At 28.7% G+C, this 144,179-nt stretch overlaps 10 protein-coding genes across 24 annotated transcripts in view; all 10 read left to right on the top strand.

Annotated features, from left to right (window-relative positions):
• Positions 1 to 5,937: 5,937 nt before the first annotated feature.
• Positions 5,938 to 7,534, top strand: LOC145759877 (uncharacterized). Its single transcript, XM_082573732.1, has 4 exons — positions 5,938 to 6,023; positions 6,085 to 6,308; positions 6,541 to 6,657; positions 7,053 to 7,534. The coding sequence occupies exons 1-4, from the start codon at positions 5,965 to 5,967 to the stop codon at positions 7,061 to 7,063; spliced, it is 411 nt and encodes a 136-aa protein (XP_082429858.1). The 5' UTR covers positions 5,938 to 5,964; the 3' UTR covers positions 7,064 to 7,534.
• A 1,309-nt stretch (positions 7,535 to 8,843) lies between these two features.
• Positions 8,844 to 18,442, top strand: LOC145759323 (uncharacterized). 4 transcript variants are annotated; one of them, XR_014286521.1, is made up of 21 exons: positions 8,844 to 8,970; positions 9,486 to 9,605; positions 9,761 to 9,832; positions 10,631 to 10,804; positions 10,989 to 11,147; positions 11,390 to 11,494; positions 11,847 to 12,629; positions 12,791 to 12,949; positions 13,072 to 13,188; positions 13,287 to 13,338; positions 13,479 to 13,624; positions 13,829 to 13,954; positions 14,578 to 14,675; positions 14,752 to 14,940; positions 15,025 to 15,254; positions 15,595 to 15,683; positions 15,818 to 15,878; positions 15,957 to 16,022; positions 16,156 to 17,849; positions 17,925 to 17,991; positions 18,082 to 18,117. XR_014286521.1 is itself a non-coding variant. In XM_082573128.1 (19 exons), exons 1-19 carry the CDS (start codon positions 8,965 to 8,967, stop codon positions 16,275 to 16,277), a joined length of 2,874 nt encoding a protein of 957 aa, XP_082429254.1. In that variant the 5' UTR covers positions 8,844 to 8,964; the 3' UTR covers positions 16,278 to 18,442. The 4 variants fall into 4 exon arrangements, 1 of the variants encoding a protein (XP_082429254.1); XR_014286520.1 differs by having other exon boundaries at positions 17,925 to 18,442; XR_014286519.1 differs by adding an exon at positions 18,279 to 18,442 and having other exon boundaries at positions 16,156 to 18,154.
• A 12,551-nt stretch (positions 18,443 to 30,993) lies between these two features.
• Positions 30,994 to 48,116, top strand: LOC145759102 (uncharacterized). 6 transcript variants are annotated; one of them, XM_082572846.1, is made up of 31 exons: positions 30,994 to 31,115; positions 31,867 to 32,036; positions 32,147 to 32,278; positions 32,747 to 32,803; positions 33,123 to 33,227; positions 33,858 to 33,977; positions 34,203 to 34,301; positions 34,567 to 34,623; positions 35,709 to 35,744; positions 36,351 to 36,392; positions 36,935 to 36,961; positions 37,550 to 37,591; positions 38,991 to 39,110; positions 39,322 to 39,420; positions 39,678 to 39,734; positions 41,832 to 41,888; positions 42,687 to 42,746; positions 43,082 to 43,252; positions 43,462 to 43,620; positions 43,829 to 43,933; positions 44,316 to 45,125; positions 45,279 to 45,437; positions 45,560 to 45,676; positions 45,772 to 45,823; positions 45,967 to 46,112; positions 46,303 to 46,428; positions 46,524 to 46,621; positions 46,689 to 46,877; positions 46,946 to 47,172; positions 47,290 to 47,376; positions 47,534 to 48,116. In XM_082572846.1, the coding sequence occupies exons 3-31, from the start codon at positions 32,273 to 32,275 to the stop codon at positions 47,659 to 47,661; spliced, it is 3,558 nt and encodes a 1,185-aa protein (XP_082428972.1). In that variant the 5' UTR covers positions 30,994 to 31,115; positions 31,867 to 32,036; positions 32,147 to 32,272; the 3' UTR covers positions 47,662 to 48,116. The 6 variants fall into 6 exon arrangements, with proteins under 6 accessions (XP_082428972.1, XP_082428973.1, XP_082428975.1 ...); XM_082572847.1 differs by lacking the exon at positions 31,867 to 32,036; XM_082572849.1 differs by lacking the exon at positions 35,709 to 35,744.
• A 3,767-nt stretch (positions 48,117 to 51,883) lies between these two features.
• LOC145759909 (uncharacterized) lies at positions 51,884 to 53,012 on the top strand. The gene has a single exon (XM_082573763.1). The coding sequence runs from the start codon at positions 51,913 to 51,915 to the stop codon at positions 52,786 to 52,788; it is 876 nt and encodes a 291-aa protein (XP_082429889.1). The 5' UTR covers positions 51,884 to 51,912; the 3' UTR covers positions 52,789 to 53,012.
• A 110-nt stretch (positions 53,013 to 53,122) lies between these two features.
• Positions 53,123 to 59,094, top strand: LOC145759719 (uncharacterized). The gene is made up of 12 exons (XM_082573567.1): positions 53,123 to 53,256; positions 53,373 to 53,616; positions 54,034 to 54,085; positions 55,325 to 55,470; positions 55,675 to 55,800; positions 56,078 to 56,175; positions 56,238 to 56,420; positions 56,502 to 56,728; positions 56,978 to 57,066; positions 58,023 to 58,083; positions 58,250 to 58,315; positions 58,431 to 59,094. The coding sequence occupies exons 7-12, from the start codon at positions 56,356 to 56,358 to the stop codon at positions 58,544 to 58,546; spliced, it is 624 nt and encodes a 207-aa protein (XP_082429693.1). The 5' UTR covers positions 53,123 to 53,256; positions 53,373 to 53,616; positions 54,034 to 54,085; positions 55,325 to 55,470; positions 55,675 to 55,800; positions 56,078 to 56,175; positions 56,238 to 56,355; the 3' UTR covers positions 58,547 to 59,094.
• A 1,428-nt stretch (positions 59,095 to 60,522) lies between these two features.
• LOC145759352 (uncharacterized) lies at positions 60,523 to 78,666 on the top strand. Of its 3 annotated transcripts, none has more exons than XM_082573161.1 (24): positions 60,523 to 60,615; positions 61,256 to 61,312; positions 68,163 to 68,282; positions 68,495 to 68,575; positions 69,225 to 69,344; positions 70,363 to 70,533; positions 70,743 to 70,901; positions 71,178 to 71,282; positions 71,660 to 72,442; positions 72,596 to 72,754; positions 72,960 to 73,064; positions 73,455 to 74,240; positions 74,394 to 74,552; positions 74,675 to 74,791; positions 74,887 to 74,938; positions 75,077 to 75,222; positions 75,402 to 75,527; positions 76,151 to 76,248; positions 76,331 to 76,513; positions 76,598 to 76,827; positions 77,202 to 77,290; positions 77,431 to 77,491; positions 77,570 to 77,635; positions 77,767 to 78,666. In XM_082573161.1, the coding sequence occupies exons 1-24, from the start codon at positions 60,610 to 60,612 to the stop codon at positions 77,844 to 77,846; spliced, it is 4,059 nt and encodes a 1,352-aa protein (XP_082429287.1). In that variant the 5' UTR covers positions 60,523 to 60,609; the 3' UTR covers positions 77,847 to 78,666. The 3 variants fall into 3 exon arrangements, with proteins under 3 accessions (XP_082429287.1, XP_082429286.1, XP_082429288.1); XM_082573160.1 differs by having other exon boundaries at positions 76,325 to 76,513; XM_082573162.1 differs by lacking the exons at positions 76,598 to 76,827; positions 77,202 to 77,290; positions 77,431 to 77,491; positions 77,570 to 77,635; positions 77,767 to 78,666 and having other exon boundaries at positions 76,151 to 76,231; positions 76,325 to 76,460.
• Positions 78,667 to 79,399: 733 nt separating this feature from the next.
• LOC145759162 (uncharacterized) lies at positions 79,400 to 91,800 on the top strand. Of its 4 annotated transcripts, none has more exons than XM_082572924.1 (26): positions 79,400 to 79,507; positions 80,309 to 80,478; positions 80,589 to 80,719; positions 81,192 to 81,248; positions 81,568 to 81,672; positions 82,296 to 82,415; positions 82,624 to 82,704; positions 83,354 to 83,473; positions 84,162 to 84,215; positions 84,930 to 84,989; positions 85,331 to 85,504; positions 85,715 to 85,873; positions 86,083 to 86,187; positions 86,566 to 87,351; positions 87,505 to 87,663; positions 87,786 to 87,902; positions 88,000 to 88,051; positions 88,192 to 88,337; positions 88,534 to 88,659; positions 89,282 to 89,379; positions 89,456 to 89,644; positions 89,729 to 89,958; positions 90,052 to 90,137; positions 90,274 to 90,334; positions 90,413 to 90,478; positions 90,607 to 91,800. In XM_082572924.1, the coding sequence occupies exons 3-26, from the start codon at positions 80,714 to 80,716 to the stop codon at positions 90,684 to 90,686; spliced, it is 3,237 nt and encodes a 1,078-aa protein (XP_082429050.1). In that variant the 5' UTR covers positions 79,400 to 79,507; positions 80,309 to 80,478; positions 80,589 to 80,713; the 3' UTR covers positions 90,687 to 91,800. The 4 variants fall into 4 exon arrangements, 3 of the variants coding, with proteins under 3 accessions (XP_082429050.1, XP_082429048.1, XP_082429049.1); XM_082572922.1 differs by having other exon boundaries at positions 90,049 to 90,137; XM_082572923.1 differs by lacking the exon at positions 80,309 to 80,478 and having other exon boundaries at positions 79,401 to 79,507; positions 90,049 to 90,137.
• A 9,871-nt stretch (positions 91,801 to 101,671) lies between these two features.
• LOC145759092 (uncharacterized) lies at positions 101,672 to 106,224 on the top strand. Its single transcript, XM_082572834.1, has 10 exons — positions 101,672 to 101,783; positions 102,280 to 102,399; positions 102,762 to 102,872; positions 103,239 to 103,271; positions 103,633 to 103,743; positions 104,355 to 104,475; positions 104,692 to 104,790; positions 105,283 to 105,402; positions 105,842 to 105,898; positions 106,188 to 106,224. The coding sequence occupies exons 1-6, from the start codon at positions 101,778 to 101,780 to the stop codon at positions 104,445 to 104,447; spliced, it is 474 nt and encodes a 157-aa protein (XP_082428960.1). The 5' UTR covers positions 101,672 to 101,777; the 3' UTR covers positions 104,448 to 104,475; positions 104,692 to 104,790; positions 105,283 to 105,402; positions 105,842 to 105,898; positions 106,188 to 106,224.
• An 8,998-nt stretch (positions 106,225 to 115,222) lies between these two features.
• LOC145759091 (uncharacterized) lies at positions 115,223 to 124,316 on the top strand. 2 transcript variants are annotated; one of them, XM_082572833.1, is made up of 20 exons: positions 115,223 to 115,347; positions 115,870 to 115,989; positions 116,678 to 116,731; positions 117,446 to 117,505; positions 117,847 to 118,020; positions 118,231 to 118,389; positions 118,599 to 118,703; positions 119,082 to 119,867; positions 120,021 to 120,179; positions 120,302 to 120,418; positions 120,516 to 120,567; positions 120,708 to 120,853; positions 121,050 to 121,175; positions 121,798 to 121,895; positions 121,972 to 122,160; positions 122,245 to 122,474; positions 122,568 to 122,653; positions 122,790 to 122,850; positions 122,929 to 122,994; positions 123,123 to 124,316. In XM_082572833.1, the coding sequence occupies exons 1-20, from the start codon at positions 115,342 to 115,344 to the stop codon at positions 123,200 to 123,202; spliced, it is 2,874 nt and encodes a 957-aa protein (XP_082428959.1). In that variant the 5' UTR covers positions 115,223 to 115,341; the 3' UTR covers positions 123,203 to 124,316. The 2 variants fall into 2 exon arrangements, with proteins under 2 accessions (XP_082428959.1, XP_082428958.1); XM_082572832.1 differs by having other exon boundaries at positions 122,565 to 122,653.
• A 9,974-nt stretch (positions 124,317 to 134,290) lies between these two features.
• Positions 134,291 to 144,179, top strand: part of LOC145760375 (uncharacterized) — a 19,072-nt gene continuing 9,183 nt past the window's right edge. The window contains exons 1-14 of the mRNA XM_082574244.1: positions 134,291 to 134,296; positions 134,793 to 134,912; positions 135,275 to 135,385; positions 135,752 to 135,784; positions 136,062 to 136,066; positions 136,943 to 136,988; positions 137,205 to 137,303; positions 137,797 to 137,916; positions 138,356 to 138,412; positions 138,702 to 138,737; positions 139,549 to 139,575; positions 141,136 to 141,222; positions 141,858 to 141,917; positions 142,561 to 142,731. Coding sequence (XP_082430370.1) covers positions 134,291 to 134,296; positions 134,793 to 134,912; positions 135,275 to 135,385; positions 135,752 to 135,784; positions 136,062 to 136,066; positions 136,943 to 136,988; positions 137,205 to 137,303; positions 137,797 to 137,916; positions 138,356 to 138,412; positions 138,702 to 138,737; positions 139,549 to 139,575; positions 141,136 to 141,222; positions 141,858 to 141,917; positions 142,561 to 142,731 — 978 coding nt within the window. The remainder of the gene's footprint in view (positions 134,297 to 134,792; positions 134,913 to 135,274; positions 135,386 to 135,751; positions 135,785 to 136,061; positions 136,067 to 136,942; positions 136,989 to 137,204; positions 137,304 to 137,796; positions 137,917 to 138,355; positions 138,413 to 138,701; positions 138,738 to 139,548; positions 139,576 to 141,135; positions 141,223 to 141,857; positions 141,918 to 142,560; positions 142,732 to 144,179) is intronic.

Genomic DNA, 144,179 nt, shown 5'->3' with positions numbered 1-144,179 from the left:
TACATAAACTTTTCCATTATTTTTAAAACTGATAAACTAGTTTTTAAATTTTGCTGATTAGAAATGTACAAGGGTTGCCAATATAGAATAAAATTTGGCAAAATAATATTATGCAAAAATATTTCTAACATTATCTTTATTTACCGTGTTGATATTTTTGTTATTCATTAAACAGATTTCTTTACATTTTTTTCATGATTTGGGTGAAATTTCAAGTGAAAGTGAAGATGAGGTAAGCAGTTAATGAATTTTGTTTATTTAAATAACATTAAAATGAAATGCTTTTAAGTATTGTATAAATTAAAACAAATTCTTGTTATTATTTAAATGAAAAATTAAAATATATATAATTTCTTTACTGTAGTTTCATGTTGAAATTCATGGTTATATTGAATTACATAGGTTTCTTTGTTTTAGAAATTATTAGATGTTTTGTCTTTAGTAGTTAAATTGTGTTTCTAAGTCTGAAGCTGATTTTCTTTGTTTTACAAGGCAACTTTTAAACTAGGTGTTTGGTACACAAACTACCTTAATAAAATTGTAATACTTTAAATATTGAAAAACACAACTTTAAATAACAACACCAATTAAAAAAATGTAAACAATTAAAACTTCGTATAGAGCAGGGGTCAGCAACCTATTTCGCATTGCGAAACGATTTAAAACTGAATATTTTTTGCGAAACAGCCTTTAAAAAATTCAAATCTTCATCACAAATAAAAATGTATCAAATTTAAAGCAATTCATTTCTATATCAAATCGATGATTGGCATTTTTGAATGTTTCTAATACAAAATAAGCTTACAAATCAAAAAATAATCACCTTTCTGTTGTAAAGCATTTTAACTCGAAAAAAAATGTGGCCGATAACGTACAGCTCACAAACTGGCACTTGGCCTGTGCCTGGTGGTTGTGACCACTAGTATAATGTGGTGGCCAGACATTTGAACCCCTTTTATCTGAACACCTTACATTTAAACTCCTTCATTTAAACTCCTTACATGTGAACCCCTTCATTTGAATCCTTTACATTTGAACCCCTTACATTTAAACCCCTTACATTTGAACCCCTTCATTTGAACACCTTACATTTGAACCCCTTACATTTGAACCCCTTACATTTAAACCCCTTCATTTAAACCCCTTACATGTGAACCCCTTCATTTAAACCCTTTACATTTGAACACCTTAGATTCGAACCCCTTACATTTGAATCCCTTTTAACTGAACCCCTTACATGTGAACCCCTTACATGTGAACCCCTTCATTTAAACCCTTTACATTTAAACCCTTTACATTTGAACCCCTTCATTTGAACACCTTACATTTAAACCCTTTACATTTGAACCCCTTCATTTGAACCCCTTCATTTGAACACCTTACATTTGAACCCCTTACATTTGAACCCCTTACATTTAAACCCCTTACATTTAAACCCCTTCATTTAAACCCCTTACATGTGAACCCCTTCATTTAAACCTTTTACATTTGAACACCTTAGATTCGAACCCCTTACATTTGAATCCCTTTTAACTGAACCCCTTACATGTGAACCCCTTACATGTGAACCCCTTCATTTAAACCCTTTACATTTAAACCCTTTACATTTGAACCCCTTCATTTGAACACCTTACATTTAAACCCTTTACATTTGAACCCCTTCATTTGAACACCTTACATTTGAACCCCTTACATTTGAACCCCTTTTATCTGAACACCTTACATTTAAACCCCTTCATTTAAACCCCTTACATGTGAACCCCTTCATTTAAACCCTTTACATTTGAACACCTTAGATTCGAACCCCTTACATTTGAACCCCTTTTAACTGAACCCCTTACATGTGAACCCCTTCATTTAAACCCTTTACATTTGAATTCCTTACATTTGAACCCCATACATTTGAGCCCCTTCATTTGGTTCAAATGTAAGGGGTTCAAGTGTAAGGGGTAAGGGGTTTAGATAAAAGGTTTAGATAAAGGGGTTCAAATGTAAGGGGTTCAAATTTAAGAGGTTCAAATGTAAGGGGTTCAAATAAAAGTGGTTCAACTGTAAGGGGTTCAGATGAAGGGGTTCAAATGAAGGGGTTCAGATGTTAGGGGTTCAGTTAAAAGGGGTTTAAATGAAGGGGTTCAAATATTCAGGGGGGTTCAAATGAAGGGGTTCAGTTGTAAGGTATTCAAATGTAAGAGGTTCAAATGTCATGGAAACACATAATGTATATACTAATTTTTTTTAGATTTGCATTTAATTATTGCAACAACATGTAGTTCAAATGAAATAAAAATACTATTAACAACCCCCCCCTTAAAATTAGAATTATATTATTTGTTTATATATTTCCTAAATTTATACAAATGTCTTTGTTTATAAATCTATATTTAAGCTAGCTAACTAATAAAAAAATTTTTTTTAAGAATACTATAATGAAAGCTTTTATACAAATCATATATAATTTATAATACAAATCATATATAATATAGAAATTTTTATACAAATCATATATAATATAGAAATCAAGCATAAAGGTAAACTAATATTTTTTTGTTCTTGTAAAATTTTTATTTTAAATTTTAGTTAATATATTTAAAAATAAATTAGTTTTAAACAATTCTTTATTTTATAGATTTGGTTTATTTTAGTAAGTACTTGTAATAGAACAATTTTACAAATTTACTATATATTAGGTTGTTGGTATTATGAACCTACGGTGCAACAAACTCTCACTTGATGACATCACAAAGCTGTGTGATTGTTTGCACAAAATTAAAATGTTATGGCTTGTTGGTTGTGATATTGATTCTAAAGGGCAAGAATTACTGAGGGTTGCAAGATATAAGAATGCAGAGGTTTGTTGTAAACAAATTTAGGCAAACTAATTCAATTTTACAAAAAACCTTATTTATTTTGTTTAGTATTAGCTTTAAATAACTATTTTTGTGCTAAATTTCATTTAATTAATTAAACGTATGCTGATAAAACAACTTATTTTGGAATGACATGTAACTTACACATATAAGATCAATGTTATTAAAATGCTAATTTTTTTAGAAAACTATAATAACAGGTGTTCATGGTTTACCTGAATATTATTTAAACCTACAAGAACCATCTGATCAACTAACTACAGATATAGTCAAGCTAACATCTACTCAGGTAATATAAAATTTTGCTGAACTTCTATGTAGAGAGAGAGCATGGAACAATAATCTACCATACCAGTTTATTTACAACTTTTATTTTTATACCACTTTACATTTATTATATTAAATATTTGAAATGTAATAGGGTTTAAACCTAAGATTTAGCAAAAAGAACAAAAAGCTAAGTAACTTACATTATTAGTAATAAAAAATACAGTGTGTAACATCATGATATTAATATTAACAATAACAACACAGCAGATAATAAATTACTCGAAGGTGCCTTACTTACTTATTAAAATTCAATTTAACTTTCTTGTCAAAATTTAAGTAGAAATTCAATTTTATGTCTTAAAACTGCAGAAATAAAATCTGATTATTTTATTCAGGCAAATAAAGCTGATGATCCTTCTGTAACCACAACAATGACATGTAAAATGTTGACATTTATCCAAGACTGCTTTAAATCTGGGCAGACCAGCAGTGAAGAGTTGACCAAGTTGACTAAACTAGCCTACAACGGAATAATGGAAAAAGAAATTGTATTTGAAAACTTTGGACCTGAAAAAGTTGATCACTGGAGAAGATTCGAAGAATTTGAAAATGCTAAAACTAGACAAAACCTATTTAAAGGGGTACAACACATGAAATATTCAAATTTAGATTGGCAAGACTTTCTCTGTGCAGTTTACATGATTCAACCTCTTTCTCTGGATGAGTTTGAATCCACATTTACCTGGTTAATAAAAACAAAAACTTTCAAGTTTAATTTATGCAAATTTCTTTATGGTTTGTGTAATGAACAAAACTCAAAGAAAGTAAAGAAGATGTTGGATCTAGAAACTGATTTAACACAAAAGAGAAATATTTTGTTCAACTACCTTAGTTATTACTTAGAACATCGGTATTTTCCAAATCTTCTTTTTTTGTATAAATTAACAAAAGAATATGGAAGAGAACTTGCAGATTGGGTTATTAAACATTTACCTTTAGAAGTGTATATCAGTGATGATATTTATCCCAATGATGTTACAAGTCTCGTCGAAATCCTTCAACTTTCAATTACACCATTGGAGTTAGATGTACTTCATCCAACTTTTGAGGATGGCAGTTTAACAATGTTTTCTCACCAAGTTCTTCCGATAATAAAAGAAAAATCAAGCATAAAGGTAAACAAATACTTTTTTGTTCTTGTACAATTTTTGTTTTAAATTAGTTAAGATATTTAAAAATTAGTTTTAAACAATTCTTTATTTTATAGATTTAGTTGATTCTAGTAAGTACTTGTAATAAAACAATTTTACAAATTTACTAAATATTAGGTTAGATTCGTGGACCTAAGGCGCAACAAACTCTCACTTGATGACATCACAAAGCTCTGTGATTGTTTGCACAAGATTGAAAGATTGTATCTTAATGGTTGTGATATTGATTCTGAAGGAAAAGAATTGTTGAGAGTTACAAGATATAAGAATGCAAAGGTTTGGAAATATGTTTTGTATACTGTAGCTTAATTTTATGATTTTTAGGTTTTTGTTACAATTTGGCATTTCTAAATATTGTTATGAGAAATGTGATATGTTTTGTATAATATTTAATGCAGCTAAAATTACCAACAACTAAAATATTTGGAGTTTCTGGTTTGCCAGAAGAATACTCCATTGCACAAGATCAATCTGATCAATCATTAACCGGACCAGTAACACTAAAAACTAACCAGGTAAATAAGAAACTAGGTGCTTTTTATGTGTGAAATTATTGACTAAAACATTGAATAATTCAAATATGATTCAAATGTGTTTTTTTTTATTGTTTAAAGGCTGAAGATTTAACTGCATCAGGAATTGAAGTTATATATGGGGATATATCTGGTTAGTTTGCCATAATACTTTATTTAATTTTTATCTTTAGTTTTATTGATTTAATCAGTTTTGTTAATTTGGGTTTTTATTGATTGTTTACAGTTTTTTTTTTTTAAAAACTAGGATAAAAATATATCATATTGCTATTAAGACACTGTAACCAAGGTGATCGGTGTAAAAGGAGGCAGAGTTGAAGTATCGGGATGTTACATTGATATTCCTGAAGGTGCACTTACTAGGGATGTTCAAATTACTGTCCATGTTGTTCGTTGTCATGATATTACTTTTCCCACCAAGGTATTTGCTTTTACAAAGTTGTTTAACATATACTTAACATACAAAAAAGCATTTGCTTTTGTTATTAGTTAACTAATTAGATTGTTTAAACCAATAATATTTTTTTTAGGAAAATCCAACATATTTGTTGACTCCACAATTGGAATGCTTGCCACATGGATTGAAGTTTAATGTTCCAGTTACAATATTTCTTTCCACCCCATTTTACTCAACTACTGGAACCTGTGTTGTTACGGTAATTCTTAATTTGATTTTATCATTTTTATATAGAATGTTATTTCTGATTTTAAACAAATTAAAGTTGATTAAACTGTTATTTTAAGCCTCAAGTAAGTAAAGACAAAGTAGTTTGGGAAGATCTTGATGAACTTATTTTGGGAAAATCTCACACAGTTCAGTTTCAAGTTGATCATTTATCTTGGTAAATAGTTTAACTAATTATTAAAGCACCACTTTAATAAGTAATGTTTAAGGTTTAGGTTATAACAGTTTGGTTACTATTGTATAGTTACTATGTTATAAAATCTTTAAGGTTTCAAGTTATAACATCTTGGCTGTTTGGAGTGTCCCAGTATCTTAGTAATCCTGAAAAGAAACAGATTTTTCACTGCTTTAACGAAAAGGAAAAGGCCTTTTTAACTTTAAATATTATTGACTTTGACATGCAGATTTTACTCAAACAAAATGAAACTCAAGCCTTTATGGCAATTGTGTCTTTAAGGTTAGAAAAAATAAGATTTTTTCTTCCTGTATTGTAAGAAAATTATTTTTAATATTTTTAGACTGAATGACAGAGTGGAGGTCAAGATTGAACATCAGGAGTTTGAAACAGTTTCTAAGATCTATGCTGGTAAAGCCTTTATATCCGATGTGATTGAAATAAAACCAAAACCAGAGTTTGAGAACAAAACTCCTCCATGGGAAATATTTCATTTTTCCGTTACAAATCTTTCAACTCAAATTTATCAAGAAGGAAGATTTGAATATCCTAGATACACAGGACCAAGTATGTATCTTGTATAAAATAACAACCCACCAGTTTTCTTAACAATCAATTATCTATAAGATTGTTGATGTAATATAAGTTAACCATTGATTTTCTATTATCACCATATTGATATAAGAGAGTTTCAACACTATACCCTTTAATATATAGTAATAAACATATTGATAAGGTTATGTAGGAAAATACAAAAAAGTTTCATTTAAATTGTTGGTTTATAAAGTATTTTCTACAGTAAACCTTGTTGTTGGAGGAACTATGGTTCAAAATCAAGGAACACCTGAGACACAGAATCAAGAAATACAGGAGGTCCAAAATCCAGGTCCTAATATACAACTTGGAGATGCATTTGGTAAGCATATTTATACCGGAAATTGACTTTGTATGGTTCTTAGGTGGTATTATTTTTGTATCCTATATCTTTATCCTCGATGTGGAAAGGTCGAATGCGCGACCTAAACATAGAGTAACATTAGTTACTCCGACCCAGTCTTGAGTTACTTTAGCAGATTGGGATTTTATAAAATATAATTGCCCGGTAATTATGCTGCTGATTTAGTGTTGGCTTAACAGGAGTTTGTACCGTTTATAGCACCTTACTCAAGAGCACTACAGCATGAGGTCAGTGGTAATTAAACCCACGACTTCATGGTGGTGTAGCAAGTGTTCTTACTACTACACCACTCTACCGGTTGTTTTTATATGTTTATAATTTGTGGATAACTCCTTAAACTTTTATTTTAAAAGATCCTAACTAACCATCTTCAAGCAATTAAACCTGAACTAACTGGATCCTGGGTTGATATGAGTCCTTAAATGTTTGTTATATTTTTTAACTTGTACATACTGCTTGAAAGTTTATGTAAATTGAAGGTATGTTATATTGTGAAGTGTAATGACTTGTTTTTGGTTGCGACTCTTTCAGTTTTGTCTACTTAATTTAAATAAGTCAACTGTCCCTGTAAAAACTTTAATTTGTAATTGGAATCAAAATGCATATTCTGTATGTAAAAATAGTTTAATATTTCATATTTTAATGGGTATTTTTTATTAGCTCTCACTGTGAAATGGACTCACTTTTAATTAAAAATGACATTATTATACCTTTTTAACTTAACACCCTTATTCTTGCCTTATTTTTTATATATTATCTTTTATACCAAAAGATTATGCAATTTTACAGTTATGTCAAATTCATATTTAAATTTTGCCTTTTTTATTTAACTTTTGTAAGCAACTATGCTCCAGGTAAATTTAACACCTTTCTTCATATTTTTATATTTTACCCATAGCACTTAAAACATGTTTTCGTTCACCTTAATTTTGCTGTAAGAAAAATTTTGTGACTTGCTTTTTTTAGTTAATTCTTTAAGATTGTAGCCTATGCCTTGTTTTTTTAGTAAATTTTTTAAGATTGTATGCCTTGCTTTTTTTAGTTGGTTATTTTGTAGGTGTTTATGATTTGTGTTTTTATCGATAGATTTTTAGCTTTGTTTTCTAGTTTGTTTTTATTTCCTAGGATTTTAGGCCTTGCCTTTTGGTTATTTTATGAGATTTTTGGACCTTGTCTTTTCGAGTCCTTTTTCGTATAATCAAACTTATGTCCCTATTTATTGAATTTTTTTATGGCAAAACTGTGCTTATTGATATAGTTGCATACATTTTTGTAAACATTTTATATTAACGGTTTTTTCTATTTGCACTGATAGATTTTTGTTAGTTTTTAGAACTTAAAATTTTGCGTGTTTTAATAGATTTTGAAGTTTAATTTTGTTTTGAAAACTATAATTAGAAAAAAATGAATTGATTTGTGATAGGGTAGAACAACACACATTAGTAATATGCTCTATTTTGTCTTATTAACGAAATATAGAAGGTTATTTATAGGCTTTAGTCAGGCGTCGCTATTATTAAACTATTGCAATACCTGTATTTGGCCAAAACAACTGGTAGCAACAAACTAATGCGATACTTCGTACCGAAATTAATTGTAAATGTTATAGTAAGTTAACCGTCAGCATAGTGCAATGAAAACACTTTGCTTTAGTACAGCCTCTACAGGTGCCTTAGCGCTTCCACGTTGTAGCATCTAAGTCAATATAAATGATGTGAATTCTTGAGTCAAAACTCGTTGGCAAATTATTTATCGAACATTAGGTTAAGATGATAAAAATTGGTAAAGATTTTTTTTATTTGTTACGTTAATTATGTTAAGTTAACTAAAGTCTAAGTTCGATATTTTTAATCCTATTAAAAAAAAGAGGTTATAAATTCTGTCACAAATCGGTTACTGGAAACACGCCAAAACAAGTAGGTGTAAAACGTCATAACAGGAACTTAGTGATGTCAGAATTGAAAGTTAGATATTAATTAAACGTTGTGACGTTATATAGAAAGAATAATAGTTTTTGTTCGCTTAAATAAGTGTATTATTATGTAATAATCATAGTAGTTAGACAAACGCAACGCCTACGATTGATCTGATGATTGTTTTTTAATTAAATTAATTTTAACAATATTTGACTTTTTATTTTTATAAGTTGATCTAGGTAACAGGAGTTTGGTTGTTAGAAGATTTAACTCAAAATATCTCTGTTTTTTATCGAGAAAAACTTTAAAGTATATCAGTCGATGAACGAATAGCTTCTTAAATTAAATCATGGATGTAAGTTTTTGCTTAATAAAAATTTTATATTAATTGAATTTAAAATAGTGACACCAATACGAACAATACTAAAATAGGGGATGGGGACAAAATGTAAACATTAACAAAAATTCGCGGAATGCGGGACGGAACGAAATTATTTTTTTCGGATAAATTCGGTATTTACCTAAAAAGCTAAGGGATGATGTGGGATTTATTATGAAGGTTAAGCAATCATGCAAAATCGACTATAAGGTTAAGCAATCATGCAAAATCGACTATAAGACGCAAGGAAAGATTAGGAAAAAAAATTCCACCCATTTCTGCATTAAGCGATTTTTTGTTAACTTTTACAAATGGTCTCAATCTTTACCGCACCTCTAACTTTCCACATTCCATATTTTACTACTACCCTGTAATACAAGCTCGCATGAGTTACTGTGTAAATATACATCATGCAATAACAACAGCTTATTTTAAATAATTTTAATTAACAAAGTGTGTTAAAATGTTAATCAAATTTTATGATTTTGCAGGATTTGGACGAAAATGTTTCAGTTACTTTAAAGGAGAAGATTTTGGATGAAGCTGGAACAACTGAACCGATAAAGCAAAAAGGGAAGTTTAGTCAAGAAACATTTGAACCTGGAGCTTCTGTGAGTTTTATATTAATTGCAAACACACTTTTGTATGAAAAATTACTCGTTTCATACATTTAATACACTTAATGTACAAAAAAAAATAAATTAAGTTAAAATTTATTTTAAAAATGTTATATTCTGTTTTTTTTTATGGTGTATATGACGTAAAGACAATAAAAAAGTTGGATAAAACTAAAACAACTGAACCCGCAAAGTGGGAGGAAGAATTTGATAAATCTTCCGTAAGTTTAAATAAAACTTTTAAGACAAAGTAGGACTAAAAAACTAAAAAAACATTTCTTTGCAATCTTCTAAAAAAAAAGATGTAAATAATTAAAATTTTTTGTCTGTCATTATTTATTACTTTCAAACAGACTGTTTTATCCGTTTTTAATAAAGTTTAAACCGTTTAGTGCAGGGGTCGGCAACCCTTTTCGCATTGCGAAACGATTTAAAGCGTAAACTTTTTCGCAGAAAAGCTTTTAAAAAATTCAAATGTTCACCAATAAAAATGTATCAAGTTTAAAGCAGTTAATTCCTATATCAAATCGATGATTAACATTTTTTAATGTTTTAAAGACAAAATAAGGTTACAAATCGCAAACTAAGCACCTTTCTGTTGCAAAGCATTTTAACTCGAAAAAAGTATGTGGCCCGATAACAGACAGCTCACAAACTGGCAATGGGCCTGGGCCTGGTGGTTGTGACCACTAGTATAATGTATATACTAATTTCTTCTCGACTTGCATTTAATTTGTGCAACAACATGTGGTTCAAAATTATTTGTTTAATTTTAATTAATAACAACACTCTTTAGAATTATAATATTCGATATATATTTCTTAAATTTATACAAATGACTTTGTTTATAAATCTATATTTAAGCCAGCTTGAACTAATAAAAAAAAATTTAAAGGTTTTGAACAAATCATATAATTTATATTTATTATTTAGCTATACCATTAAATAAAAGTTAAATTTGTTAAAAGTATTAAACTAATTATTATAAAATATATTACTCACATGTTATACTTTTATAGATTCTAATTAATAGAGCTGTTTATCCAAAAGATGTTGTTGAACTTGTTGACAAATTACAACGTTCAACCAAACCAGTTGAGTTAGATGTTTATTGTCCAACTTTTAAGGATGGCAGTTTAACAATGTTTACTCACCAAGTTCTTCCAATTATAAACGAAAAATCAAACATAAAGGTAAACAATATTTTTTTCTTGTTTGTAGCATTGAAAGTAAATAGTAAAATTCTGTTATGTTATTTAAATGTGTTTTAGGAAAATTATTACGGCAAATAGAGTTTTTTATTTTAAACATTTGTTAAATAACTAATAAATATTGTTTGTAATAGTTTTAATAAAACTATTTAATATCAAATATTAGGTTGAGCACATGAGACTGCGGTACAACGAAATCTCACTTGATGACATCACAAAGCTGTGTGATTGTTTGCACAAAATTACCTACTTAGATCTTGATGGTTGTGATATTGATTCAAAAGAACGAGAATTACTGAGAGTTGCGAGATTTAAGAATGCAAAGGTTTGTAAACATGTTAACAAGCCTAATGCAAAATAATTTAATTTTGCAAATCTTTTTTTTTAAGTTTATTTTCAGCTTTTGAAATAACTTTTTTTTTAAGTTTACTTTCAGCTTTTAAAATTACTATTTATGCTCAAATTTTAATTAATTAATTAAACAAATGCTGATAAAACAACTTATTTTAGAATTACATGTAACTTATACATATAAGATCAATGTTATTAAAATGTTAGTTTTTTTAGAAAACTGAGATTGAAGGTGTTTATGGTTTACCTAAACGTTATTTAAACCTACAAAAACCATCTGATCAACTAACTACAGATATAGCCAAGCTAACATCTACTCAGGTAATATAAAATTTTGCTAAACTTCTATGTAGAGAGAGAGCATGGAACAATAATCTACCATACCAGTTTATTTACAACTTTTATTTTTATACCACTTTACATTTATTATTTAAACCCAACATTTTAACAAAAACAACAAAAAGCTAAGTAACTTACATTATTAGTAATAAAAAATACAGTGTGCAACATAATGTCATGATATTAATATTAACAATAACAACACAGCAGATAATAAATTATCCAAAGGTGCCTTACTTTTTAAAATTCAATTTAACTTTTTTTTCAAAATTTGGGTCGAAATTCAATTTTATGTTTTAAAACTGTGGAAATGAAATTTGATTATTTTATTCAGGCAAATAAAACTGATGATTGTTTTTTAACAACTACAATGACAAGTAAAATGTTGACTTTTACCCAAGACTGCTTTAAATCTGGGCAGACTAGCAGTGAAGAGTTGAACAAGTTGACTAAACTAGCCTACAACGGAATAATGGAACAAGAAATTGTATTTGAAAACTATGGACTTGAAACAGTTGATCACAGGAGAAGATTCAAAAGATTTGAAAATGCTAAAACTAGACAAAACCTATTTAAAGGGGTAGAACACATGAAATATTCAAATTTAGATTGGCAATACTTTCTCTGTGCAGTTTACATGATTCAGCGTCTTTCTTTGATTGAATTTGAATCCACATTTACCTGGTTAATGGAGCGTTTAAAAACAAAAACTTTCAAGTTTAATGTGTGCAAATTTCTTTATGGTTTGTGTAATGAACAAAACTCGAAGAAAGTAAAGAAGATGTTGGATTTAGAAACTGATTTAGCACCAAAGAGAAATATTTTGTTGAACTACCTTAGTTATGACTTACGTGGGTTTTCACTAAATCTTCTTTCTTTATATAAATTAACAAAAGAATATGGAAGAGAACTTCAAGATTGGGTTATTGAACATTCACCTTCAAAAGTGCATATCAGTGATGATCTTTATCCCAATGGTGTTACAAGTCTTGTTGAAATCCTTCAACTTTCAATTAAACCAGTGGAGTTAGATTTACGTCCTAGATTTAAGAATGACAGTTTAACAATGTTTACTCACCAAGTTCTTCCGATAATAAAAGAAAAATCAAACATAAAGGTAAACAAATACTTTTTTGTTCTTATAAAATTTTTATTTTAAATTAGTTAAGATATTTAAGAAAAATTAGTTTTAAACAATTCTTTATTTTATAGATTTGGTTTATTTTAGTAAGTACTTGTAATGAAACAATTTTACAATTTTACGAAATTTACTGTTAGGTTAGTTTTATGAACCTAAGTAACAACAAACTCTCACTTGATGACATCACAAATCTATGTGATTGTTTGCACAAAATTAAAGAATTATGTCTTGGTGGTTGTGGAGTTGATTCTAAAGGACGAGAATTACTAAGAGTAGCAAGAAATAAGAATGCAAAGGTTTGTAAATATGTTTTGTATACTGTAGCTTAATTTTATGATTTTTAGGTTTTTGATACAATTTGGCATTTCTAAATAATGTTATGAGAAATGTGATATGTGTTGTATAATATTTAATGCAGCTAAATTTACCAACAACTGAAATACTTGGAGTTTCTGGTTTGCTAAAAGAATACTCCATTGCACAAGATCAATCTGATCAATCATTTACCGAACCAGTAACACTAAAAACTAACCAGGTAATTAAGAAACTAGGTGCTTTTTATGTGTAAAATTATTGACTAAATTATTGAAAAATTCAAATATGATTTAAATTTTTTTTTTTTTTTGTTTAAAGGCTAAAGATTTAACTGCATCAGGAATTGAAGTTATATATGAGGATAAATCTGGTAAGTTTGCCATAATACTTTATTTAATTTTTTATCTTTAGATTTATTGATTTAATCAGTTTTGTTAATTTGGGTTTTATTGATTGTTTACACTTTTTTTTTAATAAACTAAGATTAAAATATATCATATTGTTATAAAGACACTACAAGTCAAATAGTTGGTGTAAAAGGAGGCAGAGTTGAAGTATCAGGATGTTACATTGATATTCCTAAATGTGCACTTGATGAGGATGTTCAAATTACTGACCATGTGGAATGTTGTAATGATATTACTCTCCCAACCAAGGTTTTTGCTTTTACGAATTTGTTAAACATTTTTGCATGCTAAAATTTTTATTTACTTTTATTAGTGGTTAAGTAAATAATTTGTTCAAAATAACAGTATTTTTACAGATTTATTTGTACCTATGTTTGTTTTAAACAAAAAACAAAATAGTAAATTGGTTATCAATTATCAATAACTAATGTACAGTACTAATTTTTTATTAAGAAAAACCCAACATATTTGTTGACTCCTCAATTTGAATGCTTGCCACATGGATTAAAGTTCAAGGTTCCAGTTACAATATCTCTTTCCACCCCATTTTACTCAACAACTGGAACCTGTGTAGTCACGGTAATTTTGTTTTTGTAAATTTTGTTTAGGATGGACATAGAAATTACCATATATAGTAAAATTTTGTTAAAATCAATTTGCTTTAAGTAAAAAACTAGCAGGATAACTTTTGGGAATTTTAACAATAAGATTCTGTTTGTCAATTAGGGTTTGTAACTATTCAAGTTTTTGTCTGTTAACTTTTAAAATAAGAGATTAATAAAAGTGGCTTAAGAAAGAATAAAAAAGCTTTATTCAACTAGCAAATTATTATTTTCGATCACATGTAATGTAAGGTGGTGTAGTGGTTAGAACACTTGCAACACTACATGAGGTCCTGGGTTTGATTCTCACTGCTCTTGTGCTGTAGTGCCATTGAGTTAGCCACTATACACGGTATAAACTCCTGATGAGCCAAACTGCAAAAGGCAATTGAGACTGGGTTGAGGTGATGTGTTTATATTGTAAGTTGACCTTTTCACATCAAGGATAAAGATATAAAAAAAAATACTAATTTGTAATTTTCATCTGTTATTGGGTATAAAAACATGTGTTAGTTTAACCTCAATAATTTAAAAAATAACATTGGGTGTAGTCTATTTTGCAATCAAGTTTTTTTTAATATGTTTTTGTTATTATTTAAGCCTCAAGTAAGTCAGGATGGAACAGTTTGGGAAGATATTGCTGAAGTTATTTTGGGAGATTCTCGAACAATTCAGTTTCAAGTTGATCATTTATCTTTGTAAATAATAAATATATTTTGTTTAAAAAAACCTGTCTGTAAAAACATTTTCATTTAAATGCTTTTCTTGTTTAAGGTTTAGGGTCGTAATAGATTGGATATTTGGAAAGAACAAAAATATAGCCAAGAATGAAAATCCCAAAAAAGATAAAATATTTGATTGTTACCATGAACAAAAATCAAATTTAAAATTGTTTGTTATGGACAACAAAGATAACATTAAACCAAATGGAAGTTCAGTTTTTATTGTGATTGTTCCAATAAGGTCAATTGTTCATGGTTTTTATGACTTCACCATACTATTTAGGCTTAAAACATTATTATTTAAATTCTGACTTAATATTTTTAGGCAAATTGACGAGGTGATGTTCACAATTTCCCACAAGGATTTTGAAACTTTTTCAAAGACCTATGAGAGCACAGTTAATCAATCTGATGTAATCAAGATAACTTCCAAACCTGGATTTGAAAATGAAAACCTGTCAGATATAATATTCACTTATTCAGTCACAAATCTTTCATCTAATAAAGTTGTTGATGGTGGATTTCAATTTCCCGAAATTATCCAACAACCAGCAGGTTTGTGTCATTAAATCTAAACTTTTTTTAAGGTAAATGTTAGGAAATTGAATTTAATATATAGGGTGAGTTAGAAATTGTTTGTTTACAGTATTACTTAACAACAATCAGTAAAAAAACAGCAAATCTTTTCTTTGTATTCTGTAATATATGTATTAAATTAGTAAACATAAGCCTTAAATAATATATAAGCAAATATTTGTAATTTTAGTTTAATTTTTAATATATTTAATATTGTTGTTTGTAATTTAAGTTTAACAATATCTTACGGAAAACTTATTTATATTTATATTTTTTCATAAAGTTTATTAAAAGACTAATTTATTAATTTCTCGTGTAGAAACAAAAGGCAAATCACAAAATACTGAGCCCAAAAAAGATCAACAAATTCAGGGTTCTAGTAAGCAGACCAGTGATGTGGAAGATGCAGTAAGCTAAAAAAATTTTTTTTATTAAAATAGTCCTTTATTATATCTTTTAATAAAAAATTGTTTAAAGGTGCACAATATGCTTGCTAATTGTATACAATTTTTACTGTTTTAATTGAATATTTTTGTTTTTAGGGTGAATGTCTTCCATCTACTTCCACCGGACCTTTTCCAACCTCTACTAATCCTCCACAAGGTCAGTTTTGTGTTTAAACCAACTTTTTATTTTTAAAGATTTTACAATGCATGACTACCTTCTAAATTGTTTGTCTAGGAAGTTTAGGACCAAAACTTCAGTTATACATTGGAGACAACTCTACAGTTACCGTAACATCTACTGGTACAATCTTAAAATTTTATGTAATTATGGGTATATGAGAAAGCTAACTTAATTTAATTAAATTGTGGGTGTATTGATAGATTATAGTAAAATAATATGTTGCCCATTAAATCTAAATGTTATTTTATTGTAGATGTCAAGATGGAAGAATGCAAGTTGGACGGTTGTGATATGATGGCCAAAGAAATTAAAAAAGTCAATATTCAAGAGGGTTCCAAAATACAAGCTGGCGATGTTAAAAAAATATTAGACTAAAAAATTTTATTTTAAACTAAGATTTAATTTTAATTTTTCGGATTAATTATAAACTTTTTATACTTTAATAGTAATTGTGGCTCTTGCTAGTTACTAACAACTAAAAAAGAGGTAAGTAAGTTAACTGTCTTTTCTTTCTAGTACTAAATTGAAGAGTTCAAATTTTTCTTCAGCTTTATTTTGTTAATAATTCTTCAGCTTTATTTTGTTATTTTTATTTTTTTGCTGTTGTTGTTTAAACTTTATGTTTTTTTTTATGACTTGTTTAAATGGGCATTTTTATTAAACTTCACTGTAAAATGAAATCACTTTGTATTTAAAATTATATTTATTTTCCAACTTTAAAATACTATCCTCCCTTATTTTTATTAAGTATCTTAATTACCAGCACATTATGCAATTTAAAATTTATGTCAAATTCATATTAAAAAAACACCTATTTTTATTTAACTTTTGTAACCAACATTGCCTTTCTCAGTTATATTTAACACTTTTCTTCATATTTTTATATTTTACCCATAGCACTTATAACATGTTTTCGTTCCCCTTAATCTTGCTATAAGAGAAATTTTGTGACTTGCTTTTTTTAGTTAATTCTTTAAGATTGTATGCATTGCTTTTTTTAGTTGGTTATTTTGTAAGTGTTTATGATTCGTGTTTTGGGGTCTTTTATCACATTTTCCGCTTTGTGTTTTGGGTGTTTTTTATTTCCTAGGATTTTAGGCCTTGCTTCTTGAGTCTTATCTTCAAGATTGTAGCCTATGCCTTGTTTTTTTTAGTTGTTTATTTTGTAAGTGTTTATGATTTGTGTTTTGGGTTTTTTTTGATAGATTTTTAGCTTTGTTTTCTAGTTTATTTTTATTTCCTAGGATTTTAGGCCTTGCCTTTTTGGTAATTTTATGAGATTTTTGGACCTAGTCTTTTCGAGTTCTTTTTTGTGTAATCAAACTTATGCCCCTATTTATTGAATTTTTTTACGGCAAAGTTGTGCTTATTGAAATAGTTGCATACATTTTTGTGAGCATTTTATATTAACGGTTTTTTTCTATTTGCACTGATAGTTTTTTGTTAGTTTTTAGAACTTAAAATTTTGCATGTTTTAATAGATTTTGAAGTTTAATTTCGTTGTGAAAACTATAATTAGAATAAAATGAGTTTAATTGTTATAGGTTAGAACAACACCCATTAGTAATATGCGCTCTTTTGCCTTATTAACGAAATATAGAAGGTTATTTATAGGCTTTAGTCAGGCGTCGCTATTATTAAACTAATGCAATATCTGTATTTGGCCAAAACAACTGGTAGTGTTAAATATGCGTTTTATATTTGTTACATTTGGCAACCCTGAGGTTTTATAATCAGCCGTGCGTTTCACTTGATTGAAAGGTTTTTTAATACTTACCGTAATTTCATGGCTATTATTTTTATCGTTATGAATCTAGACTGATAGGCTATTTAAAAGTGATTTAAAGTGTTATATGTAATTACTACCTTTCCTACTGTGAAACTATTTGGAGTAGTGAACTGATACGTACGTTTTTTGATCCATAATTCGGGCTTGTGAATTTTCGGGTAATTACATTTTGCATTATTATTAAGTTATTTTGTGTTTATGTTTGTACTAAATGTCTCTTTTACCTTTATCAGGAACTTATTGGGTAGTTTTATCATCTGTGCCGTATATTTTCATGAGCCAATATCTGCCATTTATTAGGTATTTATGCTTTTTATTGTTAATGTGCTTAATAGGGCTTTGCTATTACAGCCTTTTTCTTTACCTTACCTTTTCAATTGCTAATTACAGATTGCTTGAATTAACCACGATTACACAAGTTGACCTTTGTATCCATTGTATAAGTGGCTTGCTAAACGTGTCGGTAAGATGTGTTTTGACTTCGATATTCTCTGTATTATGTTTTTATTATGTGGTAACAATTAGTTATATTGTGATCGCTTATTTTTCTATAGCATTATTGACTATAGCTGATTTATTTTTTGTAGAAACTGTCAATGAACGAATGTGTTTGTGTGTGAACGAAATAAAATTGTTCATTCATGTGTGCGACTAAAAGCGGGGTCAACTTTAATAAAGCAAGAATAGTTCAATCAGTACAAATAGTCTTATGCTAAATACCCTCAGTGCATGGCCACTTAGCACTAGAAGAGAGGGCATTTAACATCGTTTCGACACGAGCATTTAAAATTTTTTGTTTATCTGCTCGTTCTGAGTAATCAATTAAAATCATGACTGAACAAGAACAGTTTGACAGTGCTGCCGCCATGGGCAGGCTTAAGGGACTATATACTCGGGCTGAGAGTATTATGCTAAAACCTGAAGGAAAAAGAGATCTAGAGTTGCTGTTACCTGAAATTGACAAAGCATACCAGGATTTTCGTGAGCTGTGTGTTGATTTAGATGAATCTGCTGTAGTGCCAGGCAGCGAGTTGCGAGTTGTAGATTGGGCAACTGCAAAATCTGAGTTTGATACACGAGTGAGTGAGTGGCTCGAGCAGTGTCAAACCCAATTGAGAGAGCTTACCAGTGCAACCCCTGGTCCTTCTGGATTGGTACACCACTCGCAAAGTGGGGGGAGTCACGTTTCATCTAGTTCATCATCAAAGGCAAGAGCTGCTGAGCTTCGTTTAACAAAATTAAAGTTGAAGGCTGAAAATGAACGGAGAGAAGAGCGTGCTCGAAGGGAAAAATATGAAAGAGAAGTTAAGCTTAAGGAAGAAGAAGAACTTGCTCAGGAAAAAGCTCAGAAAGCACGAGAAGAAGCTCAGAAAGCACGAGAAGAGGCTCAGAAAGCACGAGAAGAGGCTGATAAAACTGTTAGAAAATCTCGTGTAAAGGCTCAAAGAGAAGCTTACGAGGCAGAGCAAAGGGACATTGAAGAGCGTAACGAACAGAAAAGGCAGCTTCAGTTACAGGAAGCGGAAAATGAATATTTAGACGAGTTGTCGAATGCTTCTGGTAGCATAAGATGTGATGTTGTTTCAAAGAAGAATGTGGTAGATGTGCCTGCTTCTGTAAAAGAAATGACCTACCAAATGAAGGTCGAGCCAAGTTTATCTTTTTTGCAGTAGGTTTATTAATATTACTTGTAATAAATAACGCTTAATTAACAAAAAATTTTAAATAAATGAAATTTTACTAGCAAAATATTGTAATTATTAATTTTAGCATTCATTTTGTTAAATTTTTTTTTTATATTTTGCTGATAAGCAATGTATAAAGGGTGCCAATATAGAATGAAATTTTGCAAAACAATATTAAGTGAAAAAATTATTATATTGTTTCTGACATTAACTATATTTACAGTGTTGATATTTTTGTTATTTATTAAACAGATATTTCCACATTTATCTTATGAGTATTCTGAAATTTCAAGTAAAAGTGAAGATGATGTAAGTAATTAATATTTTTTATTTATTTAAATTACATTAAAAATGAAATGAGTTTAAGTTTTTTTTATAAATTAAAACAAATTCTTGTTATTTATTGAAGTAAAATTAAATTATTTATGATTTCCTTAGTGTAGTTTTATGTTGAATTCTATGGTTGTATCAAATTACATAGGTTTCTTTGTTTAGAAATTATCAGATGTTTTGTTAGTTAAGTTGTGTTTCTAAGTCTGAAGCTGATTTTCTTCGTTTTACAAGGCAACTTTAGAACTAGGTGTTTGGTACACAAACTACCTTAATAAAATTGTAATACTTTAAATATTGAAAAACACAACTTTAATTAACAACACCAATTAAAAAAATGTAAACAATTAAAACTTCGTATAGAGCAGGGGTCAGCAACCTATTTCGCATTGCGAAACGATTTAAAACTGAATATTTTTTGCGAAACAGCCTTTAAAAAATTCAAATCTTCATCACAAATAAAAATGTATCAAATTTAAAGCAATTTATTTCTATATCAAATCGATGATTAACATTTTTTAATGTTTTAAAGACAAAATAAGCTTACAAATCAAAAAATAATCATCTTTCTGTTGTAAAGCATTTTAACTCGAAAAAAAAATGTGGCCGATAACGTACACCTGACAAACCTGCGCCTGGTGGTTGCGACCACTAGTATAATGTGGTGGCCAGACATTTGAACCCCTTTTATCTGAACACCTTAAATTTAAACCCCTTCATTTAAACCCCTTACATTTAAACTCCTTCATTTAAACCTCTTACATGTGAACCCCTTCATTTAAACCCCTTACATGTGAACCCCTTCATTTGAACCCTTAACATTTAAACCCCTTACATTTAAACCCCTCCATTTAAACCTGTTACATGTGAACCCCTTCATTTGAACCCTTAACATTTAAACCCCTTACATTTAAACCCTTCCATTTAAACCTCTTACATGTGAACCCCTTCATTTGAACCCTTAACATTTAAACCCCTTACATTTAAACCCCTCCATTTAAACCTCTTACATGTGAACCCCTTCATTTAAACCTCTTACATGTGAACCCCTTCATTTAAACCCCTTACATCTGAACCCCTTCATTTAAACCCCTTACATTTGAACCCCTTCTTTTGAACACCTTACATTTGAACCCCTTACATTTGAACCTTTTATCTGAACACCTTACATTTGAACCCCTTTTATCTGAACACCTTACATTTGAACCCCTTACATTTGAACACCTTACATGTGAACCCCTTCATCTGAACCCCTTACATTTTAACCCCTTACATGTGAACCCCTTACATTTGTGTTGTAAGGGGTTCAAATGTAAGGGGTTCAAAACCATTGTTTGTACAACTATAAAATTATATTTAAATTAAGTAGACAAAAGCCGCAAGAGTCGCAACCAAAAACAAGTCATTACACTTCACATTATAACATACCTTCAATTTACATAAACTTTTCCATTATTTTTAAAACTGATAAACTAGTTTTTAAATTTTGCTGATTAGAAATGTACAAGGGTTGCCAATATAGAATAAAATTTGGCAAAATAATATTATGCAAAAAAATTTCTAACATTATCTTTATTTACCGTGTTGATATTTTTGTTATTCATTAAACAGATTTCTTTACATTTTTTTCATGATTTGGGTGAAATTTCAAGTAAAAGTGAAGATGAGGTAAGCAGTTAATGAATTTTGTTTATTTAAATAACATTAAAATGAAATGCTTTTAAGTATTGTATAAATTAAAACAAATTCTTGTTATTATTTAAATGAAAAATTAAAATATATATAATTTCTTTACTGTAGTTTCATGTTGAAATTCATGGTTATATTGAATTACATAGGTTTCTTTGTTTTAGAAATTATTAGATGTTTTGTCTTTAGTAGTTAAATTGTGTTTCTAAGTCTGAAGCTGATTTTCTTTGTTTTACAAGGCAACTTTTAAACTAGGTGTTTCGTACACAAATTGCTTTAATAAAATTGTAATACTTTAAATATTGAAAAACACAACTTTAATTAACAACACCAATTAAAAAAATGTAAACAATTAAAACTTCGTATAGAGCAGGGGTCAGCAACCTATTTCGCATTGCGAAACGATTTAAAACTGAATATTTTTTGCGAAACAGCCTTTAAAAAATTCAAATCTTCATCACAAATAAAAATGTATCAAATTTAAAGCAATTCATTTCTATATCAAATCGATGATTGGCATTTTTGAATGTTTCTAATACGAAATAAGCTTACAAATCAAAAAATAATCACCTTTCTGTTGTAAAGCATTTTAACTCGAAAAAAAATGTGGCCGATAACGTACAGCTCACAAACTGGCACTTGGCCTGTGCCTGGTGGTTGTGACCACTAGTATAATGTGGTGGCCAGACATTTGAACCCCTTTTATCTGAACACCTTACATTTAAACCCCTTCATTTAAACCCCTTACATGTGAACCCCTTCATTTGAATCCTTTACATTTGAACCCCTTACATTTAAACCCCTTACATTTGAACCCCTTCATTTGAACACCTTACATTTGAACCCCTTACATTTGAACCCCTTACATTTAAACCCCTTACATTTAAACCCCTTCATTTAAACCCCTTACATGTGAACCCCTTCATTTAAACCCTTTACATTTGAACACCTTAGATTCGAACCCCTTACATTTGAACCCCTTTTAACTGAACCCCTTACATGTGAACCCCTTATATGTGAACCCCTTCATTTAAACCCTTTACATTTAAACCCTTTACATTTGAACCCCTTCATTTGAACACCTTACATTTAAACCCTTTACATTTGAACCCCTTCATTTGAACACCTTACATTTGAACCCCTTACATTTGAACCCCTTTTATCTGAACACCTTACATTTAAACCCCTTACATGTGAACCCCTTCATTTAAACCCTTTACATTTGAACACCTTAGATTCGAACCCCTTACATTTGAACCCCTTTTAACTGAACCCCTTACATGTGAACCCCTTCATTTAAACCCTTTACATTTGAATTCCTTACATTTGAACCCCATACATTTGAGCCCCTTCATTTGGTTCAAATGTAAGGGGTTCAAGTGTAAGGGGTAAGGGGTTTAGATAAAAGGTTTAGATAAAGGGGTTCAAATGTAAGGGGTTCAAATTTAAGAGGTTCAAATGTAAGGGGTTCAAATAAAAGTGGTTCAACTGTAAGGGGTTCAGATGAAGGGGTTCAAATGAAGGGGTTCAGATGTTAGGGGTTCAGTTAAAAGGGGTTTAAATGAAGGGGTTCAAATATTCAGGGTTCAAATGAAGGGGTTCAGTTGTAAGGTGTTCAAATGTAAGAGGTTCAAATGTCATGGAAACACATAATGTATATACTAATTTTTTTTAGATTTGCATTTAATTATTGCAACAACATGTAGTTCAAATTAAAAAAAAATACTATTAACAACCCCCCCCCCTAAAATTATAATTATATTATTTGTTTATATATTTCCTAAATTTATACAAATGTCTTTGTTTATAAATCTATATTTAAGCTAACTAACGATTAAAAAAAATTTTTTAGGAATACTATAATGAAAGCTTTTATACAAATCATATATAATTTATATTTAATATTTAGTTCTATCTTGCTTATACCCATTCTCCTATACAAATAACATCAAGTGAAATGGGACTAAATGTAAGTACTACACTTTTTTACCTGTTTTTATAATTAATTTAATTAAAATTACATTTTTTGTTTTTTTAAGAGGCGTTATTTCATAAATCGAGTTTTTTTGTCATAGTAAATTCAAAATTTTAATCAAACTTAAAAAATTAATCCAATTTGGAATAACTTTTGTGTTAGATTTTATATTCATAACAATAAATTATTAAACTTCCAATAACAACAAACCACCCTTCTACTTGTTTTAATAATTAAATTCAAGTTGGTTTATTAAATAAAAATTAAATTTGTTAAAAGTATTAAACTAATTATTGTAAAGTATATTACTAACATGTTGTACTTTTATAGATTGAAATTAAAAAAAATGTTTATCCGAAAGATGTCGATGAACTTGTTGACAAATTACAAAGTTCAACCAAACCAGTGAAGTTAGATGTTTATTATCCAACTTTTAAGGATGGCAGTTTAACAATGTTTACTCACCAAGTTCTTCCAATAATAAAAGAAAAATCAAACATAAAGGTAAACAATAATTTTTTATTGCTTGTAGCATTGGAAGTTCAATTAAACTCTGTTATTTAAATGTGTTTTAGGAAAATTATTAATGTAAATAGAGTTTTGTATTTTAAGTATTTGTTTAAATATAAATAAATTCGTTAAAATATTTAAAAATGAAAAAACTGATATTTATTGTAATTCTCTGTTTTAAATAAATTATTAAATATTAGGTTCATTCCATTAGCCTTTTACTCAACAAACTCTCACTTGATGACATCACAAAGCTGTGTGATTGTTTGCACAAAATTAAAATGTTATGGCTTTATGGTTGTGATGTTGATTCTGAAGGACGAGAGTTACTGAGAGTTGCAAGAAATAAGAATGCAGAGGTTTGTACATATGTAAACAAACTTAATGCAAAATAATTTAATTTTACAAAAACCTAATTTATTTTGAATTTACTATTAGCTTTAAATAACTATTTTTGTGCTAAATTTCATTTAATTTATTAAACGTATGCTGATAAAACTTATTTTGGAATGACATGTAACTTATAACATAAAAGATTAATGTTATTAAAATGCTAATTTTTTTTAGAAAACTACGATTAGAGGTGTTTATGGTTTACCTGAAGATTATTTAAACCTACAAGAACCATCTGATCAACTAACTACAGATATAGTCAAGCTAACATCTACTCAGGTAATATAAAATTTTGCTGAACTTCTATGTAGAGAGAGAGTATGGAACAATAATTTATCATACCAGTTTATTTACAACTTTTATGTTTATACCACTTTACATTTATTATATTAAATATTTGAAATGTAATAGGGTTTAAACCCAAGATTTTAACAAAAAGAACAAAAAGCTAATTAACTTACATTATTAGTAATAAAAAATACAGTGTGCAACATCATGATATCAATATTAACAATAACAATACATCAGATAATAAATTATCCAAAGGTGCCTTACTTACTTATTAAAATTCAATTTAACTTTCTTGTCAAAATTTGAGTAGAAATTCAATTTTATGTTTTAAAACTGCAGAAATAAAATCTGATTATTTTATTCAGGCAAATAAAGCTGATGATCCTTCTGTAACCACAACAATGACATGTAAAATGTTGACATTTATCCAAGACTGCTTTAAATCTGGGCAGACTAGCAGTGAAGAGTTGACCAAGTTGACTAAACTAGCCTACAACGGAATAATGGAAAAAGAAATTGTATTTGAAAACTTTGGACCTGAAAAAGTTGATCACTGGAGAAGATTCAATAGATTTGAAAACGCTAAAACTAAACAAAACCTATTTAAAGGGGTACAACACATGAAATATTCAAATTTAGATTGGCAAGACTTTCTCTGTGCAGTTTACATGATTCAACCTCTTTCTCTGGATGAGTTTGAATCCACATTTACCTGGTTAATGGAAAATTTAAGAACAAAAACTTTTAAGTTTAATGTGTGCAAATTTCTTTATGGTTTGTGTAATGAACCAAACTCAAAGAAAGTAAAGAAGATGTTGGGTTTAGAAACTGATTTAGCACCAAAGAGAAATATTTTGTTTAACTACCTTAGTTATTATTTAGAGCAAGAGTATCCACTAAATCTTGTTTCTTTATATGAATCAACAAAGGAATATGGAAGAGAACTTGCAGATTGGGTTAGCGACCATTTACATTCAAACGTGGGTATCAGTGATGATATTTATCCCAATGATGTTACAAGTCTCTTTGAAATCCTTCAACTTTCAATTACACCATTGAAGTTAGATGTACTTCATCCAACTTTTAAGGATGGCAGTTTAGCAATGTTTACTCACCAAGTTCTTCCGATAATAAAAGAAAAATCAAGCATAAAGGTAAACAAATACTTTTTTGTTCTTGTACAATTTTTGTTTTAAATTAGTTAAGATATTTAAAAATTAGTTTTAAACAATTCTTTATTTTATAGATTTAGTTGATTCTAGTAAGTACTTGTAATAAAACAATTTTACAAATTTACTAAATATTAGGTTAGTTTTATGGACCTAAGTTTCAACAAACTCTCACTTGATGACATTACAAAGCTGTGTGATTGTTTGCACAAAATTGTTTACATGTATCTTTATGGTTGTGATGTTGATTTTGAAGGACGAGAATTACTGAGAGTTGCAAGATATAAGAATGCAAAGGTTTGTAAATAGGTTTTGTATTTTATAGCTTAATTTTATGATTTTTAGGTTTTTGATACAATTTGGCATTTTTAAATAATGTTATGAGAAATGTAATATGTGTTGTATAATATTTTATGCAGCTAAATTTACCGACTACTAAAATACGAGGAGTTTTTGGTTTGCCAGAAGAATATTCCATTGCACAAGATCAATCTGATCAATCATTAACCAAACCAGTAACACTAAAAACTAACCAGGTAATTAAAAAACTAGGTTCTTTTTATGTGTGAAATTATTGTATAAAACATTAAATAATTCAAATATGATTCAAATGTTTTTTTTTTATTGTTTAAAGGCTAAAGATTTAACTGCATCAGGAATTGAAGTTATATATGAGGACATATCTAGTAAGTTTGTCATAATACTTTATTTAATTTTTATCTTTAGTTTTATTGATTTAATCAGTTTTCTAATTTGGGTTTTTATTGATTGTTTACAGTTTTTTTTTTGATAAACTAGGATAAAAATATATCATATTGTTATAAAGACACTACAAGTCAAATAGTTGGTGTAAAAGGAGGCAGAGTTGAAGTATCAGGATGTTACATTGATATTCCTAAAGATGCACTTGATGAGGATGTTCAAATTACTGACCATGTTGAATGTTGTAATGATATTACTCTCCCAACCAAGGTTTTTGCTTTTACGAATTTGTTAAACATTTTTGCATGCTAAAACTTTTATTTACTTTTATTAGTGGTTAAGTAAATAATTTGTTCAAAATAACAGTATTTTTATGTATTTATTTGTACCTATGTTTGTTTTAAACAAAACTGTAAATTGGTTATCAACTATCAATAACTAATGTACAGTACTAATTTTTATTAAGAAAAACCCAACATATTTGTTGACTCATCAATTTGAATGCTTGCCACATGGATTAAAGTTCAAGGTTCCAGTTACAATATCTCTTTCCACCCCATTTTACTCAACAACTGGAACCTGTGTAGTCATGGTAATTTTGTTTTTGTAAATTTTGTTTAGGATGGACATAGAAATTACCATATATAGTAAAATTTTGTTAAAAAAACTAGCAGGATAACTTTTGGGAATTTTAACAATAAGATTCTGTTTTTCATTTAGGGTTTGTATCTATTCAAGTTTTTGTCTGTTAACTTTTAAAATAAGAGAGTAATAAAAGTGGATTAAGAAAGAATAAAAAAGCTTTATTCAACTAGCAAATTTATTATTTTCGATCACATGTAAGGTGGTGTAGTGGTTAGAACACTTGCAACACTACATGAGGTCCTGGGTTTGATTCTCACTGCTCTTGTGCTGTAGTGCCATTGAGTTAGCCACTATACACGGTATAAACTCCTGATGAGCCAAACTGCAAAAGGCAATTGAGACTGGGTTGAGGTGATGTGTTTAGATTGTAAGTTGACCTTTTCACATCAAGGATAAAGATATAAAAAAAAATACAAATTTGTAATTTTCATCTGTTATTGGGTATAAAAACATGTGTTAGTTTAACCTCAATAATTTAAAAAATAACATTGGGTGTAGTCTATTTTGCAATCAAGTTTTTTTTAATATGTTTTTGTTATTATTTAAGCCTCAAGTAAGTCAGGATGGAACAGTTTGGGAAGATATCGCTGAAGTTATTTTGGGAGATTCTCGAACAATTCAGTTTCAAGTTGATCATTTATCTTTGTAAATAATAAATATGTTTTATTTAAAAAAAATAATCTGTCAAATTATTTTTATTTAAATGCTTTTTATGTTAAAGGTTTAGGGTTGTAAAGGATTGGATATTTGGAAAGAACAAAAATAAAGCCAAGAATGAAAATCCCAAAAAAGATAAAATATTTGATTGTTACCATGAACAAAAATCAAATTTAAAATTGTTTGTTATGGACAACAAAGATAACATTAAATCAAATGGAAGTTCAGTTTTCATTGTGATTGTTCCTATAAGGTTAATTGTTCATGGTTTTTATGACTTCACCATACTATTTAGGCTTAAAACATTATTATTTAAATTCTGACTTAATATTTTTAGGCAAATGGAAAGAGTGTTGTTCACAATTTCCCACAAGGATTTTGAAATTTCTTCAAAAATTTATAAGAGCACAGTTAATCTAACTGATGTAATCCGCATAATTTCCAAACCTGGATTTGAAAATAGAAGCCCATCAGAAGAATTATTTACTTATTCGGTTAAAAATCTTACAACTAAAGAAGTTGATGATGGACAATTTTTATTTCCTGAAATTCCCCGACAACCAGCAGGTTTGTGTCCTTATATCAAAACTTTAAATGAAGTAAATGTTAGGAAAATAAGTTTATTAGTATCATATATAAGTACACAATTTTGTTTAGAAGAACAAGTTAAAACACAAAATACTGAGCCTAAAAAAGATCAACAAATTCAGGGTTCTAGTAAGCAGACCAGTGATGTGGAAGATGCAGTAAGCTAAAAAAAATATTTTTATTAAAATATTCCTTTATTATATCTTTTAATAAAAAATTGACTGTTTAAAGGTGCACAAAATGCTTGCTAATTGTATTATACAATTTTTACTGTTTTAATTGAATATTTTTGTTTTTAGAGTGAATGTCTTCCATCTACTTCCACCGGACCTTTTCCAACCTCTACTAATCCTCCACAAGGTCAGTTTTGTGTTTAAACCAACTTTTTATTTTTAAAGATTTTACAATGCATGACTACCTTCTAAATTGTTTGTTCAGGAAGTTTACAACCAAAAATTCAGGTTAATATTGGAGGCCACTCTACAGTTAACTTAACATCTATTTTTATAGTATAACTTAACAACAAAGCAAATTGTATTTTGGTTTGATTTAACCTTTTTGTAAATATTTAGAGAGTCATCAAAGTGCAGTACAACAGCAAATATACAACTTTTATGGAGACCATGCAAAGGTTAGCTCAGAAATAGCTGGAACATCAGGTAAACCAACATTTTTATTTGATATGTATTTAAAATGGGTTTTTAACAACCTCAACATAGAAAAAACATTAGTTTTTTCTGTCTTGAGTTGACTTTAGTAGTAGGGAATATTATTGATTATAATTGCCCAATAATTAAGCTGCTGATTAAGTATTGACTCCTGGGAGTTTATACCGTTTATAGCACCTTGCTTAAAAGCGCTACATGATAAGAGCAGTGGAAGCACATCAAGAACCTCGTGTAGTAAAGCCAAGTGTTTTGACAGACTGTGCAGTAGTAGTTTATTACTTACTATGTTACTATTTTATTAAGGCCACAGAATTGTTGGAAACAAGATTGTAGATTCAAATATGTTAGCTGACAAGGTTCAACAACTTAACATAAACCCGGGTTCCAATGTACCAGCAAGTGATGTTAAAGAAATGTTAAACTAAAGCGAAAACTAAAAAATCAAAATTTTTATTTTAAGGTGCCTTTTTAATTATTTTTTCTTAATTTTCTTAATGGTAATTGACTCGCATTTGATTAAAAATGATATTATTATACTTCATTCAACTTAAACACCCTTATTTTTGCCTTACAATTGTCCCTATTTTTATCTATTATCTTTTATACCAAAACATTATGCAATTTTACAGTTATGTGAAATTTTTATTAAATTTTACCTTTTTTTAATTAACTTTTGTAAGCAACTATGCTCCAGGTAAATTTAACACTTTTCTTTATATTTTTATATTTTACTCATAGCCCTTATAACATGTTTTCGTTGCCTTTAATCTTGCTATAAGAGAAATTTTGTGACTTTCCTTTTTAAGTTCTTTCTTTAAGATTGTATGCATTGCTTTTTTTAGTTGTTTTTTGTGATAGATTTTCGCTTTGTGTTTTGGGTGTTTTTATTGCCTATGCCTAGTTTTTTTTAGTTGTTTATTTTGTAAGTGTTTATGATTTGTGTTTTAGGTGTTTTTTATTTCCTAGGATTTTAGGCCTTGCCTTTTTGGTTATTTTATGAGATTTTTGGGCTTTGTTTTTTCGAGTTCTCTTTTCGTATAATCAAACTTATGCCCCTATTTATTGAATTTTTTTTACGGCAAAGTTGTGCTTATTAAAATAGTTGCATACATTTTTGTAAACATTTTATATTAACAGTTTTTTTCTATTTGCACTGATAGATTTTTGGTAGTTTTTAGAACTTAAAATTTTGCGTGTTTTAAAAGATTTTGAAGTTTAATTTTGTTTTGAAAACTATAATTAGAAAAGAATGAATTTAATTGTTATAGGGTAGAACAACACCCATTATTAATATGCTCTATTTTGCCTTATTAATCGAATATGGAAGGTTATTAAAGGGTTTAACCAGCCGTCGCTATCATTAAACTTAAATAACATTTAGATTCCACCAAACAACTGGTAGCAACCCATTAATGCGATACTTCGTACCTAAATTAATTGTAAATGTTATAGTAAGTTAACCGTCGGCATAGTGCAATGATCGAAACACTTTGCTTTACTACAGCCTCTACAGGTGCCTATGCGCTTCCACGTTGTAGCATCTAAGTCAATATAAATGATGTGAATTCTAAGTCAAAGCTCATTGGCAAATTATTTATCGAACATTAGGTTAAGATGATAAAAATTGTTAAATATTTTTTTTATTTGTTACGTTAATTATATTAAGTTAATTAAAATCTAAGTTCGATATTTTTATTTCTATGAAAAACAGAGGTTATGAATTCTGTCACAAATCGGTTACTGGAAACACGCCAAAACAAATAGTTGTAAAACGTCATAAACAGGAACTTAGTGATGTCAGAATTGAAAGTTAGATATTAATTAAACGTTGTGACGTTATATAGAAAGAATAATAGTTTTTGTTCGCTTAAATAAGTGTAATATTATGTAATAATCATCGAATAATTGTAGTAGTTAGACAAACACAACGCCTACGATTGATCTGATGATTGTTTTTTAATTAAGTTAGTTTTAACAATATTTGACTTTTTATCTTTATAAGTTGATCTAGGAAACAGGAGTTTGGTTGTTAGAAGATTTAATTCAAAATATCTCTGTTTTTTATCGAGAAAAACTTTAAAGTATATCAGTCGATGAACGAATAGCTTCTTAAATCATGGATGTAAGTTTTTGCTACATAGAAATTTAATATTAATTGAATTTAAAATAGTGACATCGATTCGAACGATACTAAAATAGGGGATACGGGACCAAATGTAAACATTAACAAAAATTCGCGGAATGAGGAACGGAGCGAAATTATTTTGTATGGGATAAATTCTGTATTTACCTAAAGAGCTAAGGGATGATGTGGGATTGACTATAAAGGTCGATGGATGATGCAAAATCGATTATAAGACGCAAGGAAAGATTAGGGAAAAAAACTCCACCCATTTCTGCATTAAGCGATTTTTTTTCTATTTTATTACTACCCCGTATACAAGGGGGTTTACACTTAGCTAGGTTTAGCGCAAATGCTGTAGCAATGTTGATATAAAAATTTTTTGGGGATTACATGCAGAAAGTCAACATTATCTGGGCAGCATTCTTGCAGTTGAGCGAGTTTTTGAGTTTAGATTTGCGTAACTGCTAAACTTAGATTGTTGTTATGGTAACGAGTGAAGCGGAAAAATTTGAATAGTTAGTTATAAGTTTGTATATCATAAAAACACGATTTTCGTTTTTTTTTTAAACAAAATTACCGTCACGCAGTTATACACACATACAAAACTGCAAAATAAGTGTCATATAGTTGGTCCGTATGTATTGTTACTAAAAATAGGCAGATTGTATAACGGGGTGAAATTTTTATAAATTTTAAAAGTCAATCCTGCTTTATTTTCTCTGCATTAACCATTTTCCATATCTCTTAGCAATGTACAAGCATGGTGGAGTGGTCAGAACACTTCCTACACTACACAAGGTTTTAAGTTTGATCCTCTCTGTCTCTATGCTGTAGCGTTCTTAAGTAAGGTGCTATTAACGGTGTGAACCTTGCAGTTTAGTTATCTGACAACTCGAAGTCGACCTTCACACCATTGAGGTATATATAAAAAAAAGAATTATAGTGAGGCGTTATGTAAATGCTAACAACAATTGCAAAAAGAAACAGAATTTTTAAACATTGTCTGCATTAATATTTTCACTTTACAGTCGATCCCGCATCCCTTTTGGCATTGAAAGTTAATACTGTGTTTCTCCACATCAAGCAGCGAAGTATCCAAATTGTGTCCCACATTCAACAATTTTTTATCAAAGTTTACAACAGCTTAGTCAACTATGGATGTAAGTGCATATATGTTATATTTAATATACTTTTTTAATTTAAATTAAAAGTTGATAAAATTTTAAAGGTTTTTTATGCCATTATCATAGTGGTGGCCAATATTAAATAAATTGGGTCTAATAATATAACGCAAAAAAACTATTGCATAGGCTATTCTTTTTTGTAATTGAACACTTCTTATACTACATAAGGTCCTGTGTTCGATCCCCACTGCTCTCATGCTGAAGTGCCCTTGAGTAAGGCGTTGTAAACGGTATGAACTCCTGCTAAGCAAGCACTTAATCAGCAGTATAACTATCGGGCAATTATAATCTATATTATTCCAAACTGCCAAAGTCAACTCGAGACTGGGTCAGGGTAACTGTTGTTACTTTATGTTTAAATCGCGCATTTAACCTTTCCACATCGAGGATGAGATAAATACAAAAAATAAAATAAACTTATAGTTTTGTTATTTTATTAAACAGATTTCTTCACATTCTCTTTCTGATTTGTCCAAAAATCCAAGTGAAAGTGAAGATGAGGTAAGGACACAAACTGAAATATTTTAATTGCTTAAAATAATTTTTTTGTTTTTTAAGTGTTGTCATAATTATAACAATATTTGACACCATTAGGAAAAAATTAGTTTTAAAAAGTTGAAAATATTATTAAACTTCTTGTTTTTAATGAAATGTTTTTAAAATTACCAGTTTTCATAATTATTTTTTAATGTGGCATATATGTTTATATATTTTTTAATATTTGATTTTTTTATATTTAAGGTGCTGTAACAAGTGCAATAGTTTGTTTTTGTTGTATATTAGACTCTGTTAATAATTAAATTTTTTATTATGTTTAAAGAACATCGTGAAACCACCAAAAAAAAAAGTTTTTTTTCGACGAATTCAGCAATTTTTTAAACCGAAAGCGGAATCTTCTTCCATGCAAACAACAATTCAATCAAATGTAAGGTCTTAAGAACTACACTCTTAGTAACTATCATGTTTATCTAATTAAAGATCATGTTGATTAAAATTGATAATTGTGGATAAAACTTAAACTAAATCTTTAACATAAAAAAAGAAAAACTTAAAAAGTTAATCCAAATTGGAATAACTTTTCTGTTAGATTTTATATTTATAACAATAAATTATTAAACTCCCAATAACAACAAACCACTCTTCTACTTGTTTTAATAACCTTATTGTTGGGTTGTAATTTAAACTACTCTCAATAATGTAACACTATTTATTTTTAAATTAAATAATCTTTAAAAGTTTTTGCAAAATGTTATCTAAACCTATTTTTCTTTGACATGTTATTTTTCTTTGACATAAGTCAAAATTAAGTATAAGACGCAAGGGATAAATAAAATCATCATTTCTACATTCAGCGATTTTTTGTTAACAATTACATATGGCTTCGATATTTTCCGCACCTCCAACTTCCCACATCTCTTATTTTAGTACTACCCCATAATACAAGCTCGCATGAGTTACTGTGTAAATGTACATCATGCAATAACAACAGCTTATTTCAAATAATTTTAATTAACAAAGTGTGTTAAAATGTTAGTCAAATTTTATGATTTTGCAGGACTTGGACGAAAATGATCCAGGTACTTTAAAGGGTAAGAAATTGGATGAAGCTGGAACAACTGAACCGATAAAGCAAAGAAAGGAATTTAGTCAAAAAACATTTGAACCTGGAGCTTCTGTGAGTTTTATGTTAATTGCAAACTAATTTTACTAAAAATAAGATGGTGGGTGTAATAGTTTTAAAACTCTGCTTTTTTTGTGGCACTATAAACATTACAAACTTTTGTATAAAAATGACTTGTTTAATACTCTTAATACACTTAATGTACAAACAAAATAATATAAATCAAGTTAAAATTTATTTTCAAAGTGTTATAGGCTATTCTGTTTTCTTATGATATAGGATTCAACGACAATAAAAAAGTTGGACGAAACTAAAACAACTCAACCCACAAAGTGGAAAAAAGAATTTGTAGAAAAAACCCTTGATCCCAAATCTTCAGTAGGTTTATTAATATTACCTGTAATAAATAACGCTTAATTAACAAAAAATTTAAAATAAATGAATTTTCACTAGCAAAATATTGTAATTATGAATTTTAGCATTTATTTTGTTAAATTTTATTTATATTTTGCTGATAAACAATGTACAAGGGTTGCCAATATAGAATGAAATTGGCAAAACAATATTAAGCAAAAAAATTATTTTATTGTTTCTAACATTAACTTTATTTACCATGTTGATATTTTTGTTATTTATTAAACAGTTTTCTTCACATTTTTCTTCTAATTTGGGTGAAATTTCAAGTGAAAGTGAAGATAAGGTAAGCAGTTAATGAATTTTGTTTATTTAAATTATATTGAAAATGAAATGATTTTAAGTATTGTACAAATTAAAACAAATTCTTGTTATTATTTAAAGTAAAATTAAATTATATATAACTTCCTTAGTGTAGTTTTATGTTGAATTTTATGGTAATATCAAATTACATAGGTTTCTTTGTTTAGAAATTGTCAGGTGTTTTGTCCTTATTAGTTAAGTTGTGTTTCTGAGTCTGAAGTTATTTTCTTTGTTTTACAAGGCAACTTTTGAAATTGCTTTAATAGAATTGTAATACTTTTAATATTAAAAAACACAACTTCTAATTAAATTAAATAAATTCACAGTAAAATGTTACCTAAACTTTTTCCTAGTAGCTTTTTAGTGTTAAAATAAAAGTACAATATCATGTATAATTTACGGTTAACATTTTAATTTATTTAAGAAATGTTTTATCTCTTTTAATATTAAAATAAAGCAGTTCTTTTTTATATTTGCGACATACTTGCTTTTGATTACACTAACAATTTTAATTATGTAAACAATACATTGCAGCAAATTATCTAAAGACATAGCTCATTTTTTCTGTTATAAGTTGTTGATATGTATTTCATGGAAATGTTTTTTGAAATATTTTGTTAGAGTTGTTGTACAGTATGAAGAATGATTAGTATAGTGGTATATAGTGTTTATACTTTGCTTATTTAGTAATTTGGTACAATAAGGCTTAATCTAATAAGCATTTTTAATAGGCAATTTGAGGACAATGTAAAACTACTTTTTATTTGCTATAAAATTAAAAAATAATCAAATCTCTATAAAAAAGTTTATAAATTGGATTTTATGTAATCTAACCCTATTAACTAGCATATGGGTTGGCTTGTAATGCTTTTTTTACAAAAGTAATTGTGCAAGAACATTTGATAATTGAATGCATTATAATTTATAATAACATTTATTTTGCTAATTATCAAAAACTGACTCACTAGTCCACTTAAGTGCTAATGTAAATCAAGTGGAACACCCTATCATATTATACAAGAAATATTTATTATTTTTTTTATTACCCAAGTACAACATTCTTTTCAGTTTCCTAAAACTCCAAAAATACAGCTGGAACAAATGGTAAGAACACCAAAAGATATTTAATTTAATTTATTAATAAGATTTTCTGTTATTGGTGTAAATTGTTAATCTTTTATATGTATTTTATGGAAATATTTTTTGAAATATTTTGTTAGAGTTGTTGTATGGTATGATTAGTATAGTGATATATAGTGTTTATGCTTTTTTGGTAATTAGGTACAATAAGTCTTAATCTAAAAGGCATTTTTAATAGGCAATTTAAAGCCCAAAAAGTGTACAAAATATAATGTAAAACTACATTTTATTTACCTTGAAATTAAAAAAATTAAATCTTTTATAAAAAGATTTATAAATTTTGATTTTGTTTGATCTAACCCTATTAATAGCATATGGGTTGGCTTGTGATGCATCATTTTATATAAAAGTAAATAAATGTAGGACAGTTGATAAAACGATTGCATTAAAACTATATTATTCATTATAACCTTCTTTTGCTAATTATCATAAACTGACTCATAAGCACGCTTAACTCCCATTGTAAAAAGGTAGCCAATTATTAAGTGTAAAACCCAATTAAAATACTATACAAGAAAATTATTCTTTTGATAATGTTACGTATTAATAATTTTCTTTTTTATTACATAGGTACAAGATTCTTTTCAATTACCTGAAATTCCAAATATAATAGTAAGAACACCAAAATATATTTCATTTATTTTAATAATAAGATTTTTCTGTTATTAGTCTAAGTTGTTAACCTTTTTTATGTATTTTATGGAAATCCTTTTTGAAATATTTTGTTAGAGTTGTTGTACAGTATAAAGAATGATTAGTATAGTGGTGTATAGTGTTTATGCTTATTTAGTAATTAGGTACAATAAGGCTTAATCCAATAAGCATTTTTAATATGCAATTTGCGGACAATGTAAAACTACTTTTTATTTGCTATAAAATTAAAAAATAATCAAATCTTTTATAAAAAGGTTTATAAATTGTGATTTTATGTAATCTAACCCTATTAAAAGCATATGGGTTGGCTTGTAATGCATCTTTTACAAAAGTAAATGTGCAAGAACATTTGATAAATGATTGCATTGTAATTCATAATAACCTTTATTTTTCTAATTATCAAAAACTGACTTACTAGTTTACCTAAGTGCTAATGTAAATTAAGTGGAACACCCTATTATATTATACAAGAAATAATTATTTATTTTTTTATTACATAGGTACCAATTATACTGATGGAAAAAGTGGTAAGAACACTAATTAAAATATTTAATTTATTTTATTAATAAAATTTTCTGTTATTGGTGTAAGTTGTCATTCTTTTATATGTATTTCATGGAAATGTTTTTTAAAATATTTTGTTAGAGTTGTTGTATGGTATGATTAGTATACTGATATATAGTGTTTCTGCTTTGCTTATTTAGTAATTAGGTACAATAAGAATTTATGTAATAAGCATTTTTAAAATGCAATTTAAAGGCCTAAAAGTGTACAAAATACAATGTAAAACTACATTATATTTAATTTAAAATTAAAAAAATCAAATCTTTTATAAAAAGATTTATAAATTTTGATTATGTTTGATCTAACCCTATTAACTAGCATATGGGTTGGCTTGTAATGTATTATCTTTTATGTAAGTAAATGTGCAAGAACATTTCATAAAATGACTGCACTATAATTCATAATAACCTTTTATTTTGCTAATTATCAAAAACTGACTCACTAGTCCACTTAAGTGCCAATGTAAATCAAGTGAATACCGTATAATATTTTACAAGAAAATTTATTTTTCCTAATGTTACTTATTAATAATTTTCTTTTTTATTACATAGGTACAAGATTCTTTTCAATTACCTGAAATGCTAAGTATAATGGTAAGAACACCAAAAGATATTTCATTTATTTTAATAATAAGATTTTTTGTTATTGGTGTAAGTTGTTGATGTCCTTATTAGTTAAGTTGTGTTTCTAAGTCTGGGGCTAATTTTCTTCGTTTTACAAGGCAACTTTTAAACTAGGTGTAATATTATGTTTAATTTACGGTTAACATTTTATTTTATTTAAGAAATGTTTTATCTCTTTTAATATTGAAATAAAGCAGTTTTTTTATATTTGCGACATACTTGCTTTTGTTTACACTAACAATTCTAATTATGTAAACAATACATTGCAGCAAATTATCTAAAGACATAGCTCATTTTTTCTGTTATTAGTCTAAGTTGTTGATATGTATTTCATGGAAATGTTTTTTGAAATATTTTGTTAGAGTTGTTGTACAGTATGAAGAATGATTAGTATAGTGGTATATAGTGTTTATGCTTATTTAATAATTAGGTACAATAAGGCTTAATCTAGTAAGCATTTTTAATAGGCAATTTGCGGACAAAATGCAATGTAAAACTTTATTTTATTTGCTATAAAATTAAAAAAAAAAATTTTATAGAAGTTTTATAATATTTAACTTTATGCAAGGCGCCTTGTGTTTGCAAAATGTTTATTACCAAAAGTGTTTGCATAATGTTTATTACTAAATTTAATTAAATTTTTTTAAACAAAAAAGGGTTTAGTGATTCAATAATAATACTGTGGTGCAATGAAACTTGTTGGTAATATATTTTGGTTAAGTTTTATTCAATTTTTAAAATTTTAGCAAAAGTAAACAAAAAAAAATTAAATGTTTATGGAAATTAAAAATATTTAACAACTGATGATGAGTTTAGTCATTTTGTTTGTTGAAGTTAAGTTATAATTTTAATGTTTTGTTGGGGGTAAATAACTTTTATTTTTTGCAAAAATGGAATTTGTCAGAAAAATTGTTAATCTATGGTAATGGTATAACAATTTTAATAGTTTGTAAAACATTTTTTAGGTTTTAAAAAGGCTTTATTGTAAAAATATAATTTGTTTATATTTTTAATTAGACTTCGCGACTTGCCCATCTATCTTCTTTACATAGATCACAAATGCACTTGCAACAATGCAAAATTGACTATAAAAAAATAAAAAAGGGCAAATAATAGCAAGGGAAGATTAAGAAATGGTATAAAAATTCTCCAATTTCTGCATTAAGCGATTTTTTGTTAACGTTTACAAATGGCCTTAATCTTTACCGCACCTCCAACTTCCCACATTTCTTATTTTAGTACTACCTCGTAATACAAGCTTGCATGAGTTATTGTGTAAATATACATCATGCAATAACAACAGCTTATTTTAAATAATTTTATTTAACAAAGTGTATTAAAATGTTAATTAAATTTTATGATTTTGCAGGACTTGGACAAAAATGTTTTAGTTACTTTCATAAGAAAAATTTTCAATAAAGCTGGAACAACTGAACCGATAAAGCAAAAAGGGAAGTTTAGTCAAAAAACAACTGAACCTGAAGCTTCTGTGAGTTTTATATTAATTGCAAAATAAATTTATTAAACAATGACGGCATGTGTAATAGTTTTAAAACTGGGCTCTTTTATGGCACTATAAACATTACAAACTTTTGTATGAAAAATTACTTGTCCATTTACACTTTATATACATATAAAATAATATAAATTAAGTTAAAATTTATTTTAAAAGTGTTATATTCTGTTTTCTTATGATATAGGATTCAAAGACAATAAAAAAATTGGACGAAACTAAAACAACTGAACCCAGAAAGTGGAAAAAAGAATTTGTCGAAAAAAACCCTGACCCCAAATCTTCAGTAGGTTTATTAATATTACTTGTAATAAATAACGTTTAATTAACAAAAAATTTAAAATAAATGAATTTTCACTAGCAAAATATTGTAATTATTAATTTTAGCATTCATTTTGTTAAATTTTATTTATATTTTGCTGATAAACAATGTATAAAGGTTGCCAATATAGAATAAAATTTGGCAAAACAAAAAAAATTATTTTATTGTTTCTGACATTAACTATATTTACTGTGTTGATATTTTTGTTATATATTAAACAGATATTTTCACATTTATCTTATGAGTATTCTGAAATTTCAAGTGAAAGTGAAGATGATGTAAGTAATTAAAATTTTTTATTTATTTAAATTACATTAAAAATGAAATGAGTTTTAGTTTTTTTTATAAATTAAAAAAAATTCTTGTTATTTATTGAAGTAAAATTAAATTATTTATAATTTCTTTAGTGTAGTTTTATGTTGAATTCTATGGTTGTATCAAATTACATAGGTTTCTTTGTTTAGAAATTATCAGGTGTTTTGTCCTTACTAGTTAAGTTGTGTTTCTGAGTCTGAAGTTAATTTTCTTTGTTTTACAAGGCAACTTTAAAACTAGGTGTTTGGTACACAAATTGCTTTAATAAAATTGTAATACTTTTATTATTGAAAAACACAACTTTAATTAACAACACCAATTAAAAAAATGTAAACAATTAAAACTTTGTATAGAGCAGGGGTCAGCAACCTATTTCGCATTGCGAAACGATTTAAAACTAAATATTTTTTGCGAAACAGCCTTTAAAAAATTCAAATCTTTATCACAAATAAAAATGTATCAAATTTTAAGCAATTCATTTCTATATCAAATCGATGATTGGCATTTTTGAATGTTTCTAATACAAAATAAGCTTACAAATCAAAAAATAATCATCTTTCTGTTGTAAAGCATTTTAACTCGAAAAAAAATGTGGCCGATAACGTACAGCTCACAAACCTGCGCCTGGTGGTTGCGACCATTAGTATAATGTGGTGGCCAGACATTTGAACCCCTTTTATCTGAACACCTTACATTTAAACCTCTTCATTTAAACCCCTTACATGTGAACCCCTTCATTTGAACCCTTTACATTTAAACCCCTTACATTTAAACCCCTTACATTTATACCCCTTCATTTGAACACCTTACATTTGAACTCCTTACATTTGAATCCTTTACATTTGAACCCCTTACATGTGAACCCCTTCATTTGAATCCCTTACATTTGAACCCCTTACATTTGAACCTCTTATTTGAACACCTTACATTTGAACCCCTTTTATCTGAACACCTTACATTTGAACCCCTTCATTTGAACCTCTTACATGTGAATTCCTTCATTTGAACCCTTTACATTTGAACCCCTTACATTTGAACCCCCTACATTTGAATCCCTTCATTTGAACACCTTACATTTGAACCCCTTCATTTGAACCCCTTACATTTTAACCCCTTACATGTGAACCCCTTCATTTGAACCCCTTACATTTGTGTTGTAAGGGGTTTAAAACCATTGTTTGCACAACTATAAAATTATATTTAAATTAAGTAGACAAAAGCCGCAAGAGTCGCAACCAAAAACAAGTCATTACACTTCACAATATAACATACCTTTAATTTACATAAACTTTTCCATTATTTTTAAAACTGATAAACTAGTTTTTAAATTTTGCTGATTAGAAATGTACAAGGGTTTCCAATATAGAATGAAATTTGGCAAAATAATATTATGCAAAAAAATTTCTAACATTATCTTTATTTACCGTGTTGATATTTTTGTTATTCATTAAACAGATTTCTTCACATTTTTTTCATGATTTGGGTGAACATTTGAACCCCTTACATTTGAACCTCTTATTTGAACACCTTACATTTGAACCCCTTTTATCTGAACACCTTACATTTGAACCCCTTCATTTGAACCTCTTACATGTGAATTCCTTCATTTGAACCCTTTACATTTGAACCCCTTACATTTGAACCCCCTACATTTGAATCCCTTCATTTGAACACCTTACATTTGAACCCCTTCATTTGAACCCCTTACATTTTAACCCCTTACATGTGAACCCCTTCATTTGAACCCCTTACATTTGTGTTGTAAGGGGTTTAAAACCATTGTTTGCACAACTATAAAATTATATTTAAATTAAGTAGACAAAAGCCGCAAGAGTCGCAACCAAAAACAAGTCATTACACTTCACAATATAACATACCTTCAATTTACATAAACTTTTCCATTATTTTTAAAACTGATAAACTAGTTTTTAAATTTTGCTGATTAGAAATGTACAAGGGTTTCCAATATAGAATGAAATTTGGCAAAATAATATTATGCAAAAAAATTTCTAACATTATCTTTATTTACCGTGTTGATATTTTTGTTATTCATTAAACAGATTTCTTCACATTTTTTTCATGATTTGGGTGAAATTTCAAGTAAAAGTGAAGATGAGGTAAGCAGTTAATGAATTTTTTTTATTTAAATTACATTAAAAATGAAATGGTTTTAATTATTGTACAAATTAAAACAAATTCTTGTTATTATTTAAAGTAAAATTAAATTATCTGAAGTTAATTTTCTTTGTTTTACAAGGCAACTTTTAAACTTTGTACACAAACTACCTGAATAGAATTGTAATACTTTTAATATTGAAAAACACAACTTTAATTAACAACACCAATTAAAAAAATGTAAACAATTAAAACTTCGTATAGAGCAGGGGTCAGCAACCTATTTCGCATTACGAAACAATTTAAAACTGAATATTTTTTTGCAAAACAGCCTTTAAAAAATCCAAATATTCACCAATAAAAATGTATAAAGTTTAAAGCAATTAATTTCTATATCAAATCGATGATTAACAGTTTTGAATGTTTTAAAGACAAAATAAGCTTACAAATTAAAAAATAATCACCTTTCTGTTGTAAAGCATTTTAACTCGAAAAAGTATATGGCCCGGTAACAAACAGTTGACAAACTGGCACTGGGCCTGGGCCTGGTGGTTGTGACCACTAGTATAATGTATATACTAATTTTTTTTAGACTTGCATTTAATTATTGCAACAACATGTGGTTCAAATTTACCCCCTTAGAATTATATTATTTGTTTATATATTTCCTAAATTTATACAAATGTCTTTGTTTATAAATCTATATTTAAGCTAGTTAACTAATAAAAAATTTTTTTTTAAGAATTTACTATAATAAAAGCTTTTATACAAATCATATATAATTTATATTTAATATTTAGTTCTATCTTGGTGATACTCATTCTCCTATACAAATAACATCAAGTGAAAGGGGACTTAATGTAAGTACTACACTTTTTTACCTGTTTTTATAATTAATTTAATTAAAATTACATTTTTTGTTTTTTTAAGAGGCGTTATTTCATAAATCGAGTTTTTTTGTCATGGTAAATTAAAAATTTAAATCAAACTTAAAAAGTTAATCCGAATTGGAATAACTTTTCTGTTAGATTTTATATTAATAACAATAAATTATTAAACTTCCAATAACAACAAACCACCCTTCTACTTGTTTTAATAATTAAATTCAAGTAGGTTATTAAATAAAAACTAAACTTGTTAAAAGTATTAAACTAATTATTACAAAATATATTACTCACATGTTATACTTTTATAGATTGAAATTAAAGGAGATGTTTATCCAAAAGATGTCGATAAACTTGTTGACAAATTACAAAGTTCAACCGAACCAGTTGAGTTAGATTTACGTCCAAGGTTTATGGGTGGCAGTTTAACAATGTTTACTCACCAAGTTCTTCCAATAATAAAAGAAAAATCAAACATAAAGGTGACCACTTAATTCTTTGTTACTTTTAGCATTGGAAGTAAATAGTAAAATTATGTTATTTAAATGTGTTTTAGGAAATTTATTAATGTAAATAGAGTTTTGTATTTTAAGTATTTGTTTAAATATAAATAAATTCGTTAAAATGTTTAAAAATGAAAAAACTGATATTTATTGTAACTCTCTGTTTTCAATAAATTATTAAATATTAGGTTCATTCCATTAACCTTTGGTTCAACAAATTTTCACGTGATGACATCACAAAGCTGTGTGATTGTTTGCACAAAATTAAAAGTTTGGATCTTACAGGTTGTGATGTTGATTCTGAAGGGCGAGAGTTACTAAGAGTTGCAAGAAATAAGAATGCAGAGGTTTGTTAAATATGTAAACAAACTTAATGCAAAATAATTTAATTTTACAAAAACCTTATTTATTTTGAGTTTACTATTAGCTTTAAATAACTATTTTTATGCTAAATTTCATTTAATTTATTAAACGTATGCTGATAAAACTTATTTTGGAATGACATGTAACTTATAACATATAAGATCAATGTCATTAAAATGCTTATTTTTTTAGAAAACTAGGATTAAAGGTGTTCATGGTTTACCTGAAGAGTATTTAAACTTACAAGAACCATCTGATCAACTAACTACAGATATAGTCAAACTAACATCTACTCAGGTAATATAAAATTTTGCTGAACATCTATGTAAAGAAGGAGCATGGAACAATAATATACCATACCAGTTTATTTACAACTTTTATTTTTATACCACTTTACATTTATTATATTAAATATTTGAAATGTAATAGAGTTTAAACCCAAAATTTTAACAAAAAGAACAAAAAGCTAAGTAACTTACATTATTAGTTATAAAAAATACAGTGTGCAACATAATGTCATGATATTAATATTAACAATAACAACACAGCAGATAATAAATTACTTGAAGGTGCCTTACTTACTTATTAAAATTCAATTTAACTTTCTTGTCAATATTTGAGTCGAAATTTAATTTTATGTTTTAAAACTGCGGAAATGAAATCTGATTATTTTATTCAGGCAAACAAAACTGGTGATCCTTCTGTAACCGCAACAATGACAAGTAAAATGTTGACATTTACCCAAGACTGTATTAAATCTGGGCAGACTAGCCGTAAAGAGTTGACCAAGTTGACTAAACTAGCCTACAACGGAATAATGGAACAAGAAATTGTATTTAAAAACTTTGGACCTGAAAAAGTTGATCACTGGAGAAGATTCGAAGAATTTGAAGATGCTAAAACTAGACAAAACCTATTTAAAGGGGTAGAACACATGAAATATTCAAATTTAGATTGGCAAGACTTTTTCTGTGCAGTTTACATGATTCAGCGTCTTTCTTTGGATGAATTTGAATCCACATTTACCTGGTTAATGGACCCTTTTAACTTCGTAATTTTTCCGGTAAAAACAAAAACTTTCAAGTTTAATGTGTGCAAATTTCTTTATGGTTTGTGTAATGAACAAAACTCAAAGAAGGTAAAGAAGATGTTGGGTTTAGAAACTGATATAGCACCAAAGAGAAATATTTTGTTTAACTACCTTAATTATTATTTAGAGCAAGAGTATTCACTAAATCTTGTTACTTTATATGAATTAACAAAAGAATATGGAAGAGAACTTCAACATTGGGTTATTGAACATTTACCCTTAAAAGATCGTGTCGGTGGTGATCTTTATCCCAATGATGTTACAAGTCTTGTTGAAATCCTTCAACTTTCAATTAAACCATTGGAGTTAATTGTTTATTATCTAACTTTTAGGGATGACAGTTTAGCAATGTTTACTCACCAAGTTCTTCCGATAATAAAAGAAAAATCAAGCATAAAGGTAAACAAATACTTTTTTGATCTTGTAAAATTTTTATTTTAAATTAGTTAAGATATTTAAAAATTAGTTTTAAACAATCCTTTATTTTATAGATTTAGTTGATTCTAGTAAGTACTTGTAATGAAACAATTTTACAAATTTACTAAATATTAGGTTAGTTTTATGAACCTAAATTACAACAAACTCTCACTTGATGACATCACAAAGCTGTGTGATTGTTTGCACAAAATTAAAATATTATATCTTTATGATTGTAAAGTTGATTCTGAAGGAAAAGAATTGTTGAGAGTTGCAAGAAATAAGAATGCAAAGGTTTGTTAATATGTTTTGTATACTGTAGCTTAATTTTATGATTTTTAGGTTTTTGATACAATTTGGCATTTTTAAATAATGTTATGAGAAATGTGATATGTGTTGTATAATATTTAATGCAGCTAAATTTACCAACAACTAAAATATTTGGAGTTTCTGGTTTGCCAGAAAAATATTCCATCGCACAAGATCAATCTGATCAATCATTAACCAAACCAGTAACACTAAAAACTAACCAGGTAATTAAAAAACAAGGTACTTTTTATTTGTAAAATTATTGACTAAATCATTGAAAAATTCAAATATGATTTAAATGTTTTTTTATTGTTTAAAGGCTGAAGATTTAACTGCATCAGGAATTGAAGTTATATATGAGGATAAATCTGGTAAGTTTACCATAACACTTTATTTAATTTTTATCTTTAGTTTTATTGATTTAATCAGTTTTGTTAATTTGGATTTTTAATGATTGTTTACAGTTTTCTTTTTTTGATAAACTAGGATTAAAATATATCATATTGTTTTTAAGACACTGTAAGCAAGGTGATAGGTAAAAAAGGAGGCAGAGTTGAAGTATCAGGATGTTACATTAATATTCCTGAAGATGCACTCAATAAGGATGTTCAAATTACTGTCCATGTTGATTGTTGTAATAACGTTGTTTTCCCCACCAAGGTGTTTGCTTTTACAAAGTTGTTTTACATAAATTGTTTATTACAAATATTTTTTTTACATTAATTTTTCATTACTAGAATATTCAAAATAATTTTTTTGCAATAAAACATTTATTTTAAAGAAAACATTTTAATTATTGCCAAATTTTATATCCCATGTTTTTTATTAAGTATATTATTGTTTTGTTTAGAAAAATCCAACATATTTGTTGACTCCACTATTTGAATGCTTGCCACATGGATTAAAGTTTAAGGTTCCAGTTACAATATCTCTTTCCACTCCTTTTTACTCAACAACTGGTACCTGTGTTGTCACGGTATTATTTTAATTTCTGTTTGTGATTATACTTTAGGTAATATGGACATGTGTGGCTGACTGGTATTATGTTAACGGTAATTCTTTTTTTTTTAGCCTCAAGTAAGTGAAGATAGAATAGTTTGGAAAGATCTTGCCGAAGTTATTTTGGGAGATTCTTGGACAATTCAATTTCAAGTTGATCATTTATCTTGGTAAAAATGTTCATCTATCTGTTTTAGTCTCACTTTATTTTATTGTTACAATGTTATTGTGTTTAAGGTTTCAAGTGATAACAGCCTGGCTGTTTGGAGTGTCTCAATATCCTGAAAATCCCCCAAAAAAACAGATTTTCCATTGCTACCCTGATAAGGAAACACCAAATTTGGTGTTATATGTTTTTGACATCGACCTGCAGAACATGCATATGCGAAATGAAACTCCAACTTTCTTTACTGCAATTTCCTTAAGGTAATTCATAACTTTAATTTAAAATGTACTTAACATGTTTTATGGAAGTAATGTATATTGTTTTTAAGACATGAGGACATCGTAGAGGTTAAAATATTTCACCAAAATTTTGAATCTGTAACGAAAACTTACAAGGGTAAAAATTGCCAATCTGATGTAATTGCAACAAATGCCAAACCAGGATTTGAAAATCAAAGTCCTTCAGGAAAAATATTTACTTATTCAGTCACAAATCTTTCAAGTGAAGAATCTATAACGGGCAATTTTATATTTCCCAGTTTTCAAAAACAGCCAAGTTTGTTTAGATTAACACTTTGCTATTAGTCTAATATTTAATGTTAAAGTTATACTTAAATGTCATGGGCTTTACATGCCAACATTGTTTAAAAATTTTAATGTTGTAAATATTTAGAGAGTCAGCAGAGTACAGTACAACAGCAAACAAATCACTTTTATGGAGACCATGCAAATGTTAGCTCAGAAATAGGTGGAACCTCAGGTTATTCAATATTTATTATACACAAATTGTGTTTATTTTGACTTTGGGTCAATTTTTTTGCATATTTTCATCTTTGTTTTGTTGTTTTAAATTTTGGTTAAACAATTGTGTAGAATGTGATGCAGTTTATCACTTACTATGTTACTATTTTATTAAGGCCACAAAATTATGGGAAACAAGATTGAAGGTTCAAACATGTTAGCTGACAAGGTTCAACAAGTCAACATAAACCCGGGTTCCAATGTACCAGGAAGTGATGTTAAAGAAATGTTAAGCGAAAACTAATTATTAATAATTTTATTTTTAAACAGTTTTTTTAATTTTTTACCCGCTTGTTATTAAATTAGTTCTTCATATTTTAACCAACAATTTCACTGTTTTTTTTTAATTTTTATATATTTTTTATATATTTATTTTATTTAATTATGCAATGTTAAAGTAACTGTTATTATGAATTGCTAGTAATTTTTAAAGAGTAGTATGCAGTAAATTAATGATTTTAGCAGTAATTGTCTAAATGTAATGCTTAAAATACTGTTGGCTAACGCAAGGTTTATATAATATCACTTGACCATGTTTTTAAACATCTAGTTTGTTATTAAATTAATGTTTTAAAGTACTTGCAATTTTATTGTTAATTTTTTTTAATTTTGATTTTTTCATTGTAGTAGTTAAACAAATAGTTAAACAAAAAAATATGTAAATAGATATATATGTACATATGCTGTAAACAGTAGAATGCCACGAAAACACGAAACTTTGCAAGTACATATTGAAACAAAAAGCGATACAAAATTGTAATTCTTTAAATTTTATTTGCATTATATACCCTAAAAATCTTTTCAAACGTATTTCACAAAAAAAACAAAGTTTAAAGTCTAGACGACAAAGCAAGCGTCGATGCAACTCTTAATTAAGGCGTCGTTTTAATTAGTGCACATTCCTTGCGTCAGAAATTTGGTAAAACACGTGGAAGGATTTTAGAAATATTTTTAGTTTGGCTACTTTTATATGAAGTAAAGTCGTTTAGTATGGGTTTATTTTGGCAGAAAATAAAACTTAGTTTATTAATTAATAAATATAATTCCTTATCACGTTTGATTTAAAGTTAAAATTAATCTTATATGAGTAGTTTATTGCAGCGAAAAAAAAATTAGTCGTGGCAGTTTTAGTTTTATTTAAAAATGCTTATGCGTCATTTGAAACTCGTCATCGCTGCGTAGTCGATTGTGATTGGTTCTCAACATTATCGGGTGATTGAATTATAAAGGTTAAAGTTGGAGGGAAGAAATTTTAGTTAAATGACATTCAGTTTGACTTTGTAAATGTAAAAGTCGGCTGTTTTTTTATATTAAAAATTCAGCTGCCACGTGGTTGTAGTAATTAAAAAACGATGTTTATTTTTTTACAGAAGTAACTTATTGTTAATTTTTATTTAATTAACTTGAAGATTGGTGCTTCGACAAAGTGGATTTCAACAAATCGGGTTAAGTAGATTGATTTTTGTATTGTTGTATATTAAATTTGATAAAAACTTGTATAAAGTTTATATGGTGTTGTTGATCTGAATAAGCAACGTGTTAGGGGTAGGATCGCGCCCGTGTCGACACTCGTTATTTTAATATCTGCTAGGCTAATTGCGTTTAACAGTCCGCATATTCAGTGTACAACACCATTTTAAAAGTGTTTAATTTAATATAAAGTTCCTAATTAGACATGGTTAACTTCCCCTAGCTTTCTTTTTAGGGTTTCAGATGAAGATCTTGCAAAACACGAGGGTCTGGTAGATGACGTCCGAAAAGTCGACGGGGTTGCAAAATGGACTACGTCACGATATGGATGACGTCACGAAGAATGGAGGAAAGAAACCTGACGTCATTTGAAGAAACAACATGTCCAGCGAGCAACATATAAAAAGGGAAGATACCGCTTTAATTGTTTTTTTATGTATCTTTAATTATAATGGTAATTTTTATTTAAATCTAATTAAGAATTGTCTGGTTAAATAGCGAGTAATTATTTTGTTGAAAAGCGACTCACGATTTGCAAATTTTTCAGTTTCTTCGTCATGAGAAATAGAAGAATGAAAGATGACGTCACAAGAAATGTAAGGAAGGTAACGTCATAGATAATTTTTAAGATTGTTTATTAATATACTTAATAAATGTAAATCTAACAATACGATTTTAAGATGTAACTAAAAGTCTTGTTGTTACAGGAGCAGGGAGGGGCGATTCTACGGTGATTTGATGAGAAATTGAAGAATTGGATGTGGCCTTAAGGTAGTTGTTAATTTAGGTACTGATGAGCTGTGAGGAAAAGACCAAGAAAGGTGATTCCTTTAACATACAGGTGAGATACTTGTTTTTTAAGAAATATATATTATTTAAAAAAATAATGATACATTTATTTATACCTTTTGCTTGTACACTTTAATTTTTTGTATTTTTTCTTTTTTACTTAGGCCTACAATATAGCCCTTAAGGCAATGGCCCCACTTGCTAAGTTTAAGATATTGTTGATTTGGGATATTATACTCAAATGACCTAATACTAGGATCAGCCTAGTCAGATTAAACAAGTCGTCAGTTTTACGTTAACTTAAAATTCGCTGCGCGTGTTGCAACACATCGCTTCGTTCGCTTTAGTTGTTACGTCAGTTTGCGTCTTTTAGTTATTACGTCAGTTTGCGTCTTTTAGTTTTTACGTCAGTTTGCCTTTTTTAGTTAATACGTCAGATTGCGTTTTTTAGTTTTTACGTCAGTTTGCGTCGCTTAGTTTTTACGTCAGTTTGCGTCTTTTAGTTTTTACGTCAGTTTGCGTTTTTTAGTTATTACGTCAGTTTGCGTTTTTTAGTTTTTACGTCAGTTTGCGTCGCTTAGTTTTTACGTCAGTTTGCGTCTTTTAGTTTTTACGTCAGTTTGCGTTTTTTAGTTATTACGTCATTTTGCGTCGATTAGTTGTTACGTCATTTTGCATCTTTTAGTTACTACGTCAGATTAAGTTACTAATAGTTGCGTCACTTTTAGGGAATTTCCCTATATTGTTACTAGCTGCCAGGAGTTGTTACATACCATATTTGTGCAGCCGCTAGTGGGCGCACTGGGATACAGAAGCAGGGTAGCATGGGCTTCCCAATTGGTTTGTTAGCTAATAGTTAGTTGGGTATCAATATTTAATTGACCACAATATAAGTAACCCATGATTAATTACTAAGCTACTAGATATTAATTGTGTATTTTTATTAACGGATTAGTTTATATTTTGTTTGGTTTGTTAGTTAAACATTATTTTTTAGATATTTGTTAAAATGCGTTTGTTAAAATTAATTCTGTTAGCTTTGTTATTTGAATATTTAGTTTTTGTAATAATTATAGAGGTTTATTTTGGTGTAAACTAATAATAATTAGTTAGTTAAATATAGTTGGTTTGTTCAAATATATTACTCCTTAAAACTTGATAATTTATTTCCCTAACATAATTACTCTAATTAAAATAAAAATTTGGTGTACATGCAATTGGTATAAATAAATTTTAATTAATTTTTTATTTTAATTTATATATAATTGCTTAGCTAAAGAAAATGTTTAATTCTTTCTTTTTTTGAGATTCTTCTGATTCTTTATGTGAAGCAATCAACGATGTTGCTATCCGATGACGTCGCATCTTTGTGACGTAATTGCGTAATGACATCACTGTCCAATGACTTTTATGTTTCAATATGGCAAAACCAATATTGTTGCCCACGTAAATGTTGTTGTTTTATTCTCAACAACAAAAACACACTTGGTAGCCAACTTTAAACTACCATCATAACTTTATCTTAAATGTTATTCCGCCGTGCGTGGCGCGTTTTTTTCTATTTTGGTGTTTAAAATATGCACAGCCTTATAAAGGTGCCGCACAATCTTTTCTATTTTCACCATTCGACTCTTTTAATAGTTGTGTGTGAATATTCGTTATTGTATGTTTATCGTTATTTTTCATTTTTTATGTTGTACTTATTGCAAAACTAGTAATAAATATTTTTATTAATTTACATATTTGTTCAATAGTATGTAGCCTCCTACTGATCAGTAGGTTGTTTATTATATTTGTCCATTGTATGTGACAAACGTTATTTTAAAAGGCTAAGTTGGGACTGGTTATATTAAATGTAATTTTTAAATTTTGGGAATATCAACTGTTTTATTTAAACATCTTAAACATTTTTTTATGTTTTACATAGAAATGTTAAATGTACGTTTAATAAAAAGTGTTTACTAAAGTATTTACTCAAAAAGGGTTTTTCTCATTTTGTTATAAAGCTTTTACGTAACAATTATGTAGTAAAGTGTTGCATTGTTTAGTGACATGAGCCGTGACAACTACGTCATAATTGATAATTACTGTAGATCTAGTAAGATTATATAAAAAAACTTTGTAGAATTATTTTTGGCAAGCAGGGGTGTTTGTTAAGTTTATTTGAAATATTTATTTCTGATTATTTCTAGGTTGTCTACTTAAATTTTAGTTGTTTTAACAGCTTAAATGTAAAATGAAAGTTGCTGCTAATTATTTGTCACAATGTGAAAGAAATTACTTGTGTAACCTAGCAACTAAAGAGAATATTGCAGCTTCATTATGTGGAATGATCACATTTCCAGCTGTGATTGGATTATTTCAACATTTGGTATGGAAAAACTTAAATTTATCGGCGCATGCACCATTTGCTGGTTTACGTGGCATGTTAACGGTGGCATGTAGTGCCATGGCATCTAGTTCTGCCACGGTTACTGCTCATGATATTTTTATTGGACTTTACCCAAGAACCTCGCTAACTCAAAATGAGCTTGTATCAGGAACAATTTTATCGCTTGTTCAGTTTATCATATTAGCTGGAACTTTCAAAATCACTCTTCCAAGCCACATTCTACATCCTGGGGCCTTCTCTGGCCAGGGAATTCCCCTTCATACCCCAGTGAGCAAGGTGAGTAACTCACAGAAGCTGAAGATACAAGCTATGGGCCACAAAGCTGGGTGCCACACTTGCGGCAAATCCTTTACTCCTTTTCACATTTTAAAGCAGAAAATTGTGATCAAATTTTTTCCATCTAAAAGTAAACCGATGCCGTTCTATTTTGCCGATCATTCCCCACCTCAAGCTCTTGTCTCGTTCTACTCAAAAAAAGACAAAGCTTTAAAGGGGAAAATCTACCCCCAATGTCAATCTTGTTCAACGTTCCAATCCTCAGTTGTTCGAAAAGCTTTAAGCTCCAAACAACCGATCAAATTTTGGCCGGATCGGTCGGGGATTGTAACTCATGCTTTGAGGTTCAAATTATGGAAAATTTGGATGCCTTGGCCAATTTTAATTAACTCAAATATTATTCCTGAGTATTTGGATTTATTGTACAATTACTTGGTGCCATGATTGTGAAATTAAGTCATTAAAAAATTGTAATTAATTTAATAATTTTACATACGGTATTCCAAAATTCTACACTGTAGTTTTTTACTGCTTTATGCAATTTATTAAAAGTCTTAATTAGTGGTTTTATTTACTCAATGATATATTTTTTCTTTTATGCAATTTAATATATTTTAAAACATTGCTATCTTCAAATTTGCACTTTTTAAACTTTATTTATAAACATAATTGTGCACCCATTTATACTTCAGATTGTTTTGCAATGTTTTTTTTGATCATGAATTTTATTTACTTTTATATCACAGTGCTATAGATTAGAAATAAAATTTATTTTCACAGGTACCATAAGTTGTTAAAATAGAATGTTACATAAATATGTCGCGCACTGAAATGAAGGATGGATGCACTGTTGGAAAAAATAACACAAAACAAAGAAAATTAAAACACTGAAAATCAAGAGTATGTTCACAGGTATATATTGGCAATTAAACTGTATAAAAATTCAAGTTATGTTATATAAAAATGGGTATAAGTACTTTAGTATGTTAAATAAAAATAAAAACACTGTTGAACAAAAATCTACACAGAATCTGGTCTCCTTGAATCAAGTTGTTGGTCTTCTGTCTCGGCAAAACTTGGTTGTCCATAAATAATCTCGGTCATTCTCGGGTCGGTGTTAACGACAAAATCTTTGTAACACCGGGGGGAGCAAGAGCGAAACATGAACGGGATTCGACGGATGCCCCATATTTCGCTGCAAGGTCGAATTATTCGTAATCCTGGGCCGTACATCGGACCTCTGCAGCAATCACAGATGTTGTAACTAAAAAGGTAAATTTAGTTTGTTATTCAATTTAAATTATGTCCTATTATTTTTTTTGGGGCTTTAACAAAAATGTGTTTTGCACTGTACTAAAATAACATGGCACACTTGTTTTCATTACTCTCAATGTGGAAAGACTAACTTCATGGCCTTACCATAAATTAGAAGGGGTTCATACCGTCTATATCGCATTATTCAACAATATAATGTCCAGTCCATTAACCACCACATTTTTGATAACTGAATTCTACCCATGTACACTATGTAATGTTTAAAAGTTTGCTTATTCAAAAGATAGTTGCATAACCTAACATGATCACTAACTTGGTTATTAGTTGTGAGATAGCTTCAGGTAGTTGTGCGTAGTTTTCAGGTTTTCCAATAATTCAAATATGATTCAAATGTTTTTTTTTTATTGTTTAAAGGCTAAAGATTTAACTGCATCAGGAATTGAAGTTATATATGGGGATAAATCTGGTAAGTTTGCCATAATACTTTATTTAATTTTTATCTTTAGTTTTATTGATTTAATCAGTTTTGTTAATTATGGTTCGAAATCTTAGATTTTGAAACATATTGTTATTGTCATTATATTTATTATTGTTTTTATTCTTAATCGACAAATTTTGAAAGACGATAACTTTTGTTCTTTAAAACTAAAAGTTCTAAATTTTTAGTATGTTTGTTATTATCCCAACGAATCGCAAACCTCCTATTAACGACATTTAAATGTCACTAATTACTAATTAATATATTTTAATTTTAAAATTTAAAGATTAAATTTTCTGAAATTTTAATATGTTGTTGGTATTATTATTTTGTATGTTGCTATTTAAAATGAAGATTTAACTCTAGCTAAATATCGTTTAATCATTATTTTATTTTTTTTATAAAATAACGAATCAGTGTGAGTTTAACGCTTGAATAATTTAATAGCGTTCTGGTCGCCGTCAAAAATCGTCCTTTTCGCTGTCTATTAAAGTAAAAAATATTGGTTGAAAATTTAAGTAAAATTTTAAAATTTAAGTCAAAAATGTGTAAAATTTTTTTTTAATTGTTTTGTTATTATTATGTTTTAATACTTGTTATTACTAAAAAATTAAGATCGGTATTTTGCTTTTAAATTTAGTTTACTTTTCTAATACAATATCAATGAATGCGTGTTCGTTTGTTAAAATTAGGTTTAAATATAAAAAAGTTCATATTTAAATTTATAATTTAATTAATAAACCTACTAAATAAATTATATTTATAATTGTTTTTATTCTTATTTGACCGAATTTTGAAAGACGATAACTTTTGTTCTTTAAAAGTAAAAGTTCTAAATTTTTAGTATGTTTGTTATTATCCCAACGAGTCGCAAACCTCCTATTTACGACATTTAAATGTCACTAATTACTAATTAATATATTTTATTATTAAAATTTAAAGATTTAATTTTCTGAAATTTTAATATGTTGTTGGTATTATTATTTTGTATGTTGCTATTTAAAATAAAGATTTAACTTAAAATTAGGTTTAAATATAAAAAAGTTCATATTTAAATTTATAATTTAATTAATAAACCTACTAAATAAATTATATTTATAAAAAAGAATCAAACAATTTCGAACCATATTTTATTTATCAAATAAATCTAGTTTGGGTTTTTATTGAACGTTTACAGTTTTTTTTTTTTGATAAACTAGGATTAAAATATATCATATTGTTTTTAAGACACTGTAACCAAGGTGATTGGTGTAAAAGGGGGCAAAGTTGAAGTATCAGGATGTTACATTAATATTCCTGAAGGTGCACTTACTGAGGATGTTCAAATTACTGTCCATGTTGTTTGTTGTAATGATGTTGTTCCCCCCACCAAGGTATTTGCTTTTACAAATTTGTTAAACAAATTTGCATGCTAAAAATTTGATTTACTTTTATTAGTGGTTAAGTAAATAGTTTGTTTAAAATAACAATATTTTTACGTATTTATTTGTACCTATGTTTGTTTTAAACAAAAAACAAAACTGTAAATTGGTTATCAATTATTAATAACTCATGTACACTACTAATTTTTTATTAAGGAAAACCCAACATATTTGTTGACTCCACAATTTGAATGCTTGCCACATGGATTAAAGTTTAAGGTTCCAGTTACAATATCTCTTTCCACCCCATTTTACTCAACAACTGGAACCTGTTTTGTTATAGTAATTTATTTAGTTGTGTAATTTGTTTTAAGAATGCTACGCTACAGATCTTTAAGTGAAATCTTGTTAAATATTTATAAGCAACTTGCTTTAAGCAAAAAACATGTAAATATTATTTTTTATTATTTATCAATTGGACTCTGTTTTTATCAGCAGTTTGTCAACAAGGAACAATTTACTAAATTTAATTTTTTTTGTCTATTAACTTTGCAAATAACAGTGAAATGCACAACAAAAGTAAGAACTACAAAATTATATTTCTTTGCGATTTGTTTAGCCTCAAGTAAGTCAAGACAGAGAAGTTTGGCAAGATCTTGCTGAAGTTATATTAAGAGATTCTCGAACAATTCAGTTTCAAGTTGATCATTTATCTTGGTAAATATTAAACATCTTATTCTGTTATTAATTTCCACCTAATTTCCTTTTTTAAATTAAAGGTTTCAAGTCATAACAACTTGGATATTTGGAATAAATCAATATCTTAGTAATCCAGAAAAACGAAAAATATTTGAATGTTACCATGAACCACCAAATTGTAATTTAACTTTATATGTTATGGACACAGAAGATCTCCTTAAATCGAACGGGAATCGGGTTTTTGTTGTTTATGTTCCAATAAGGTTTATGTTTATTTTAAATAATTTGAACCGTGTAATTTTGAAGTGTAACAACTTAATATAGTTTTGCACCTAAATATTTAGACAAAAAGACAAAGTATTGTTCAAAATTTCTCATGAAGATTATGAACCTTTCTCGAAAACCTATGACAGTACAGATTGTCAATCTGGGGTGATCAGAACTAAGCCTAAACCAGGATTTGAAAATAAAAACCCATCGGGAGAAGTATTTACTTATTCGGCCACAAATCTAACAACTCAAGGAGTTAAAGATGGAGATTTCGAATTTCCTCAAATTCCAAATCAAGCAGGTTAGTTTTTTTTGCAAGTTACATCTTAAGTGATTTGTATAAAAAATAATGTTAAGTGTAAAACTACATTTAATGCAATTTTGCTATCAAATTAAATAAAATTTTGTAGTATTAATAGAAACTTATTTGTTTAATATGCACATTTATACTTACTTAATTAATCAGTTGTTTAGGGAGTTCCAGTTAAAATACCTTTTTAAGATTTTATATTAGTAAACTATAATAATAGATAAGTTTCAATATTTAAAGAAAAGCAAGTCAAAACACCCAACACTTACCCTAAAAAAGATCAACAAGTTCCGGGTTTCAGTGAACAACCCAGTGGTGTGGAAGAAAAAGTAATTTAAAAATATAGTTTATAGGGATGTGCCAAATCGTAAAAAGCTCGGCTCGTACGAGCATCTTAATTTAAAAAAAGCTCGGCCAAGCAATACGAGCTTTTGAATAGCGAAAATAAATATCTAAGTGACCTTTCGGTACGTAACGCAAAATGTATGCCCGAAAAAAATACATAAATTTTTGTTGTGGACGCTGCAAGCTTGCTATAGATAAATAATTTAAGATTATATTGCTTTATTTAAAGAAGCGATTTAAAATCGTTAAAACGTGCAGTGAAACGCCGAACAAAGTTTACCGGTTTTAAGAAAATTGAAATAGGCTGAACTTAGGTTAGTGTTGTACTTTGTATTAAAATGCGAAAATTTACTTAAGCTTACGTAAATTCACATGAAGAAATGTAAGCATTTCGACATGTTTAGGAGTTAACCGGTTACGAAGCGGGCTAGTAATAGCGCCCGCTGTACTAAAAAGTCTTTCAATAAAAACACTAGTTGGCGGCGTGACAACAATTGAATAACAACGTCATATCTCGCGTGATATAATTAAACCATAGAGATACTAATATGTATATATTAGTATATTTATCGGTGAACCGACGAATTTTCGCAGTGTGAATTATAACACTATTGTATTTAAAAAGTTATAACACTGCACGGCGTTCGATTTGCATTATAATTTACCGAAAAGAAAAAAATTAATTTAGTTGATAATGCTCGGATAATTTAACGTGAAAGCTCGGCAAAAACCGAGCTTTAAAAATGCCTAGGCTCGTACACGAGTACGAGCCCTAGCACTCGGCTCGACACATCCCTAATAGTTTATAGTAAAACTTTTATTGTATTTGTTAATAGATTACTGGTTGTTTTTATAGATGCAAAAACATTCTTACTGATTGTTTTATACTTTTTAATTTTTATAAATTTTCACTTTTTAATGCAAAATGTTAAATGTTTAGGATGAAAGTCTTCCATCTACTTCGACTGGACCTTCTCTAACTACTCACAAACCTGTTAAAAGTAAGTTATATATTTAACAACCCCATATTTTTTCATGTTTTATTAACAATACGTGAAAAACAAATTTATGCCAACTCATAAATTTTTTATAATAGTAATTAAAACATATTTGTTTAACATGACATTTATACGGATTTATTTATTACCTTATTAAATGGCTGTTTAGAAAATGTTGGACCAAATTTCCAGTTTAATATTGGAGACCACTCTACAGTTACCGTAACACCTACAGGTAAAATCTAAACTTTTTATGTTATTCTAGTAATATGGGAAAGCATATTTTTTTAAATAAAATTGTGTATGCATAAATAATTTATTGTTTGTTTTTTTATGTAATTTTTTTGTAGATGTCAAAATGAAAGATTGCACGTTGGACAGTTGTGACGTATTGATCAAAGAAAATAAAAAAGTGAATATGCTTCCCGGTTCTAATAGCAGCGAGGTGAAACAAATATTGGACTAAAAAATTGATTTTGTTACAGTAAACTTTAATATTTATTTCCGGTTTAATTAAGTACATTTTATTGAGTTACAGCATTTAATATGTCTCAGTAATTAATAATACTCAGTAATTATTAAATATAATTCTATGCAAAAAACAAAACCATTGTTAATGTTTAATATGTATCTGTACATAAACCCAGATTTCAATATTCAAGCAAATTATTATAAGGTTGTTTTTTTAATTTATTTTAATTTTTTTATCACTGTGATTAAATCAGTTCTTCATATTCTATTTTTTAATTACACTGTCTTTTAATTTATTTTGTCATATATATTTTATATATCTTTTTTATTTTCTAATTATGCAATGTTAAAGTGACTTTAATTAGGAATTGCTAGTAATTATTGAAGTGTGGTATGCAGTAAATCAGTGATATCAGTGATTATATGTAGTAATTGCCTAAATGTAACGCTTAAAATACAAGAGGTTAATGCAAAGTACAAATAATATAACTTGACCATGTTTTTTAACATCTTATTTGTAATTTAATCATTGTTTTAGTGTTACTGCCCTTTTTTCCTTTTTTTTTGGAATTTTGATTTTTCTTTTGTAGTAGTTAAACAATGTATATGGATATATATGTGCATATACTTCAAACAGTAAAATGGGATATTTTTTGGTTATTGTGTAAAAAATTAAGTTATTTTAATTCTTAGCTTTTTCGCAGGGTAAATTTTAGACCTTGAGGATAAAGAAAATTATTTAGTGCGAACAAGAATTCGACTCTGTGTACCATAAAAAAGTGGTAAAACTTTTTTACACTACGTAGGTTGATAAATTCGTCATCGCTATTTGAAATATTTTTACTATTGTTTAGGCTTGTAAGTTAAAAGGTCGTTTACACTTAGCTAGGCTTCGCGCAAATGCTGTAGCGATGTTGATATAGAATTTTTTGGGAGATTACACGCAGAAAGTCGACATTATCTGGGCAGCATTCTTGCAGTTGAGCGAGTTTTTGAGTTTAGGTTTGCGTAACTGCTAAACTTAGATTGTTGTTATGGTAACGAGTGAAGCGGAAAAGTTTGAATAGTTAGTTATATGTTTGTCTATAATAAAAACACGATTTTTGTTTTTTTTAACAATTTCATCATCAGACAGTTACACACATATACAAAGGGGATAGCTAGGTGTGGGATAGTGCTAAAAGCTGACAATAAACTGCAAAATATGTGTCATATAGTGGGTCCGTATGGAATTGTTACCAAAAATATGCATGATGCATAAAAGGCAGAGTTTTGATAATTTTAAAAAATTAATCCTGCTTCATTTTTCAGCATTTCAAGTTAATACTGAATTTTTCACTTTTAATATTTTTCAGCAATGTACAAAGCTTCGTGTAATGGTCAGAACACTTTCTACACAATTTGAGGCCCTGGGTTCAATCCCCAATGCTCTCATGCCGTAATGCCCTTAGGCCAGTCTGGAAAGTAGGGCAGCGTGCACGCACGAGATTTTTTTCATTAAAAAAAATGCACGCCTGGAATTAGCGATTTGCACGCCTGGTTTCCTAAAAAAATGTGCACGCGCAGTACTGACGCCTAAAACACGCTAACATATATCAGCGTGCACGCCTAGACCGGAAATTTTGATATGCGTGCACGCGCGGTCACGCATTTTTTTACGCTTGCACGCACAAGATCTCGTCGAAAACTGCCCTACTTTCCAGACTGGCCCTTAGGTAAGATGCTTTAAAAGCATTATGAACTTCTGCTAAGCTGGCAATCATTTAATAGCTTAATTGCCAGGCAATTAAAATTAATAACATCTCAAATTGCCAGGGTCAACTTAAAACTGGGTCGGGGTAACAAATGTGACTCTATGTTTAGGTTGTGACGTCTACCTTTACATATTGAGGATAAAGATGCAAATTTTTGTCAAATTTTACATATGATTTTTTTTTTTTTTCATTTATCAAAACAAGCTTTTTCATACAGGAACTTTATAATTCTTGGGAAATTAATGTAATTTTAGTTAATTCAACAACATAAACTAAAGCACATTGACTATCAGCGCCGTAAATCATGGATGTAAGTTAAAACACTAAATTTATGTTTTTTTATTAACTTAAATTAAGTATTTTTAAGCTATTATGATATTTATTATAATCATGGAATATTAAATACCCAGCTGATGATTTAATATACCTTTGTAAAAAAATGGTGTTTAAATTGTAAATCGTATTTTTATTATTATTATTGAATAAAACAAAAATGCTCCAGTAAAATTTCTTACTTTGACTCTCTTATTTTTGAGTTGTTTTATTATTAAACCATTTTCAACTGTAAACATGGTTGTATACCCAGCAAATATACAGAATTAAATGGATCAAAGAAATTAAATACACCGAATGAATTGAATGTATTACGGTTATTCTGAATGGGTGAAAGTTGGGGTTAGGGTTTAATTTATGCGATCCTGTTGGTCCCTTTAATAACCATTTGATATACATTCGATCCATTCGATCTTGTATAGTTTTTAGGTACCCATAGTTATATTCATGATTGTACAACTGATTATATTGGGTCATTTTATGTTTGTTGTGGCTTAAGTGCCTGTAAAAAGGTAATATCAAATAAAATAGGGCAAGTAATATTATGTTGAAAACTTATTATTTTTTTAATGAATATAAAATACCATTGTTAATATTTTTTATTTTATTTTTAATAGAATCCCCCACAGTCTCCCACTAATTTGTCAGAAAATCCATTTGAAAGCGAAGATAAGGTAAGGACAGAAATTAAAATATTTTTATTGTTGAATTACTAAGATTATTTTTAAAATAAATTATTTGTTTTGTTTTTTTTTGGGATGTTGTTTTAATTATTGGAAATTTTTTTACCACTTTAGATAAAAATAAGTTTTTAAAAATTTATGAAAACAATTAAATAACTTTGTTTGTGTAATTTCTGGTAAAATTCTACGACAATATTAATCCACATAGGTGTTATTGTTTAGAAATTGTCAGGACTTGTGGGTTATTGTCTTTAGTAGTAAAGTTGTATTTCTAAAGCCGATCAAATTAGCTTCTTTGTTATAAAGGGTGACTTTGTGAACTACATGTTTTGTACACGGGTTACCTTATTGTTGGATTGTAATTTAAACTACTGTCAATAATGTAACACCATTTCTTTTTAAATTTAATAATCTTTAAAAGTTTAATCTTTAAAAGATGCAAGGGATAAATAAAATCATCATTTCCACATTCAGCGATTTATTGTTAACAATTACATATGGCTTCGATATCTAACTTTCCACATTCTATATTAAAATACGGTCTTACGTTGACATCAAACGCGGGCTTTACGTTGTGGACTTCCCGCAATTAGATAAAAAATTATACAGGCTATAAGCGCCCGTCTTTAATCCGTTTTAAAAATACATTTTTGAAACAAAAATTTAAAAAAAAAAAAATATTCTAAAAACTAACTTCTATATTTATCGTAACAACTTATTAAATTTTTTTTATGTAATATACTTTTTGTCAAATTTTATTTTGAATATCGGTAAAATATGGTCTTAAGCTGACATTTTACGCGGCAATTTCGTCACCGACACCCCGCGTTTTTTGCAGGCCGAACCTTCTGGCCGAAGCTTCTCACGGCCGAAGCTTCTGGTCCCCGTTTATAGGTACCCATAGTTATGTAACGTAAGTGGTTGTTTGCTTTGTTGCCTATTTACAATGTTTTGTGACGTAATCGTTCCGGTTTAACGCCTTTTTAGTCTACGTCACTACGCCCAACGAACAATTGAAAAATCAAATGGGCAATTTTTATACAAAAATGTACAACCGTGTTGACGAAGTTTCTACAGACCTTGTAAAGCGCTATAAAGAAATTGAAACAGAAGTTAAAACGTTCACTAAAGAACAAATAAAAACCATAGCTTTGCTTCAAGAAGCGGTAATGGCGCCACCTGCCCCTAGTGACAAAAATAACGAGCAACCAGACATTCAAACACTTTTAAATGAAGCAACGATTCAAGTAAAAACCGCAGCAGAAGACGTCTTAAAGGACACAAAAAGAGAAAGTGACATAGCAGGAGAAATGTCAAAAACATATCTGTCTCAGGGAACAAAACCAGTGTGTAGCAACCAAGATATTATTCCAAAACACGAAACGCTGGTACTCGATTCATTTGATGGTCTCTCATCGTGGGAAGATTCTATAGCACGATTTGAACTAGCCGCAGAATTTAATAGTTGGTCTGAGCAGTCTAAAGGCATTCGATTGGCTTTGCACTTAAGAAATTCGGCTTCGAGCGTTGTCACTAGTTTACTTCCAGAGGAACGAAAGAACTTTAAAATTGTCCGGGCCAAACTGCAACAAAAATTTGGAAAGAAATATATTGATCCAGTATTAATGCTACACACAAAAGTAAGGGGAAAAAATGAAAAACTGGTGGATTTGGCAGAAGAAATTAATACAATTACCAAACAGTGCTCAGTATATGACAACATCGACATCAAACAAAGGGATTTACTAAAAGCTAACTGCTTTAAAAACGCTTTACAATTTGACTGGGATCTTTACTCTTCATTAAAATTGTACAAACCTCGGTCGTTGGAAGAAGCTTTAAAGGTAGCGTTAAAGTTAGAGCTGGAAGGTAACACACGGCAGACTCAAAATAGACCTATGTGGACGATTACTGTTAATGACAAGGGCACCGACTTGGGCGAAGAAATAAAATCAATTCGTCATTCAATTCAACAACTGGCTAAGACCATTGAGAAACAAAGACATACATCTTACAATAGACCAAGAAATTATCGCCAAGAGCGAACGAGTTTTAATAGATCGGGAAACGACCAATAGTCGAACTCTTGGGTAAAAGTTCGACTATTAAAGAAGATACCCAAACAATAAAAGTTAGTGCTGCCACGACCAAACGACAAAACGGACTGTATTGCAAGGTCTACATAAAAAACTTCCAATGTATTATGCTGGTAGACACGGGCGCAGATGCCACAGTTATAAATTATCGATCTGTTCAAAAACTTAATATAATGCTTAAACCCTCTAATGTGGTTTTAAATGGAATTGGGAGTGAAAAAATGCACGTGCGCGGATGTTGCGAAATAAACTTGAGATTTAATTCTGTATGTTACAGACACGTTGCATTAGTTGCCGATGTAGAAGACGACGGGATTATTGGACTAGACCTTTTGAGAAAATATTGTTTTAATATTAACTTGATGTCAGCTATGCTACAGAATGATAAAGAAACAGTAAAATTGTTATTAATTGAAAAATCTACGCCAAAACAAACCGTTAACGTCAACCACAAAAGTGTATTTCCCAATAATAAAGAAACTGAAGATATGAAGCTAAGAGAAATGACTTATGTTAACACTGAACAATCTGGCGAAATAACGAAATTAATTAATAAATATGTCAAAACAAAAAACTCTACTAAACAACAGTTTACCAAGTTGGCCTATCATTTCATCAATACAGGAACGGCACCGGCAATCAAACAAAGACCTAGACGCCTTCCACAATCAAGACAAACAGAAGCGGACGAGCTTATTAAAAACATGCTAAAGGACGGGGTTATATCGCCATCGTATAGCCCGTGGTGCTCACCCGTTGTTTTAGTAAATAAAAAAGATGGGTCGACGCGCTTTTGCGTGGATTATCGAAAGCTTAACAACGTAACCAAGAAAGACTCGTATCCGTTGCCACGAATAGACTCTATATTGGACTCTGTTAGAGGATCATCTTGGTTTGCAACGCTAGATTTAAAATGTGGGTATTGGCAAGTGTTGGTAAACCCCAAGGATAAGGAAAAAACTGCATTTTCAACAGGTAACAGGCTTTATGAATTTAATGTAATGCCGTTTGGACTCTGCGACAGCCCAAGTACATTTGAACGATTAATGGATCAAGTACTTGGCGGAATACCAAGCTCAGTTTGTATAGTCTATCTAGACGATATTTTAGTTCACGCAACAACGTTTCAAAAATTGTACGAAAATCTAGAACTGATTTTTCAACGGCTGGATAACGTAAACCTTAGACTTAACCCAAAAAAGTGTAGTCTATTTTGTAGACAAGTCGAATATTTGGGACACGTTATATCTTCAAGTGGTATATCGACGTCACCAGAAAAAACAAAAGCTGTCAAAGACTGGCCACAACCAACGACAGTAAAAGAGTTACAAAGTTTTTTGGGACTAGCTTCTTACTACAGGAAATTTATAAAAAACTTTGCCGATTTAGCTAGTCCGTTATACACTTTGTTGGAAAAAAATACAGCATTTTTATGGGACACGATTTGCAAAAATTCATTCGAGAGCTTAAAAAAATCTCTTACAGGGCGCCTGTGCTGAGTTTTGCTAAAACAGAAGGTCAGTTTATTATTGATGCTGATGCCAGCAATTTTGCAATTGGAGCTGTTCTTAGCCAAATTAATGAACATGGAAAAGAAAGTGTTATAGAATACTACACCAAAGCATTTTCAAAGCCAGAAAAAAACTATTGTACAACAAGAAAAGAACTTTTGGCTATAGTTAAAGCAGTAGAACACTTTCATTTTTATCTACGGCGGAACTGTTCAAATTAGAAGTGACCATGGATCACTTAGATGGCTACTCAATTTTAGAAATCCTGAAGGCCAAATGGCTCGCTGGTTAGAGCGATTAGAACAATACGATATTGAGATTTCACACAGACCTGGCGCACAACATAAAAATGCGGATGCTTTGTCTAGAAGGCCTTGCGAAGAATTCAGCTGTCATTACTGTGAACGATTGGAAAATAAAAGCTGCAATACTATTCAAAAAAATATACGAGTGTCATCAAGTAACAAAAACGAAGTTACCATTGAAAATTTGCGTGATGCTCAGTTGTGCGATCCAGATATTAAACACATTTTAACGTGGAAAGAATCGGGTGAAGAAAGGCCGGAGTGGAATAAAGTTTCTCCCTTAAGTCAAACTGCCAAGTCGTATTATCACCAATGGGATATCACCAATGGGAGTTGTATCGACAATGGGAAAACTCAAACGGGACCGAAACCTTTCCACAACTTATTGTTCCGAAGTGCCATAAAAATCTAATCTTGGAAATTATGCATGGAAGCGCCACTTCTGGGCATTTTGGAATAAAAAAAACTCTTGAACGATTACGTCAAAAATTTCATTGGAATAGCTGTGCAACTGACGTTGCAAATTTTTGTAGAAACTGTTTTAAATGTTCTTCAAGAAAAGGTCCTGTGAACAAACAAAAAGAACCCATGAAGCTTCATCAAGTCGGCTACCCATGGGAAAGAATAGCAATAGACGTTATGGGCCCATTACCAAACTCCTACCAAGAAAATAAATATATATTAGTAGTTATGGACTACTTCACGAAATGGCCTGAAGCTTACCCCCTTCCGAACCAAGAAGCTCAAACAATTGCCAAATCTCTTATAAAACAGTGTTTTTTGCGTTTTGGAGTACCGTGCGAAATATTAACGGATCAAGGAAGTAATTTTACATCTCTTCTATTTCAAGAAATGTTAAAAGCTTTTGACATCAACAAAACTAGAACAACGCCATATTGGCCACAAGCTGATGGCATGGTCGAGAGATTTAATCGTACTTTGGAAGCGCAATTAGCAATTTCCGTTAACAAAAATCAACGCGACTGGGACGAACATCTGCCATATATTTTAATGGCGTACCGAACTGCCGTTCATGAAAGTACCGGTTTTACCCCTGCGAAGCTGATGTTTGGAAGGGAGTTAAATTTGCCATTCGACTTTTTATATGGACGTGCGCAGAAAACGAAATATTCTACATGTGAATTTGTTAAGAAAGTTGAACAGGACATAGACGAAGCTCATGAATTCGCTAGAGAGAAGCTCCAATTTTCGGGCCTTAGAATGAAGAAATATTACGACCGTACAACATTAACCAAAATACTTCAGGAGCACGAACCAGTGTGGCTACATTGCCCACAACGAAAGAAGGGACTTTCGCCGAAATTGACATTGCTTTGGCAAGGCCCATATATGGTAACAAATCGGATAAACGATGTTGTTTACCGCATAAGACAATCCCCCAAACACAAGCCAAAGGTTGTAAACCGAAATCGTCTTTGGCGTTATACATTAAAACTACCAAGTAACTGGTACCAAAATAACGGAAAACAAACACAAAACAGTCATTTTCAAGTAATAAACACTGACCATAATAATGTAAACTTACAAACATCCCGCCGAGGGCGTATTATAAATAAACCCCATAGATATCGCTGATTGTGGTCTTATACTCTGTATCTATTTGTTAAAATTTTAGTTAGTGTTATTTCTTGTTTACAATGTATATGTTCTTTTCTTATTTTGTGCCTTTTTAAAATATTGGGAGGGGAAGAATGTAACGTAAGTGGTTGTTTGCTTTGTTGCCTATTTACAATGTTTTGTGACGTAATCGTTCCGGTTTAACGCCTTTTTAGTCTACGTCACTACGCCTTTAGTTTTGCCCCCATTTCTCAGACTAGTTGATAATGTTCTTGTTTAAGATAAGAGGGTTGTTTTTCACAAATGAATTATATTATTGTTTTTCTTTGTTTTATGTTTACTGACGAGATTCTATTTGAATGAGATATTAAGTCGTTAATTAAATTGTATATACTGAAAAAAAGTGTGTTTATTAAATATAAAATACGCTACAGTTATATTCATAATTGTAAAACTGATTATATTGGGTCATTTTATTTTTGTTGTGGCTTAAGTGCCTATGTAAAAAGGTAATATCAAATAAAATAGGGCAAGTAATATTATGTTGAAAACTTATTATTTTTTTAATGAGTATGAAATACCATTGTTAATATTTTTTATTTTATTTTTAATATAATCCTTCACAGTCTTCCACTAATTTGTCTGAAAATTCAAGTGAAAGTGAAGATAAGGACAGCAATTAAAATATCTTGATTGTTAAATTACTAAGATTATTTTTAAAATAAATTATTTTTTTTTTTTTTTTTTGGGATGTTGTTTTAATTATTGGAAATTTTTTTACCACTTTAGATAAAAATAAGTTTTTAAAAATTTATGAAAACAATTAAATAACTTTGTTTGTGTAATTTCTGGTAAAATTCTACGACAATATTAAACCACATAGGTAACCTAGTTTAGAAATTGTCAGGACTTGTGGGTTATTGTCTTTAGTAGTAAAGTTGTATTTCTAAAGCTGATCAAATTAGCTTCATTGTTATAAAGGGTGACTTTGTGAACTAGGTGTTTTGTACACGGGTTACCTTATTGTTGGATTGTAATTTAAACTACTGTCAATAATGTTACATCATTTTTTTTTAAATTTAATAATCTTTAAAAGTTTAATCTTTAAAAGACGCAAGGGATAAATAAAATCATCATTTCCACATTCAGCGATTTTTTGTTAACAATTACAAATGGCCTCGATATTTACCGCACCTTCAACTTTCCACATCTCGTAGTTTACTACTACCTGTAGTACAAGCTCGCATGAGTTTTTGTGTAAATATATATCATGCAATAACAACTGTTTACTTTAAATAATTTTAATTAACAAAGTATATTAAAATGTTAATCAAATTTTATGATTTTGCAGGACTTGGACGAAAATGTTTCAGTTACTTTAAAGGAGAAGATTTTGGATGAAGCTGAAACAACTGAACCGATGGAACAAAGAAAGGAATTTAGGCAAAAAACATTTGTACCTGAAGCTTATGTGAGTTTTATATTAATTGCAAACTAATTTTGCTAAAAATAAGATGGCAGGTATAGGATTTGGAAAACTCGGCTCTTTTATGGCAGTTAAAACATTACAAACTTTTGTATGAAGAATTACTTGTCCATTTACACTTTATGTACAAATAAAATAATAAAATCAAGCTAAAATTTATTTTAAAAATGTTATATTCTGTTTTTCTTATGATATAGGATTCAAAGACAATAAAAAAATGGGATGAAACGAAAACAACTGAACCCGCAAAGTGGGAGAAAGAATTTAATAAATCCTCCGTAAGTTTAGATAAAACTTTTAAGACAAAGCTAATAAACAAAAAAAACATATTTCTTTGCAATCTTCTAAAATATTAATTTATGTTAACAACACCAATCCAAAAGATGTAAATAATTAAAATTTTTTGTCTGTCATTATTTATTACTTTCAAACAGCTTGACAGTTTGATCTGTTTTTAAAAAAGTTTTTTTTTAATTGAATTTAAATAACGAGACACCAATATTAACAATACTAAAATAGGGGATGGGGACCAAATGTAAACATTAACAAAAATTTGCGGAATGCGGAACAGAATGAAATTATTTTGTATGGGATAAATTTGGTATTTACCTAAAGAGCTAAGGGATGATGTGGGATTCACTATAAAGGTTAAGCAATCATGCAAAATCGATTATAAGACGCAAGGGAAGATTAGGGAAAAAAATTCCACCCATTTCTGCATTAAGCGATTTTTTGATAACTTTTACAAATGGCCTCGATCTTTACCGCACCTCCAACTTCCCACATCTATTAGTTTACTACTACCTGTAGTACAAGCTTGCATGAGTTATTGTGTAAATATACATCATGCAATAACAACTGTTTACTTTAAATAATTTTAATTAACAAAGTATATTAAAATGTTAATTAAATTTTATGATTTTGCAGGACTTGGACGAAAATGTTTCAGTTACTTTAAAGGAGAAGATTTTGGATGAAGCTGAAACAACTGAACCGATGGAACAAAGAAAGGAATTTAGGCAAAAAACATTTGTACCTGAAGCTTATGTGAGTTTTATATTAATTGCAAACTAATTTTGCTAAAAATAAGATAGCAGGTGTAGGATTTGGAAAGCTCGGCTCTTTTATGGCAGTTAAAACATTACAAACTTTTGTATGAAGAATTACTTGTCCATTTACACTTTATATAAATGAAATGAGTTTAAGTTTTTTTTATAAATTAAAACAAATTCTTGTTATTTGTTGAAGTAAAATTAAATTATTTATAATTTCCTTAGTGTAGTTTTATGTTGAATTCCATGGTTGTATCAAATTACATAGGTTTCTTTGTTTAGAAATTATCAGATATTTTGTTAGTTAAGTTGTGTTTCTAAGTCTGAAGCTGATTTTCTTCGTTTTACAAGGCAACTTAAGAACTAGGTGTTTGGTACACAAACTACCTTAATAAAATTGTAATACTTTAAATATTGAAAAACACAACTTTAATTAACAACACCAATTAAAAAAATGTAAACAATTAAAACTTCGTATAGAGCAGGGGTCAGCAACCTTTTTCGCATTGCGAAACGATTTAAAACTGAATATTTTTTTGCAAAACAGCCCTTAAAAAATCCAAATATTCACCAATAAAAATGTATAAAGTTTAAAGCAATTAATTTCTATATCAAATCGATGATTAACAGTTTTGAATGTTTTAAAGACAAAATAAGCTTACAAATCAAAAAATAATCACCTTTCTGTTGTAAAGCATTTTAACTCGAAAAAGTATATGGCCCGGTAACAAACAGTTGACAAACTGGCACTGGGCCTGGGCCTGGTGGTTGTGACCACTAGTATAATGTATATACTAATTTTTTTTAGACTTGCATTTAATTATTGCAACAACATGTGGTTCAAATTTACCCCCTTGAGAATTATATTATTTGTTTATATATTTCCTAAATTTATACAAATGTCTTTGTTTATAAATCTATATTTAAGCTAGCTAACTAGTAAAAATTAAATTTGTTAAAAGTATTAAACTAATTATTACAAAATATATTACTAACATGTTATACTTTTATAGATTGAAGTTAAAAGAAATTTTTATCCAGAAGATGTTGTTGAACTTGTTGACAAATTACAAAGTTCAACCGAACCAGTTGAGTTAGATGTACAGTCAAATTTTGAGGATGACAGTTTAACAATGTTTACTCACCAAGTTCTTCCAATAATAAAAGAAAAATCAAACATAAAGGTGACCACTTAATTCTTTGTTACTTTTAGCATTGAAAGTAAATAGTAAAATTCTGTTATTTAAATGTGGTTTAGGAAATTTATTAATGTAAATAGAGTTTTGTATTTTAAGTATTTGTTTAAATATAAATAAATTCGTTAAAATATTTAAAAATGAAAAAACTGATATTTATTGTAACTCTCTGTTTTAAATAAATTATTAAATATTAGGTTCATTCCATTAACCTTTGGTTCAACAAACTCTCACTTGATGACATCACAAAGCTGTGTGATTGTTTGCACAAAATTAAAAGTTTGGACCTTTATGGTTGTGTTGTTGATTTTGAAGGACGAGAATTACTGAAAGTTGCAAGAAATAAGAATGCAGAGGTTTGTAAATAGGTTTTGTATTTTGTAGCTTAATTTTATGATTTTTAAATATGTTTGTTAAATATGTAAAGTTTGTTAAATATGTAAACAAACCTAATGCAAAATAATTCAATTTTACAAAAACCTAATTTATTTTGTTTAGTATTAGCTTTAAATAACTATTTTTGTGCTAAATTTCATTTAATTTATTAAACGTATGCTGATAAAACTTATTTTGGAATGACATGTAACTTATAACATAAAAGATCCTTATTATTAAAATGCTAATTTCATTAGAAAAATAAGATTAAAGGTGTTTATGGTTTACCTGAAGATTATTTAAACCTACAAGAACCATCTGATCAACTAACTACAGATATAGTCAAACTAACATCTACTCAGGTAATATAAAATTTTGCTAAACTTCTATGTAGAGAGAGAGCATGGAACAATAATTTACCATACAAGTTTATTTACAACTTTTATTTTTATACCACTTTACATTTATTATTTTAAATATTTGAAATGTAATAGGGTTTAAACCCAAGATTTTAACAAAAAAAACAAAAAGCTAATTAACTTACATTATTAGTAATAAAAAATACAGTGTGCAACATCATGATATTAATATTAACAATAACAACACAGCAGATAATAAATTACTCGAAGGTGCCTTACTTACTTATTAAAATTCAATTTAACTTTCTTGTCAAAATTTAAGTAGAAATTCAATTTTATGTCTTAAAACTGCAGAAATAAAATCTGATTATTTTATTCAGGCAAATAAAGCTGATGATCCTTCTGTAACCACAACAATGACATGTAAAATGTTGACATTTATCCAAGACTGCTTTAAATCTGGGCAGACTAGCAGTGAAGAGTTGACCAAGTTGACTAAACTAGCCTACAACGGACTAATGAAAAAAGAAATTGTATTTGAAAACTTTGGACCTGAAAAAGTTGATCACTGGAGAAGATTCGAAGAATTTGAAAATGCTCAAACTAGACAAAACCTATTTAAAGGGGTAGAACACATGAAATATTCAAATTTAGATTGGCAAGACTTTCTCTGTGCAGTTTACATGATTCAACCTCTTTCTCTGGATGAGTTTGAATCCACATTTACCTGGTTAATGGACTATTTAAAAACAAAAAAGTGTAATGTGTGCAAATTTCTTTATGGTTTGTGTAATGAACAAAACTCAAAGAAGGTAAAGAAGATGTTGGATTTAGAAACTGATATAGCACCAAAGAGAAATATTTTGTTTAACTTCCTTAGTTATCATTTAGAGCAAAAGTGTCCACTAAATCTTGTTTCTTTATATGAATCAACAAAAGAATATGGAAGAGAACTTGCAGATTGGGTTAGCGAACATTTACCTTCAATCATGAATATCAGTGATGATATTTATCCCAATGATGTTACAAGTCTCGCTAAAATCCTTCAACTTTCAATTAAACCATTGGAGTTAATTGTTTATTATCTAACTTTTAGGGATGACAGTTTAGCAATGTTTTCTCACCAAGTTCTTCCGATAATAAAAGAAAAATCAAGCATAAAGGTAAACAAATACTTTTTTGTTCTTGTACAATTTTTGTTTTAAATTAGTTAAGATATTTAAAAATTAGTTTTAAACAATTCTTTATTTTATAGATTTAGTTGATTCTAGTAAGTACTTGTAATAAAACAATTTTACAAATTTACTAAATATTAGGTTAGTTTTATGGACCTAAGTTACAACAAACTCTCACTTGATGACATCACAAAGCTATGTAATTGTTTACACAAAATTAAAAGATTATGGCTTGTTGGTTGTGATATTGATTCTAAAGGGCGAGAGTTACTGAGAGTTGCAAGATATAAGAATGCAAAGGTTTGTAAATATGTAAACAAACTTAATGCAAAATAATTCAATTTTACAAAAAACCTTATTTATTTTGTTTAGTATTAGCTTTAAATAACTATTTTTGTGCTAAATTTCATTTAATTAATTAAACGTATGCTGATAAAACTTATTTTGGAATGACATGTAACTTACACATATAAGATCAATGTTATTAAAATGTTACTTTTTTTAGAAAACTATAATAACAGGTGTTCATGGTTTACCTGGATATTATTTAAATCTACAAAAACCATCTGATCAACTAACTACAGATATAGTCAAGCTAACATCTACTCAGGTAATATAAAATTTTGCTGAACTTCTATGTAGAGAGAGAGCATGGAACAATAATTTACCAGTTTATCATACCAGTTTATTTACAACTTTTATTTTTATACCACTTTACATTTATTATATTAAATATTTGAAATGTAAAAGGGTTTAAACCCAAGATTTTAACAAAAAGAACAAAAAGCTAAGTAACTTACATTATTGGTAATAAAAAATACAGTGTGCAACATAATGTCATGATATTAATATTAACAATAACAACACAGCAGATAATAGATTACTAGAAAGTGCCTTACTTACTTTTTATAATTCAATTTAACTTTCTTGTCAAAATTTTAGTCGAAATTCAATTTTATGTCTTAAAACTGCAGAAATGAAATCTGATTATTTTATTCAGGCAAATAAAACTGATGATCCTTTTGTAACCACAACAATGACAAGTAAAATGTTGAAATTTACCCAAGACTGCTTTAAATCTGGGCAGACTAGCAGTGAAGAGTTGACCAAGTTGACTAAACTAGCCTACAACGGAATAATGGAAAAAGAAATTGTATTTGAAAACTATGGATCTAAAAAAATTGATCACTGGGGAAGGTTAAAAGGATTTAAAAATGCTAAAACTAGACAAAACCTATTTAAAGGGGTAGAACACATGAAATATTCAAATTTAGATTGGCAAGACTTTCTCTGTGCAGTTTACATGATTCAGCGTCTTTCTCTGGATGAATTTGAATCCACATTTACCTGGTTAATGGAGCGTTTAAAATCAAAAACTATGCAGTTTAATTTATGCAAATTTCTTTATGGTTTGTGTAATGAACAAAACTCAAAGGAAGTAAAGAAGATGTTGGGTTTAGAAACTGATTTAGCACCAAAGAGAAATATTTTGTTCAACTATGTCAGTCATTATTTAGAGAAAAAGTATACATCAAATTTTTTTTTTTTGTATGAATTAACAAAAGAATATGGAAAAGAACTTGTAGATTGGGTTATTGAACATTTACCTTCAAACGTGAGTATCGATAATGATCTTTATCCCAATGATGTTACAAGTCTCGTTGAAATCCTTCAACTTTCAATTAAACCAGTGGAGTTAGAAGTACATCCAAGGTTTAAGGATGGCAGTTTAGCAATGTTTTCTTACCAAGTTCTTCCGATAATAAAAGAAAAATCAAGCATAAAGGTAAACAAATACTTTTTTGTTCTTGTACAATTTTTGTTTTAAATTAGTTAAGATATTTAAAAATTAGTTTTAAACAATTCTTTATTTTATAGATTTAGTTGATTCTAGTAAGTACTTGTAATAAAACAATTTTACAAATTTACTAAATATTAGGTTAGTTATATGAACCTAAGATTCAACAAACTCTCACTTGATGACATCACAAAGCTGTGTGATTGTTTGCACAAAATTAAAAGTTTGGACCTTTATGGTTGTGTTGTTGATTTTGAAGGACGAGAATTACTGAGAGTTGCAAAAAATAAGAATGCAAAGGTTTGTAAATAGGTTTTGTATTTTGTAGCTTAATTTTATGATTTTTAGGTTTTTGATACAATTTGGCATTTCTAAATAATGTTATGAGAAATGTGATATGTGTTGTATAATATTTAATGCAGCTAAATTTACCGACTACTAAAATACGAGGAGTTTTTGGTTTGCCAGAAGAATACTCCATTGCACAAGATCAATCTGATCAATCATTAACCAAACCAGTAACACTAAAAACTAACCAGGTAATTAAGAAACTAGGTTCTTTTTATGTGTAAAATTATTAACTAAATTATTGAAAAATTCAAGTATGATTTAAACGTTTTTTTGTTGTTTAAAGGCTGAAGATTTAACTGCATCAGGAATTGAAGTTATATATGAGGACATATCTGGTAAGTTTGCCATAATACTTTATTTAATTTTTATCTTTAGTTTTATTGATTTAATCAGTTTTCTAATTAGGGTTTTCATTGATTGTTTACAGTTTCTTTTAATAAACTAAGATTAAAATAACTCATATTGTTATTAAGACACTACAAGTCAAATAGTTGGTGTAAAACGAGGCAGAGTTGAAGTATCAGGATGTTACATTGATATTCCTGAAGGTGCACTTACTGAGGATGTTCAAATTACTGTCCATGTTGTTCAATGCAATAATGTTTCCCCCCCTATAAAGGTGTTTGTTTTTACAAAGTTGTTTTACATATATTGTTTACTACATAAATTTTTTTTTTATTACTAGAATATTCAAAATAATTTTTTTGCAATATAACATTTTTTTTAAAGAAAACATTTAAATTATTGTCAAATTGTATATCCCATGTTTTTTATTAAGTATATTATTGTTTTGTTTAGAAAAATCCAACATATTTGTTGACTCCTCAATTTGAATGCTTGCCACATGGATTAAAGTTCAAGGTTCCAGTTACAATATCTCTTTCCACTCCATTTTACTCAACAACTGGAACCTGTGTAGTCACGGTAATTTTGTTTTTGTAAATTTTGTTTAGGATGGAATTAGAAATTACCATATATAGTAAAATTTTGTCGAAATCGATTTGCTTTAAGTAAAAGACTAGCAGGATAAATTTTGAGTATTTTAACAACTGGATTCTGTTTTTCAATTACGGTTTATAACTATTTAAGTTTTTGTCCGTTAACTTTTGAAATAAGAGAGTAATAAAAGTAGCTTAAGAAAGAATAAAAAAGCTTTATTCAACTAGCAAATTATTATTTTCGATCACATGTAATGTAAGGTGGTGTAGTGGTTAGAACACTTGCAACACTACATGAGGTCCTGGGTTTGATTCTCACTGCTCTTATGCTGTAGTGCCATTGAGTTAGGCACTATAAATGGTATGATATCCTTATGAGCCAAAATGCAAAAGGCAATTGAGACTGGGTTGAGGTGATGTGTTTAGACTGTAAGTTGACCTTTTCACATCAAGGATAAAGATATAAAAAAAAATACTAATTTGTAATTTTCATCTGTTATTGGGTATAAAAAAAAGTGTTAGTTTAACCTCAATAATTTAAACTATAACATTGGGTGTGGTCTATTTTGCAATCAAGTTTTTTTTAATATGTTTTTTTTATTTTTTAAGCCTCAAGTAAGTCAGGATGGAACAGTTTGGGAAGATATTGCTGAAGTTTTTTTGGGAGATTCTCGAACAATTCAGTTTCAAGTTGATCATTTATCTTTGTAAATAATAAATATATTTTGTTTAAAAAAACCTGTCTGTAAAAACATTTTCATTTAAATGCTTTTCTTGTTTAAGGTTTAGGGTTGTAAAGGATTGGATATTTGGAAAGAACAAAAATAAAGCCAAGAATGAAAATCCCCAAAAAGATAAAATATTTGATTGTTACCATGAACAAAAATCAAATTTAAAATTGTTTGTTATGGACAACAAAGATAACATTAAATCAAATGGAAGTTCGGTTTTCATTGTGATTGTTCCTATAAGGTTAATTGTTAATGGTTTTTATGACTTCACCATACTATTTAGGCTTAAAACATTATTATTTAAATTCTGACTTAATATTTTTAGACAAATTGATGAGGTGTTGTTCACAATTTCCCACAAGGATTTTGAAACTTTTTCAAAGACCTATGAGAGCACAGTTAATCAATCTGATGTAATCAAGATAACTTCCAAACCTGGATTTGAAAATGAAAACCTGTCAGATATAATATTTACTTATTCAGTCACAAATCTTTCATCTAATAAAGTTGTTGATGGTGGATTTCAATTTCCCGAAATTATCCAACAACCAGCAGGTTTGTGACATTAAATCTAAACTTTTTTTCAAGGTAAATGTTAGGAAAAACATTTACCTTGAAAGGAAAATTGTTTGTTGTTAGGAAAATTGGAAAATTGTTGTTAGGAAAATTGTTTGTTTACAGTATTACTTAACAACAATCAGTAAAAAACAGCAAATCTTTTCTTTGTATTCTGTAATATATGTATTAAATTAGTAAACATAAGCCTTAAATAATATATAAGCAAATATTTGTAATTTTAGTTTAATTTTTAATATATTTAATATTGTTGTTTCTAATTTAAGTTTAACAATATCTTACGGAAAACTTATTTATATTTATATTTTTTCATAAAGTTTATTAAAAGACTAATTTGATAATTTCTCGTGTAGAAACAAAAGGCAAATCACAAAATACTGAGCCCAAAAAAGATCAACAAATTCAGGGTTCTAGTAAGCAGACCAGTGATGTGGAAGATGCAGTAAGCTAAAAAATTTTTTTTTATTAAAATTGTTCTTTATTATATCTTTTAAAAAAAATTGACCGTTTAAAGGTGCACAAAATGCTTGCTAATTGTATTATACAATTTTTACTGTTTTAATTGAATACTTTTGTTTTTAGGGTGAATGTCTTCCATCTACTTCCACCGGACCTTTTCCAACCTCTACTAATCCTCCACAAGGTCAGTTTTGTGTTTAAACCAACTTTTTATTTTTCAAGATTTTACAATGCATGACTACCTTCTAAATTGTTTGTCTAGGAAGTTTAGGACCAAAATTTCAGGTTAACATTGGAGACAACTCTACAGTAAAATTAACATCTACTGGTATGTTTTTTTTGTGTAGGAATGCATATTTTAATAATTAAATGTGGTGGTACAAACAGTTCCTAACAACATAAAAACCTAGTTTTTAATAATTATGGTATTCAATTATATTTAACACTTTTTGTTTTTAGCTATCCATTTTAAAGACACCAAGATCGACAAAAGTAATGTGTTGGCTAAAAAAATTGAAGAATATAATTTTTCTGATTAGTTACAAACTTTTTATACTTAAATAGTAATTGTGGCTCTTGCTAGTTACTTACAACTTTAAAAGAGTTAACTGTTTTTACTTTCTAGTAACTAATTGAAGAGTTCAAATCTTATTCTTGCCTTATAATTTTTCCTATTTTTATTTATTATCTTTTATACAAGCACATTATGCAATTTAAATTTTATGTCAAATTCATATTTAAATTTTACCTTTTTTTTATTTAACTTTTGTAATCAACATTTTTTTTCTCAGTTATATTTAACACTTTTCTTCATATTTTTATATTTTACTCATAGCACTTATAACATGTTTTTGTTGCCTTTAATCTTGCTGTAAGAGAAATTTTGTGACTTGCTTTTTTTAGTTAATTCTTTAAGATTGTAGCCTATGCCTTGTTTTTTTAGTAAATTTTTTAAGATTGTATGCCTTGCTTTTTTTAGTTGGTTATTTTGTAGGTGTTTATGATTTGTGTTTTTATCGATAGATTTTTAGCTTTGTTTTCTAGTTTGTTTTTATTTCCTAGGATTTTAGGCCTTGCCTTTTGGTTATTTTATGAGATTTTTGGACCTTGTCTTTTCAAGTTCTCTTTTCGTATAATCAAATTTATGGCCCTATTTATTGAATTTTTTATACGGCAAAGTTGTGCTTATTGAAATAGTTGCATACATTTTTGTAAACATTTTATATTAACATTTTTATTCTATTTGCACTGATAGATTTTTGTTAGTTTTTAGAACTTAAAATGTTGCATGTTTTAATAGATTTTGAAGTAAATTTTGTTTTAAAAACTATAATTAGAATAAAATGAGTTTAATTGTTATAGGTTAGAACAACACCCATTAGTAATATGCTCTCTTTTGCCTTATTAACGAAATATAAAAGGTTATCCATAGGCTTTAGTCAGGCGTAGCTATTATTAAACTATTGCAATATCTGTATTTGGCCAAACAACTGGTAGAAACAAATTAATGCGATACTTCGTACCTAAATTAATTGTTAATGTTATAGTAAAGTTAACCGTCGGCATAGTGCAATGATCGAAACACTTTGCTTTACTACAGCCTCTACAGGTGTCTATGCGCTTCCACGTTGTAGCATTTAAGTCAATATAAATGAAGTGAATTCTTCAGTCAAAGCCCATTGACAAATTATTTATCGAACATTAGGTTAAGATAATAAAAATTCTTAAATATTTTTTTTATTTGTTACGTTAATTATATTGAGTTAATTAAAATCTAAGTTCGATATTTTTATTTCTTTGAAAAACAGAGGTTATGAATTCTGTCACAAATCGGTTACTGGAAACACGCCAAAACAAATAGTTGTAAAACGTCATAAACAGGAACTTAGTGATGTCAGAATTAAAAAACAATTAAGTGGATGCATTTAAACTTTGTGACGACGTTATAAAGAAAGAATAAGTTGTTTTTGTTTGTCTTAAATAAGTGTTTTATTATGTAATATTTATAGTAGTTAGACAAACACAACGCCTACGGTTGATCTGATGATTGTTTTTTAATCAAATTAATTTTAACAATATTTTATTTTTTAGTAACAGGAGTTTGGTTGTTAGAAGATTTAACTTAAAATATCTGTGATTTTTATCAGAAAAACTTTAAAGTATATCAGTCGACGAACGAATAGCTTCTTAAATCATGAATGTAAGTTTTTGCTTAATAAAAATTTGATATTAATTGAATTTAAAATAGTGACATCGATTCGAACAATACTAAAATAGGGGATCTGGGACCAAATGTAAACATTAACAAAAATTCGCGAAATGAGGAACGAAGCGAAATTATTTTGTATGGGATAAATTCGGTATTTACCTAAAAAGCTAAGGGATGATGTGGGATTCACTATAAAGGTTGAGCAATCATGAAAAATCGATTATAAGACGCAAGGAAAGATTAGGGAAAAAAATTCCACCCATTTCTGCATTAAGCAATTTTTTTTCTATTTTATTACTACCCCGTAATACAAAGGTCGTTTACACTTAGCTAGGCTCAGCGCAATTGCTGTAGCGATGTTGATATAGACATTTTTTGGGGATAACACGCAGAAAGTCGACATTATCTGGGCAGCATTCTTGCAGTTGAGCGAGTTTTTGAGTTTAGATTTGCGTAACTGCTAAACTTAGAGTGTTGTTATGGTAACGAGTGAAGCGGAAAAGTTTGAATAGTTAGTTATAAGTTCGTTAAACATAAAAATCCAATTTTCGTTTTTTTAAACAAAATTACCGTCACGCAGTTATACACACATACAAAATGGATAGTACTAAGACGCAGTATGCAGGATAATGCTGAAAGCAAACATTAAACTGCAAAATAAGTGACATATAGTTGGTCCGTATGTATTGTTACTAAAAATACGCAGATTGATAACGGGGTTAAATTTTTATAAATTTTAAAAGTCAATCCTGCTTGATTTCCTCTGCATTTACCATTTTTCATATCTCTCAGCAATGTACAAGCATGGTGGAGTGGTCAGAACACTTCTTACACTACATGAGGTTTTAAGTTTGTTCCTCTCTGTCTCTATGCTGTAGCACTCTTAAGTAAGGTGCTATTAACGGTGTGAACCTTGCAGTTTAGTTATCTGACAACTCGAAGTCGACCTTCACACCATTGAGGTATATATAAAAAAAAGAATTATAGTGAGGCGTTACGTAAAAGTTAACAACAATTGCAAAAAGAAACAGAATTTTTAAACATTGTCTGCATTAATATTTGCACTTTACAGTCGATCCCGCATCCCTTTTGGCATTGAAAGTTAATACTGTATTTCTCCACATCAAGCAGCAAAGTATCAAAATTGTGTCCCACATTCAACAAATTTTATCAAAGTTTACAACAGCTTAGTCAACTATGGATGTAAGTGCATATATGTTATATTTAATATATATACTTTTTTAACTTAAATTAAAAGTTGATAAAATTTTAAAGATTTTTTATGCCATTATCATAGTGGTGGCCAATATTAAATAAATTGGGTCTAATAATGTAACGCAAAAAAACTATTGCATAGGCTATTCTTTTTTGTAATTGAACACTTCCTATACTACATAAGGTCCTGTGTTCAATTCCCACTGCTCTCATGCTGAAGTGTCCTTGAGTAAGGCATTGTAACTGGTATAAACTCCTGCTAAGCAAGCACTTAATCAGTAGCGTAGTTTTTGGGTAATTATATTCTATATTGTTCCAAACTGCCAAAGTCAACTCGAGACCGGGTCAGGGTAACTGATGTTACTCTATGTTTAAATCGCGCATTTAACCTTTCCACATCGAGGATGAGATATATACAAAAAATAAAATAAACTTATAGTTTTGTTATTTTATTAAACAGATTTCTTCACATTCTCTTTCTGATTTGTCCAAAAATTCAAGTGAAAGTGAAGATGAGGTAAGGACACAAACTGAAATATTTTAATTGCTTAAAATAATTTTTTTGTTTTTTAAGTGTTGTGTTAATTATAACAATATTTGACACTATTAGGAAAAATTTAGTTTTAAAAAGTTGAAAATATTATTAAACTTCTTGTTTTTAATGAAATGTTTTTAAAATTATCAGTTCTCATAATTATTTTTTAATGTGGCATATATGTTTATATATTTTTTAATATTTGATTTTTTTATATTTAAGGTGCTGTAACAAGTGCAATAGTATGTTTTTGTTGTATATTAGACTCTGTTAAAAATTAAATTTTTTATTATGTTTAAAGAACATCGTGAAACCACCAAATGAAAAAGGTTTTTTTCAACGAATTTGGGAGTTTTTTAAACCGAAAGCAGAATCTTCTTCCATGCAAACAACACGTCGATCAAATGTAAGCTCTTAAGAACTACACTCTTGGTAACTATCATGTTTATCTTATTAAAGATCATGTTAATTAAAATTGAAAATTGGGATAAAACTAAATCTTTAACATGAAAAAAGAAAAACTTAAAAAGTTAATCCAATTTGGAATAACTTTTCTGTTAGATTTTCTCATTATAACAATAAATTATTAAACTCCCAATAGCAACAAACCACCCTTCTACTTGTTTTAATAACCTTATTGTTGGATTGTAATTTAAACTACTGTCAATAATGTAACACTATTTATTTTTAAATTAAATAATCTTTAAAAGTTTTTGCAAAATGTTATCTAAACCTATTTTTCTTTGACATGTTATTTTTCTTTGACATAAGTCAAAATTAAGTATGAGACGCAAGGGATAAATAAAATCATCATTTCTACATTCAGCGATTTTTTGTTAACAATTACATATGGCTTCAATATTTACCGCACCTCTAACTTTCCACATTTCATATTTTAGTACATCCCTGTAATACAAGCTCGCATGAGTTACTGTGTAAATATACATTATGCAATAACAACAGCTTATTTCAAATAATTTTAATTAACAAAGTGTGTTAAAATGTTAATCAAATTTTATGATTTTGCAGGACTTGGACGAAAATGTTCCAGTTACTTTAAAGGGTAAAATTTTGGATGAAGCTGGAACAACTGAACCGATAAAGCGAAAAGGGAAATTTAGTCACAAAACATTTGAACCTAGAGCTTATGTATGTTTTATGTTAATTGCAAAATAAATTTATTAAAGAAAGACAGCATGGTGTAATAGTTTTAAAACTAGGCTCTTTTATGGCACTATAAACAATACAAACTTTGTATGAAGAATTACCATTTACACTTAATGTACAAATAAAATAATATAAATCAAGTTGAAAATTATTTTAAAAATGTTATATTCTGTTTTTTTATGGTGTATAGGAATTAAAGACAATAAAAAAGTTGGATGAAAATAAAACAACTGAACCCACAAAGTGGGAGAAAGAATTTGATATATCTTCCGTAAGTTTAGATAAAACTTTTAAGACAAAGTTAATAAACAAAAAAAACATATTTCTTTGCAATCTTCTAAAATATTAATTTATGTGAACAACACCACTCCAAAAATGTAAATAATTAAAATTTTTTGTCTGTCATTATTTATTACTTTCAAACAGCTTGACAGTTTGATCTGTTTTTAAAAAAGTTTTTTTTTAATTGAATTTAAATAACGAGACACCAATATTAACAATACTAAAATAGGGGATGGGGACCAAATGTAAACATTAACAAAAATTTGCGGAATGCGGAACAGAATGAAATTATTTTGTATGGGATAAATTTGGTATTTACCTAAAGAGCTAAGGGATGATGTAGGATTCACTATAAAGGTTGAGCAATCATGTAAAATCGATTATAAGACGCAAGGGAAGATTAGGGAAAAAAAATTCCACCCATTTCTGCATTAAGCGATTTTTTGATAACCTTTACAAATGGCCTCGATCTTTACCGCACCTCCAACTTCCCACATTTATTAGTTTACTACTACCTGTAGTACAAGCTCGCATGAGTTTTTGTGTAAATATACATCATGCAATAACAACTGTTTACTTTAAATAATTTTAATTAACAAAGTATATTAAAATGTTAATCAAATTTTATGATTTTGCAGGACTTGGACGAAAATGTTTCAGTTACTTTAAAGGAGAAGATTTTGGATGAAGCTGGAACAACTGAACCTATGGAACAAAGAAAGGAATTTAGTCACAAAACATTTGAACCTGAAGCTTATGTGAGTTTTATGTTAATTGCAAACTAAATTTGCTAAAAATAAATAAATATGGTGTAGTGGTCGCAACACTTGGCTCGAATACATAAGGTTATTGGTTTAATTTCCACTGCTTTTATGACACTACAACCACTAAACTATTGTACGAAAGTTAATTTACCTAACACTTTATGTATAGGCTATATAACAAATAATATACTTTCAGTAGCATTGTAACGTTGATCCTTATTGCTTTACTTTAGTATGTAGGAATACTTGACAAAAAATTATTTTCGAGAGCTAAGGCAGCATCCTTTTTATTAGCGTCCTGAATATTGCAAAATAATATGAAAACCACTTTTCAACCTTCTTCTGTAAAATTTGGTCAAACTTTAATTAGTTAAACGGTGGAATTAGTTATATTATTTGTCAGTTTACACTTTTTTTATTTATATATAATTTTTTTTTTTTTATTTGTGGTAATCAACTTTCAATTCTTTATTTGTGGTAATCAACTATAAAAGGCATGGTTTAGTTTAAGGCATTTGTAAATATCTTGGATTTTGATATAGTTTTGTGTACAGCTATTTTATTATTTAAATTAAAACATAAATTTCTTTGTATAACTAAATCAAAAAAATAATATTATGCAAGAAACTTATCTTTTCCATACTAACAATAAACACCATGTTAGTAATTTTTTATTAAATAGACTCTTCCATCTTCTTCATTTATGGAATGGTCTAAAAGTGATAGTGAAAGTGAGGTAAGAAAGCAATTAAAATATTTTGATTGTTTAATTAATAAACTTAAACATATTTAAAATAATTGCTTGTTTTTTAATTATTAAATTTAAAGCTTAACTTACTATTTACTTTAAAAGTCTTTTCCAACTTAAATAGATAATTACCTTAACTTAATTTATTGTAGAATTTTTAGGCAATCCCAAATTGTAATAGTTTTAAGACTAATTAATTGTAACATAATCTTTTTCGCATAATTAACATAAACCATCGCAAACTAAACCTTCTATTAATATTTAGAAAAATAATATTATGCAAGAAAACTTATCTTTTCAATAATTACATTGTACGCCATGTTACTAATTTTTTTAATAAATAGAATTATTTATGTTCATTTTAATTTCTTTTGGACTTGCATTTAATTTTTAAAACAGCCTTGTTTGAAATTTATTTTGTTTAATTTTAATTGATAACAATGTTTTTATTGTGTTTCGCTAAATGTAGTATAGTTTTTCTAGGCCTTAGAATAAAAACTTTACACCCTGTTACTATAGAGTAAATTAATAATTTTTTGCATACTTTCCGTATTTAGGATTATATTATTTGATATATATTTCTTGAATTTATACAAATCTTTTTATTTATAAATCTTAATTTAAGCCAGCTAAAACTCATAAAAATTTTACTATAATAAAAGCTTTTATACAAATCATATATAATTTATATTTAATATTTAGTACTATCTTGGTGATACCCATTCTCCTATACAAATAACTTCAAGTAGATGGAGATTTAATGTAAGAACTACAACATCACTTTTTTTCCTGTTTTTATAATAACATCTATTAAAATTATATTCTTTGTCTTTTTAAGAGGCGTTATTTCATAAATCAAGTTTTTTTGTCATAGTAAATTAAAAATTTAAATCAAACTTAAAAAATTAATCCAAATTGGAATAACTTTTGTGTTAAATTTTATATTTATAACAATAAATTATTAAACTTCCAATAACAACAAACCAACCTTCTACTTGTTTTAATAAGTAAATTCAAGTTGGTTATTAAATAAAAATTAAATTTGTTAAAAGTATTAAACTAATTTTTATAAAATATGTTACTCACATGTTGTACTTTTATAGATTGAAATTGATGGAGTTGTTTATCCAAAAGATGTCGATGAACTTGTTGACAAATTACAAAGTTCAATTAAACCAGTTGAGTTAGGTTTAGATGATCCAACTTTTGAGAATGGCAGTTTAACAATGTTTACTCACCAAGTTCTTCCAATAATAAAAAAAAAATCAAATATAAAGGTAAACAAATATTTTTGTTATTTGTAGCGTGAAATTACATTTTTTTATTTAAATGTGTTTTATTAAATTTAATAATGTAAATAGAGTTTGGTATTTTAAATAACCTATTTGTTTAAATATAAATATTTTTTTTATATTTCAAAATAAAAGTGAGTAAACTGGAATTCATTGTTTGTATTTCTCTGTTTTGAATAAATTATTAAATATTAGGTTTGTTCCATTAACCTGAGATTCAACAAACTCTCAATTGATGACATCACAAATCTGTGTGATTGTTTGCACAAAATTGTTTACATGTATCTTTATGGTTGTGATGTTGATTCAGAAGGACGAGAATTACTGAGAGTTGCAAGAAATAAGAATGCAAAGGTTTGTAAATATGTAAACAAACTTAAGGCAAACTAATTCAATTTTACAAAAACCTAATTTATTTTGAATTTACTATTAGCTTTAAATAACTATTTTTGTGCTAAATTTTATTTAATTAATTAAACGTATGCTGATAAAACAACTTATTTTAGAATTACATGTAACTTACACATAAAAGATCAATGTTATTAAAATGCTAATTTTTTTAGGAAACTAAAATAGAAGGTGTTCATGGTTTACCTAAAGATTATTTAAACCTACAAGAACCATCTGATCAACTAACTGCTGATATAGTTAAGCTAACATCTACTCAGGTAATATAAAATTTTGCTAAACTTTTATGTAGAGAGAGAGCATGGAACAATAATTTACTATACCAGTTTATTTACAACTTTTATTTTTATACCACTTTACATTTACTATATTAAATATTTGAAATGTAAAAGGGTTTAAACCCAACATTTTAACAAAAACAACAAAAAGCTAAGTAACTTACATTATTAGTAATAAAAAATACAGTGTGCAACATAATGTCATGATATTAATATTAACAATAACAACACAGCAGATAATAAATTATCCAAAGGTGCCTTACTTTTTAAAATTCAATTTAACTTTTTTGTCAAAATTTGGGTCGAAATTCAATTTTATGTTTTAAAACTGTGGAAATGAAATTTGATTATTTTATTCAGGCAAATAAAACTGATGATTGTTTTTTAACAACTACAATGACAAGTAAAATGTTGACATTTACCCAAGACTGCTTTAAATCTGGGCAGACTAGCAGTGAGGAGTTGACCAAGTTGACTAAATTAGCCTACAACGGAATAATGAAAAAAGAAATTGTATTTGAAAACTTTGGACTGAAAAAATTTAACATTTCTAACAGATTTAAACATTTTAAAAATGCTAAAACTCGACAAAACCTATTTAAAGGGTTAGAACACATGAAATATTCAAATTTAGATTGGCATTACTTTCTCTGTGCAGTTTACATGATTCAACCTCTTTCTCTGGATGAGTTTGAATCCACATTTACCTGGTTAATGAAAGATTTAAAAACAAAAACTTTCAAGTTTAATGTGTGCAAATTTCTTTATGGTTTGTGTAATGAACAAAACTCAAAGAAGGTAAAGAAGATGTTGGGTTTAGAAACTGATTTAGCACCAAAGAGAAATATTTTGTTTAACTACCTTAGTTATTATTTAGAGCAAGAGTATTCACTAAATCTTGTTTCTTTATATGAATTAACAAAAGAATACGGAAGAGAACTTGCAGATTGGGTTATTGAACATTTACCTTCAAACGTGGGTATCTATGATGATCTTTATCCCAATGATGTTACAAGTCTCGTTGAAATCCTTCAACTTTCAATTAAACCAGTGGAGTTAGAAGTACATCCAAGGTTTAGGGATGACAGTTTAGCAATGTTTTCTCACCAAGTTCTTCCGATAATAAAAGAAAAATCAAGCATAAAGGTAAACAAATACTTTTTTGTTCTTGTACAATTTTTGTTTTAAATTAGTTAAGATATTTAAAAATTAGTTTTAAACAATCCTTTATTTTATAGATTTAGTTTTTTTTAGTAAGTACTTGTAATGAAACAATTTTACAAATTTACTAAATATTAGGTTAGTTTTATGGACCTAAGTTACAACAAACTCTCACTTGATGACATTACAAAGCTGTGTGATTGTTTGCACAAAATTGTTTACATGTATCTTTATGGTTGTGATGTTGATTTTGAAGGACGAGAATTACTGAGAGTTGCAAGATATAAGAATGCAAAGGTTTGTAAATAGGTTTTGTATTTTATAGCTTAATTTTATGATTTTTAGGTTTTTGATACAATTTGGCATTTTTAAATAATGTTATGAGAAATGTAATATGTGTTGTATAATATTTTATGCAGCTAAATTTACCGACTACTAAAATACGAGGAGTTTTTGGTTTGCCAGAAGAATATTCCATCGCACAAGATCAATCTGATCAATCATTAACCAAACCAGTAACACTAAAAACTAACCAGGTAACTAAAAAACTAGGTTCTTTTTATGTGTGAAATTATTGTATAAAACATTAAATAATTCAAATATGATTCAAATGTTTTTTTTTATTGTTTAAAGGCTAAAGATTTAACTGCATCAGGAATTGAAGTTATATATGAGAATATATCTGGTAAGTTTGCCATAATACTTTATTTAATTTTTATCTTTAGTTTTATTGATTTAATCAGTTTTCTAATTTGGGTTTTTATTGATTGTTTACAGTTTTTTTTTTGATAAACTAGGATAAAAATATATCATATTGTTATAAAGACACTACAAGTCAAATAGTTGGTGTAAAAGGAGGCAGAGTTGAAGTATCAGGATGTTACATTGATATTCCTAAAGATGCACTTGATGAGGATGTTCAAATTACTGACCATGTTGAATGTTGTAATGATATTACTCTCCCAACCAAGGTTTTTGCTTTTACGAATTTGTTAAACATTTTTGCATGCTAAAACTTTTATTTACTTTTATTAGTGGTTAAGTAAATAATTTGTTCAAAATAACAGTATTTTTATGTATTTATTTGTACCTATGTTTGTTTTAAACAAAACTGTAAATTGGTTATCAACTATCAATAACTAATGTACAGTACTAATTTTTATTAAGAAAAACCCAACATATTTGTTGACTCCTCAATTTGAATGCTTGCCACATGGATTAAAGTTCAAGGTTCCAGTTACAATATCTCTTTCCACCCCATTTTACTCAACAACTGGAACCTGTGTAGTCTCGGTAATTTTGTTTTTGTAAATTTTGTTTAGGATGGAATTAGAAATTATCATATATAGTAAAATTTTGTCAAAATCAATTTGCTTTAAGTAAAAGACTAGCAGGATAACTTTTGAGTATTTTAACAATAAGATTCTGTTTTTCATTTAGGGTTTGTATCTATTCAAGTTTTTGTCTGTTAACTTTTAAAATAAGAGATTAATAAAAGTAGCTTAAGAAAGAATAAAAAAAATGCTTTATTCAACTAGCAAATTTATTATTTTCGATCACATGTAAGGTGGTGTAGTGGTTAGAACACTTGCAACACTACATGAGGTCCTGGGTTTGATTCTCACTGCTCTTGTGCTGTAGTGCCATTGAGTTAGCCACTATACACGGTATAAACTCCTGATGAGCCAAACTGCAAAAGGCAATTGAGACTGGGTTGAGGTGATGTGTTTAGATTGTAAGTTGACCTTTTCACATCAAGGATAAAGATATAAAAAAAAATACAAATTTGTAATTTTCATCTGTTATTGGGTATAAAAACATGTGTTAGTTTAACCTCAATAATTTAAAAAATAACATTGGGTGTAGTCTATTTTGCAATCAAGTTTTTTTTAATATGTTTTTGTTATTATTTAAGCCTCAAGTAAGTCAGGATGGAACAGTTTGGGAAGATATCGCTGAAGTTATTTTGGGAGATTCTCGAACAATTCAGTTTCAAGTTCATCATTTATCTTTGTAAATAATAAATATGTTTTATTTAAAAAAAACTGTCTGTAAAATTATTTTTATTTAAATGCTTTTTATGTTAAAGGTTTAGGGTTGTAAAGGATTGGATATTTGGAAAGAACAAAAATAAAGCCAAGAACGAAAATCCCCAAAAAGATAAAATATTTGATTGTTACCATGAACAAAAATCAAATTTAAAATTGTTTGTTATGGACAACAAAGATAACATTAAATCAAATGGAAGTTCAGTTTTCATTGTGATTGTTCCTATAAGGTTAATTGTTCATGGTTTTTATGACTTCACCATACTATTTAGGCTTAAAACATTATTATTTAAATTCTGACTTAATATTTTTAGGCAAATTGACAAGGTGTTGTTCACAATTTCCCACAAGGATTTTGAAACTTCTTCAAAAATTTATAAGAGCACAGTTAATCTAACTGATGTAATCCGCATAATTTCCAAACCTGGATTTGAAAATAGAAGCCCATCAGAAGAATTATTTACTTATTCGGTTAAAAATCTTACAACTAAAGAAGTTGATGATGGACAATTTTTATTTCCTGAAATTCCCCGACAACCAGCAGGTTTGTGTCCTTATATCAAAACTTTAAATGAAGTAAATGTTAGGAAAATAAGTTTATTAGTATCATATATAAGTACACAATTTTGTTTAGAAGAACAAGTTAAAACACAAAATACTGAGCCTAAAAAAGATCAACAAATTCAGGGTTCTAGTAAGCAGACCAGTGATGTGGAAGATGCAGTAAGCTAAAAAAAATATTTTAATTAAAATAGTCCTTTATTATATCTTTTAATAAAAAATTGAAAAAGGTGCACAAAATGCTTGCTAATTGTATTATACAATTTTTACTGTTTTAATTGAATATTTTTGTTTTTAGGGTGAATGTCTTCCATCTACTTCCACCGGACCTTTTCCAACCTCTACTAATCCTCCACAAGGTCAGTTTTGTGTTTAAACCAACATTTTATTTTTCAAGATTTTACAATGCATGACTAACTTCTAAATTGTTTGTCTAGGAAGTTTAGGACCAAAATTTCAGGTTAACATTGGAGACAACTCTACAGTAAAATTAACATCTACTGGTATGTTTTTTTTGTGTAGGAATGCATATTTTAATAATTAAATGTGGTGGTACAAACAGTTCCTAACAACATAAAAACCTAGTTTTTAATAATTATGGTATTCAATTATATTTAACACTTTTTTTTAGCTATCCATTTTAAAGACACCAAGATCGACAAAAGTAATGTGTTGGCTAAAAAAATTGAAGAATATAATTTTTCTCATTAGTTACAAACTTTTTATACTTAAATAGTAATTGTGGCTCTTGCTAGTTACTTACAACTTAAAAAGAGTTAAGTAAGTTAACTGTCTTTTCTTTCTAGTAACTAATTGAAGAGTTCAAATCTTATTCTTGCCTTATAATTTTTCCTATTTTTATTTATTATCTTTTATACAAGCACATTATGCAATTTAAATTTTATGTCAAATTCATATTTAAATTTTACCTTTTTTTTATTTAACTTTTGTAATCAACATTTTTTTTCTCAGTTATATTTAACACTTTTCTTCATATTTTTATATTTTACTCATAGCACTTATAACATGTTTTTGTAACCTTTAATCTTGCTGTAAGAGAAATTTTGTGACTTGCTTTTTTTAGTTAATTCTTTAAGATTGTATGCATTGCTTTTTTTAGTTGTTTTTTTTGATAGATTTTCCGCTTTGTTTTCTGATTTGTTTTTATTTCCTAGGATTTTAGGCCTTGCCTTTTTGGTAATTTTATGAGATTTTTGGACCTTGTCTTTTCAAGTTCTCTTTTCGTATAATCAAACTTATGCCCCTATTTATTGAATTTTTTATACGGCAAAGTTGTGCTTATTGAAATAGTTGCATACATTTTTGTAAACATTTTATATTAACGGTTTTTTCTATTTGCACTGATAGATTTTTGTTAGTTTTTAGAACTTAAAATTGTGCATGTTTTAATAGATTTTGAAGTTAATTTCGTTTTAAAAACTATACTTAGAAAAGAATGAATTTAATTGTGATAGGGTAGCCATTATTAATATGCTCTCTTTTGCCTTATTAATCGAATATAGAAGGTTATTTATAGGCTTTAGTCAGGCGTCGCTATTATTAAACTATTGCAATATCTGTATTTGGCAAAAACAACTGGTAGTGTAGGGGTTATTTAAATTCGAACTGTTGTTTATGTAGTTATTTATTGATTATTGGTTAGGTTACTTGTTTATTGTTGATTTGGGGTCACCACAGATTCTACCATAGCCTTCATTACTGAAGTCTTATGATGAATCTGACTATTTGAATTTAGTTATTTAATATTTTAAGTTTGTTGGTTAAATCTGGCATTATAATAAATAGTAAACTTTTGTCTGAGTTATAAAAATATGACGTAAGTAATTTGATTGTTTCACATATTATATTTAACGTACAACGAAAGATATAACACGGGCATAACCTAATAACTACGTAAAAACTGCGTCGAAATACTAATTAATAAAACTACATTCGTGCTATAGTTACAATGTTTTGTAGCGGTCTCCGTCGACCCAATCGGAAGGTTTTATTTTTAAGTTAAAGACAGTTAATTGTTTTTCTCAACTAGCTAATTGCTCGTCTGCTGGTTAGGAATTCTTAAATTAACCACGCAGGTGAATTCACTGTATAATTATATTATACGGCAATTTCTTATAAAGTCGAATTCAAATTTCATTAACGGTAAATCAAAAACGTAAAATTCCAAAAAAAATCCAACTACTTTTTAGAAAAGCATAAGAAAACTTCTTTTGAAAAAGAATAACAAAGAATCGAATCCCATGTCAAAAGCAAACCACAGTTTTTAAAAACAAGTTTAAGATTAAAAGACATATCAAAATAGGAGTTAATATAAGGTTTTGATGAAATCAAGAAATGATAACAAAAATAATTCCCACCAAATGTGAAATAGTTAAATTTAATTGTTTTTAATGTGAATGAAAGGTTAGCTTATGCACAATAAGCTACATCATCCCAGCTAAAGGAGAGCCCGGGGTAACAAAAATGAAAAAAAATACACACGATATAAGCATAAAGAAAAATACAATCTACTAATTATTTTTTAAAAGTGAAGAAAAAATATACAGTGTCATATTTTTTATTTGATTTTTAACATTTTTATTTAATTTTTTTGGTAGTAGAAAACATTACAATAGCAATAACACATACGAATACGAGCGACACCATATAATACGAAGTAAAGCTTAAGCGGTAATGGCAAAAAATATAATGTTCCTTACATACTCTCAGATAATTTTGAGCGAATTACCTGATCCCTAACATGTTTTGCCCCCCTTTCTGACCGCTTACGCCTCTGGTGTGTGCGATTTTGGGTTTCAAGAGGGGTTTTAGGTTTTAAATTTGGGTTTAATTTTTCATTAATCTTGGTTCGGAATAGGGTAAAGAGGGCCTTTATATAGTACAGGGTTAGAAAAATAGTCAAAAGCTGGGAAAGAACGAAAATGATGAAAAGTAAAACGGTTAAGATTGGGTTGGTAATGGACGAAATTGCCCTAAGAAGGCCAGAAGTTAAAACCGAGGTAAATTCGCTAGAAAGGTAATCCAAATCTGCATCATGTACATAGGTATCCGTTCCTTTAATAAGACGAGTAACTTTTTCATTAGCGATGGTTGATTGAGTGATCTGGGAGAGCATACTTTGTACGTCTTCCAAGTTCATTTCAGTATCCGGATATTCACCTTGGATTTTAACATAATCGTGGAAATCAGTATGAAGAGGATCAATACGAGATAACGATGGGGTAATTTCGTGAATCTGAGCATTTGACGATATAAGTGAATAATTTTCAAATATCATAAATCTGTCCAATATCTTAAATGTAAATGTACGACCAAATTTAAATGTTTCTAGTAACGAAACGTAAGCAAAAACAATGTCGCCGTGGTGTAATTGTCCAATAAAATCTTGATTTTTGCCAGGCAATTTGTAAGAGATTAATGGTCGTGTAGAGAACAAGTTGTTAATAGCAAGCGAATGCAAAATAATTCCTGTTATATTCTGACAATGTACTTCGTAAATGACATCACCTTGCGAAACAGCAGCAACACTTCGATGTAACATACTACTTAAAACAAGGCTGGGATACGCGCGAGCTATCATCTTGTAAATCTTGGAAAGCATAAATTCCAGTTGACACGATAACAATTGCTGGTTTTCAGAAAAAAGCATAGAAAACTTTGACATCTCCAGATTAAGGTCGGTTTCAAAGTATGAATGTAACTGTGTTGTCTCATTTCGTTTAAAGGGGTTCAAAAATGCGTCAAAATTATGACGAGCTGCATCGACAGGTTTCAAATATCTACAGTTATTATTCGGCACAATCATTAAACCATAAGCATCACAATAACTATTATTTGGAAAGCAATTTTTGTAGAACTTGCCACATCTATCCCACGATAGTAAATCAATTCCTAGTCGCAGTAGTTGAATTCTATAAATCTTGTTAGAGGCATTGGTATGTATTAGCATGTTGTCCTTTCCCATTGACCTAATCGGAGGACAATTTATATTTTTGGGAACATTCCAAATAACTGTTTTAATCGCAAATTTGCAAGATCCCAAATTTACTTGACAAGGTGACAAATTCACCAATGATGAAATCAATCTATCGTTTACAAAATCGTATTTCATTTCAAACTTTGTTAATACAATATTAAGTTGCGAACCGCTAGTTGTTGTAGGCCAGGTATATTTAATTTCAGGCTTGACTGTAGTGGCATAAACATTGTCGCTCTGCTTAGTTAATTTTCCAAGATTACGATCCGATAAAGTCGTTGCTAATTCATGACATTTGCTGGCAGACGGGCTTCGGGCAGGTGATATATGTTTGTCGAGTGTGCAAGCTCCGAAAAAATAGTTCGTTGTTGTCCATATAATTTTGGTATATTGACACATAAATGCTTGAATAGAAACAAAATGGTTGCCAGGTCTATATACGTCCGCCGAACACTTTTCGGTTGCTTTGTGGCGATTTTTATGACATAACTTCGGCTCTGGTATATGATAAGCTCTTTGATGCAAATTCCGGTGACATAATTTGAACTGCAATTCTTCAAAAGCTAAGACAAAAAGTGTCATAGCAGAAATTATTAACACTTGATAAATCTTCATTCTAAATTAAAGTCTTTAAATTTTCTTGGTAACTTCACAACACGTCCTGTTCGCGTTCTAGACACCGGTGCAGCAGATGCTTCAGGTTCAGGCGAAAAACGTAATAAATCTTCGGTCTGAGTTGTTGGTTTCGGCGTTCGTTGTTTCTCTTCAGCGGTTTGACTAGAAAAAAGGTATTCTTTTTCTTTATTAATAGTCCAAGTTCTTGCTTCTTTATTATCATAAAACCAGTTATTTAATGTAACATTTTTTAAAAGAGCATCTGGTAAAAATAAATGGGCAGCTTTGATTCTGTCAATAGCAACTTCATCAATTTTATTGTTAAGTTGAACAGTAAAACCTTTATCATTACGTGAAATAACTCTAAAAGGCCCTTTATATACAGGATTCAAGGTGGGCCTAACTGTGTCGTCACGCACAAATACATGCGTACATGTTTTAAGACAAGAATCAATATAAGATTCTTTCGGTGCAACGCGTGTAGGTGTAGCTTTAAGCTTGGACATAAATTCGATTAATTTTCTTGCATATTCAGATTGGTTAGTGTTTTCATTGTATTCAGAACAGGATACTAAATCTCCCGGTAATCTTAAACTTGTCCCATAGACAATTTGGGCGCTGGAACAATGAAGATCTTCCTTAAGGGCAGAACGAATTCCAAGTAAAACAAAGGGTAGGTTGTAGTACCAGTCTGCAGGGTTAGATTGTGCTCGCAATGCTGCTTTCACTGTTCTATGTATTCTTTCACAATGTCCATTAACTTGGGGCATGTAAGCATAGCTTACACGGTGTTTAATATTCAGGTAAGTGGTAAAGTCTTTAAAAGCTTGGCTCATAAAAACAGATCCTCGGTCCGATAACATTTGCTGTGGACAACCAAATCTCGCTATCCAACCATGTGTAAGAGTTTCAATGACTGTTTTAGCAGTTACATCTTTCATAGGCAAGACCTCAATCCATCGAGTGAATCTATCGATCATTGTTAAACAATAAGAAAAATCATTTGACTTAACCATAGGGCCTATAATGTCTATAGAAAGGTCCATAAATCGTTCATCAGGTGTATAAAAGGGATGTAAAGGAGTTACGTTGTGTCGCGTGACCTTCGAACGTTGGCAAGCTAGACATGTTTTACAAAATGTCCGAATTTCTTTATCCATATCCTTCCATACAAATCTTTGTTTAATTAATCCTTTTGTAATTGCTACCCCAGGGTGGGCTAGGTTATGGTAGGCATCAAATATTCGTTTACTCATATTGCTTGGCACCAAGGGTCTAAACGTTCCGGTCGAAATGTCACAAAGTAAACTAACCCCGTAAAAATCAAAGTAGTGTTCTACAATATCTAAACTATTAATTTCATTCTTTAAATTTTTCAAAGATTGGTCAGACTTCTGCAATTCAGATAATCGTTCAAAGTCAATGTTTGGAAATTCTCCAGTAATCATATTTATTTCTTCAATACGGGATAACGCGTCACAGGTAACGTTTGATATGCCGGAAATATGTCGTATATCACTAGTAAATTGTGATACATAAGCCAAGTATCGAGCGTGTTTTGAATTATTCGAACTATTTGTAGCTTTTATTGCTGTTACTAGGCTTTTATGATCACATTCAACATGAAATTCACGGCCTTCTAGAAAATAAGAGAAATGCTTAACTGCCAAATATAAACCAGTAACCTCGAGGTCGAACGCTGATCCATGCTTTAACTCATCATGAAAGGCTTTACTATAAAAAGCAAGAGGTTTCCATTCTTCGTTTATTTCTTGCAATAAAACTGAACCCAGGCCTGTTTTGCTGGCGTCAACTACTAACTTTGTTTTAGCATTATGACAAGGAAATTGCAATAAACATTTATTTCCAAGTAATCTCTTCGATTTTTCAAACGCAGTCGTTGCAGCGTCATCCCATAATATTGAAGCTAGCTTTCCCCTTTTTGACGAAATAAGGCTGTAAAGTGGTTGTATTTCAATGGCAATATTTGGTACAAAACGACTGTAGTATTGAATCATTCCCAGAAAACGTCGCATGGCTCGCTGATTTTGAGGTTGCGGGTAGTCGATGATAGCCTTAACAAGTTCGGGATTAGGCTGTAGTCCATTACAAGTTATTAGGTGACCAAGAAATACCAATTTGTTTACTCCAAATTTGCACTTGTCAATATTTAATGTACATCCGTAATCATCAAGTCTTTGAAATACTTCCCTTAATGTTCGCTCGTGTTCTTCTGCAGTTTTTGAGTAAACGATAATGTCGTCCATGTAAACAAAAATATTGCGGACTTGATATAGTACTCTATACAGGAATTTAACAAAACTGGCACAAGCGTTACTAAGACCGAACGGCAAAACTAGATATTCGTAAGTCATGATCGGCGTTCTTACACACGTTTTCGGTATATCTTCTTCATTTATCGATACATTGTAGTAAGCATTCTTTAGGTCGAGGTTCGTAAAAATTTTCATCCCCGAAAGTTCGTTGGCAAAATCGTTCATATTTGGCATTGTGTAAGTGTCTTTTTTTGTGATGTTGTTCAATGCACGGTAATCGCAAACTAACCTAATTCCAACAGGTTTACGTGGGACAATATGCAACGCTGAACTCCATTCAGATGTACTTAGCCTTATTATTCCTTGTTCGAGCATTTTTTCTAACTCTTTCTGTACCAATATTGTATTTTCGGGTGATAGTCGACGAGCCTTGGAATATACGGGCCTGTTCTTGCCAGTATCAATGTAATGTTTAATGCCGTGTATTAGATGTCCTTTCCGAAAATTTGAGTCCAGTAGCCCAGGAAATTCTTTTGATATCTTTTTATAACGATTAGACTCATGGAAAGGCACTGACAGTCGACGATGTGATGATCCGTCGTCGATAGAGGGTTGGCTGATGTTTGCGGTCGACATAGCTTGAACTGTGTTATCGTCGTAAACGGGTGATTTCTCTTCGCTGTTAGACACGTCAGATGGGCAATTAACATAAACTGCATTTGTGGACAAATCAGGATTTGTGTTCTTTATGAAAGGTTCTTCATCAGAGCTCTCTTCCATAGGAGAGGTAAGACTCTTGACCTGACTAGAACTAGTAATTTCATATGTATTGTCATTCGTCAATGACATAATTTCTTCATTAAGATCTTCTGTTATTTGCATCCTCGGTACTTTGCCGGTGCTTCGTAATTCATCTTCGGTCTCTGCCGGTATATTATTTATTTCTTCTTTATTTTGCTTGTGCATTCTCGGTACTTTGCCGGTGCTTATTAATGTAACTTCGGCCTTTGCCGGTTTAATAGTTATTTTCTCCTCACTTAACTTTTGCATTCTCGGTACTTTGCCGGTGCATAAATTTTTCACGTCTGTCTCGGTAATTTTTTCCTCATCATTAGAAACATTGATCATCTGTATGCATACAGAATGATCAGAACATGATGGGTCATTTGATGACGAGATGTTGGACAAAGGTAAATCAACGCAATGGGGTGTATAGTCCTGACAGTGTTTGCCCAAATTTTTAAAAGGTCTTATTTTTCTCGACATACGCGGAATAAAACAGGGATCAGTTACAGGTATGTTTGACAATTCCACACACTCTTTTGTAGGTTCGTGACATAGCAGGTTTCTAGCAAAATCAATAGAAAGTGAGTTCTTTTTAAGAAAAGAGGCTCCCAAAATATACTTATTAACAGCAGCACATTTACATTCCTCTCTAAAAGGTATAGAAAATCCAAGGTCAAGTTCAACAACTTTGTCCCCGTAGACTGGTATTGGACTGGAATTTGCCGCAGATAAAAACTGAGTAATGCGAGAACGATTAATCTTATTAACGGGCCAAATGCTATTTACAGATCCCGTGTCAATAAGAAAAGAATTGCGTGAGCGATAATCAAATACATAAAACAAGTGGTGAGAAATTGAATAAACTGGTTCATTATCGACGTTTTCCCCACGATTCACTGGCGAACCGCGGGTGATGGTCCGTTTTTTGAAGGAAAACTACATGGAGGGTCGCATCTATAACTATTTTTTCCCCAATTGTTGTGGCTTCGGCACCATCGCGGGTTGTATTCACGTTTTGGTCCTTGAAAGTTTCCGCGATCATTGCGATCGGAGTAGTGAGGCCGGAAATAGTCATTAGGTCTGCGATTTGTGCTTACGTCGCCAGAAAAGCGCCGATTCTTTAAAATTCCGCATTCGACCCTTAGATTTTGAATTTCGTCCTTAACCGCAGCCATTTGCTCAGATAGAATGCCCATGCCTAATAATTGCTCATTTGGTTGTGAAGGGCCTGGCGTCATCGATGCTGGCAGTCTACTAGATTTTGCTAAATTGCAACGAGCGGTCATAAGATTGTCAGCAGTAATAGCTATTTGCTCCAAGGTTTCGTTGCATTTTGACTCCATAATCATATACACATCAGGAGGTAATTTTTCAATAAAAAGGGAACGCACCATGTCCATCATTCCTTCGCTTCGGTCGTATGATATACATTCCATCATATCGCTTAACAACTCCGTAGGCTTCTTATTGCCAAGCTCCATATCCTTTAACATCGACATACACCTTGCACGGGGTACAGAAAAATGGTTAATTGCTTGCATCTTGAAATTTTCATACGGGTTAACAAAATTTTTGTTCTGAATAATGCTTGTTAACTTGCTCCAAATTGTCTCATCTAAATTTTGAATTACCAAATTATATCTCAAATTTTCATTTGTAATTTGATATTGATCAAAAATGGACTCCACCATCATAAACCATGTAGCCGGACTAGTAGTCGAAAACTTCGGTAAATAAAAACGATTGTTCGGTAGGTTTTCCGCGGCAACAGAGGATTCGCTTCGAGATTGTTGAACTCGATCGTAAATTGGAAATTTCTGATTAAAGGGATTACTAGCACTAAAATTTGGAAAACTCGGTCGTATTTCTGATGCGGGCATAACTCGTGGGGTGGAAAAAATAGAGCTGGGGTAGGAATAACTTAAAGATCCAGGGGTTTGGGGTAAATTTGATGAAAAGTTAGCAAAATTAGAGTTAACAACGTGAGTAGACTGGTCTAAGTTAGATAGGGAAAATGTAGATGCCATAGTGGGGTTATGAGGCTGGTCAGCGGTCAAAAATAAATTACCCTGCGATAACGCGTTGCCCCACCTAACATTCTTATTGCCATTACCACCTAAGTCAATATCATTACCAGAAGAATCAGAATCAACATTATCACACACAGACACAACCCTCTTATCAGACCGATTACGTTTAGAAAATAACGAGGGTAACATATTCGTTAAAAACAATAAAATTATACACTAAATAAAACATCAAAATGTATCTTAATAAAAACAAAAAAAAAAAGGGTACTTATTGTTCGTTGACGAAGATCTTCTTGTTGGTATGGTCAACACGGGTTTGCTGGTATAAGACAGTAAATCCACGAAACGGTGAGATATAGTCCAAAATTTTGCGATGTTCACAGCGTGAGTCAGGTGCTACAAGTCCTGATTGTTAGAATTCTCACACTTTAATCACAGAGGGCAGTCACCAATTTGTAGCGGTCTCCGTCGACCCAATCGGAAGGTTTTATTTTTAAGTTAAAGACAGTTAATTGTTTTTCTCAACTAGCTAATTGCTCGTCTGCTGGTTAGGAATTCTTAAATTAACCACGCAGGTGAATTCACTGTATAATTATATTATACGGCAATTTCTTATAAAGTCGAATTCAAATTTCATTAACGGTAAATCAAAAACGTAAAATTCCAAAAAAAATCCAACTACTTTTTAGAAAAGCATAAGAAAACTTCTTTTGAAAAAGAATAACAAAGAATCGAATCCCATGTCAAAAGCAAACCACAGTTTTTAAAAACAAGTTTAAGATTAAAAGACATATCAAAATAGGAGTTAATATAAGGTTTTGATGAAATCAAGAAATGATAACAAAAATAATTCCCACCAAATGTGAAATAGTTAAATTTAATTGTTTTTAATGTGAATGAAAGGTTAGCTTATGCACAATAAGCTACAGTTTCAACTAACATAATAACGACAACTGTGGTAGTTCGTCTACCAAAAAGGTAGACGAACGCGTCTGACGTAAGGTCTGTTTGCAAGAGTCTCTTTTTTTATAACAGTAAAAACAATGGGCTTTATACCCAAAAATAAGATAATTATGTTTACGAAGAAGGGCAATAAAATAGGTACGAGTTTATAAGTATAATCAATGTTTAGGTTTGTTCCTTTTGTTGGTCGTTGACATCGTGTTGCAGGCATCATGTAAACTGGTTAGAGGCGTTTTACTGCGGCAAATGACGACGTGGTCGTTGATTAATAAAATCGCGCAGTTTATTGTTTTGTGAGACCGTCTTTAATTGCTTTAAGGTTGCTTGACCGGTCCGAACGCATAAACCTTACATGAATAAAGCAGCTGCTGTACTGCAATGTCTTGACCTTGATAAACCCGAATAAACTCGTACCAAGGATTGATCATGAAATGATTAATCCACAGTAGCAACCCATTAATGCGATACTTCGTACCTAAATTAATTGTAAATGTTATAGTAAGTTAACCGTCGGCATATGATCGAAACACTTTGCTTTACTACAGCCTCTACAGGTGCCTATGCGCTTCCACGTTGTAGCATCCAAGTCAATATAAATGATGTGAATTCCTGCGGAGCCAAAACTCGTTGGCAAATTATTTATCGAATATTAGGTTAAGATAATAAAAAATTGTTAAATATTTTTTTATTTGTTATATTAATTTAATTAAAATCTAAGTTCAATATTTTTAATCCTTTAAAAAACAGAGGTTATAAATTCTGTCACAAATCGGTTACAGGAAACACGCCAAAACAAATAGTTGTAAAACGTCATAAACAGGAACTTAGTGATGTCAGAATTGAAAAACAATTAAGTGGATGCATTTAAACTTTGTGACGACGTTATAAAGAAAGAATAAAGAGGTTTTTGTTTGTCTTAAATAAGTGTATTATTATGTAATAATCATAGTAGTTAGACAAACACAACGCCTACGGTTGATCTGATGATTGTTTTTTAATTAAATTAATTTTAACAATATTTTATTTTTTAGTAACAGGAGTTTGGTTGTTAGAAGATTAAACTTAAAATATCTGTGATTTTCATGAAGAAAAACTTTAAAGTATATCAGTCGATGAACGAATAGCTTCTTAAATCATGGATGTAAGTTGATGCTTAATTCAAATTTTATATAAATTGATTTTAAAATAAAGACACCTAATTTTTCTGTGCTGTTTTAAATGTAACTTAATACGGACAATACAAAAGTATGAGATGCGGGACCGTATGTAAACGTTAACAAAAATTTGCGGAATGCGGGATGGAAAGAATTTTTGTACTTTACTGCGGGGTGAATGCAGTATTTACTTTGAGAGCTTGGGGATGATGTAGGATTTATTATGAAGGTGTGCAATGATGCAAAATTGATTATAAGACGCAAGGAAAGTTTAGAAAAGCGATTTTTTGTTAACTTTTACAAATGGCCTCAATCTTTACCGCACCTCCAACTTCCCACATCTCTTATTTTAGTACTACCCCATAATACAAGCTTGCATGAGTTATTGTGTAAATGTACATCATGCAATAACAACTGTTTACTTTAAATAATTTTAATTAACAAAGTATATTAAAATGTTAGTTAAATTTTATGATTTTGCAGGACTTGGACGAAAATGTTTTAGTTACTTTAAAGGGTAAAATTTTGGATGAAGCTGGAACAACTGAACCGATAAAGCAAAAAGGGAAGTTTAGTCAAGAAACATCTGAACCTGGAGCTTATGTGAGTTTTATATAAATTGCGAACTAAATTTACTAAAAAGTGTAGGAGTTGGAAAACTAGGCTCTTTTATGGCACTATAAACATTACAAACTTTTGTATGAAGACTTACTTGTCTATTTACACTTAATGTACAAATAAAATAATATAAATCAAGTAAAAAGTTATTTTAAAAATGTTATATTAAAAATGTTAATTAAAAATTTTTATTTTTTGTATGTCTAATTTTATTTGACTCATTTTTTACTTAATTTTTTATTCAGCATTATTGGAAAATAAATGTCATAATAAACACTTACTTTATGATTTGTATTTTTATTACAAAAGTGTCATATGAATGTTTATGATATTTGATGATCATTTAGAATTTGGAAAAATATGATGCAGGTAAATTAAAGCTTAAAAAGTTGGATGAAACTACAACAACTGAACCCACAAAAAGGGAGAAAGAATTTGATAAAGTATCTGAACATACCGTAAGTTTAAATCAATTTCTTAAAGCAAAGTAGGACCAATAAGTGAAATATAACATTTTTCTTTGCAATCTTCTAAAATATTAATTTATATTAACAAAACCAATTCTAAAGATGTGAATAATTAAAATGTTTTGTCTGTCATTATTTATTACTTTTAAATAGCTTAACTGTTTTATCTGTTTTTAAAAAGTTTAAACCATATAGTGCAGGGGTATAAAAACTATAAAACATCTATAATTTTATTATATTTCACCACTACACATTAAGAATAAAAGCAATTTGTTTTATACTAACAAAATCCTTTAAAGCTCTTAATACAATAAAGGTCAAAATATAAAAACTATAAAACATTTATAATTTTATTAGATTTTACCTCAACCAAGTAGAAGTATGCCAATGGTAAGAACTACACAATAAGAATAAAAGCAATTTGTTTTATACTAACAAAATTTTTTATTTTAATAAAATTACTTGTAATTAATAACTCTTAATTTGTTGTGTTAATTATAACAATATTTGACACCATTAGGAAAAATTTAGTTTTAAAAAGTTGAAAATATTATTAAACTTCTTGTTTTTAATGAAATGTTTTTAAAATTGCCAGTTCTCATAATTATTTTTTAATGTGGCATATATGTTTATATATTTTTTAATATTTAATTTTATTATATTTAAGGTTCTGTAACATAACAAGTGCAAAAGTATGTTTTTGTTGTATATTAGACTCTGTTAAAAATTAAATTTTTTATTATGTTTAAAGAACATCGTGAAAGAACAACCACCAAAAAAAAAAGTTTTTTTTCAACGAATTCAGCAATTTTTTAAACCGATAGCGGAATCTTTATCCATGCAAACAACAATTCAATCAAATGTAAGGTCTTAAGAACTACACTCTTAGTAACTATCATGTTTATCTTATTAAAGATCATGTTAATTAAAATCAAAAATTGGGATAAAACTTAAACTAAATCTTTAACATGAAAAAAGAAAAACTTAAAAAGTTAATCCAATTTGGAATAACTTTTCTGTTAAATTTTCTCATTATAACAATAAATTAATTAAACTCCCAATAACAACAAACCACCCTTCTACTTGTTTTAATAACCTTATTGTTGGATTGTAATTTAAACTACTGTCAATAATGTAACACTATTTATTTTTAAATTACATAATCTTTAAAAGTTTTTGCAAAATGTTATCTAAACCTATTTTTCTTTGACATAAGTCAAAATTAATTATAAGACGCAAGGGATAAATAAAATAATCATTTCTACATTCAGCGATTTTTTGTTAACAATTACATATGGCCTCGATCTTTACCGCACCTCCAACTTCCCACATCTCGTAGTTTACTACTACCTGTAGTACAAGCTCGCATGAGTTATTGTGTAAATGTACATCATGCAATAAGAACTGTTTATTTCAAATAATTTTAATTAACAAAGTGTGTTAAAATGTTAGTCAAATTTTATGATTTTGCAGGACTTGGACGAAAATGATCCAGGTACTTTAAAGGGTAATATTTTGGATGAAGCTGGAACAACTGAACCGATAAAGCAAAGAAAGGAAGTTTAGTCAAAAAACATCTAAACCTAAAGCTTCTGTGAGTTTTATGTTAATTGCAAAATAAATTTATTAAGGAAAGACAGCATGGTTTAATAGTTTTAAAACTAGGCTCTTTTATGGCACTATAAACATTACAAATTTTTGTATGAAGAATTACTTGTCCATTTACACTTAATGTACAAATAAAATAATATAAATCAAGTTAAAAATTATTTTAAAAAATGTTATATTCTGTTTTTTTTATGATGTATAGGATTTAAAGACAATAAAAAAGTTGGACGAAACTAAAACAACTCAACCCACAAAGTGGAAAAAAGAATTTGTTGAAAAAAACCCTGACCCAAAATCTTCAGTAGGTTTATTAATATTACTTGTAATAAAAATTAACAAAAAATTTAAAATAAATGAAATTTCACTAGCAAAATATTGTAATTATTAATTTTACCAATCATTTTATTAAATTTTTTTTTTTTTTTTGCTAATAAACAATGTATAAAGGTTGCCAATATAGAATGAAATTTGGGAAAACGATATTAAGTAAAAAACTTATTGTATTGTTTCTGACATTAACTTTATTGTATAAATTAAAACAAATTCTTGTTATTTTTTAAAGTAAAATTAAATTATATATAATTTCCTTAGTGTAGTTTTATGTTGAATTCTATGGTTGTATCAAATTAGATAAGTTTCTTTGTTTTAGAAATTATCAGGTGTTTTGTCTTTAGTAGTTAAGTTGTGTTTCTAAGTCTAAAGCTAATTCTCTTTTAGCACTAACAACAGCTCATTTTGAATAATTTTATTTAAAGTGTATAAAAAATGTTAATTAAATTTTATAATTTTGCAGGCATTGGACGAAAATGTTCCAGGTATTTTAAAGGGTAAGATTTCAGATGAAGCTGGAACAACTGAACCGATAAAGCAAAGAAAGGAATTTAGTCAAAAAACATATGAACCTGAAGCTTCTGTGAGTTTTATGTTAATTGCAAAATAAATTTATTAAAGAAAGACGGCATGGTTTAATAGTTTTAAAACTAGGCTCTTTTATGGCACTATAAATATTACAAATTTTTGAAAAAAAAAATGAAAAATTACTTGTCCATTTACACTTAATGTACAAATAAAAACCCTGACCCAAAATCTTCAGTAGGTTTATTAATATTACTTGTAATAAAAATTAACAAAAAATTTAAAATAAATGAAATTTCACTAGCAAAATATTGTAATTATGTATTTTAGCATTCATTTTGTTAAATTTTTTTTTTATATTTTGCTGATAAACAATGTATAAAGGTTGCCAATATAGAATGAAATTTGGGAAAACGATATTAAGTAAAAAACTTATTGTATTGTTTCTGACATTAACTATATTTACCGTGTTGATATTTTTGTTATTTATTAAACAGATATTTTCACATTTATCTTATGAGTATTCTGAAATTTTAAGTGAAAGTGAAGATGATGTAAGTAATTAATATTTTTTATTTATTTAAATTACATTAAAAATGAAATAAGTTTAAGTTTTTTTTATAAATTAAAACAAATTCTTGTTATTTATTGAAATAAAATTAAATTATTTATAATTTCCTTAGTGTAGTTGCTATTTATTTCCTTAGTGTAGTTGCTATTTCCTTAGTGTAGTTGCTAATTGTCAAAAACTGACTCACTAGTTTACTTAAGTTCTAATGTAAATCAAGTGGAACACCCTATCATATTATACAAGAAATAATTATTATTTTTTTTATTACATAGGTACCCAATATTCCATATATAGAGTTGGGACAAATGGTAAGAACACTAATTAAAATATTTAATTTATTTTATTAATAAAATTTTCTGTTATTGGTGTAAGTTGTTAATCTTTTATATGTATTTCATGGAAATGTTTTTTGAAATATTTTGTTAAGAGTTGTTGTATGGTATGATTAGTATACTGGTATATAGTGTTAATACTTTGCTTATTTAGTAATTAAGTACAATAAGGCTTAATCTAGTAAGCATTTTTAAAATGCAATTTAAAGCTCAAAAAGCATACAAAATACAATATAAAACCACGTTTTATTTACTTTGAAATTTAAAAAAATCAATTTTTTTAAAAATTGTGACTTTATTTGATCTTACCTTAGTTAGAAGCATATGGATTGGCCTGTGATGTATTATTTTATTTAAAAGTAAATAAATGTACAAGGACATTTGATAAAATGATTGCATTAAAACTATATTATTTATAAGATATAGTGTTTATACTTATTTAGTAATTTGGTAAAATAAGGCATAATCCAATAACCATTTTTAATGTAAAACTACTTTTTATTTGCTATAAAATTTAAAAAAAATCAAATCTCTATAAAAAGGTTTATAAATTGGAATTGTGTGTGATCTACCCCTATTAAAAGCATATTGGTTGGCTTGTAATGTCTTTTCTGTAAGTAAATGTGCAAGAACATTTGATAAAATGACTGCATTGTAATTCATGATAACATTTATTTTGCTAATTATCAAAAACTGACTCACTAGTTCACCTAAGTGCTAATGTAAATTAAGTGGAACACCCTATTATATTATACAAGAAATAATTATTATTTTTTTTATTACATAGGAACCAAATATACGGCTGCAAAATATGGTAAGAGCACTAATTAAAATATTTAATTTATTTTATTAATAAAATTTTCTGTTTTTTGTCTAAGTTGTTAATCTTTTATATGTATTTCATGGAAATGTTTTTTGAAATATTTTGTTAGAGTTGTTGTATGGTATGATTAGTATAGTGGTGTATAGTGTTTATGCTTATTTAGTAATTTGGTACAATAAGGCTTAATTTAATAAGCATTTTTAATAGGCAATTTAAAGATCCAATAAGCAAAATACAAACTTCATTATATTTACTTTGAAATTAAAAAAAAAAAAATCAAATCTTTTATAAAAAGATTTATAAATTTTGATTTTGTTTGATCTAACCCTATTAATAGCATATAGGTTGGCCTGTGATGCATTATTTTATATAAATGTAAATAAATGTAGGACATTTGATAAAACGACTGTATTAAAACTATATTATTTAATATAACCTTCATTTGCTAATTATCATAAACTGACTCATAAGCACGCTTAACTCCCAGTGTAAAAAGGTAGCCAATTATCAAGTGAAATACCCAATTAAAATACTATACAAAAAAATTATTCTTTTGATAATGTTACGTATTATTAATTTTTTTTTATTACATGGCTACCTTTTCATTTTAATTTGTCTCAAATTCCAAATATGAAGATGGCAGAAATGGTAAAAACACCAATTGAAATATTTCATTTATTTTATTAAAAAGATTGCGAAGAAACTGAATTGTTTGTTTATAAGTGTTATAATAAATATACCAATTTTTTGTGACCATTCATTGTAAAATTAAAAATGTTAACCATTGAAAATGGATATTTACCTTAGTTTAATTTCTTGTGGAATTTTTGTATGATATAGTTACAATGCTCAATTACTTTAGCAAAATTTTGTTATGTAATTTAACACAGTGCTTCTTTAAAAAAGTGTTTGCATAATGTTTATTAGTAAATTTAATTCAATTTTTTTAAACAAAAAAGGGTTAAGTGATTTAATAATAATACTGTGGTGCAATAAAACTTGTTAATAAAGTTATGTTCAATTTTTTTTAATTTTAGCAAAAGTAAACAAAAAACTACAAATTTAAATATTTATGGAAACTAAAAATATTTAACAAACTGGTGACGAGATTAGTCATTTTGTTTGTTAAAGTTTAGTTATAATTTTAATGTTTTGTTGGGGGGGAAATAACTTTTATTTTTTGCAAAAATGGAATTTGCCAGAAAAATTGTTAATGTATGGTAATGGTATAACAATTTTAATAGTTTGTAAAACATTTTTTAAGGTTTTAAAAAAAGGCTTTATTGTAAAATTATAATTTGTTTATATTTTTAATTAGACTTTGGGACATGATACTCCATATTCTTTTCATGCACTACGGAGGGACCTTCGAAAGAAAAGCCAGGTATAATTTTAATATAATTAATAAGATTGAATATTTTGTTGTTTTTAAGTGAAATAAGGATAAAGTAACTTATTAATTTTTTAAGTAAAATAAGAATAAAGTAAAGTTAAAAAAAGTTTTCCATAAACAGTACTAATCTAAAAAAAACAAAAAGCTCAAAATGCATACAAAATTCAATATAAAACTACTTTATATTTGATCTGAAATTTAACTTTATATTTGATCTGAAATTTAAAAAAATCAAATTATAAATTGTGACTTCATTTGATCTTACCCTGAAAATATTTTATTTAATTTATTAAAAAGATTACATTAAATTGTTTTTTTAAGTGTTATAATAAATGTAACAATGTTTTGTCACCATTCAATGTAAAATTAAATATTTTAACCTTAGAAACGGATAGTTACCTTAGTTTAATTTCTAAAGCTGAGAACTAGGTGTTTTGTACACAAACTGCCTTAATAGAATTGTAATACAGATTATTTTAATATTGAAGACCGTATAGAGCAGGGGTCGACAACCCTTTTCGCATTACGAAATGATTTAAAACTGAATTTTTTTTCGCAGAACAGCCTATAAAAAATCCAAATGTTCACAAATAAAGATGTATCAAGTTTAAAGCAGTTAATTTCTATATCAAATCGATGATTAACAGTTTTGAATGTTTCTAATACAAAATAAGCTTACAAATTAAAAACTAAGCACCTTTCTGTTGCAAAGCATTTTAACTCGAAAAAAGTATGTGGCCCGATAACGTACGGCTGACAAACTGGGCCTGGGCCTGGTGGTTGCGACCACTGGTATAGTGTATATACTAATTTCTTCTCGACTTGCATTTAATTTTTGCAACAACATGTGGTTCAAAATTATTTGTTTAATTTTTATTGATAGCAACACTCTTTAGAATTATAATATTCTATATATATTTCTTAAATTTAAACAAATGTCTTTGTTTATAAATCTATATTTAAGCCAGCTTAAACTAATAAAAAAATTTTGAAGGTTTTACTTTAATGAAAGCTTTTATACAAATCATATATAATTTATATTAATATTTAGATCTATCTTGGTTATACCCATTCTTTTATACAAATAACATCAAGTGAAAGGGGATTTGATGTAAGAACTACAACATCACTTTTTTCCTGTTTTTATAATTAAATTTTTTAAAATTATATTCTTTGTCTTTTTAAGAGGCGTTATTTCATAAATCAAGTTTTTTTGTCATAGTAAATTAAAAATTTAACTCGAAAAAAATGTGTGGCCCGATAACGTACGGCTCACAAACTGGGCCTGGGCCTGGTGGTTGCGACCACTGGTATAGTGTTTATACTAATTTCTTCTCGACTTGCATTTAATTTTTGCAACAACATGTGGTTCAAAATTATTTGTTTAATTTTAGTTAATAACAACACTCTTTAGAATTATAATATTTGTTTATATATTTTTTAAAATTATACAAATGTCTTTGCTCTTAAATCTATATTTAAGCTAGCTAACTAACAAAAAAATTTAAAAAATTTAATTTAATTTTAAAAATTAAATTTTTTATTATGTTTAAAGAACATCGTGAAACCACCAAAAAAAAAAATTTTTTTTCGACGAATTCAGCAATTTTTTAAACCAAAAGCGGAATCTTCTTCCATGCAAACAACACGTCGATCAAATGTAAGATCTTAAGAACTACACTCTTAGTTATTATCATGTTTATCTAATTAAAGATCATGTTAATTAAAATTAAAAATTGGGATAAAACTTAAACTAAATCTCCAACATGAAAAAAGAATTGGTAAGAAAAAAGTTAAAACACAGCAACAAATAACAAGTCAAAACACAAATAGTTTCCTGCAACTGAAAAAACAGAAAGTCTTGTGTTAAATTGTAGACATTACAAGACTTGCTGCTGGTATTGCAAAATTCTGCATTGAGTTCAAAATTAGGAACATAAATGTTGCGCAAACGTAGGTGGACAAAGTTAACTGAAAAAGTAACTTTGTTAAACAAAAATTTATTACACAATACACAAATTATGTTAAAAATATTTTATTAAATTAGCAGAAATGTAGTCTTAGTTATGGATAGTTGTTGTTGTTTATTAATTATACACAAAGAGATATATTTAAAATTTTTAAACATGCTTTTTTCTTACCATTACACACACACATAAATAAAGTCTTGTAAATTATGTAAATTATCATTTATTGTAAAAACTCGGTTGTAGTTGTAAGTAAAATGAAATTTTAGATCTATTTTTGCCTAAAAAGTCAGATTGTTTTAGGCACTAAATAATAAACCAGAGTCTGCGGGAGCCGTGCAAGAGAGATATGGCAATAATTGTAAATAATAGTTTGTGAGTGCACTTATTTCTTAATGGTATGTTTAGCTATACAATGAAAAATAAACTAAAAATTTTTTTATTATGGGAACAAATAAACAATATCTGCAGGTCAACAACTTGGGCACTTAATATTTATGTTATTCTGTTTTGACAAAAAGTTTTACCTTTTTTTGTAAAAATTAAAGTAAATTTAATAATTCCTACAACATAAACGGCAGTTTTTTAACAACTAGCTCAGTAAATAATGGATGTAAGTTGATGCTCTAGTATATCTAAATTTTAATAAATGTTTTTGTTTGCTTTATTTAATTTAGGATCCATACAAAGATGTTTCAGATGAACAGGAGGTTAGCATGTTACAAGAAACTCACACAACTGAACCTAATTTTGTAAGTTTATTATTATTATTACTTGTTTGTATAATAACACATAATTGTTATTTTTATAATAAGTTATTAAGTAGCAATTATTTATGTCATGAAATTCTTTATTTGTAAAAACATTTCTTGTAGTTTTTTTTTTATCTAGTATTAATTTTTTCTTGATGTGGAAAGGTCAAATGCACACCCTAACATAGAGTAACATCTACTACCCCAACCCAGTTTTGAGTTGACTTTGCCAGTTTAGGATATTGTAGATTATATTACTTATTAATAACAGCTTTATTTTTATTGCTTATTGTTTCAATGTTTTAAAATTTTAAATACAAGTTAAGTGTGACTTTAGTAGTAAGGTTGTATTTTAAAAACTAATTAAATGTATGTTTGTTATTGTTTTTTTATAAATGTTTTGTGATTGTTTGCACAAAATTGATAACTTAAATCTTGATAGTTGTGAAGTTTTTGAAGGAAGAGAATTACTGAGAGTTGCAAGAAATAAGAATGCAAATGTTTGTTAATGTTTTGTATTTTGTAGCTTAATTTTATGATCTTTAGGTTTTTGATACAATTTTGGCATTTTTTTTTAATTAATGTGTTGTATAATATTTTATACAGCTAAATTTACCGACTACTAAAATACGAGGAGTTTTTGGTTTGCCAGAAGAATATTCCACTGCACAAGATCAATCTGATCAATCATTAACCAAACCAGTAACACTAAAAACTAACCAGGTAATTAAGAAACAAGGTTCTTTTTATGTGTGAAATTATTGATTAACCCATTGAAAAATTCAAATATGATTTAAATGTTTTTTTGTTGTTTAAAGGCTGAAGATTTAACTGCATCAGTAATTGAAGTTATATATGAAGATAAATCTGGTAAGTTTACCATAATACTTTATTTAATTTTTATCTTTAGTTTTATTGATTTAATCAGTTTCGTTAATTTGGGTTTTTATTGATTGTTTGCACTTTTTTTTTAATAAACTAGGATTAAAATATATTATATTGTTTTTAAGACACTGTAAGCAAGGTGATTGGTGTTAAAGGAGGCAGAGTTGAAGTATCGGGATGTTTCATTGATATTCCTAAAGGTGCACTTGATGAGGATGTTCAAATTACTGACCATGTGGAATGTTGTAATGATATTACTCTCCCAACCAAGGTTTTTGCTTTTACGAATTTGTTAAATATATTTGCATGCTAAAACTTTTATTTACTTTTATTAGTGGTTAAGTAAATAGTTTGTTTAAAATAACAATATTTTTACGTATTTATTTGTACCTATGTTTACAAAACTGTAAATTGGTTATCAATTATCAATAAGTAATGTACAGTACTATTTTTTTATTAAGGAAAACCCAACATATTTGTTGACTCCTCAATTTAAATGCTTGCCACATGGATTAAAGTTTAAGGTTCCAGTTACAATATCTCTTTTTACCCCATTTTACTCAACCTCTGGAACCTGTGTAGTCACGGTAATTTTGTTTTTGTAAATTTTGTTTAGGATGGAATTAGAAATTACCATATATAGTAAAATTTTGTCAAAATCAATTTGCTTTTAAAAACTGGCATGATCGATCACATGTAGTTAAGCTAAAAACTGGCATGATCGATCACATGTAAGGTAGTGTAGTTGTCAGAATATCTGCTACACTACATGAGGTCCTGGGTTCAATTCTTGCTGCTCTTATGCTGTAGTGCCATTGAGTTAGGCACTATAAACGGTATGAACTCCTGATGAGCCAAACTGCAAAAGGCAATTGAGACTGGGTTGAGGTGATGTGTTTAGACTGTAAGTTGACCTTTTCACATCAAGGATAAAGATATAAAAAAAAATACTAATTTGTAATTTTCATCTGTTATTGGGTATAAAAAAAAGTGTTAGTTTAACCTCAATAATTTAAACTATAACATTGGGTGTAGTCTATTTTGCAATCAAGTTTTTTTATATAATGTTTTTGTTATTTTTTAAGCCACAAGTAAGTCAGGATGGAACAGTTTGGGAAGACATCGCTGAAGTTATTTTGGGAAATTCTCGAACAATTCAGTTTCAAGTTGATCATTTATCTGTGTAAATAATAAATATGTTTTATTTAAAAAAAATAGTCTGTAAAATTATTTTTATTTAAATGCTTTTTATGTTAAAGGTTTAGGGTTGTAAAGGATTGGATATTTGGAAAGAACAAAAATAAAGCCAAGAATGAAAATCCCAAAAAAGATAAAATATTTGATTGTTACCATGAACAAAAATCAAATTTAAAATTGTTTGTTATGGACAACAAAGATAACATTAAATCAAATGGAAGTTCAGTTTTTATTGTGATTGTTCCTATAAGGTTAATTGTTCATGGTTTTTATGACTTCACCATACTATTTAGGCTTAAAACATTATTATTTAAATTCTGACTTAATATTTTTAGGCAAATGGAAAGAGTGTTGTTCACAATTTCCCACAAGGATTTTGAAACTTCTTCAAAAATTTATAAGAGCACAGTTAATCTAACTGATGTAATCCGCATAATTTCCAAACCTGGATTTGAAAATAGAAGCCCATCAGAAGAATTATTTACTTATTCGGTTAAAAATCTTACAACTAAAGAAGTTGATGATGGACAATTTTTATTTCCTGAAATTCCCCGACAACCAGCAGGTTTGTGTCCTTATATCAAAACTTTAAATGAAGTAAATGTTAGGAAAATAAGTTTATTAGTATCATATATAAGTACACAATTTTGTTTAGAAGAACAAGTCAAAACACAAAATAATGAGCCAAAAGAAGATCAACAATTTCAGGGTTCTAGTAAGCAGACCAGTGATGTGGAAGATGCAGTAAGCTAAAAAAAATATTTTTATTAAAATAGTCCTTTATTATATCTTTTAATAAAAAATTGACTGTTTAAAGGTGCACAAAATGCTTGCTAATTGTATTATACAATTTTTACTGTTTTAAAAAATTTATGGCCCTATTTATTGAATTTTTTATACGGCAAAGTTGTGCTTATTGAAATAGTCGCATACATTTTTGTAAACATTTTATATTAACGTTTTTTTTCTATTTGCACTGATAGTTTTTTGTTAGTTTTTAGAACTTAAAATTGTGCATGTTTTAATAGATTTTGAAGTTAATTTCGTTTTAAAAACTATACTTAGAAAAGAATTAATTTAATTGTGATAGGGTAGAACAACACCCAATATTAATATGCTCTATTTTGCCTTATTAACGAAATATAAAAGGTTATTATAGGGTTTAACCAGCCGTCGCTATCATTAAACTTAAATAACATTTAGATTCCACCAAACAACTGGTAGCAACCCATTAATGCGATCTTTCGTACCTAAATTAATTGTAAATGTTATAGTAAGTTAACCGTCGGCATAGTGCAATGATCGAAACACTTTGCTTTACTACAGCCTCTACAGGTGCCTATGCGCTTCCACGTTGTAGCATTTAAGTCAATATAAATGATGTTAATTCTTGAGTCAAAGCCCATTGACAAATTATTTATCGAACATTAGGTTAAAATAATAAAAAATTGTTAAATATTTATTTTCTTTTTGTTACATTAATTATATTAAGTAAATTAAAATCTAAGTTCGATTTTTTTAATCCTATAAAAAACAGAGGTTATAAATTCTGTCACAAATCGGTTACTGGAAACACGCCAAAACAAATAGTTGTAAAACGTCATAAACAGGAACTTAGTGATGTCAGAATTGAAAGTTAGATATTAATTAAACTTTGTGACGTTATATAGAAAGTATAATAGTTTTTGTTCGCTTAAATAATTGTATTATTATGTAATAATCATCGAATAATTGTAGTAGTCAAACAAACGCAACGCCTACAATGCGCGACTTAAACATAGAGTAACATCAGTTACCCCGACCCAGTTTCTAGTCTTCAGCAATTTGGGGTATTATAGATTATAATTAACCTGCTACTTAAGTATTGGCTCAGCAGGAGTTAGTACCGTTTATAGCGCCTTACTCTAGGGCGCTACAGCAATTGAAATAATTTCAACAATATTTTACTTTATATATATAGAAGTTGATCTAAGTAACAGGAGTTTGGTTGTTAGAAGATTTAACTCAAAATATCTCTGATTTTCATGGAGAAAAACTTTGAAGTATATCAGTCGATAAACGAATAGCTTCTTAAATCATGGATGTAAGTTGTTGCTTTAATTAAAATTTTTTATAAATTGATTATAAAATAAAGACACTTAATTTTTTTGTGCTGTTTTAAATGTAACTTAATACGGACAATACTAAAGTATGAGATGCGGGGCCGTATGTAAACGTTAACAAAAATTGCAAAATGCTAGACGGAAGTAAATTTTTGTTTTTTACTGCGGGATAAATACGGTATTTACCTAAAGAGCTAAAGGATGATGTGGAAATAACTTTAAAGGTCAAGGAATGATGCAAAACCGAATATAAGACGCAATAGAAGTTTAAAAAAGTGTATAAAGCTTTTTCTGCATTAAGCGATTTTTTGTTAACTTTTACAAAAGGCCTCGGTATTTTCCGCACCTCCAACTTCCCACATCTTTTATTTTACTACTACCTGTAGTACAAGCTTGCATGAGTTATTGCGTAGATATACATCATGCAATAACAACTGTTTACTTTAAATAATTTTAATTAACAAAGTATATTAAAATGTTAATCAAATTTTATGATTTTGCAGGACTTGGACGAAAATGTTTCAGTTACTTTAAAGGAGAAGATTTTGAATGAAGCTGGAACAACTGAACCGATAAAGCAAAGAGGGAAATTTAGTCAAAAAACATCTGAACCTGAAGTTTCTGTGAGTTTTATATTAATTGCAAACTAAATTTGCTAAAAATAAATAAATATGGTGTAGTGGTCGCAACACTTGGCTCGAATACATAAGGTTATTGGTTTAATTTCCACTGCTTTTATGACACTACAACCACTAAACTATTGTACGAAAGTTAATTTACCTAACACTTTATGTATAGGCTATATAACAAATAATATACTTTCAGTAGCATTGTAACGTTGATCCTTATTGCTTTACTTTAGTATGTAGGAATACTTGACAAAAAATTATTTTCGAGAGCTAAGGCAGCATCCTTTTTATTAGCGTCCTGAATATTGCAAAATAATATGAAAACCACTTTTCAACCTTCTTCTGTAAAATTTGGTCAAACTTTAATTAGTTAAACGGTGGAATTAGTTATATTATTTGTCAGTTTACACTTTTTTTATTTATATATAATTTTTTTTTTTTTATTTGTGGTAATCAACTTTCAATTCTTTATTTGTGGTAATCAACTATAAAAGGCATGGTTTAGTTTAAGGCATTTGTAAATATCTTGGATTTTGATATAGTTTTGTGTACAGCTATTTTATTATTTAAATTAAAACATAAATTTCTTTGTATAACTAAATCAAAAAAATAATATTATGCAAGAAACTTATCTTTTCCATACTAACAATAAACACCATGTTAGTAATTTTTTATTAAATAGACTCTTCCATCTTCTTCATTTATGGAATGGTCTAAAAGTGATAGTGAAAGTGAGGTAAGAAAGCAATTAAAATATTTTGATTGTTTAATTAATAAACTTAAACATATTTAAAATAATTGCTTGTTTTTTAATTATTAAATTTAAAGTTTAACTTACTATTTACTTTAAAAGTCTTTTCCAACTTAAATAGATAATTACCTTAACTTAATTTATTGTAGAATTTTTAGGCAATCCCAAATTGTAATAGTTTTAAGACTAATTAATTGTAACATAATCTTTTTCGCATAATTAACATAAACCATCGCAAACTAAACCTTCTATTAATATTTAGAAAAATAATATTATGCAAGAAAACTTATCTTTTCAATAATTACATTGTACGCCATGTTACTAATTTTTTTAATAAATAGAATTATTTATGTTCATTTTAATTTCTTTTGGACTTGCATTTAATTTTTAAAACAGCCTTGTTTGAAATTTATTTTGTTTAATTTTAATTGATAACAATGTTTTTATTGTGTTTCGCTAAATGTAGTATAGTTTTTCTAGGCCTTAGAATAAAAACTTTACACCCTGTTACTATAGAGTAAATTAATAATTTTTTGCATACTTTCCGTATTTAGGATTATATTATTTGATATATATTTCTTGAATTTATACAAATCTTTTTATTTATAAATCTTAATTTAAGCCAGCTAAAACTCATAAAAATTTTACTATAATAAAAGCTTTTATACAAATCATATATAATTTATATTTAATATTTAGTACTATCTTGGTGATACCCATTCTCCTATACAAATAACTTCAAGTAGATGGAGATTTAATGTAAGAACTACAACATCACTTTTTTTCCTGTTTTTATAATAACATCTATTAAAATTATATTCTTTGTCTTTTTAAGAGGCGTTATTTCATAAATCAAGTTTTTTTGTCATAGTAAATTAAAAATTTAAATCAAACTTAAAAAATTAATCCAAATTGGAATAACTTTTGTGTTAAATTTTATATTTATAACAATAAATTATTAAACTTCCAATAACAACAAACCAACCTTCTACTTGTTTTAATAAGTAAATTCAAGTTGGTTATTAAATAAAAATTAAATTTGTTAAAAGTATTAAACTAATTTTTATAAAATATGTTACTCACATGTTGTACTTTTATAGATTGAAATTGATGGAGTTGTTTATCCAAAAGATGTCGATGAACTTGTTGACAAATTACAAAGTTCAATTAAACCAGTTGAGTTAGGTTTAGATGATCCAACTTTTGAGAATGGCAGTTTAACAATGTTTACTCACCAAGTTCTTCCAATAATAAAAAAAAAATCAAATATAAAGGTAAACAAATATTTTTGTTATTTGTAGCGTGAAATTACATTTTTTTATTTAAATGTGTTTTATTAAATTTAATAATGTAAATAGAGTTTGGTATTTTAAATAACCTATTTGTTTAAATATAAATATTTTTTTTATATTTCAAAATAAAAGTGAGTAAACTGGAATTCATTGTTTGTATTTCTCTGTTTTGAATAAATTATTAAATATTAGGTTTGTTCCATTAACCTGAGATTCAACAAACTCTCAATTGATGACATCACAAATCTGTGTGATTGTTTGCACAAAATTGTTTACATGTATCTTTATGGTTGTGATGTTGATTCAGAAGGACGAAAATTACTGAGAGTTGCAAGAAATAAGAATGCAAAGGTTTGTAAATATGTAAACAAACTTAAGGCAAACTAATTCAATTTTACAAAAACCTAATTTATTTTGAATTTACTATTAGCTTTAAATAACGATTTTTGTGCTAAATTTTATTTAATTAATTAAACGTATGCTGATAAAACAACTTATTTTAGAATTACATGTAACTTACACATAAAAGATCAATGTTATTAAAATGCTAATTTTTTTAGGAAACTAAAATAGAAGGTGTTCATGGTTTACCTAAAGATTATTTAAACCTACAAGAACCATCTGATCAACTAACTGCTGATATAGTTAAGCTAACATCTACTCAGGTAATATAAAATTTTGCTAAACTTTTATGTAGAGAGAGAGCATGGAACAATAATTTACTATACCAGTTTATTTACAACTTTTATTTTTATACCACTTTACATTTACTATATTAAATATTTGAAATGTAAAAGGGTTTAAACCCAACATTTTAACAAAAACAACAAAAAGCTAAGTAACTTACATTATTAGTAATAAAAAATACAGTGTGCAACATAATGTCATGATATTAATATTAACAATAACAACACAGCAGATAATAAATTATCCAAAGGTGCCTTACTTTTTAAAATTCAATTTAACTTTTTTGTCAAAATTTGGGTCGAAATTCAATTTTATGTTTTAAAACTGTGGAAATGAAATTTGATTATTTTATTCAGGCAAATAAAACTGATGATTGTTTTTTAACAACTACAATGACAAGTAAAATGTTGACATTTACCCAAGACTGCTTTAAATCTGGGCAGACTAGCAGTGAGGAGTTGACCAAGTTGACTAAATTAGCCTACAACGGAATAATGAAAAAAGAAATTGTATTTGAAAACTTTGGACTGAAAAAATTTAACATTTCTAACAGATTTAAACATTTTAAAAATGCTAAAACTCGACAAAACCTATTTAAAGGGTTAGAACACATGAAATATTCAAATTTAGATTGGCATTACTTTCTCTGTGCAGTTTACATGATTCAACCTCTTTCTCTGGATGAGTTTGAATCCACATTTACCTGGTTAATGAAAGATTTAAAAACAAAAACTTTCAAGTTTAATGTGTGCAAATTTCTTTATGGTTTGTGTAATGAACAAAACTCAAAGAAGGTAAAGAAGATGTTGGGTTTAGAAACTGATTTAGCACCAAAGAGAAATATTTTGTTTAACTACCTTAGTTATTATTTAGAGCAAGAGTATTCACTAAATCTTGTTTCTTTATATGAATTAACAAAAGAATACGGAAGAGAACTTGCAGATTGGGTTATTGAACATTTACCTTCAAACGTGGGTATCTATGATGATCTTTATCCCAATGATGTTACAAGTCTCGTTGAAATCCTTCAACTTTCAATTAAACCAGTGGAGTTAGAAGTACATCCAAGGTTTAGGGATGACAGTTTAGCAATGTTTTCTCACCAAGTTCTTCCGATAATAAAAGAAAAATCAAGCATAAAGGTAAACAAATACTTTTTTGTTCTTGTACAATTTTTGTTTTAAATTAGTTAAGATATTTAAAAATTAGTTTTAAACAATCCTTTATTTTATAGATTTAGTTTTTTTTAGTAAGTACTTGTAATGAAACAATTTTACAAATTTACTAAATATTAGGTTAGTTTTATGGACCTAAGTTACAACAAACTCTCACTTGATGACATTACAAAGCTGTGTGATTGTTTGCACAAAATTGTTTACATGTATCTTTATGGTTGTGATGTTGATTTTGAAGGACGAGAATTACTGAGAGTTGCAAGATATAAGAATGCAAAGGTTTGTAAATAGGTTTTGTATTTTATAGCTTAATTTTATGATTTTTAGGTTTTTGATACAATTTGGCATTTTTAAATAATGTTATGAGAAATGTAATATGTGTTGTATAATATTTTATGCAGCTAAATTTACCGACTACTAAAATACGAGGAGTTTTTGGTTTGCCAGAAGAATATTCCATCGCACAAGATCAATCTGATCAATCATTAACCAAACCAGTAACACTAAAAACTAACCAGGTAACTAAAAAACTAGGTTCTTTTTATGTGTGAAATTATTGTATAAAACATTAAATAATTCAAATATGATTCAAATGTTTTTTTTTATTGTTTAAAGGCTAAAGATTTAACTGCATCAGGAATTGAAGTTATATATGAGAATATATCTGGTAAGTTTGCCATAATACTTTATTTAATTTTTATCTTTAGTTTTATTGATTTAATCAGTTTTCTAATTTGGGTTTTTATTGATTGTTTACAGTTTTTTTTTTGATAAACTAGGATAAAAATATATCATATTGTTATAAAGACACTACAAGTCAAATAGTTGGTGTAAAAGGAGGCAGAGTTGAAGTATCAGGATGTTACATTGATATTCCTAAAGATGCACTTGATGAGGATGTTCAAATTACTGACCATGTTGAATGTTGTAATGATATTACTCTCCCAACCAAGGTTTTTGCTTTTACGAATTTGTTAAACATTTTTGCATGCTAAAACTTTTATTTACTTTTATTAGTGGTTAAGTAAATAATTTGTTCAAAATAACAGTATTTTTATGTATTTATTTGTACCTATGTTTGTTTTAAACAAAACTGTAAATTGGTTATCAACTATCAATAACTAATGTACAGTACTAATTTTTATTAAGAAAAACCCAACATATTTGTTGACTCCTCAATTTGAATGCTTGCCACATGGATTAAAGTTCAAGGTTCCAGTTACAATATCTCTTTCCACCCCATTTTACTCAACAACTGGAACCTGTGTAGTCTCGGTAATTTTGTTTTTGTAAATTTTGTTTAGGATGGAATTAGAAATTATCATATATAGTAAAATTTTGTCAAAATCAATTTGCTTTAAGTAAAAAACTAGCAGGATAACTTTTGAGTATTTTAACAATAAGATTCTGTTTTTCATTTAGGGTTTGTATCTATTCAAGTTTTTGTCTGTTAACTTTTAAAATAAGAGATTAATAAAAGTAGCTTAAGAAAGAATAAAAAAAATGCTTTATTCAACTAGCAAATTTATTATTTTCGATCACATGTAAGGTGGTGTAGTGGTTAGAACACTTGCAACACTACATGAGGTCCTGGGTTTGATTCTCACTGCTCTTGTGCTGTAGTGCCATTGAGTTAGCCACTATACACGGTATAAACTCCTGATGAGCCAAACTGCAAAAGGCAATTGAGACTGGGTTGAGGTGATGTGTTTAGATTGTAAGTTGACCTTTTCACATCAAGGATAAAGATATAAAAAAAAATACAAATTTGTAATTTTCATCTGTTATTGGGTATAAAAACATGTGTTAGTTTAACCTCAATAATTTAAAAAATAACATTGGGTGTAGTCTATTTTGCAATCAAGTTTTTTTTAATATGTTTTTGTTATTATTTAAGCCTCAAGTAAGTCAGGATGGAACAGTTTGGGAAGATATCGCTGAAGTTATTTTGGGAGATTCTCGAACAATTCAGTTTCAAGTTCATCATTTATCTTTGTAAATAATAAATATGTTTTATTTAAAAAAAACTGTCTGTAAAATTATTTTTATTTAAATGCTTTTTATGTTAAAGGTTTAGGGTTGTAAAGGATTGGATATTTGGAAAGAACAAAAATAAAGCCAAGAACGAAAATCCCCAAAAAGATAAAATATTTGATTGTTACCATGAACAAAAATCAAATTTAAAATTGTTTGTTATGGACAACAAAGATAACATTAAATCAAATGGAAGTTCAGTTTTCATTGTGATTGTTCCTATAAGGTTAATTGTTCATGGTTTTTATGACTTCACCATACTATTTAGGCTTAAAACATTATTATTTAAATTCTGACTTAATATTTTTAGGCAAATTGACAAGGTGTTGTTCACAATTTCCCACAAGGATTTTGAAACTTCTTCAAAAATTTATAAGAGCACAGTTAATCTAACTGATGTAATCCGCATAATTTCCAAACCTGGATTTGAAAATAGAAGCCCATCAGAAGAATTATTTACTTATTCGGTTAAAAATCTTACAACTAAAGAAGTTGATGATGGACAATTTTTATTTCCTGAAATTCCCCGACAACCAGCAGGTTTGTGTCCTTATATCAAAACTTTAAATGAAGTAAATGTTAGGAAAATAAGTTTATTAGTATCATATATAAGTACACAATTTTGTTTAGAAGAACAAGTTAAAACACAAAATACTGAGCCTAAAAAAGATCAACAAATTCAGGGTTCTAGTAAGCAGACCAGTGATGTGGAAGATGCAGTAAGCTAAAAAAAATATTTTAATTAAAATAGTCCTTTATTATATCTTTTAATAAAAAATTGAAAAAGGTGCACAAAATGCTTGCTAATTGTATTATACAATTTTTACTGTTTTAATTGAATATTTTTGTTTTTAGGGTGAATGTCTTCCATCTACTTCCACCGGACCTTTTCCAACCTCTACTAATCCTCCACAAGGTCAGTTTTGTGTTTAAACCAACATTTTATTTTTCAAGATTTTACAATGCATGACTAACTTCTAAATTGTTTGTCTAGGAAGTTTAGGACCAAAATTTCAGGTTAACATTGGAGACAACTCTACAGTAAAATTAACATCTACTGGTATGTTTTTTTTGTGTAGGAATGCATATTTTAATAATTAAATGTGGTGGTACAAACAGTTCCTAACAACATAAAAACCTAGTTTTTAATAATTATGGTATTCAATTATATTTAACACTTTTTTTTAGCTATCCATTTTAAAGACACCAAGATCGACAAAAGTAATGTGTTGGCTAAAAAAATTGAAGAATATAATTTTTCTGATTAGTTACAAACTTTTTATACTTAAATAGTAATTGTGGCTCTTGCTAGTTACTTACAACTTAAAAAGAGTTAAGTAAGTTAACTGTCTTTTCTTTCTAGTAACTAATTGAAGAGTTCAAATCTTATTCTTGCCTTATAATTTTTCCTATTTTTATTTATTATCTTTTATACAAGCACATTATGCAATTTAAATTTTATGTCAAATTCATATTTAAATTTTACCTTTTTTTTATTTAACTTTTGTAATCAACATTTTTTTTCTCAGTTATATTTAACACTTTTCTTCATATTTTTATATTTTACTCATAGCACTTATAACATGTTTTTGTAACCTTTAATCTTGCTGTAAGAGAAATTTTGTGACTTGCTTTTTTTAGTTAATTCTTTAAGATTGTATGCATTGCTTTTTTTAGTTGTTTTTTTTGATAGATTTTCCGCTTTGTTTTCTGATTTGTTTTTATTTCCTAGGATTTTAGGCCTTGCCTTTTTGGTAATTTTATGAGATTTTTGGACCTTGTCTTTTCAAGTTCTCTTTTCGTATAATCAAACTTATGCCCCTATTTATTGAATTTTTTATACGGCAAAGTTGTGCTTATTGAAATAGTTGCATACATTTTTGTAAACATTTTATATTAACGGTTTTTTCTATTTGCACTGATAGATTTTTGTTAGTTTTTAGAACTTAAAATTGTGCATGTTTTAATAGATTTTGAAGTTAATTTCGTTTTAAAAACTATACTTAGAAAAGAATGAATTTAATTGTGATAGGGTAGCCATTATTAATATGCTCTCTTTTGCCTTATTAATCGAATATAGAAGGTTATTTATAGGCTTTAGTCAGGCGTCGCTATTATTAAACTATTGCAATATCTGTATTTGGCAAAAACAACTGGTAGTGTAGGGGTTATTTAAATTCGAACTGTTGTTTATGTAGTTATTTATTGATTATTGGTTAGGTTACTTGTTTATTGTTGATTTGGGGTCACCACAGATTCTACCATAGCCTTCATTACTGAAGTCTTATGATGAATCTGACTATTTGAATTTAGTTATTTAATATTTTAAGTTTGTTGGTTAAATCTGGCATTATAATAAATAGTAAACTTTTGTCTGAGTTATAAAAATATGACGTAAGTAATTTGATTGTTTCACATATTATATTTAACGTACAACGAAAGATATAACACGGGCATAACCTAATAACTACGTAAAAACTGCGTCGAAATACTAATTAATAAAACTACATTCGTGCTATAGTTACAATGTTTTGTAGCGGTCTCCGTCGACCCAATCGGAAGGTTTTATTTTTAAGTTAAAGACAGTTAATTGTTTTTCTCAACTAGCTAATTGCTCGTCTGCTGGTTAGGAATTCTTAAATTAACCACGCAGGTGAATTCACTGTATAATTATATTATACGGCAATTTCTTATAAAGTCGAATTCAAATTTCATTAACGGTAAATCAAAAACGTAAAATTCCAAAAAAAATCCAACTACTTTTTAGAAAAGCATAAGAAAACTTCTTTTGAAAAAGAATAACAAAGAATCGAATCCCATGTCAAAAGCAAACCACAGTTTTTAAAAACAAGTTTAAGATTAAAAGACATATCAAAATAGGAGTTAATATAAGGTTTTGATGAAATCAAGAAATGATAACAAAAATAATTCCCACCAAATGTGAAATAGTTAAATTTAATTGTTTTTAATGTGAATGAAAGGTTAGCTTATGCACAATAAGCTACATCATCCCAGCTAAAGGAGAGCCCGGGGTAACAAAAATGAAAAAAAATACACACGATATAAGCATAAAGAAAAATACAATCTACTAATTATTTTTTAAAAGTGAAGAAAAAATATACAGTGTCATATTTTTTATTTGATTTTTAACATTTTTATTTAATTTTTTTGGTAGTAGAAAACATTACAATAGCAATAACACATACGAATACGAGCGACACCATATAATACGAAGTAAAGCTTAAGCGGTAATGGCAAAAAATATAATGTTCCTTACATACTCTCAGATAATTTTGAGCGAATTACCTGATCCCTAACATGTTTTGCCCCCCTTTCTGACCGCTTACGCCTCTGGTGTGTGCGATTTTGGGTTTCAAGAGGGGTTTTAGGTTTTAAATTTGGGTTTAATTTTTCATTAATCTTGGTTCGGAATAGGGTAAAGAGGGCCTTTATATAGTACAGGGTTAGAAAAATAGTCAAAAGCTGGGAAAGAACGAAAATGATGAAAAGTAAAACGGTTAAGATTGGGTTGGTAATGGACGAAATTGCCCTAAGAAGGCCAGAAGTTAAAACCGAGGTAAATTCGCTAGAAAGGTAATCCAAATCTGCATCATGTACATAGGTATCCGTTCCTTTAATAAGACGAGTAACTTTTTCATTAGCGATGGTTGATTGAGTGATCTGGGAGAGCATACTTTGTACGTCTTCCAAGTTCATTTCAGTATCCGGATATTCACCTTGGATTTTAACATAATCGTGGAAATCAGTATGAAGAGGATCAATACGAGATAACGATGGGGTAATTTCGTGAATCTGAGCATTTGACGATATAAGTGAATAATTTTCAAATATCATAAATCTGTCCAATATCTTAAATGTAAATGTACGACCAAATTTAAATGTTTCTAGTAACGAAACGTAAGCAAAAACAATGTCGCCGTGGTGTAATTGTCCAATAAAATCTTGATTTTTGCCAGGCAATTTGTAAGAGATTAATGGTCGTGTAGAGAACAAGTTGTTAATAGCAAGCGAATGCAAAATAATTCCTGTTATATTCTGACAATGTACTTCGTAAATGACATCACCTTGCGAAACAGCAGCAACACTTCGATGTAACATACTACTTAAAACAAGGCTGGGATACGCGCGAGCTATCATCTTGTAAATCTTGGAAAGCATAAATTCCAGTTGACACGATAACAATTGCTGGTTTTCAGAAAAAAGCATAGAAAACTTTGACATCTCCAGATTAAGGTCGGTTTCAAAGTATGAATGTAACTGTGTTGTCTCATTTCGTTTAAAGGGGTTCAAAAATGCGTCAAAATTATGACGAGCTGCATCGACAGGTTTCAAATATCTACAGTTATTATTCGGCACAATCATTAAACCATAAGCATCACAATAACTATTATTTGGAAAGCAATTTTTGTAGAACTTGCCACATCTATCCCACGATAGTAAATCAATTCCTAGTCGCAGTAGTTGAATTCTATAAATCTTGTTAGAGGCATTGGTATGTATTAGCATGTTGTCCTTTCCCATTGACCTAATCGGAGGACAATTTATATTTTTGGGAACATTCCAAATAACTGTTTTAATCGCAAATTTGCAAGATCCCAAATTTACTTGACAAGGTGACAAATTCACCAATGATGAAATCAATCTATCGTTTACAAAATCGTATTTCATTTCAAACTTTGTTAATACAATATTAAGTTGCGAACCGCTAGTTGTTGTAGGCCAGGTATATTTAATTTCAGGCTTGACTGTAGTGGCATAAACATTGTCGCTCTGCTTAGTTAATTTTCCAAGATTACGATCCGATAAAGTCGTTGCTAATTCATGACATTTGCTGGCAGACGGGCTTCGGGCAGGTGATATATGTTTGTCGAGTGTGCAAGCTCCGAAAAAATAGTTCGTTGTTGTCCATATAATTTTGGTATATTGACACATAAATGCTTGAATAGAAACAAAATGGTTGCCAGGTCTATATACGTCCGCCGAACACTTTTCGGTTGCTTTGTGGCGATTTTTATGACATAACTTCGGCTCTGGTATATGATAAGCTCTTTGATGCAAATTCCGGTGACATAATTTGAACTGCAATTCTTCAAAAGCTAAGACAAAAAGTGTCATAGCAGAAATTATTAACACTTGATAAATCTTCATTCTAAATTAAAGTCTTTAAATTTTCTTGGTAACTTCACAACACGTCCTGTTCGCGTTCTAGACACCGGTGCAGCAGATGCTTCAGGTTCAGGCGAAAAACGTAATAAATCTTCGGTCTGAGTTGTTGGTTTCGGCGTTCGTTGTTTCTCTTCAGCGGTTTGACTAGAAAAAAGGTATTCTTTTTCTTTATTAATAGTCCAAGTTCTTGCTTCTTTATTATCATAAAACCAGTTATTTAATGTAACATTTTTTAAAAGAGCATCTGGTAAAAATAAATGGGCAGCTTTGATTCTGTCAATAGCAACTTCATCAATTTTATTGTTAAGTTGAACAGTAAAACCTTTATCATTACGTGAAATAACTCTAAAAGGCCCTTTATATACAGGATTCAAGGTGGGCCTAACTGTGTCGTCACGCACAAATACATGCGTACATGTTTTAAGACAAGAATCAATATAAGATTCTTTCGGTGCAACGCGTGTAGGTGTAGCTTTAAGCTTGGACATAAATTCGATTAATTTTCTTGCATATTCAGATTGGTTAGTGTTTTCATTGTATTCAGAACAGGATACTAAATCTCCCGGTAATCTTAAACTTGTCCCATAGACAATTTGGTCGCTGGAACAATGAAGATCTTCCTTAAGGGCAGAACGAATTCCAAGTAAAACAAAGGGTAGGTTGTAGTACCAGTCTGCAGGGTTAGATTGTGCTCGCAATGCTGCTTTCACTGTTCTATGTATTCTTTCACAATGTCCATTAACTTGGGGCATGTAAGCATAGCTTACACGGTGTTTAATATTCAGGTAAGTGGTAAAGTCTTTAAAAGCTTGGCTCATAAAAACAGATCCTCGGTCCGATAACATTTGCTGTGGACAACCAAATCTCGCTATCCAACCATGTGTAAGAGTTTCAATGACTGTTTTAGCAGTTACATCTTTCATAGGCAAGACCTCAATCCATCGAGTGAATCTATCGATCATTGTTAAACAATAAGAAAAATCATTTGACTTAACCATAGGGCCTATAATGTCTATAGAAAGGTCCATAAATCGTTCATCAGGTGTATAAAAGGGATGTAAAGGAGTTACGTTGTGTCGCGTGACCTTCGAACGTTGGCAAGCTAGACATGTTTTACAAAATGTCCGAATTTCTTTATCCATATCCTTCCATACAAATCTTTGTTTAATTAATCCTTTTGTAATTGCTACCCCAGGGTGGGCTAGGTTATGGTAGGCATCAAATATTCGTTTACTCATATTGCTTGGCACCAAGGGTCTAAACGTTCCGGTCGAAATGTCACAAAGTAAACTAACCCCGTAAAAATCAAAGTAGTGTTCTACAATATCTAAACTATTAATTTCATTCTTTAAATTTTTCAAAGATTGGTCAGACTTCTGCAATTCAGATAATCGTTCAAAGTCAATGTTTGGAAATTCTCCAGTAATCATATTTATTTCTTCAATACGGGATAACGCGTCACAGGTAACGTTTGATATGCCGGAAATATGTCGTATATCACTAGTAAATTGTGATACATAAGCCAAGTATCGAGCGTGTTTTGAATTATTCGAACTATTTGTAGCTTTTATTGCTGTTACTAGGCTTTTATGATCACATTCAACATGAAATTCACGGCCTTCTAGAAAATAAGAGAGCTTAACTGCCAAATATAAACCAGTAACCTCGAGGTCGAACGCTGATCCATGCTTTAACTCATCATGAAAGGCTTTACTATAAAAAGCAAGAGGTTTCCATTCTTCGTTTATTTCTTGCAATAAAACTGAACCCAGGCCTGTTTTGCTGGCGTCAACTACTAACTTTGTTTTAGCATTATGACAAGGAAATTGCAATAAACATTTATTTCCAAGTAATCTCTTCGATTTTTCAAACGCAGTCGTTGCAGCGTCATCCCATAATATTGAAGCTAGCTTTCCCCTTTTTGACGAAATAAGGCTGTAAAGTGGTTGTATTTCAATGGCAATATTTGGTACAAAACGACTGTAGTATTGAATCATTCCCAGAAAACGTCGCATGGCTCGCTGATTTTGAGGTTGCGGGTAGTCGATGATAGCCTTAACAAGTTCGGGATTAGGCTGTAGTCCATTACAAGTTATTAGGTGACCAAGAAATACCAATTTGTTTACTCCAAATTTGCACTTGTCAATATTTAATGTACATCCGTAATCATCAAGTCTTTGAAATACTTCCCTTAATGTTCGCTCGTGTTCTTCTGCAGTTTTTGAGTAAACGATAATGTCGTCCATGTAAACAAAAATATTGCGGACTTGATATAGTACTCTATACAGGAATTTAACAAAACTGGCACAAGCGTTACTAAGACCGAACGGCAAAACTAGATATTCGTAAGTCATGATCGGCGTTCTTACACACGTTTTCGGTATATCTTCTTCATTTATCGATACATTGTAGTAAGCATTCTTTAGGTCGAGGTTCGTAAAAATTTTCATCCCCGAAAGTTCGTTGGCAAAATCGTTCATATTTGGCATTGTGTAAGTGTCTTTTTTTGTGATGTTGTTCAATGCACGGTAATCGCAAACTAACCTAATTCCAACAGGTTTACGTGGGACAATATGCAACGCTGAACTCCATTCAGATGTACTTAGCCTTATTATTCCTTGTTCGAGCATTTTTTCTAACTCTTTCTGTACCAATATTGTATTTTCGGGTGATAGTCGACGAGCCTTGGAATATACGGGCCTGTTCTTGCCAGTATCAATGTAATGTTTAATGCCGTGTATTAGATGTCCTTTCCGAAAATTTGGGTCCAGTAGCCCAGGAAATTCTTTTGATATCTTTTTATAACGATTAGACTCATGGAAAGGCACTGACAGTCGACGATGTGATGATCCGTCGTCGATAGAGGGTTGGCTGATGTTTGCGGTCGACATAGCTTGAACTGTGTTATCGTCGTAAACGGGTGATTTCTCTTCGCTGTTAGACACGTCAGATGGGCAATTAACATAAACTGCATTTGTGGACAAATCAGGATTTGTGTTCTTTATGAAAGGTTCTTCATCAGAGCTCTCTTCCATAGGAGAGGTAAGACTCTTGACCTGACTAGAACTAGTAATTTCATATGTATTGTCATTCGTCAATGACATAATTTCTTCATTAAGATCTTCTGTTATTTGCATCCTCGGTACTTTGCCGGTGCTTCGTAATTCATCTTCGGTCTCTGCCGGTATATTATTTATTTCTTCTTTATTTTGCTTGTGCATTCTCGGTACTTTGCCGGTGCTTATTAATGTAACTTCGGCCTTTGCCGGTTTAATAGTTATTTTCTCCTCACTTAACTTTTGCATTCTCGGTACTTTGCCGGTGCATAAATTTTTCACGTCTGTCTCGGTAATTTTTTCCTCATCATTAGAAACATTGATCATCTGTATGCATACAGAATGATCAGAACATGATGGGTCATTTGATGACGAGATGTTGGACAAAGGTAAATCAACGCAATGGGGTGTATAGTCCTGACAGTGTTTGCCCAAATTTTTAAAAGGTCTTATTTTTCTCGACATACGCGGAATAAAACAGGGATCAGTTACAGGTATGTTTGACAATTCCACACACTCTTTTGTAGGTTCGTGACATAGCAGGTTTCTAGCAAAATCAATAGAAAGTGAGTTCTTTTTAAGAAAAGAGGCTCCCAAAATATACTTATTAACAGCAGCACATTTACATTCCTCTCTAAAAGGTATAGAAAATCCAAGGTCAAGTTCAACAACTTTGTCCCCGTAGACTGGTATTGGACTGGAATTTGCCGCAGATAAAAACTGAGTAATGCGAGAACGATTAATCTTATTAACGGGCCAAATGCTATTTACAGATCCCGTGTCAATAAGAAAAGAATTGCGTGAGCGATAATCAAATACATAAAACAAGTGGTGAGAAATTGAATAAACTGGTTCATTATCGACGTTTTCCCCACGATTCACTGGCGAACCGCGGGTGATGGTCCGTTTTTTGAAGGAAAACTACATGGAGGGTCGCATCTATAACTATTTTTTCCCCAATTGTTGTGGCTTCGGCACCATCGCGGGTTGTATTCACGTTTTGGTCCTTGAAAGTTTCCGCGATCATTGCGATCGGAGTAGTGAGGCCGGAAATAGTCATTAGGTCTGCGATTTGTGCTTACGTCGCCAGAAAAGCGCCGATTCTTTAAAATTCCGCATTCGACCCTTAGATTTTGAATTTCGTCCTTAACCGCAGCCATTTGCTCAGATAGAATGCCCATGCCTAATAATTGCTCATTTGGTTGTGAAGGGCCTGGCGTCATCGATGCTGGCAGTCTACTAGATTTTGCTAAATTGCAACGAGCGGTCATAAGATTGTCAGCAGTAATAGCTATTTGCTCCAAGGTTTCGTTGCATTTTGACTCCATAATCATATACACATCAGGAGGTAATTTTTCAATAAAAAGGGAACGCACCATGTCCATCATTCCTTCGCTTCGGTCGTATGATATACATTCCATCATATCGCTTAACAACTCCGTAGGCTTCTTATTGCCAAGCTCCATATCCTTTAACATCGACATACACCTTGCACGGGGTACAGAAAAATGGTTAATTGCTTGCATCTTGAAATTTTCATACGGGTTAACAAAATTTTTGTTCTGAATAATGCTTGTTAACTTGCTCCAAATTGTCTCATCTAAATTTTGAATTACCAAATTATATCTCAAATTTTCATTTGTAATTTGATATTGATCAAAAATGGACTCCACCATCATAAACCATGTAGCCGGACTAGTAGTCGAAAACTTCGGTAAATAAAAACGATTGTTCGGTAGGTTTTCCGCGGCAACAGAGGATTCGCTTCGAGATTGTTGAACTCGATCGTAAATTGGAAATTTCTGATTAAAGGGATTACTAGCACTAAAATTTGGAAAACTCGGTCGTATTTCTGATGCGGGCATAACTCGTGGGGTGGAAAAAATAGAGCTGGGGTAGGAATAACTTAAAGATCCAGGGGTTTGGGGTAAATTTGATGAAAAGTTAGCAAAATTAGAGTTAACAACGTGAGTAGACTGGTCTAAGTTAGATAGGGAAAATGTAGATGCCATAGTGGGGTTATGAGGCTGGTCAGCAGTCAAAAATAAATTACCCTGCGATAACGCGTTGCCCCACCTAACATTCTTATTGCCATTACCACCTAAGTCAATATCATTACCAGAAGAATCAGAATCAACATTATCACACACAGACACAACCCTCTTATCAGACCGATTACGTTTAGAAAATAACGAGGGTAACATATTCGTTAAAAACAATAAAATTATACACTAAATAAAACATCAAAATGTATCTTAATAAAAACAAAAAAAAAAAGGGTACTTATTGTTCGTTGACGAAGATCTTCTTGTTGGTATGGTCAACACGGGTTTGCTGGTATAAGACAGTAAATCCACGAAACGGTGAGATATAGTCCAAAATTTTGCGATGTTCACAGCGTGAGTCAGGTGCTACAAGTCCTGATTGTTAGAATTCTCACACTTTAATCACAGAGGGCAGTCACCAATTTGTAGCGGTCTCCGTCGACCCAATCGGAAGGTTTTATTTTTAAGTTAAAGACAGTTAATTGTTTTTCTCAACTAGCTAATTGCTCGTCTGCTGGTTAGGAATTCTTAAATTAACCACGCAGGTGAATTCACTGTATAATTATATTATACGGCAATTTCTTATAAAGTCGAATTCAAATTTCATTAACGGTAAATCAAAAACGTAAAATTCCAAAAAAAATCCAACTACTTTTTAGAAAAGCATAAGAAAACTTCTTTTGAAAAAGAATAACAAAGAATCGAATCCCATGTCAAAAGCAAACCACAGTTTTTAAAAACAAGTTTAAGATTAAAAGACATATCAAAATAGGAGTTAATATAAGGTTTTGATGAAATCAAGAAATGATAACAAAAATAATTCCCACCAAATGTGAAATAGTTAAATTTAATTGTTTTTAATGTGAATGAAAGGTTAGCTTATGCACAATAAGCTACAGTTTCAACTAACATAATAACGACAACTGTGGTAGTTCGTCTACCAAAAAGGTAGACGAACGCGTCTGACGTAAGGTCTGTTTGCAAGAGTCTCTTTTTTTATAACAGTAAAAACAATGGGCTTTATACCCAAAAATAAGATAATTATGTTTACGAAGAAGGGCAATAAAATAGGTACGAGTTTATAAGTATAATCAATGTTTAGGTTTGTTCCTTTTGTTGGTCGTTGACATCGTGTTGCAGGCATCATGTAAACTGGTTAGAGGCGTTTTACTGCGGCAAATGACGACGTGGTCGTTGATTAATAAAATCGCGCAGTTTATTGTTTTGTGAGACCGTCTTTAATTGCTTTAAGGTTGCTTGACCGGTCCGAACGCATAAACCTTACATGAATAAAGCAGCTGCTGTACTGCAATGTCTTGACCTTGATAAACCCGAATAAACTCGTACCAAGGATTGATCATGAAATGATTAATCCACAGTAGCAACCCATTAATGCGATACTTCGTACCTAAATTAATTGTAAATGTTATAGTAAGTTAACCGTCGGCATATGATCGAAACACTTTGCTTTACTACAGCCTCTACAGGTGCCTATGCGCTTCCACGTTGTAGCATCCAAGTCAATATAAATGATGTGAATTCCTGCGGAGCCAAAACTCGTTGGCAAATTATTTATCGAATATTAGGTTAAGATAATAAAAAATTGTTAAATATTTTTTTATTTGTTATATTAATTTAATTAAAATCTAAGTTCAATATTTTTAATCCTTTAAAAAACAGAGGTTATAAATTCTGTCACAAATCGGTTACAGGAAACACGCCAAAACAAATAGTTGTAAAACGTCATAAACAGGAACTTAGTGATGTCAGAATTGAAAAACAATTAAGTGGATGCATTTAAACTTTGTGACGACGTTATAAAGAAAGAATAAAGAGGTTTTTGTTTGTCTTAAATAAGTGTATTATTATGTAATAATCATAGTAGTTAGACAAACACAACGCCTACGGTTGATCTGATGATTGTTTTTTAATCAAATTAATTTTAACAATATTTTATTTTTTAGTAACAGGAGTTTGGTTGTTAGAAGATTAAACTTAAAATATCTGTGATTTTCATGAAGAAAAACTTTAAAGTATATCAGTCGATGAACGAATAGCTTCTTAAATCATGGATGTAAGTTGATGCTTAATTCAAATTTTATATAAATTGATTTTAAAATAAAGACACCTAATTTTTCTGTGCTGTTTTAAATGTAACTTAATACGGACAATACAAAAGTATGAGATGCGGGACCGTATGTAAACGTTAACAAAAATTTGCGGAATGCGGGATGGAAAGAATTTTTGTACTTTACTGCGGGGTGAATGCAGTATTTACTTTAAGAGCTTGGGGATGATGTAGGATTTATTATGAAGGTGTGCAATGATGCAAAATTGATTATAAGACGCAAGGAAAGTTTAGAAAAGCGATTTTTTGTTAACTTTTACAAATGGCCTCAATCTTTACCGCACCTCCAACTTCCCACATCTCTTATTTTAGTACTACCCCATAATACAAGCTTGCATGAGTTATTGTGTAAATGTACATCATGCAATAACAACTGTTTACTTTAAATAATTTTAATTAACAAAGTATATTAAAATGTTAGTTAAATTTTATGATTTTGCAGGACTTGGACGAAAATGTTTTAGTTACTTTAAAGGGTAAAATTTTGGATGAAGCTGGACCAACTGAACCGATAAAGCAAAAAGGGAAGTTTAGTCAAGAAACATCTGAACCTGGAGCTTATGTGAGTTTTATATAAATTGCGAACTAAATTTACTAAAACGTGTAGGAGTTGGAAAACTAGGCTCTTTTATGGCACTATAAACATTACAAACTTTTGTATGAAGACTTACTTGTCTATTTACACTTAATGTACAAATAAAATAATATAAATCAAGTAAAAAGTTATTTTAAAAATGTTATATTAAAAATGTTAATTAAAAATTTTTATTTTTTGTATGTCTAATTTTATTTGACTCATTTTTTACTTAATTTTTTATTCAGCATTATTGGAAAATAAATGTCATAATAAACACTTACTTTATGATTTGTATTTTTATTACAAAAGTGTCATATGAATGTTTATGATATTTGATGATCATTTAGAATTTGGAAAAATATGATGCAGGTAAATTAAAGCTTAAAAAGTTGGATGAAACTACAACAACTGAACCCACAAAAAGGGAGAAAGAATTTGATAAAGTATCTGAACATACCGTAAGTTTAAATCAATTTCTTAAAGCAAAGTAGGACCAATAAGTGAAATATAACATTTTTCTTTGCAATCTTCTAAAATATTAATTTATATTAACAAAACCAATTCTAAAGATGTGAATAATTAAAATGTTTTGTCTGTCATTATTTATTACTTTTAAATAGCTTAACTGTTTTATCTGTTTTTAAAAAGTTTAAACCATATAGTGCAGGGGTATAAAAACTATAAAACATCTATAATTTTATTATATTTCACCACTACACATTAAGAATAAAAGCAATTTGTTTTATACTAACAAAATCCTTTAAAGCTCTTAATACAATAAAGGTCAAAATATAAAAACTATAAAACATTTATAATTTTATTAGATTTTACCTCAACCAAGTAGAAGTATGCCAATGGTAAGAACTACACAATAAGAATAAAAGCAATTTGTTTTATACTAACAAAATTTTTTATTTTAATAAAATTACTTGTAATTAATAACTCTTAATTTGTTGTGTTAATTATAACAATATTTGACACCATTAGGAAAAATTTAGTTTTAAAAAGTTGAAAATATTATTAAACTTCTTGTTTTTAATGAAATGTTTTTAAAATTACCAGTTCTCATAATTATTTTTTAATGTGGCATATATGTTTATATATTTTTTAATATTTAATTTTATTATATTTAAGGTTCTGTAACATAACAAGTGCAAAAGTATGTTTTTGTTGTATATTAGACTCTGTTAAAAATTAAATTTTTTATTATGTTTAAAGAACATCGTGAAAGAACAACCACCAAAAAAAAAAGTTTTTTTTCAACGAATTCAGCAATTTTTTAAACCGATAGCGGAATCTTTATCCATGCAAACAACAATTCAATCAAATGTAAGGTCTTAAGAACTACACTCTTAGTAACTATCATGTTTATCTTATTAAAGATCATGTTAATTAAAATCAAAAATTGGGATAAAACTTAAACTAAATCTTTAACATGAAAAAAGAAAAACTTAAAAAGTTAATCCAATTTGGAATAACTTTTCTGTTAAATTTTCTCATTATAACAATAAATTAATTAAACTCCCAATAACAACAAACCACCCTTCTACTTGTTTTAATAACCTTATTGTTGGATTGTAATTTAAACTACTGTCAATAATGTAACACTATTTATTTTTAAATTACATAATCTTTAAAAGTTTTTGCAAAATGTTATCTAAACCTATTTTTCTTTGACATAAGTCAAAATTAATTATAAGACGCAAGGGATAAATAAAATAATCATTTCTACATTCAGCGATTTTTTGTTAACAATTACATATGGCCTCGATCTTTACCGCACCTCCAACTTCCCACATCTCGTAGTTTACTACTACCTGTAGTACAAGCTCGCATGAGTTATTGTGTAAATGTACATCATGCAATAAGAACTGTTTATTTCAAATAATTTTAATTAACAAAGTGTGTTAAAATGTTAGTCAAATTTTATGATTTTGCAGGACTTGGACGAAAATGATCCAGGTACTTTAAAGGGTAATATTTTGGATGAAGCTGGAACAACTGAACCGATAAAGCAAAGAAAGGAAGTTTAGTCAAAAAACATCTAAACCTAAAGCTTCTGTGAGTTTTATGTTAATTGCAAAATAAATTTATTAAGGAAAGACAGCATGGTTTAATAGTTTTAAAACTGGGCTCTTTTATGGCACTATAAACATTACAAATTTTTGTATGAAGAATTACTTGTCCATTTACACTTAATGTACAAATAAAGTAATATAAATCAAGTTAAAAATTATTTTAAAAAATATTATATTTTGTATTTTTTATGATGTATAGGATTTAAAGACAATAAAAAAGTTGGACGAAACTAAAACAACTCAACCCACAAAGTGGAAAAAAGAATTTGTTGAAAAAAACCCTGACCCAAAATCTTCAGTAGGTTTATTAATATTACTTGTAATAAAAATTAACAAAAAATTTAAAATAAATGAAATTTCACTAGCAAAATATTGTAATTATTAATTTTACCAATCATTTTATTAAATTTTTTTTTTTTTTTTTGCTAATAAACAATGTATAAAGGTTGCCAATATAGAATGAAATTTGGCAAAACAATATTAAGTAAAAAAATTATTGCATTGTTTCTGACATTAACTTTATTGTATAAATTAAAACAAATTCTTGTTATTTTTTAAAGTAAAATTAAATTATATATAATTTCCTTAGTGTAGTTTTATGTTGAATTCTATGGTTGTATCAAATTAGATAAGTTTCTTTGTTTTAGAAATTATCAGGTGTTTTGTCTTTAGTAGTTAAGTTGTGTTTCTAAGTCTAAAGCTAATTCTCTTTTAGCACTAACAACAGCTCATTTTGAATAATTTTATTTAAAGTGTATAAAAAATGTTAATTAAATTTTATAATTTTGCAGGCATTGGACGAAAATGTTCCAGGTATTTTAAAGGGTAAGATTTCAGATGAAGCTGGAACAACTGAACCGATAAAGCAAAGAAAGGAATTTAGTCAAAAAACATATGAACCTGAAGCTTCTGTGAGTTTTATGTTAATTGCAAAATAAATTTATTAAAGAAAGACGGCATGGTTTAATAGTTTTAAAACTAGGCTCTTTTATGGCACTATAAATATTACAAATTTTTGAAAAAAAAAATGAAAAATTACTTGTCCATTTACACTTAATGTACAAATAAAAACCCTGACCCAAAATCTTCAGTAGGTTTATTAATATTACTTGTAATAAAAATTAACAAAAAATTTAAAATAAATGAAATTTCACTAGCAAAATATTGTAATTATGTATTTTAGCATTCATTTTGTTAAATTTTTTTTTTATATTTTGCTGATAAACAATGTATAAAGGTTGCCAATATAGAATGAAATTTGGGAAAACGATATTAAGTAAAAAACTTATTGTATTGTTTCTGACATTAACTATATTTACCGTGTTGATATTTTTGTTATTTATTAAACAGATATTTTCACATTTATCTTATGAGTATTCTGAAATTTTAAGTGAAAGTGAAGATGATGTAAGTAATTAATATTTTTTATTTATTTAAATTACATTAAAAATGAAATAAGTTTAAGTTTTTTTTATAAATTAAAACAAATTCTTGTTATTTATTGAAATAAAATTAAATTATTTATAATTTCCTTAGTGTAGTTGCTATTTATTTCCTTAGTGTAGTTGCTATTTCCTTAGTGTAGTTGCTAATTGTCAAAAACTGACTCACTAGTTTACTTAAGTTCTAATGTAAATCAAGTGGAACACCCTATCATATTATACAAGAAATAATTATTATTTTTTTTATTACATAGGTACCCAATATTCCATATATAGAGTTGGGACAAATGGTAAGAACACTAATTAAAATATTTAATTTATTTTATTAATAAAATTTTCTGTTATTGGTGTAAGTTGTTAATCTTTTATATGTATTTCATGGAAATGTTTTTTGAAATATTTTGTTAAGAGTTGTTGTATGGTATGATTAGTATACTGGTATATAGTGTTAATACTTTGCTTATTTAGTAATTAAGTACAATAAGGCTTAATCTAGTAAGCATTTTTAAAATGCAATTTAAAGCTCAAAAAGCATACAAAATACAATATAAAACCACGTTTTATTTACTTTGAAATTTAAAAAAATCAATTTTTTTAAAAATTGTGACTTTATTTGATCTTACCTTAGTTAGAAGCATATGGATTGGCCTGTGATGTATTATTTTATTTAAAAGTAAATAAATGTACAAGGACATTTGATAAAATGATTGCATTAAAACTATATTATTTATAAGATATAGTGTTTATACTTATTTAGTAATTTGGTAAAATAAGGCATAATCCAATAACCATTTTTAATGTAAAACTACTTTTTATTTGCTATAAAATTTAAAAAAAATCAAATCTCTATAAAAAGGTTTATAAATTGGAATTGTGTGTGATCTACCCCTATTAAAAGCATATTGGTTGGCTTGTAATGTCTTTTCTGTAAGTAAATGTGCAAGAACATTTGATAAAATGACTGCTTTGTAATTCATGATAACATTTATTTTGCTAATTATCAAAAACTGACTCACTAGTTCACCTAAGTGCTAATGTAAATTAAGTGGAACACCCTATTATATTATACAAGAAATAATTATTATTTTTTTTATTACATAGGAACCAAATATACGGCTGCAAAATATGGTAAGAGCACTAATTAAAATATTTAATTTATTTTATTAATAAAATTTTCTGTTTTTTGTCTAAGTTGTTAATCTTTTATATGTATTTCATGGAAATGTTTTTTGAAATATTTTGTTAGAGTTGTTGTATGGTATGATTAGTATAGTGGTGTATAGTATTTATGCTTATTTAGTAATTTGGTACAATAAGGCTTAATTTAATAAGCATTTTTAATAGGCAATTTAAAGATCCAATAAGCAAAATACAAACTTCATTATATTTACTTTGAAATTAAAAAAAAAAAAATCAAATCTTTTATAAAAAGATTTATAAATTTTGATTTTGTTTGATCTAACCCTATTAATAGCATATAGGTTGGCCTGTGATGCATTATTTTATATAAATGTAAATAAATGTAGGACATTTGATAAAACGACTGTATTAAAACTATATTATTTAATATAACCTTCATTTGCTAATTATCATAAACTGACTCATAAGCACGCTTAACTCCCAGTGTAAAAAGGTAGCCAATTATCAAGTGAAATACCCAATTAAAATACTATACAAAAAAATTATTCTTTTGATAGTGTTCAGTATTATTAATTTTTTTTTATTACATGGCTACCTTTTCATTTTAATTTGTCTCAAATTCCAAATATGAAGATGGCAGAAATGGTAAAAACACCAATTGAAATATTTCATTTATTTTATTAAAAAGATTGCGAAGAAACTGAATTGTTTGTTTATAAGTGTTATAATAAATATACCAATTTTTTGTGACCATTCATTGTAAAATTAAAAATGTTAACCATTGAAAATGGATATTTACCTTAGTTTAATTTCTTGTGGAATTTTTGTATGATATAGTTACAATGCTCAATTACTTTAGCAAAATTTTGTTATGTAATTTAACACAGTGCTTCTTTAAAAAAGTGTTTGCATAATGTTTATTAGTAAATTTAATTCAATTTTTTTAAACAAAAAAGGGTTAAGTGATTTAATAATAATACTGTGGTGCAATAAAACTTGTTAATAAAGTTATGTTCAATTTTTTTTAATTTTAGCAAAAGTAAACAAAAAACTACAAATTTAAATATTTATGGAAACTAAAAATATTTAACAAACTGGTGACGAGATTAGTCATTTTGTTTGTTAAAGTTTAGTTATAATTTTAATGTTTTGTTGGGGGGGAAATAACTTTTATTTTTTGCAAAAATGGAATTTGCCAGAAAAATTGTTAATGTATGGTAATGGTATAACAATTTTAATAGTTTGTAAAAATTTTTTTAAGGTAAAACATTTTTGTAAAACATTTTTTATTTTTTTTTTCCTGTTATTAGTCTAAGTTGTTAATCTTTTATATGTATATGTAATACATATAAATATGTAATCTTTTTTATGTAATCTTTTATATGTAATTATATGTAATATGTAATCTTTTATATGTAATCTTTTATATGTAACACTGAGTGTTTAGATTTCTCCAATTAGTAGCTCATAAAAATACCAAAATTAAATTTGGCATTTCTAAATAATGTTATGAGAAATGTAATATGTTTTGTATAATATTTTATGCAGCTGAAATTACCAACAACTAAAATATTTGGAGTTTCTGGTTTGCCAGAGAAATATTCCATTGCACAAGATCAATCTTTAACTGAACCGGTAACACTAAAACTAACCAGATAATGAAAAAACTAGGTGCTTTTTATGTGTAAAATTAATTAAAATTTTTTTCTTAAGACCGTATAGAGCAGGGGTCGACAACCTTTTTCGCAAAACGATTTAAAACTGTATATTTTTTCGCAGAAAAGCCTTTAAAAAAACAAAAATTCACCAATAAAAATGTATAAAGTTTAAAGCAATTAATTTCTATATCAAATCGATGATTAACAGTTTTGAATGTTTCTAATACAAAATAAGCTTACAAATCAAAAAATAATCACCTTTCTGTTGTAAAGCATTTTAACTCGAAAAAAGTATGTGGCTCGATAACGTACGGCTCACAAACTGGGCCTGGGCCTGGTGGTTGCGACCACTGGTATAGTGTATATACTAATTTCTTCTCGACTTGCATTTAATTTTTGCAACAACATGTGGTTCAAAATTATTTGTTTAATTTTTATTGATAGCAACACTCTTTAGAATTATAATATTCTATATATATTTCTTAAATTTAAACAAATGTCTTTGTTTATAAATCTATATTTAAGCTAGCTTAAACTAATAAAAAAATTTTGAAGGTTTTACTTTAATGAAAGCTTTTATACAAATCATATATAATTTATATTAATATTTAGATCTATCTTGGTTATACCCATTCTTTTATACAAATAACATCAAGTGAAAGGGGATTTGATGTAAGAACTACAACATCACTTTTTTTTCTGTTTTTATAATTACATTTATTAAAATTATATTCTTTGTCTTCTTAAGAGGCGTTATTTCATAAATCAAGTTTTTTTGTCATAGTAAATTAAAAATTTAAATCAAACTTTAAAAATTAGTCCAAGTTGGAATAACTTTTGTGTTAAATTTTATATTTCCGGCAGCGTGGTGTAGTGGTTAGAACTCTTGCTACACCACACATGAGGTCGTGGGTTTACTCCCTACTGATCTCATGCTGTAGTGCCTTTGAGTAAAGCGCTATAAACGGTATGAACTCCTGCTGAGCCAGTACTTGAACAGCAGCATAATTACCGGGCAATTATGGTCTTTATAATATCCCAAGCTGCCACAGGCAACTCGATACTGGGTCAGAGTAACTTATGTTACTCTATGTTTAAGTCGCGCATTCGACTTTCCCACATTGAGGATAAAGATAAATACGAAAAAAAAAAAAAAATTTATAACAATAAATTATTAAACTCTTAATAACAACAAACTACCCCGTACTTGTTTTAATAATTAAATTCAAGTTGGTTATTAAATAAAAGTTAAATTTGTTAAAAGTATTAAACTAATTATTACAAAATATATTACTCACATGTTATACTTTTATAGATTAAAATTGATGGAGATGTTTATCCAAAAGATGTCGTTGAACTTTTTGACAAATTACAAAGTTCAACCGAACCAGTTGAGTTAGATTTACGTCCAAGGTTTAAGGATTGCAGTTTAACAATGTTTACTTACGAAGTTCTTCCAATAATAAAAGAAAAACCAAACATAGAGGTAAACAATTATTTTTTTGTTCTTGTAAAATTTTTATTTTAAATTTTAGCTAAGATATTTAAAGAGGTTCGGTCGCAGAGTTTCTATTTTAATTATGTTAAAATTTTTCCAACTTGCACGAGAATATCATTATTTTAATAATTGGTCAAGTAGTTTTTGAGATATCGGGATTTAAATGTAATAGGGAAAGCCCCAACGCTCGCGAGTCACGTGACGCACGACGTCATCATTGTAAGATCATATGCTGGCAGACATAGGAAAATGACCTTATTTTGTCCTCTCTGAGTCGTTTGTTGTACTTTTTTTAATTTTTTTTGCAGAAAACAAACTTAACATAAAAAGCAATATTTAGCCATATTATAATAGACATTTTTTACTTTTAAGTATTTTTAATTGGGTAGGTCGTATTTAAAAAATTTTAACAAATTACGGTTATCTTGTTAATTTTGGAAATTTACAAGCCAGAAACGGCCAATCTTGGCTGACAAACACTTACAAGAAACAGACAGGTTAACAGAGTGTTACTAAGGCAAAGTTTACCTGTTAGAAAAGTAAGTTTTGCTTAAAACTTAATTTATCCGACAATTTTGTTGGGTATCATATAAAAATAGTTCTAATCACTAAATGTCACATGGGTTAACACACATAAAGTATATAATACATCAATAAACTATAAACTAAATATTCTGGTTAACATCTTTGATGTATTTTTTATTAATTATTCCAAACAATTTTTAATATAACGTACAATATACGTAAGTACTTGTACCCCTGGCACCAAATATTAGTGTTTGCTGCCTTTGTTAACTTTAGTTTGTGCTTTACACTTGTAAAAGTATAACCTAAATAATTGTTGTAGTATAACCAAAATAAAATATATATCGTCTATATAGGCTATATATGCTAATTTGACAATATATTAGTTAACAACAATGAAGTGATTTTATTTTAAACAAAACTAAGACTGTGTTAACAGTAAACTTTGCTTTAATAAGACTTAGTTGACCTGTCTGTTTCTTGCAGGAGTTTGTAAGCGTTTTTGGCTGGTAAACTTTCAAAATTAACAGCATTGCTATATTTGTTAAAATTTTTTAAATACGGCCTACCCAATTAAAAATACTTAAAAAGTAAAAAATGTCTATTATAATATAGCTAAATATTGCTTTTTATGTTAAGTTTGTTTTCTGCAAAAAAAATTTAATAAAAAGTACAACAAACGACTCAGAGAGGACAAAATAAGGTCATTTTTCTATGTCTGCCAGCATATGATCTTACGACGATGATGATGTTGTGCGTCACGTGACTAGCGAGCGTTGGGACTTTCCCTATTACTTTTAAATCTTGATATCTCAAAAACTACTTGACCAATTATTAAAATAATGATATCTTCGTGCAAGTTGGGAAAATTTCAACATAATTCCAAACTATCTCTTTAAGAATATTAGTTT

Source organism: Corella eumyota, chromosome 7 (genome assembly GCF_963082875.1).
Source record: "Corella eumyota chromosome 7, kaCorEumy4.1, whole genome shotgun sequence".
Classification (NCBI taxonomy): domain Eukaryota; kingdom Metazoa; phylum Chordata; class Ascidiacea; order Phlebobranchia; family Corellidae; genus Corella; species Corella eumyota.
The sequence above is the reverse complement of the archived record's forward strand: the minus strand, read 5'-3'. Positions and strand labels throughout refer to the sequence as shown.

Coding starts and splice junctions, on each gene's coding strand:
- LOC145759877 (XM_082573732.1), top strand. CDS start 5,965: ATGCAGATTTTACTCAAACAAAATGAAACTCAAGCCTTTATGGCAATT. Junction 6,024..6,084: donor ATGGCAATTGTGTCTTTAAG/GTTAGAAAAAAT, acceptor TAATATTTTTAG/ACTGAATGACAGAGTGGAGG. Junction 6,309..6,540: donor TCCTAGATACACAGGACCAA/GTATGTATCTTG, acceptor TATTTTCTACAG/TAAACCTTGTTGTTGGAGGA.
- LOC145759323 (XM_082573128.1), top strand. Junction 13,189..13,286: donor TAACACTAAAAACTAACCAG/GTAATTAAGAAA, acceptor TTTTGTTTAAAG/GCTAAAGATTTAACTGCATC. Junction 15,684..15,817: donor CCAGTGATGTGGAAGATGCA/GTAAGCTAAAAA, acceptor TTTTGTTTTTAG/GGTGAATGTCTTCCATCTAC.
- LOC145759102 (XM_082572847.1), top strand. Junction 39,735..41,831: donor CAAGTGAAAGTGAAGATGAT/GTAAGTAATTAA, acceptor TTCATTAAACAG/ATTTCTTCACATTTTTTTCA. Junction 46,113..46,302: donor ACGTTGTTTTCCCCACCAAG/GTGTTTGCTTTT, acceptor TGTTTTGTTTAG/AAAAATCCAACATATTTGTT.
- LOC145759909 (XM_082573763.1), top strand. CDS start 51,913: ATGAAAGTTGCTGCTAATTATTTGTCACAATGTGAAAGAAATTACTTG.
- LOC145759719 (XM_082573567.1), top strand. CDS start 56,356: ATGGACACAGAAGATCTCCTTAAATCGAACGGGAATCGGGTTTTTGTT. Junction 56,421..56,501: donor GTTGTTTATGTTCCAATAAG/GTTTATGTTTAT, acceptor CTAAATATTTAG/ACAAAAAGACAAAGTATTGT. Junction 56,729..56,977: donor TCAAATTCCAAATCAAGCAG/GTTAGTTTTTTT, acceptor CAATATTTAAAG/AAAAGCAAGTCAAAACACCC.
- LOC145759352 (XM_082573160.1), top strand. Junction 68,576..69,224: donor AAGAATTTAATAAATCCTCC/GTAAGTTTAGAT, acceptor ATGATTTTGCAG/GACTTGGACGAAAATGTTTC. Junction 76,249..76,324: donor CAAGTTGATCATTTATCTTT/GTAAATAATAAA, acceptor TTCTTGTTTAAG/GTTTAGGGTTGTAAAGGATT.
- LOC145759162 (XM_082572922.1), top strand. Junction 89,959..90,048: donor AATTCCCCGACAACCAGCAG/GTTTGTGTCCTT, acceptor AATTTTGTTTAG/AAGAACAAGTTAAAACACAA. Junction 90,479..90,606: donor AGTAAAATTAACATCTACTG/GTATGTTTTTTT, acceptor ACTTTTTTTTAG/CTATCCATTTTAAAGACACC.
- LOC145759092 (XM_082572834.1), top strand. Junction 102,400..102,761: donor CATCTGAACCTGGAGCTTAT/GTGAGTTTTATA, acceptor ATGATCATTTAG/AATTTGGAAAAATATGATGC. Junction 103,272..103,632: donor CAAGTAGAAGTATGCCAATG/GTAAGAACTACA, acceptor TTATGTTTAAAG/AACATCGTGAAAGAACAACC.
- LOC145759091 (XM_082572832.1), top strand. Junction 120,854..121,049: donor ATATTACTCTCCCAACCAAG/GTTTTTGCTTTT, acceptor ATTTTTATTAAG/AAAAACCCAACATATTTGTT. Junction 121,176..121,797: donor CTGGAACCTGTGTAGTCTCG/GTAATTTTGTTT, acceptor TTATTATTTAAG/CCTCAAGTAAGTCAGGATGG.